We start from the raw sequence: 131,862 nt of genomic DNA, 5'->3' as shown, positions 1-131,862 counted from the left end.
ATTAGCTTCCGATTAAAATAAATAAATTAAAAAAATAAAGACTTCCGTGGAGGAAGCAACTGCAGATGTGGTGGAAACAGTAAGAGAACTAGAAGTGGAGCCTGAAGATGATGCAACTTTCATGGATGAGCAGAGAAAGTGGTTTCTTGAGATGGAAACTACTCCTGGTGCAGATGTTTGGAGACTGTTGAAATGATAACAAATGATTTAGAATATTACATAAACCCAACTGATAAAGCAGTGGCAGGGTTTGAGTGGATTGACTCCACTTTGGAAGAAGTTCTCTGGGTAAAATACTATCAGAGTTGCATGCTGTGGGGAAATCATGTGTAGAAGGAAAAGTCAATCAATGTGGAAAAATTCATCACTGTCTTATTTTAAGAATTTGCAATAGCCACCCCAGTCTTCCGCAATCACCCTGATCAGTCAGCAGCCATCAAACCTGAGGCAAGATCCTCCATCAGCAAAAAGGTTATGACTCGCTGAGATGATGGTTAGCATTTTTAGCAGTGAAGTATTTTTAAAGTATATACAATTGCTTTTTAGAAAGAATGCTATCGCACTCTAATAGACTACGGTATAGTATAAACCTAACTTATATATGCACCTCAGCTGGTAAAGAATCCGCCTGTAATGTGGGAGACCTGGGTTTGATCCCTGGGTTGGGAAGATGCCCTCGAGAAGGGAAAGGCTACCCACTCCAGTATTCTGGCCTGGAGAATTCCATGGACTACAGTCCATGGGGTCGCAAAGAGTCAGACACAACTGAGCAACTTTCACTGTCTCTTTCAACTTATATATGCACTGGGAAACCAAAAACTTTGTCTGACTCACTTTACTGTAATATCCGCTTTATTTTGGTGATCCAAAACCATACCCACAATGTCTCCGAGGTACGCCTGTACCTGTGAGTGAAACTGCTGAGTCATATGGTAATGCTATATTTACCTTTTTAAGGAATTGTCAAACTGTTTTCCACAGTGGCTACTGCATTTTACATACCCATCAGCAATGTACTAAGGTTCCAATTTCTCCATATCCTCATTGACATTTTTTTTTTATTCTTTTTTTTTTTTTTTTCCTCCTCATTGGCATTTAGTTTTCCTTTTTTGGAAAAATTATAGCTATCCTAATGGGTGTAAAGTGATTTTGATTTGCATTTCCTAATGGCTAAGGATACTCAGTATCTTTTCATGTGCTTATTGTCCGTTTGTATATCTTCTTTGGAGAAATGTCTAACCAAGTCCTTTGCCCATCTTTTTAATGGCTGTTGTTGTTGTTCAGTCACTGAGTCCTGTCCAATTCTCTGTTACCGCATGGACTGCAGCACACCAGGCTTCCCTCTCCTTCACCAGCTCCAAGAGTCTGTTCAAACTCATATCCATTTAGTCAGTGATGCTATCTAACCATCTCATCTTCTGCTGCTCTTTTTTCCTTTTGCCTTCAATCCTTCCCAGCATCAGGGTCTTTTCCAATGAGTCGGCTCTTCACATCAGATGGTGAAAGTATTGGAGCTTCAGCTTCAGCATCAGTTCTTCCAATGAAGATTCAGGGATGACTTCCTTTAGGATTGACTGGTTTGATCTCCTTGCAGTCCAAGAGACTCTCAAGAGTCTTCTCCAGCACCACAGTTCGAAAGTATCAGTTTTTTGGCACTTAGCCTTCTTTATGGTCCAACTCTCACATCTGTACATAACTACCAGAAAAACCATAGCTTTGATTATACAGACCTTTGTTGAAGAGTGATGTCTCTACTTTTTAATATGCTGTCTAGGTTTGTCATAGCTTTCCTTCCAAGGAAATTTTAATTTCAATTTCATGGTTGCAGCCACCGTCTGCAGTACTTTTGCAGCCCAAGAAAATAAAATCTATTTGCCATGAAGTGATGGGACTGGATGCCATGATCTTCGTTTTTTGAATGTTGAGTTTTATGCCAGCTTTTTCACTCTCCTCCTTCACCTTTATCAAGAGGCTCTTTAGCTCCTCTTCACTTTCTGCCATTAGAGTGGTATCATCTGCATATCTGAAGTTGTTATTTCTCTCAGCAATCCTGATTCCAGCTTGTGATTCAATCAGCCTAGCATTTCACATGATATCCTCTGCATATAAGTTAAATAAGCAAGGTGACGATATACAGCCTTGTCGTACCCCTTTCCCAATTTTGAACCTATTTTGTTCCACATCCAGTTCTGTTGCTTCTTGACCCATATAAAGGTTTTTTAGGAGACAAGTAAGGTGTCTGGTATTCCTATCTCTAAGAATTTTCTACAGTTTGTTGTGATCCACACAGTCAAAGACTTTAGCATAGTCAGTGAAGCTGATATTTTTCTTGAATTCCCTTGCTTTCTCTATGATCCAATGAATGTTGGCAATCTCTGGTTCCTCTGCCTTTTCTAAATCCAGCTTGTACATCTGAAAGTTCTCAGTTCACATACCGATGAAGCCTAGATTGAAGGATTTCGAGCATTACCTTGCTAGTATGTGAAATGAGCACAATTGTACGCTAGTTTGAACATTCTTTGGCACTGCTCTTCTTTGGAATTGGAATGAAAACGCATTTTCCAGTCCTGTGGCCACTGCTGAGTTTTCCAAATTTGCTGACATATTTGAGTGCAGCACTTTAACAGCATCATCTTTTAGGATTTGAAATAGCTCAGCTGAAATTCCATCACCTCCAGTAGCTGTGCTTATAGTGCACGCATGCGTGCTAAGTCACTTCAGTCGTGTCTGACTCTTTGCAACCCTATGGACCTCTATCCTAGGGATTCTCCAGGCAAGAATACTGGAGTGGGTTGCTGTGCCCTCCTCCAGGGGATCTTCCCAACCTGAGGATCAAACCCAACCAGGATGAAAGCGTCTCTTACATCTCCTGTGTTAGTATGCATGTTCTTTACCACTAGTGCCACCCAGAGTAATGCTTCCTAAGGCCCCCTTGACTTCATACTCCAGGATATCTGGCTGTAGGTGAGGGACCACAACGTGGTGGTTATCTGGGTCATCAAGATCTTTTTTGTATAGTTGTCCTGTGCATTCTTGCCACCTCTTCTTAATCTCTTCTGCTTCTGTTAGGTCCTTAGCATTTCTGATCTTTAGCATTCCCATCCTTGCATGAAATGTGCCCTTACTATCTCCAATTTTCTTTAAGAGATCTCTAATCTCTCCCATTCTATTGTTTTCCTTTATTTCTTTGCATTGTTCACTTAAGAAGGCCTTCTTATGTCTCCTTACTATCCTCTGGAACTCTGCATTCTGTTGGGTGTATCCTTCCTTTTCTCCCTTGTTTTCCATTTCTCTTCTTTTCTCAGCTATTTGTAAAGCCTTCTCAGACAACCACTTTGTCTTCTTACACTTCTTTTTTTGGTGGGATGGTTTTGGTCACTGCCTCCTGTACAATGTTATTAACCTTTGTCAATAGTAAAGCACTGTGTCCACCCAATGTAATCCCTTGAATCTATTTATCACCTTCACTGTATAATCATAAGTAATTTGATTTAGGTCATACCTGAATGGCCTAGCTGTTTTTCCTACTTTCTTTCATTTAAGCCTGAATTTTGCAATAAGGAGCTCATGATCTGAACCACAGTCAGGTCTTGTTTTTGCTGATTGTATAGAATTTCTCCATCTGCAGCTGCAAAGAATATAATCAATCTGATTTCGGGATCACCCATCTGGTGATATCCATTTGTAGAGTCAGATCTTTTTGCCTTTTCATACTGCTCATGGGGTTCTCGCACCAAGAATACCAGAGTGGTTTGCCATTCTCTCCTCCAGTGGACCATGTTTTGTCAGAACGCTCCACTGTGACCTGTCCACCTTGGGTGGCCCTGCATGGCATGGCTTATAGTTTCATGTAGTTATACAAGCCCCTGTGCCACAACAAGGCTGTAATCCATGAAGGGGTTTTAATTGGGTGGTTTTTCTTTTTGGTGTTGAGCCTAATGCCTTTGTAAACTGACCTTCAATTAAATCTAAAATCTTATTTTTAGTCTCTATATTAACCCCACTTCCAAAGTGGGGTTAATATAGAGTGGGGACCAGTTCCCAAATTTGTGCCATAGCTTGCTGGGCTTCTGTTTGTTTGTGGGGTTTTTGCCCCATCTTTCTTCCCACTGTATTTCATTTTCAGTAGTTGCTATTGGTATGACTTCAAGTTCATAGGCTTTTCTTCTGTAGCATCTAGTCCACTGTTTATCCCATTCACTATACTTGTCACCTCAGATATTTTATTTATCATTTCTAGAACTTAGATTTGGGCCTTACAAGCTGGAATCAAGATTGCCGGGAGAAATATCAATAACTTCAGATATGCAGATGACACTACTCTTATGGCAGAAAGTGAAGAGGAACTCAAAAGCCTCTTGATGAAAGTGAAAGTGGAGCGTGAAAAAGTTGGCTTAAAGCTCAACATTCAGAAAACGAAGATCATGGCATCCGGTCCCACCACTTCATGGGAAATAGATGGGGAAACTGTGGAAACAGTGTCAGACTTTATTTTTCTGGGCTCCAAAATCACTGCAGATGGTGACTGCAGCCATGAAATTAAAAGACACTTACTCCTTGGAAGGAAAGTTATGACTAACCTAGATAGCATATTCAAAAGCAGAGACATTACTTTGCCAACAAAGGTCCGTCTAGTCAAGGCTATGGTTTTTCCTGTGGTCATGTATGGATGTGAGAGTTGGACTGTGAAGAAGGCTGAGCGCCGAAGGATTGATGCTTTTGAACTGCAGTGTTGGAGAAGACTCTTGAGAGTCCCTTGGACTGCAAGGAGATCCAACCAGTCCATTCTGAAGGAGATCAGCCCTAGGATTTCTTTGGAAGGAATGATGCTAAAGCTGAAACTCCAGTACTTTGGCCACCTGATGCGAAGAGTTGACTCATTGGAAAAGACTCTGATGCTGAGAGGGATTGGGGGCAGGAGGAGAAGGGGACGACAGAGGATGAGATGGCTGGATGGTATCACTGACTCGATGGATGTGAGTCTGAGTGAACTCCGGGAGTTGGTGATGGACAGGGAGGCCTGGCATGCTGCGATTCATGGTCGCAAAGAGTCGGACACGACTGAGCGACTGATCTGATCTGATCTGATGCTTGTGCTTAAGCTTCTTCAGAGCTTAAGCTTCTTCAACTATATATATATATTTTTTTTAATAGCTATTTTGATGTCCTTGTTTACTAATTCTACCATCTGGGTCATTTCTGAGTCTGTTTCTATTGCTTGGTTTTCTTGCCTCACTATGAATTATTTTCCTGCTTCCTTGAATCTCTGTTTGCTTTTGGCTGCACCACGTGGCTTAAGGGATCCTAGTTCCCCAACCAAGGGTTGAAACTGTGCCCTTGGCAGTGAAAACATGGAGTGCTAACCACTAGACCACCAGGGAATTCCTATCTGATTCTTGTCTCATTAGATGCCAGACATTGTGAATTTTACATCTGGCTGCTGAATTTCTTTGTATTCCTTTAAATATATTTGGCTTCTCTGTTGGGATGCAGCTAAGCTATTTGGAAATAATTTTGTAACTTTTTTCAAGGTTTGCTTTTAAGTTTTGTCAGTGGGACCAAAGCAGCCTTTAGTCTAGACTATAGTATTATTTAGCCAATAGTCTTCAGAGTATTCTCAAATGCCTTGTGTATGATGAGGTTTTCCATTCTGGCTATTAGGAATGTGAACTATTCCTGGACTTGTGAGATCACCAGAGAATGTTTCACCTGTTCCTTTCTGATGGTTCATTATCCAGCCTTGAGGAGTTTCTTCATTCACATGTGATGATAAGTACTCAGCCAAAGACTCGAGAGAAACCCTTTGAAGATTTCAGGAGCTCTTTCTCTGTCTCTGTGGTGCAGCATTCCTTCCAATATTTTGCCCTGTAAACTCAAGCTCTCTTCATCTAAACTCTGTCTCCTCAAGAAACCCAGTGGCCTCTGTGTCCGGTCTCCCTCACTGAACCACAGCCTGGGAACTCCATCCAGACAGCAAATTGGGGCAGCAATAGGGTTGAACACATTCTTTTCCCTTTTCTCAGGTATTATCCTTCTGTGCTATCTATTGTTCAATAACTGAAAACAATTGTTTTATATACTTTGCCTTTTTTTCAAAAAATCTGGCTATGCTGTGCAGCTTTCGGGATCTTAGTTCCCTGACCAGGGATTGAACGTGGGCCCTCAGCAGTGAAAGTGTGGAGTCCTAACCACTTGGCCACCAGGGAATTCCCCTTTGCCCATTTTTTAAGTCATTTAAAGTGAGAGGGTGAATGCAGACCCTGTTATTCCATCATGAGCAGAGCTGATGTCTGCCTTGCTTGTCTCATCAGACTAAACAACTTTATTTCTCCTTCTTAGAAATCATTTCTTTATTTCTGGCAGCACTGGGTCTTCACTGCTGTGCAGGCTTCCTCTAGTTGCGGGAGTGCCGGCGACTCTTCATGCGGTTTGCAGGCTTCTCACTGTGGTGCGTTCTCTTGCTGCTGTGTGCAGGCTCTAGAGTGCGGGGGCTTCAGTAGTTGAGGTGCACAGGTTTAGTTGCTTGTGGCATGTGGAATCAGCCCAGGTCGGGGATTGAAACCACGTTGCCTGCATTGCAAGGCGGATTCTTAACCACTGGACCACCAGGGAAGTCCACACCACACAACTTTAAAGGCCACAGGTCGTGATATGATTTGATTGTCTTAGGATCATGGGTCTTTCCACCCACCAATCAGTTGTGGCCAGTGACTCTGAGCACAAAATTCTACCGCTGGAGTGGGCTGCCTACTCAGTGGGGGCCATGGGAAGACAGGCCGATTTCCTTAGAAGAATCTGTGAGCCCGGATGGGCTCAAGGCCAGCTTGCATAAAGCAAGTCTGCTTAGGAGTCCTTCTTTAACTCGTTTACTGGTTGGCCTGAAAACAAGTCTATTCGAGTGAGGAGAGGACAAGAAAGGAAGTTTTGAAACTAGTCCAGACTGCAGAGCAAACTACCCTTATGGCCTTGCCAACCACGGTGCTGGAGGTGTCTAGTCCACTGAACTTCGGCATGGCCAACAGAGCATCACAGTGGGGACCCCAGGGGGGTTGAAGCAAGACCACATTTCAGCAGATAACTACTTATTTATTTATTTTTGGCAGCTCTGTGTCTTCATTGCTTCATGCAGGCTTTCTCTAGTTTGGGGAGCAGGGGCTACTCTCACTATAACTATTCTCCTTTCAGGAAACATGTTCTATCTTGCTCCTGAAGTCCCATGTAAATAACTGGAATAGAAAGTTACCATGAAACTCAAGCTGAGCATTGTTTAATCCATCTTGCTTCAAAATGAGGCAACCCAGAGCTTCCCATTACTAAGTAGACTCCAGATTCTGAAGGCCTATGTAGGTTACCCAAACTTTGTTTACATCTTTACACCCTCCTCCCCTCCCCTGTCCCATATGCTTTCATTTGCCCCATTTGGGAACGAGTCCCCTATGATGAGCTAAACAAGGGTAAAAAGATTCTAGCCACATTTACAGATGGTTCTCTGTGGCATGCTGGTACTATCCAGAAGTGAACTGGTTCGCCATGATTATATTAAAAACCATAGAAACTTCCATTTTGAAGATGGTAGCATAAAAAGAGTATTTCCCCTCTATCTTTTTGCAGCCATCCAAAAGCAATGGGGATGGGGAGGGAGATGGGAGGGGGGTTCAGGATGGGGAACACATGTACACCCGTGGCGGATTCATGTCAATGTATGGCAAAACCACTACGATATTGTAAAGTAATTAGCCTCCAATTAAAATAAATAAATTTAAATTTAAAAAATAAATAAATAAAATTCTAAAAAAAAAACCTGAAAAAAAAAAAGCAATGGGGAAAATAAGAAACAAAAATACAAATTCCAGTTTCAGCAAAACAATGAACTAGCTCAAGCTTCCAACCACAATTCAAATGGAATTGGCTGCCAAAAGAAGTGAAGTTCTAGTGGAGGTGTGCACGGAAGAAAGGGTAGCCAGGTCATGGCTTTTGCAGATCTTAAAAAGAGCAAAGACACTACGTTTCTCAAGGGTGAGGGGAATACATGACGCACAAAAGCCCTGCGGGATCTGTCTCAGGTGTCTGAGATGGGGGAACTGAGGAGACAGAGGCTCAGAGAGCTGCTACCTGGACCCAGTTTACCTCAGAGAAACAGAAGAGTTGGAGTGGATGACAATCAGACTGGCAAGTCCTGGCAGGGGTCCGTCTTTCTCTCGATGAGACAGCAAAGTAAAAGAGGGACTTTACAGGACTTCCCTGGCACCCCAGTGGTTAAGACTCCATGCTTCCACTGCAGGCGGCTTGGGCTCCACCCCTGGTCAGAGAACTAAGATCCCACATGCCAAGTGGGTGGTGCAGCCAAAAAACAGAGAGAGACTTCACATTACGAAAAACTCTACAAGTAAGTAAACAAGGAGTTGGATGAACTCAACAGCATAATTAATAAGGTAGGTCTGATATTATCAGACACACATGAGTGTCAGGTACCCAGAGAAAATTCACAAAATACTAAGCTACAAAGAAAGCCTCATTAGGTTAAAAAAAATATAGAACTAATACACATACATCATTCTCTGATCATTGTGTAATATCACTAAACATTAATATTAAAACTAAGAAGAAAAAAATGTCCCTGTCACCTGAATATTTTTGTATTGTTCTCTTTTAAAAAAACTCTTTTTTTTTTTTGCAGGCCAAAGGCAAAGGGAACATGAACCGGAGAGTGAAGAAGGGAGGTGATTCGTACCAGCTACAGCTTTGTAGTAGAAAAAGTCTGAGCTGTTACATATATGTCTTTAAAAGAAACTCTTCAGTCAATAAGAAGTACAAATCAAAACCAGAATATTTAGGAAATAATAACAAAAACTACAACATTTCAGAATCTATGAGATAAAGCTAAAAAAGTGCTTAAAAAAATATTTGGCCTCAGCTGTGGGATCTTAGTTTCTGGACCAAGGATAAAACTCTGGCCCCCAAAGTGAAAGAACCAACACCTAACCATTGGACCACCAGAGAATTACCTAAAACAGTGCTTTTGTGAAAATTTTTTGGTCTTAGTTAACAAAAATTAAAATAAAGTAAATAAGTGTCAGGGCTTCCCCTTACTCAGCTGGTAAAGAATCCACCTGCAATGCAGGAGACCCCAGTTCAATTCCTGGGTCCAGAAGATCCCCTGGAGATGGGATAGGCTATCCACTCCAGTATTCATGGGCTTCCCTGGTGGCTCAGACAGTAAAGAATCACCTGCAATGCAGGAGACCTAGGTTCAATCCCTGGGTTCAGAAGATCCCCTGGTGGAGGGCATGGCAACCCACTCCAGTATTCTTGCCTGGAAAATCACCAAGGACAGAAGAGCCTGGTGGCTACAGTCCATGGGGTCGCAAAGAGTCGAACACAACTGAGCGACTAAGCATAGCACAGCAGTAAGCATCCAAGTCAAGAAATTAAGATCTTTAAGACATTAACTGAAAAAAAAAAAAAAAAGACATTAACTGGTACATGGGTCACCGTGGAACCATCCCCTCTTCATCGCCTGCTGAAATGTGTGCCCCCTCCTCACTCTGCAGCCAGCAGTAAGCAAGCCCCACCTCACATTTTACCTGTGGCCCACCTGCCAGCTCCCAGCCCTTCCTAAGGGACATCAAGGGACACAGGTACTATTTCGTGAAGATCCCTTTTAAAGCTTTCCATGCCTTGCCTTACCCTAAGTTAATTACAACTCCAATTGGCAAAGGAGAAGCACCACCAGAACCCAGGCCGATGGTCACAGCCAGGGCAACTACAGCTTTCTTAGAGTTTCTTCTGACATTTCTCTTCTTACAGGAGAAAAGATATCCACTATTATGTAACTAGTTCTATAAGTTCAAATGACTAAATTACACAAGAGAAAGTAATTAGAGATTTTTTTAAATCGAAGTGAAAACCATCATTTTGGGGATATAATGTGATCCTTCTTTGGAGAAACGAAGAAAATAACTGAGGGGAAAAAAAAGTATTATAAACAGTAAGTGAAATCCTTAGGAGCCTGGATACAGTCCTGAGGCCTGAACAGAGCCCCAGCCTTCTTGGGAAACTTTCAGGAATCTAGCTGGCAGGCCAACTTTTGTCAGGCCCTTTCTGTCACTGAAGGTGTGGTCATTTAAATATTCTGAAGGAACACTTATTCTGTATTTAAGTTTTCTTTCCCTGCAGGTCATGCCTCTAACTATTTCACCAACCCTAGAGTTACTGACTTTGTGTAACACAGGGTCATCCAGACAAAACTGTCTCCAACCAAGAAACTCATTTCTCAATGAGAGAAATGAGACAGTTGGCCAGCCAGGGGCTGCTTCTCGTGGATTGGAAATACCCAGGAGACTGCACCTGTGAGGCTGGGACACTTTCTTGTAGAAAATGATATGTGATCTCACACAGTGACTGAAATGCAGTGTCGATTACCCCTCAGCCAATATCAGAGGTTCAGAAGCCACGGTTGGGGTGGGAGGTGGAAGGTGGCAGCTCTCACTATTACTTTGCTCTCTGAAAACATTCGCTTTCCATCCCCCAAATCATTCATGTTCTGTGGACTTCACTGTCCAAGGGTGTGAGGGATTTTCGCCAGGGAACCCAATGAGGGTTCCACCTGGCCATTTGGGACTCCTTCCCTGACTAGGGCAGTGGCAAAAACTGGTGTTCCTGTGCTAGCTGTGCTCTGATTATAAAGGGGAAATAGGAGCTGTTACTCCCCGATAGGGTTTGGGAGGGTCAGAGGTGGTTGCCTCCTTGCACCACCACACCCCATGGCACAAATTAACAGAAAAAGATCACAATCCATATTAACGTTCTGATTTTCCTCCCCCATGACTGTCGTGTACATCAGGGTTTGTGGTAGCTAAGTCTACCAATTTGTTCAAAGTTTCAGCATAGGAAGAAACAACCCTTGGCTAATAAGATATCCAGGAGGAACAGGCAGCATTTGGAAACTGTCACCTCGAGAAGGAATGTTTCAAGTGGTCTGAGATGTCATAACTGCATATCTGGATGTGACTTGGTGTTGCATTGTATTTTTTAGGGCTGTTAATGTGCATCTGCAAAGAGTCGGACATGACAGTGACTGAGCACACACAGTATGCGTTTGCAGCTGTGAGAACTGGAGAGGTGAAGTCAAGTATCCATGGGGTCCCCAGAGCTTAGTTCTGGGCCCTCTTCTTTATCTACATGCTGTACCTAAGTGACCTCCTCCAGTCCCATGGCTTTAAATAGCTCCTGTATGCTGATAACTCCTAAACCTACATTTCCAGTTCCAGCCTCACTTGCAAATCTAAACTCCATATATCCACCTGTCTACTTGATCAACTACTTGGAGGTCTCACAAATATCTCAAATAAACACATCCAAAGCAAAACTACTAATCTCTGGCTATCAACATCTCCTAACCTTTACTTGCTACAGTCTCCTTTTTTTTCCACCAATAAATGGCACCATAAGCCACCCAGTTGCTCAAAACAAAAATCTAGAGCTGCCCTGTCCAATATGGTAGCCACTAACCACATGTGACTATTTCAATTTAAATCAATTTAAATAAAATAAAAACTTCAGGGGACTTCCCTGGTAGTCCACTGGCTAAGATTCTGCATTCCCAATGCATGGGGCCCACGTTTGATTCCTGGTCAGGGAACTAGATCCCACATGCCACAATTAAGAGTTTGCATGCCGAAATTAAAGAAAAAGATCCTGCATGCTGCAACTAAGACCCAGCTCAGCCAAATAAAGAAAAAATTAAAAAATAAAATAAAAATTTCAGATCCTCAGCTTTCCTAGTCACATTTCAAATGTTGAATGGCCATGTGTAGCCAGCAGCTACCATACTGGACAGTCAGATACAGAGCACTTTCATCATCACAGAGAGTAATACTGGACAGTGCCTCTCTAGAGATGCTGCCATTGATGCCTCTTTCCTGTACCTCCCACATGTAATCCACTAACAAATTCTATGGGATTTTACCTCCAAAAACATTCCCTCTATCAATTCATTTCTCTCCAACCCACTCCTACAACCCTGGTCTCTGGCCACCATCACCCTTCACCTGGACTGTTGAACTCACCTCTTAATTGCGCTAGTTCCAATCATTCCCACTGTAACCATTTCCCCTATAGCAGACAGAATGATTGTTTTTTTTTTAGTTTTTTTTTTTTAACTTTATCATGCCTTGCCCCTCCTACAATGCTTCCAGTGGCTTCTGTGGCAGAAACCGTGTTTTTATCCTAATGTCTTTTTTCCCCTACCACTTCAATAATAGGATTCTGAAGTTTACAAGTGCACATAGAAGCCCAAAATAAAGAATACATTTTCCAGAGCCCCTCCCTGCACTTAGATGTGGTCACAGGACTGAGTTCTGACCAGGGAGAGACAAATAGGTTGTGTGTATGTCCTTTCGGAGAAGGCGATGGCACCCCACTCCAGTACTCTTGCCTGGAAAATCCCATGGACGGAGGAGCCTGGTGGGCTGTAGTCCCATGGGGTCACTAAAAGTTGAACACGACCGAGTGACTTCACTTTCACTTTTCACTTTCATGCATTGGAGAAGGAAATGGCAACCCACTCCAGTGTTCTTGCCTGGAGAATCCCAAAGCAGCCTCTTCTTGCTGCTGTAACAGGAATGATGGCTGAAGCTGGAATAGACCACGAGGTGAACTTGGGAGGGGAGGCAATGGCACTGTGAAGAAACAAGATACAAGGCGTATGGGTCCCTGACACAGTGGAGCAACCCACCAGCTCTGGAATGCCTACCTACACTTTTACATGAGAGAGAAACAAATTTCATCTTGTTTAAGCTCTGATTATCTGAGGTATTGGAGACGGAAATGGCAACCCACTCCAGCATTCTTGCCTGGAGAATTCCATGGACGCAAGAGCTTTGTGGGCTACAGTCCATGGGGTCTCAAAGAGTTGGACACAACTGAGCAATTAACACACACACACACACACACACTTGAGGTATTCTGTCATGCTGCTGCTGCTAAGTTGCTGCTAAGTCGCTTCAGTCGTGTCCGACTCTGTGCGACCCCATAGACGGCAGCCCACCAGGCTCCCCCGTCCCTGGGATTCTCCAGGCAAGAACACTGGAGTGGGTTGCCATTTCCTTCTCCAATACATGAAAGTGAAAAGTGAAAGTGAAGTCGCTCAGTCGTGTCCGACTCTTAGCGACCCCATGGACTGCAGCCCACCAGGCTCCTGTGTCCATGGGATTTTCCAGGCAAGAGTGCTGGAGTGGGGTGCCATTGCCTTCTCCGATTCTGTCATAGTGGGACCTAATTCTAACTAATACAGCTTCCCATCATACTTAGACTAAAATCCCAAATTCCTTACTGAATGAAGTATGAAACATTTAACACCATCAGGTCCCACTCCAGCATTATCTGCCGCCTATTCCTCATCACACTCCAGGCACCGTGCATTTTCCTTTCTTTATAAAAATAGTAGAGAGAGGTCACATAGACCCTTTTCCTCCTTATTTTACTTTTAAAAATTTCTTTATTTTTGGCTGCTCTGGGTCTTCCTTGCTATGTGCAGGCTTTCTCTAGTTGTGGCAGCCGTAACTACTCTCTAGTTGCCGTTCGCTGGCTTCTCATTGCCCTGGCCTCTCTTGTTGCAGAGCACTGGCTCTAGGTGCAAGGACTCTAAAGTCTGGTCTCAGTAGTTTTGGCACAAAACCTTAGTTGTTCCTCATCATGTGGGATCTTCCCAGACCAGGGATTGAACCTGCATCCCTTGCTGTAGCTGATGTATTCCTTGGACTACCTCTACTTTCTTTTTTGCTGCTCTCACACACCAAGCTGCCTCATGCTTTAGGGCCTTAGCACTTGCTTTTCCTTCCGCCTGGGTTGCTCCATTTCATAACTGACTTCTTTTTTGTTACTCAGGTCTTAGCTTAAACATCACTTGAGTCAGAGATGGTTCCCTAATCAATCTAAAATACCCAATGAGTCATTCTCTTTTACAATACCTTGATCCTCTCCAATCATCAGAGCTGATGATTCTTTGTTTATTGTCTGCCTCCCCTACTAGAATGTAAGCTTCACGAGGATAGGAACTTTGATTGGTTGGTTTACTGCTGTACTCCCAGGATCTACAACAGTGCATTAACCTAGTAGACTACTCAGTGAGTGTTTGCCAAATGAACACTCAAATACTGTTTCACGGATAGAAACATTGCGGTAAAATGTAGGGTTTCCAAAGTCACACGTCCCAGATCAGAAATCCGTCGTGTGACGTATACCAAGTGGTACACTAAGACTGTCCGTAAAATGAGATTTCCTACATCAGAGTAGGATTTTAAAAAGATAAAAAGCGTTGATAAAGCAATTGCTCTCCTCCTTTCCTTTGAGCGTTCCCTTCTTTTCTTCCACCTCTTGGCCTCTCATTTGGCCACTTCCTTTCTGAAACTAGTCCTTTGAAATTTAGCGGGAATTAACATCATGCGCCAGGAGGGCCACAGCTGCGCAAGCGCGGGACACCACTCTTTCTCGCGCGCTATCTTTGCAGCTTCTACAGCCAGTCAGAGTTAGCGTTGGGGCCAAAGTTCCTAGGACTCACCAATCGTGTGTGGGAGGCGGGCCGCCCTGGAGGCAGTGGCGAGAGGGGGCGGGAACAAGGAGAGAGCACGCACGGTTCCCGGGGCCAGGGTCTCTGCAGGCCAATCCGAGAGGCCTGAGGTCTGAAGGCAGTGGGGCGTGGCGTTGGTGGCTCCCGCACCTCGAGGCCGTCCAAAGCCGAGCCAATCAGAATGAGGAGGTGGAGGCGACTAGCCAATCAGCGTGCAGAACAGCGAAGCAGGGAGGGCGGTGCGGGTTGAGGAGTCTCGCACCGATGCCGCCGGCTCCCTAGGTTCTGTCAAGGGAGGCTGGCGTGCGGAGGCGGCTGAGGAGGCGGGAAGTCGGCAGTGGTTGAAGGGGCGATTGCTGACTTGCGGGGAGAAGGTCTGAGGGGTTGAGCAGCCATGGTGATGGCGGCGAAGAAGGGCCCAGGGCCGGGTGGCGGGGTCAAGGCGGAGGCGGAGGCGGCCTCGGAGGTGTGGTGTCGCCGGGTGCGGGAGCTGGGCGGCTGCAGCCAGGCCGGGAACCGCCACTGCTTCGAGTGCGCCCAGCGCGGGGTCACCTACGTGGATATCACCGTGGGCAGCTTCGTCTGCACCACCTGCTCCGGCCTCTTGTGAGTGGACCGGCATGCGGAGAACAGTGGGGGGAGGACCGGGAAAAGAGCGGTGGAGAGTCGGCGTTGGGGACATCGGGACCCAGGGCGAAGGGCCAGAGCCGAGGTCAGGGGCGGCGGGGTGGCCTGAGACACGACACATGTGCCGAGAGGGTCGTCTGCTGCAGAGGCGTCAGGGGGAAGGGAAAGGATCAGGGGCAACAAGACATGATTAGAGTCGCGATGCAAAGGAAAGGAAAGACAGCGTGAGAACTGCAGAAACTCCCTAAAGGAGGGGGAGCGATCCGAAAGTGGGGAGAATTGAAGGAAACTGGGGTGGGGGTGGAGGGCCACAGATTTAAAGGGCCAGAGAATGACAAACACCCCCAAGGGAGCTTCGTGTAGATGGAGGGCCAACAGGAAAGACTCAGTTTGACAGCACAGTGATAATGTTAGGTAAAGGGCCATGTTCTAGTGTTCAGGAACAGATCCTAATCTTTCAGGACTTTGGAATGCTACCCAGAGGGAAATTTCTTACAAATCTGAGAGATGAATGCTGATGGGTTGCCCTCTTCAGAGAACTTAACTTTTCCAGAGGTTTGGGGATCTGGATGAGCCATCCTTAACTGTAATAATTTACACTTTCAAGTTCCTTGTTTCCACAGCTTATTCCTGGTAGTAGCATCTAGCAACTCTTCTAGATTGGGGCAGGGTGGGGGGTCCCCTTGTATAATATGCAGTGCTACCCTTGGCACTGTATTTGGTCACACTTGAGCTAATTTAGAGCCACAGTTCTAGCCTAGATTTCTGGTTATATGGTAAAGTTCTTTTTCCCCTTAGGGAATTATTATTATTAGATGCATGTCTAAAATTTGATACCAAGCCTATATGTCTATCTTTATAAGTTTAACAAGGGATTTATTTTTACTTTTTTAGTATTAATACATTGGTTTGGTTGGTTTTTATTTTAACTAGGAGTGCCTTCCTTGTTTCTTCTTTCACCTTTAGGAGCCAAGAAGGGAGCAGTATTGTTCTTGGGTGACAGATGGGAGAACAGAAGCAAAGAGAGGTTTAGTAACTTATCCAATGCCAGATGGGGGTTGCTGTTTTCAGCATTTGTTGCCATTAGTTATGATCATGGCAGACCAGAAATGAGGATCCAGGTCCCCTCATACAGTTTAGGATTATTTCTCTATTTGGTTTTTACCTCCTTTACCAAACTTTTATGTTTTGATCAACTTTACTTGTATGTTGTGAGGATAGACTTGACTTTGGTGTAAGTAAAAGTTTTGTGGCTCTTGGGACAGTGGTTTAGAAAGCAAACTGGAGTTTGTCAAAAGTTGATATAGAGGCTCAAATGGAGTAGGAGAATGGAGACTGAAGACTGGGACAAAATATTGAAGTATTTTGAAGAGAATAGGAGCAAAGTTTAGGACTATTTATAGGGTAAAGTAGAAAGAGCATATTCCTGAAGATCCTGTTATGAAAAGGCAAATCCAATTACAGACTCAGTAGAGAAGTAAAAGGAAGCAGGGGGATAAAACTGATGGCAGATCAGAGTGTAGGTCCCAGGAAGAAAATGTCAGGAACAGCGTCAGTTCATTGCCATGGTTAGCTGCCATGGCATGAAACCTCAAACATTGAATAAAGGGCAAGTACTGACATCATTATTTTCTAGACCTTGGTTTAAAGTATCCCATAGACAACACTTCATTTCTATAATGAATATCCCTCAACCAGGACAGATGGAGGGCCAAGGGATCTGGCTCACATTTACAACCTGGTTTCTTTTGCTGGAAGAGTTAACTCTTTAAATGTCATTGCACAATTTTAAGTGTCATTGCACAGAACTTTACCACTTCCCGCTGTGGTCACTGTTGATCTCACTGGTGAAAAGTCAAACACCTGCGATCTGGACAGACACTGGGTGACAATGACGTAAGGATTGGTTACTGTAACAGAGAGGCCTGTCTCTTGTCTGCAGCGTGTATATGTCCAGCTAGGGGCTTAACTCCTCAGGAACTGAAGTTCCTATAGGACCAATGGTGGGGGCTCCCAGCACACCCCGCCTTTTTTTTTTTAGTTTCAGAACAATTTAGAAAGGACATTTTTTGCTTAGTATTTTGGTAAAGCATTATAAGAATCACTTGCACTGATTCTCAAGGTGGTAGACTTTAGGGAACACATTTTGGTGGCTGGGAAATGAGAAGTTAGGCCAATCCTTTGTTATCAGGAAGTGAGGGGACAGTGAAAGGTCAAGAAGCTGGACCAATAAATGAAGCTCAACTGTGAAGGCATGTTGAGGTTATAAAGAGAGAAATATCGAAAGAAACTCCACAGGAAAGCCGTAGTTGCCCTGGCTGCGACCATCAGACTGGATTCTGATGGTCCTTCTCCTTCTCCTTTCCAATTGGAGTTGTAATTAGCATAGAGTAGGGCAAAGCGTGGAAAGCTTTAAAAGGGATCTTCACAAAGTATTACCTGTGTCCCTTGATGTCCCTTGGGAAGGGCTGGGAGCTGGCAGGTGGGCCACAGGTAGAATGTGAGGTGGGGCTTGCTGGCTGCAGTGTGAAGAGGGGGCACACAGCCCAGGAGATGCTGAAGAGCCATGTCTCCATGGTGATCCACACACCAGTTAACATCTTAAATCCACATGGTTGATTGCCTACAGATTAGGATTTTGTGGTGGTAGGAAGTGAAATCGTAGTAGTAGGCCAGTAGCTTGCACATTCAGTCAGTAAGTCAGTCAGTCAACAAATATTTGTTGAGAGTCTCTGAAGCCTCAGACACCAGTTTAGGCACTGGAGATATGGTAATGAACAAAACTGACAAAGTCCCATCTTCAGGTGGCCTGAATCCTAGTGGAGGCCGTGGCCCTAAATAAATCATCAAACATATAAATGCAGGTATTGATAAGCGCTATGAAGTAAACTATAGCTCAGCATAGGCTAGAGACTGATGGGAGCTCGTATTGAGGTAGCATAATGAAAAGAGAAGAAAGATTCTTTCTTAATATAAAGGGGATATTGACATATACTTTAGTATAGGTAGAGAAAGGAGACAGCAGGATTGGCTTTCTTCTGAAAGCTAGTTTTCTGTTGAGTGTGTTACAAATATATCAACCACTTAGGGGGATGGAGTGTTCTGGGGGCAGTAAGCTGAACTGCCAGGGTTCCCATCTGGCATGATGGACTGATACAACAAAGTTGACAGTTGCAGCCAAAGTTGAATCTCCTAAGATCTGAAGAAAAATTGAGATTGGACTGGTGGTGGGTAGGTATGAATATGCCTTCCTGTCTGCATGTGCGAGCTCATTCTTGCTGTTTTTTTAAATGAGACATTTTTTTTCTCATCTCTAGCAGAAACCCACAGTGTTGGGTGTGGGGGCCTGAGAGAGAAGCTGCTAGCTTCTCCCGTTGCTAAATTTACATACATGCTGCCACAATTGTAGGTCCCAAATTTGACCTAGTTTTATTCATTTGGTTTTCTTCCAATACCTAATTTCCCTAACCTGGATATAGATCCTTTTAATCTCCCCAATCTGTTCATGCGCTCGCCTGTTTAGTTATATTTCTAACTCTTATACTAGAAGATGAGTCTGCCATTTGAAGCTCAGGAGGGGTAAAAATTGCCCCTGAAAAGGATTTCTTTCCAGAGCAGTGCCTCAGTGTTCTCTCTTGTTCCAGCTTGCTTGGATGCCTCAATGGATAAAAATGGATAAACCACTTTTCTTGAAAAGGAAATAGATGGCGAGGCCTGAGATCTCATTGGCATCTAGGCTAGGCACCAGTTTTTCAGCCAAGTATGTGACATGTTTCCTTGACCTGTCTGTTTGGATCTGTCCTTTAATCCATCATTCAGGTCTCAGTAACGGATATTTATGTCTTCTACCTCTTTATATCTTTACTCTGACAATGGGATTAAGTCAGGATTTAGATGGACAGAGCTCTGGACTGGGTGTCAAGAGATGAGCTTGACAGCTCTTTCTTTGTGATAAGCTGCTACCCTCATGGTACCTTAGTTTCCCTGTCTGCCTCACTAGTAGCTGTTTCTAACTGAAACACTTTTATCTCCATGGAAGGAAAGGTATAATATGCTGTTCAATAATTCAGTACTTTTCCATCTATCGGGGTTGGAGAGGGGATGTATGCCTGTATGCCCTGCCCTTACTTTAGGCTGTCCCTCCATCCCCTTGCACTTCACCTTTCAAATTCACTTCTGCTGGGCAAGAGGGACAGAGTCTCTAAAATTACAGATTGAGGCACTTTATCACAGAGGGCCCTTGGAGAACTTGAAAAGCTCCTAAGAAAATAATAAATTACCAAAGGGATGAGAAGAAAGCGGGGGGATGTGAAAGGTCTGAGATTGAGCCTAAAGAGGAAAGTAGCTGCTAATATCAGATTCAATGTGTCTCTGTATGAAGGCAACTGTTTATTATTGTCACTGAGGAAGAGCTTCAGGAAATGGGTCAAAGCAGGGAAATTTCGATTGGAAGAAATTCCCTAAAATTAGTGAATTGACCCCAGAGCAGGGTAGTGGGGGAGCCTTCCTAAATAGGGACTCTTCTTGGCAATGTTTGGGTCCAAGGTAAGAGCAAACCTGATTTAGCTGAACCTGGCTCAGAGGCAGAGAAATGGAATCCCAGGGGCAAAGAAACACAGTCTAGGGTAGATTCATTTGAACACAAATATTCAGAGGTAAGGAATGCCCAAGTTTAAATCTGGCACAAATGAAGGAACTTGGGTGCTGGGTGGAACTGTTTTTTTCCACTGTCGACCTGGCAGAACTTTCTTATTTGAGTAGCTGGGCAGGTTTTAGGCTTTTATGAAGCAAGATAGAAGCAAAATATGGGCCAGTTTGAGGGTGATGACCACAGAGAAACAAAAGTTGTGGTATTTGCAGAAATAGTAGTATGCTTCTAACAGAAGCCAAAAGGAGAGAGAGAGGCAAAGAGAGAGGATTGGACAGACTAGGATCTCTGCAAGTCACTTCACTTGCCAAGCAATTCTGAGTACTTCAGAGAGTGATTCAGAGTACTCCAAATGCCGTTTATGTGCCCTGTGTAAAAGAAACTGAAGTAGAAAAAGGCTGAAGGCTTGAGCCCTAGTAATGTCCTTGCTTTCAATTAGAAAAAGTTGCCCTATTCTGGGCAAATACCTTTATCTATTTCCCCAGCTCCTCCTGGTTAGAAATAACAGAATATATTTGTTGTGATAACCAAAGGGCAGTGCCTCCTGCGAGCTCTCACTTCTTCTTTTGGGGCGAACCTGAGAGTTATGCTGGGGAGACCAGCTGCAAGTTGGAGAGTCAGTGTGTTTAATTCCAGGCCAGTGCTTCCCATCTGGCCCCAGTGCATGACCCTGGTATGTACCAAGTAACACACAACACTCCTAGATCATTTGCTTTCAGCTCCCGAGGGGAGAGGGGCTCTCGTTTCTAACTTGCTTCTCTCAGCCAGCAGTGACCTCTCTGTGATTCAGAGACAAATGCTCTGACTCATGGGCTGTGTAACTAGGCCCTCTTCCTGGGCTGCGGAGTGTTACCTTGTAGACTCTCCCTGCCCCCAAACCATGGCTCTGGTTATACATAATCCAGTCTACAGACATCAAGGTCAGAGCAGTGCTTTTTGTACTGTGCTATGGAAACATCCTGTTCCATCAGATTCCTTAGGCCCAAAGCACCTAAATCACTTCTTTTCTCTGCTTTGCCTTTATCCTGTCTCCACCCCCTCCCTGCTCCCACCCCCCAAACCCCTCCAGTCCAAGCTCAGCCATAGGAAGTTCTGTTCTAAGCATCTCCTCTAGATTGATGAGTGGGTCAAGTTCCTCCCCCCACCACCCAAGGAAGCACACCTCCCTGTTTACACTTTGCTAACAGTTCCTGGTTGTCCTTTCAGGAAATGTCAATGACCTTTTTTGTGATAGGCTTAGAATCTGTTTTTCTAGTGTAAACATAATCCATTTTACTTTTCCCACGACCATTTGTCTTCCTTCGATGCTGCGGCCTGGTGCCACACGCTCCCTGATCTGGCTGTGTGTGCCTGCTGCACTGGGAAGCACCCTGGTCCAGACTCCCCTGGCCCCTTCTTGGAAACAAGTGCCTGGTGATCAAGGACCAAGTCCTGTAATTTTTGTATCCCCCACAGTGCCTTCCACAATGCCTGGTATTTTATTTAGCAGAGTAAATATTTGTTAGTGGGAGGTGGCAGGGCAGCCCAGGCTCATAGGAACAGAGGGCTCTGTCTACTCTGCTGAGAACTCAGAAAGGCCTGGCACTCCTGGGGCAAGGGCATGGAGGCTAAGGTGAGAAAGGGCAAAGGAAAGAGTATCAAAGCAGGGTGTCTGGACTTTGGAACAAACAGAATCCAGCCACTGCTGAGAGAGGCTTAGGAGGAAAAACTGGAATCTCTCTGAAATGCAATCAGAAGACAGTCTTCAGGTCAAATCAAGTTTAAGAGCGATTGTTTGACACTGAGTTACAGAGCCTGGCTCTTGGTTTTCCCTGCTCTCATCTTTCCTCAGGGCATCTATCCTCTTTGATATTGCTTATCTTTTAAAGGGTCATTTTGAGAACCATCCAAGTCTAGTAGCAGAATTGCTGAAAATGCCCCCAGTTGTAGCCTCCAGCGTCCTTCCTGTCCTTGGTTAGAATCCCATAAACGGTAACCTATCGTCCGGAAGAGCAGCTTCCCTTCACCGTTTACCTCGCCCCCTGTCATCCGTCTGCTCTCCCACCGGGGCTGCCTTCACTTACACTAATCCACGCTGCCGTTCTGCCCAGCTCCCGGGATCACCTTTGTTTGGTGTGTGCACTTGGAAGCTCGGACGTGTGCTTTCTCCACCTTTCCCAAGATTTCTATCTGGTAAATTCTGTTTACTTTCCTGAGGGTGTCAGTCAAGACCCTATGCTAAAGTTACTTTTATTTTCACGTCTTGCTTTGCCCATTTTTTCCGGGGAGTAAAAACCCAGAGGCCTCTCAGCTGGGACTGTCTTTCACGCATACACCCGTGGTCTTTCACTCTGGCCCCAAGGTCCAGTTTATTTGTTTTGGTTCAGCTACTGGTGTTTTAATCTGTTGAGGGTGGTAGATTTAGAGCAAAACTGAAGGTAAGCAGAGGGGAACCTCTGAAACCATGCCTGGCTTAGCCCCACGCTTCCGTTAGAACACTCCGGAGGGGAGCTGAGTGGGAGGAAGGAAGCCGGCTTGGCTGTAGTCTCCACGGGGCATCTGTGGGCAGAGCTGGACTCCCAGGGAGTTAACAGAATGAAAACACAGGGCTGGCACAAAAGCATCCCTACAGGGTACATGTTCCTGACTCCTGCCCGTCTCGTAGCTCACGGTTGAAGCTGACTCTTGCTTCGTTTCAAGATCTAGAAGTGCGAGCAAAGTCTGGAGTATTTCTCTTCCCAGAAATCACTTCCTAAGAGAGGGACGCCCTCCATCCCTCCACCACATGGCCTCCTGCGTAGAGCAGAGGAGCAGCAGCCAGCCTAGGGACTCTTTTTGTCTCCAAATTTTATGCGTTGGTATTATCAGGAATATCAGGGGCCTTCATTTTTGCATTTCCTCCTGCTTGAAAGATTTGTGTCTCTATGGATTCTGGGACCCTGAGCATGTGCTGTAGGCCTCAAACAATGATGAAGCAGGAAGTGGGAAATGGTCACACACCTGAGTTCCCTGAAGTACCCCTCAGCCTGAACATTCAGCTGCCGGGGTCTGAGCCAAGAGGCGGCTCTGGATGGACAGGCTCTACCTTCTTCTTGGGAGTGACTGGGGTTCCCTGTCTCTCAGGAGAAGCCTCCAAAACATTCTGGCCGCCCTTCTTTCCTTGAATTAAGAAGTAGCTTCAGTCAGAGAGTTTCATTTACATGTGGTTTTATCCTGTCCCCTCCCTTTGCTCCCATAGGAAGACCTGCAGTGCTAAAGGCATTCATTCTGCTTCTCTTGTGTTCTGTTTCGCCCTCACAGGAGAGGCCTGAACCCCCCTCACAGAGTCAAGTCCATCTCCATGACGACTTTCACTGAGCCTGAAGTCCTGTTCCTGCAAGCCCGTGGAAACGAGGTGAGCTGCCACTGCCGCAATGATTCCAGGCTGTACTTGCCCTGTCTGTCAGCAGAGTTTTGCCTCAGATCACAGGAAAGCCCCTACAGTTTTCGGTTAGAGTTTCTCTTATTTTTTAGTGTGTAAGGTATCTTACCATATATACATGTATACATTTACAGAATCTTAGTTATACAAATTAGGGTTTGTCTGGGCCCCTTGTTGGAAGAATCAGGGGAAGGCGCAGTCTCTGTTGGGATGACCCTTGAGGGAGAGATGCTCCACAGTGATGAGCGTTCAGAGTTGACTGGGCGGCCCCTCTGAGCAGGAGCTCCTGGAGCCAGCTCTGCTGACTTAAGCCTCGGCAACTGGGTGTAAGCCCATGTCTTTACTTGAGAGTACGTTAAACCCCTTCTCCAGCTAAATCTGCTGGTGGGAAGATTCCAACCTTGGTGTGAGCAGTACTCCTTTGATGAGCTTACTTGGAGAGTGCAAACAAGAGCCTCTGGAAGCCACAGCTCTGAAGATTGCTCCTGACCCCACCCCCATCCAAATTTAGTTTCCCTTAATTCTCATGACCCTGTACTTTCTTTCACAAGACGTGTCACCATGTGTCATTATAAATGTATCTGTATTTATCTGAGACACTTTCCCCATTAGATTATCAACTCTGCGCGGACAGAGATCATGTTTGTTTTGTAGTTGTACCCAGATCCTCATGTGGCGTCCACGCTCCATAAATGTTTACTGATGGGTGAGTTGGAAATGGTATGATTCCCACTTCACACTTTCTGCCCCAAGTCCTCTGTCACTCGACTTCCTCCCTTTAGGTTTGCAGGAAGATCTGGCTGGGTCTTTTTGACGCTCGGACATCTTTAATACCAGATTCCAGGGATCCTCAGAAGGTGAAGGAATTTCTCCAGGAAAAATATGAAAAGAAGAGATGGTAAGGAGGAGGAAAGAGATTACCCTAGAGACACGTGTCCAAGACACTTCATCTTATGGTCCACTTTCCAGAGCTGAACTGGGGCTTCTTTCAACGGCTAGACGAGGGTTGAGTCTGTTCCACTCAGATTCAGTTAGGACTGAATTCTGACTTCTAAATAATAAAGGTACAAGAAAGGACAGTTTGCTCTTGGTCACTGACCCTACAGATTTGATATCCCCCTCTGGGGAGACAGAAGACTGTGTGGAGGGGAGAGCTAGTCTCCCCAACTGTGGAGTGTGGACTAGTTTTTATAGCTCAGATGATCTCACAGAGAGAGGTGGCTGGCTAAGAGCACATGGCCTCTAGATTTACTTGTCCAACCCATGTTTTATAGGTGCCCTTTTTTCCTGTGGGGAAACAGCATCTCTGTTCTCTCTTGCCTTTTCTTCCCTCACATGCCACTTCTTGTTCCATCTCTGGGGGGTGTGTATGGTTGGGGATAACTATGCGGTGAAGAAGAGAATGCAGAGAGCGAGGAGACTGGTGTGGGCACAACAGCATTCTGTAGTCCCTCCTGGGAGTGTCCTTGGGATTAAAAAAGATACATCCCAAGTAGAGACCACATCCACTGGAGTGGAAGGGGATTTTATCAGAAGTCCCAGGAGCCAGCAGGGTAAATGCTGAGTGCTTAGAAGATGAAGTGGCAGAGAAAGAAGAACCTGAAGACACGCCCAGGAAGTAAAAGGGGGCCCTTGAGTAGGAAACTGGAAAATAGGATCACCTGTTGGTCAGCCTGATTGCAGATTGTTATTATTTGAAACCAGATGGTTTGACCTGTCAGAAAGAGGAGGGAGAGGTGTGGGGAAGCCCAGCACAAGCCAAAGCAAACCAAACAACATGCCTGCAGGAAAATAATGATCATCTGAGAGTAAAGGAGAAGCTCAAGTTGGGCAGAACTCTCCTGTGTCGCTCAGATTCCTTTAGTTCAAAAAAGAGAATCAGTAGGGAAAATAAGAAAGGACTTTGCTATAACCTGTTTTCTCAAGCACTTAAGCTGAGCAAGGTCCTCGGTTTCAAGGTTTCACCCCTCCTCTCTGCCTAACTATTCTTTCTCCAAGGTATGTCCCCCCAGACCAAGTCAAGGGGCCCACTTACACCAAAGGCAGCACCTCCACCCCCGTCCAGGGCTCCATCCCAGAAGGCAAGCCCCCCCGCACACTTTTGGGGGATCCTGTGCCGTCTCTCTCAGCTGCTGCCTCCAACTCCAGCCAGGTAACGCTCAGATCTGCCCTTGACATTATTATGGGATTTGGGAGACAGGGGTGTCAGTTTCCTAAATCAAATCCCCTGGACTTAGCAGATGATCATCCAGGAGGTGTGGATGGGTTCTCAGCCCTGCTGAGACCTAGGTCTTAAATTTCTCACCTTGGACTTGTGTATTTTGGAAGAAAGAACCCAACAGGAAGTGGTATTTAGGGAAGTCAGAGTATCAACTTCAAACCCGACCACTCCTCCAAAGAAAAACAGGGGCCAGGACACTGCTTCAAGCAGCTCCAGGGGCTGCTGCTGGGTGCCGTCCCTAGTATCTCAGGGTTACCTTGACTCATGCTCTAAAGTGTGTGGTTCTGGGACTGGCTGTCCTGAGAGGACAAAGGAATTAGGTATGAGAAGGGCTGAGGCAACCTTTCTGCCCAGGAACCCTCTTGGTTGAGGGCAGTTTCTCCTTCTCTTCTCTTTCCACTTGCCTATCTGGGGACAGCCAGGGGAGCCATGCAGGGGCCTGGGTCATGACTGGGATTCCAAATGCTATATGTACTGCCTTCTTCTCCAAGCCTGTCAGTCAGCCTCGGACGTCCCAGCCCCGGAGCTCTCAACCTCCTCCCCCCTCCTCGGTCAAGAAAGCCAGTACTGATCTGCTGGCTGACATTGGTGGAGACCCCTTTGCTGCTCCCCAGGTGGCACCAGCTTTTGCTGCATTCCCAGCCTTTGGGGGTAAGTGGGACTTGGGACAAGAACTTTTGTCCCCATCAGACACGGAATTTTACTTAGCTCCAGCTCTGCACAGAAGTGAACGAGATGGTGATTCTGAAGCATCACAGCCTGGAGGGTGAGGGTCAGATGAGTACAGCCAGGATTACATTAGGGAGTTTGACCAAAAGCATGACAGCGGGGGGCTCCTAGCCCTTCCTTTTAGATAACTGGAAAGAGCCTTTTTCTTACTTTCTCTCTAATGAAATGGGGCAAGGGAATTGTGACAGGTTCCATTTCCCTGCCCTCTTCCCGAAGATCAGCAGTAGCCAATAGAGGGTGGAACAAAGTGGTTCTCTAGTTTCGCTTTTTCTTTTTTAAAGCCCTTTCCCACAACAAAATTTTTTTCACACGATTCCACCCAAACTAGACCCTGACAAAAATGTTAATGCCTCATGGAGTAAGGATAAAAAGCGGGGAGTAAACTTGGAGGCTCTGAGAGCCTCTTTCCCTCTGCATGGGTCTGGCTGTCTGCCCCAGGCTCCTGCCAACTCCCTCTGAAGAGGGCCCTGTGGGGAGGCAGATGTCTCATTGAGTGGCTCTTGGCAGCTGTATGATACAGATTACATACATTTTATATATACATAACCTTCATATTCTCTCCACCTACAGGCCAAACGCCTTCCCATGGGGGCTTTGCCAACTTCGATGCCTTCGGTAGTGGCCCCGGCTCTTCTGCATTTGGAAGCATTCCTCCAGCTGGCCAAGCCCCGTTCCAGGCCCAGCCGGCGCCCCCAGGTAAGTTCTGCCCCTCTGGCTTCCTTTCTTTCTGGCCACTGCGTCCCATTGTCCACACCCGTACATCATCCTTCATTCACATCCACACCAGCCCAGAGAACCACACAAAGAGACGAAGCTTCAGGAAAGGATGAGAGGAGTCTGATGAGGTTCTTGTCAGGAAGGGGCTCTGTTGTTCTTTTTTTCTTTTTCATGTAAGGAAAATGGCTAAAAGCACAGCAGGAGTTGTGCGGGCTGTGTGGGTAGGAGGTTGCTGACTGGGAAGTAAGAGAGACTGAGACTAGAAAACTTGAGAATTCGGACCTGAGAATGGACATGACCTTTCCCCTAGAGGGCCCCCAGAGCAAGGGCTGGAGCAGTGTCCAGGGCAGTCTCCAGAAGGCCTCACCCATCCCTCTTAGAGCAGAGGCCTGCCCACTCCATGTCTCGGTGTTCTTGCTGTGTGAATGAAGGAGCATCTAAAGGCCCTTTAGGCACTCGGTCCCTCCCAAAGCTCCCAAATGACCGTCTCCGGAGCTTTCGGGCTGCCCCCTCCCTTTGGGCACCCTGCACACTGGAGGGCAGTTGGGAGCGCTGTGAGGACAGACATCTGGGGACAGCCAGTGACTGACTCTCTCTCTCCTCCCCACCGACCTGCCCTTTCCCTTCCCCACCCTCACCGCCAGCCAGTCGGATGCTAACTGGAAGTCACAGCTTTGGTAAGTTACTCCTCCCATCCCATAGTGACCCAAGGCAGGAGACTCTGTCTCAGACCCTCGAGCTTTGAGGTCTGGGAGGAACCCCTCAAATTTACCCTTTTTACAGGGGAGGCAGCTAGCGGTTTCCCTAGACATCAGTCCACAGAGAGGCAGAGTCCAGCCCACAGCACAGATTTCTGATTCTGCTCTGCCCACAGCCCCCACCACTTCCCAGCATGAACTGGTTGATTTTTTGTTTTGAATTTAATTTTTTGAATAGAACAAGAGGAGACATTTTATATTGACAGAAGTTAAAATTCACAACAAAATTCTCACATCGTGAACTTAATTAAAGTAACTGATGAGGTAGCCTGAAAATCCGTAAAGCAAAAACTATTAGAATGAAAATCTGATAAACCAACAGATAGAGATTATAATAGGTTCTCTCACAAAATTAACTGATGGAGTAGATGGACAAGGAAAGAAGGAAGGAAGGTAACCATCTGAGTAACACTTTAATAAGTCTGACCTAAGAAATACAAGTAGAACTTTATAACACAAATAAAGAATATATATCATATTATTTTCAAACATAATAACCCTTTTATAATTTGACCATATATATTAAAAAAGTAAAAGAATATATATATATAATTTGATCATACACTGGGAAACAAAATCTCCATAAATTCTAACAAGGAGAAGCTGCATAGGTCAGAGTATTCTATATGGTAAAAGATGACCTCAACAAAGATGTCCTAAAAAATGTCCCAAAACAATGTTTCGTGTCCTTAAAGGCATGAAGCAGATAGGGAGAGGATACATATTTACAACATGGAAACAGACAAAAAGCCAATAACCATAATGTGCCTTTCAAAATTCCTATTAATAAGAATAGAATGGCCAAGGGATAGAAGCAGGTAATACCCAGAAAAAAACATGAATACATCCTCATCCTGACTAATCAGAGAAAATACAATTATAAGAACTATATTCACACAGTTTTTAAAGATTAATAATCGCCAATACTGTGTGGGGAAATAGGTATGCTACTTTTAAGAATATAAATTGGTACCAGAATATACAATTTAGCAAGAGAAAAGTATTCCCAGGAATGGTACCTCAAAGGAAACAGCCTATGACAAGGTGGTTATAAAGGAGTCGTTCAGAAATGCATTCCTAGCACAACTGATTAAAGAGAGCTTAGGGGACTTCCCCAGCAGGCCAGAGGTTAAGCATCCGCACTTCCCACTGCAGGAGCTCAGGTTCGATCCCTGGTTAGGGAAATAAGATCCTGCGTACCGCGAGGTGTGGCCAAAAAAAGAGGGCTTATTAAAGGGGCTCTTTTAAAAGAGAGAAGGAGAGAATAAAGGTGTCAGCCCTGGAGCCATCGCAGGCTGAACCTGGGATGGACTTTTGGTCCAGTGTCTGCTCATCTCAAGAAACAGACAGTCCCCGCCCGACCCCAAGCCCGCCAGCCCCAGAGGTGCCCGGGGAGCACCCGGCTGTCATCTCCTTGAGGAAAGAAAGCTCTCCGTTTGCAGTCGAGGAAGCTGGCTCACCAGGCCGGCGCCCTGGCCCAAATCGAATGGCTGCTCAGGGGCGGATCCAAGTCACTTCTCGGCCCACCACGGTCACGAAGGGGTTTCTGTGAGGGTGACACGAGGAACCACTAAGGTTCGGGGAGACGTGGGCGTCTCTCCTGACGTGCCGGGTTATATTTTTATGTTTTTGAGGGGGAGGAGAAGGGGAGGCTTCTAAAAGTGCGGTTTCCTCTGAAACTGTGAGGAGGCAAGTCTACACACCCAGCCGCGCGGTCAAGGTGCCCACAAGCAAGCGCGCAGGTATCACCCGAGCCCCGGCCGCTCTGCCCTCTAGCGGTCGCCGGGAGGCACGCAGCTCCCGCTCCCGCTGCGAGGACGGCCGGCCAGATCCTCATTGCGAGGAGCACCCCAACCCGAGGGCCCAGAGTGGCGCTGAAGGGTCGGGCCCCAGGGAGGACAGGGAGCCGCGTCCGCTCGGGAGGTCCACGTACCTCGAGTCCGTCGGGCAAAGGAAGGGCCTGGAGTCTGAGAAGCCGAAGGTCCACCACAGCCCGGCTGGTTTTGCAGTCGTCCTCACTTAAGACCAGTGGGTGTTACAGCCCAGCGCGTGTCCCTCGGGAAAGCCCGGGGTGGGCAGGGAGAGGGCTGAGGAGAGCACTGTCCCCCGAGTGCCGACCCTCAGGAAGCAGCCCGTCCCCGGATCCTCGCGGCAGGCAGCCTGACTTCCCCACCGGATTCTCCGCTCGTCCACGTTAGGCCGTCCCATCAGGTGTGCCCAGCACCAGGAAGGTGTCCTTAACAGGGGTATCTGCACAAACGCGGCAGCCTCACTCTTGGGAAAAGGAAGCGCAGGGAGGTCCACAGTACAGTTCTGAGGCGCTCAGGACCCCAAACTTCACTGACAAGAAACCAGGGCTAAGGTTTGAGGGGGCCAGAGCGCAACCACATGGATCTGAGAACCTCCCTGGCCCTGCTTTTCCCTCCTAGCCCTGAATGTTAACTTTTCCTTTCCCTCTGTTTTTTGGCGGGGGGGGTGCTGTGCCGGGTCTTCCGTGGTTGAGGGGGGGGGGGGGCGCGAGGCTTTCTGTAGTTGTACAGCGTGTGGGCCTCGTCTCCACGTCATCATGGCCTGGGGGCCTTACGTGATAGACGTCTCCACGCTCTTGTGGCACGGGCTGGCTTACGTGTTGGACGTTTTCACGTTGTGGTGCCTGCGGGGCGTTGTAGTCTGGGGATCGTGTCTGCATCACCTGCATTGGGAGACGAGAGTCAACCTCCGGCCACCAGGAAACTCACTCCTGTCCCTCTCTTTACTCTTGTGTCGGAGGAAGTATCTTCCCTTGTGAAGGTTCCCTCTTGCCCCCTTCCCGCCTTCTGCAAGGCTTCGTCCCATGAACTTTCCTATCTGAATTTGACCTCCACTTTCTCCACCCCTGCTGGCATGTTCCTTTTTTCCCACAAATACATTTCAGGTTTCCCATCTTACAGAATGTTTCTGCAGCCTGACCCACGCTGGTCTCTTGTCTCATCTCCTCTCCACAGCCCTGGCTCTGGGAAAAGGAGGGAGCAGCCTTCACTTACTCATTTTTATTGTCCTATTTTCTTTGGTTTTTTTTTACTACACATTTTACGACATAGTATACATACTATTCTACACTTTGATTTTTCTTTAGCTAAACAGTACTGTTAGATTTTTTTTATCAGTACGTTAAGAGCTTCCTCATTCTTTTTTATAGCTGCATCGCTGTCCAGTTTATGTCTATACCATGATTTATCTACTCAGTCTCCTGTTAGTGAATATTTAGGATGATTCAGTCTTTTGCTATTAAACAGCACTGCAGTTGTGGGGAGGGGGGAGGGCATTGGTAAGTTATATCTGTAAGGAAATTTCCTGGCAATGGAATTGGTCTAATGGGGACCAGTTGACACAGAAGTAAAATACATCACTACAAATGTGTCAGGTGCTGGGAAGCAAAAGGAGAAGGTTCTAGGAGAGAAGAACCAGAATCAAATATTGGGGTCAGGAAGGCCCAAAGAAGACAGAGTTCACTGGCCCATGGGCAGTGCACCCCAGCTGTGATCTGAGCTTGTGGCATCAGAGAGGTCTCCCCAGAGGGGAGGATGCTGGCAAGGCTGGAAACCAATGCTCAGCACCTCCAGTGGCATCTGCATGTTCCCTGAGTCTCCCAAGTGACCCTGAACCTTTCTGCCCTTCACAGTGCCTCCCCCACCCCTACCTGCCGCTACATATGATTTATCCATAAATGGAAATTCTGCTTTAGGGAAAAGACAAACTTCTCCGTCTCATAAGGAAAAAATGGGAAGTGTAAGCCAAACTAGAGCAGGAGGGACAGTGACCTGGACAAGGAAGAACTGCTTGTCTTTCGGAGGTGGCAGTTTCCAGCACTAGGGAGACTAAGAAGGGCTGGGTGTCACGTTGCCTAGAATCCTCAGTGGGAGACAAGCCCTCCAGAACTGAGCGATCAGGGGAAGAACGGGCTGGCTCAGAGGACCCTGTTGGTGCCATCATGCCATCCCTCCCCTCCCCCTCCACTGCACCCCACCTCTATCCCTCCTCTGGCCTCTTCCCTCCTGTCTCACGCCAGCACCCCCTGTTTTACTCCTGTTCCTGCCCAGGGAGCAGCCAGGGAACTCCATTTGGTGCCTCTCCTCTCGCACCTGCTAGTCAGCCCAACAGCCTCGCAGATGTGGGCAGTCTCCTGGGGCCGGGGGCATCAGCTGGAGGCATCCCCAGCAGGTAGGTCCAGACGTCGGGGAGCTCACTCTCGGGCAGGAAAGCCAGCCAAGAAAGCCTGGCCTTGGTTATCCCACCCTGCTCAGCTCCTCCTGTCCGGCAGGATGGGGTCTGCACCTCCTGGTTCCTTGCCCAGCCCACCTCCTCGGAGCTGGGTGATGTGCAATGCTGACTTCTCTCCCCGTGTCACAGCATCTTTGGGATGGCTGGCCAGGTCCCCACGCTCCAGTCGGCCACCACTGGCGGAGGCGGCAGCCCAGGGCTTGCTTTTGGAGGTGAGTCTGTCGTGTAGAGACCCCGGGAGGGGATCTAAGGCCAAGAGGAAATTGAGGACTCTAGAGGGAGGGGGTGGGGAGAGATGCACACGGGGCTTTAGAGGAATGCTCAGTTATGATATTAACCAAACGGGAAAAAAATAACCAGCTCTTCCTCCCACCTCTACCCTATTCCACCCTGAGCAGCCTTCAACCCTTTCACCACACCTGCTGCTCACACCCAGCTGCCTTCCACCAACCCTTTCCAGCCCAATGGCTTGGCCACAGGTAAGCCTCCCAGACTATCCCCTGACGCTAGCTCTCTCCAGAGTCACCAGCCCAGGCCAGACCGGTTTAACTTCCAAGCCACTTAGTGGGCAAAAACTGGAGACACCCAGGTCACGGAATTTCAGAGTTAGAAAAAACAGCTTGCCTCTTCCCTGAGCCGGTTCAGAAGGGTTGACATTGACTGGTAGTGGTGGTGATGCTTTTTCCTCCAACCCTGTTTCCCCCGGCGGTCCAGCCTCCTCCCTTCTGTGTCCCTCCTGAAACCACGGCTCTGTTTCCTGCCCTCCTCAGCCAGAGTTTTCTCTCTCCAAAGTCATGCTAGTGTGCCGCCCCCTCCTTTTTTTTTTTTTCCTGGTTGTTATCAAAAAACCTTGAAGCCAGGGAGAGAACAATACTCCCTGCCAAGTTGACCCACGTGGCGGGCCCGACGCTTAGGGCTCTCGACCGTTACTTCATGTTTACAGGAGTCATGCCTAGGAGATAGGAATGGTCCCCGTTTCAGAGGTGAGAGTAACTTGCTGTGGTTTGTGCAGTATAAGAGGTGGCGGAAAGCGGACCCCAGTTCCGTGTTGTGCTTGCGCTCCTAACTAGCCTGTCCTCTGACCCACAGGCCCCAAGAGGGCGGGTTTGGCAGGGTGCGCGGAGGCCAGAGAGTTTCGTGCTCCTTCCGGGTCCTTCCACTAGGTTCCTCTGGGTAGGGAAAAACTAGCTTCCATTTCCCTATCTTGGAGGGACTTAGGAAGGACTGTTCTCCAGCCGACCTTCCAGAACCTCGCCTGTCTCACGTCCCTCCCTCCACAGGGCCAGGCTTTGGGATGAGCGGTGCTGGGCCAGGCTTCCCCCAGACAGTGCCACCCACTGGGGCTTTCGCCAGCCCCTTCCCAGCACCGCTCTTCCCCTCACAGACCTCGATGACTCAGCAGCAGAATGGTAAGGGGTTCAGACCAAGCCCTCCTTTCTTACCCTATTCTCACCCTTGGCTTCTGGGCGGGTCTGTGAATGTGTGAATATTAGGAATATGTATTAGGGAGCCAGACCTCTCAGCTAGTTCCATTTTGGACCAGCAGGGGGAGCCCAGGGAAGCAACAGACCTGCTTGTGTCCTCTGATTGTTCCACATGTTTATTCCCCACTTTGGAGAAGAGCCTGCTGGGCCCCCCGCCTTGGGTTGTAGTTGGGCCTGCCCGGCAGGGAGACAGGCGAGCTGGGCAGCACCCGCCTGAGCGGCGGGGCTCCTGTCAGCTGAATTTTTGCTCTTGCCTCCCAGGATCTTCCTTCGGAGACTTGGGATCCACCAAGCTGGGACAGAGGCCACTGAGTCAGCCAGCCGGCATCTCCACCAATCCCTTCATGGTGAGTGCGCCAGGGCAGGGCCCAGGCCTGGTGAGGGCGCGTGGCCTTTCACTCCGGGGGTTGGAGATGGAATCCTTCCAGGAGAAGAGGGTGATGTGGGGCAGGACGCATGCCCGTTCCTCGTGAGACTCTGCTTGGCCCAGCCAGGGATCCTCGGCCCTGACTTCATCCACCCTCCCCATGCCCTCTACTGGCCTCCTAGCTCCCTCATTTGCCCTCTTCCCTCCACACAGTCATTTTGAAGGAGAAAGGAGTCCTGAGCCACACGTCCTCTGTGGCCTCCAGCTCGTCCTCCCTAATTTAACAATTTGCGGTTGTTCTTTCTTTCCAGACTGGATCCTCATCAAGCCCATTTGCCGCCAAACCTCCGACCACCAACCCATTCTTGTAGCACTGTGTCCTAGGGGGGTCTGCTCTCTGGGGCCCCTCTACTCCCTGGAGCTCTGACGACCACTTGCCTGTGGCATTTCTGCGGGTCTGAGACCAGATGAGTCTTATTTTGCAGGGTAGGGGGCTGAGGGAGGCGGAGCCGCTAATGCTTTGCTTGGGGCTTGCAGATAAAAGGACAGCTTCCCAGGTCAGCCGCCCCCAGGTCTCCTTCCCTTCCTCCTCCAGCTCCCACCCAGGCAGGGGTGGGGCCCCAGAGGCGAGATGACAGAGCCAGGCCTAGAGGAGCCGTGGTGTTTTATTTTTCGAATTATTAACTACGATGACAGTAGTCCTCCTCTCGTGCCCTTAGCGCTCCCTTCACTCTGAACCCTGTCAGGGGAGGAAGCCGTGGGCATAGGCTGACCAGTGCTCCCCTGTGGGAACAACTCCCCAGTGCCCAGCTAGCTGATGCTGTTCTCCTCGTGGTCGGAAGCACTGTGGGGAAAGCAGGGCAAAGGTGGGGGGTGAGGCACAGAATGGTGATCAGACAGGCCGAGGAGGCCCTGGGGGACCAGCGTGCCCTGGCTTGGGCCAGCACCCCTTTCTCCATGTTCTCGCTTCCCCAGCTTCCTGCCACGTTCTGGGCACTTAGGATGAATCATTTCACCTACAGACTTACACACGCCCAACTGCCGTCAAGCACTTTAGTTAGCTGTGGTGTCATGTTTGGATACCAGTGTTTTATATTTATACATAGAGAATTTTCTAATATAGCCTATTATCTATCTATCTATATATATGCACACACACATATCCACACACAGCCATTCTCCCCTCCCAGACAGCTCTTCCACACGGGAATGGGATGAACCCCTATCGGGGCCTTGACTGCAGAGCCGGAGCTCCAGGGGCTGGGGGAGGGAGCCACATGTCCCGATCACCCCAGGGCCTGAGCTTTTTCAGGAAAAGGCTTTGTGCAATTGGCTGGGTTGTTTTTTTCCTTTTTTTTCCCCCATGTGCCTCCCCTCCTTTCCCTGCCCCCCAAATCTCTGCACCAAAGCTGTTGCGGGCAATGTTGGGAAAGAACTGCATTTAAAAAAAAAAAAATATGGCTCTCGTGGTCTTGCTTTGGGCCAGCCCCAGGGTCCACGTGTCAGTCAGCGTGACTGCCTGGGTTGCTGACGATGCTGCTGTTGGCCAAGGACACAGCCAGCCCCTGCCTGAACTGCAGTCCAGTTTTAGCAATGGAGGGAGCTGGAGGGGGTGGGGGGTCATCAAAATCCAGCACTCCTGGGTCAGGGGCATCCTCAGACCCTCGCCACCTGAGGATGTTTTGTCAATAGTCACGTGTTTGGGCTGTTTGTGTGGTGACAAGACATGGCTTGGGTTAAACACCGCACCTGGTGAAGGAGAGGCCCAGGGCTGTGTGCAGCTCCCCACCCCCCACCCACCGCCCAGGAACCCTGACCCTTCAGCTGCCCTTTCTTGGGATTTCTCTGGGTCTTTCCACTCAGTGACCTTTAACTACCTGGCAGCAAGGAGAGGCGGGGACAGTGTTATCACTGATTTACTTTGAAGAGTTTTTTGGTAAATACCTTTAGCTGCTGCTCTTCGCCCAGCCAGGTGTGGCCTTCCCACTTCCCCAGGGCTCAGTCTCCATCATGTCTTGTGTCGTCCCCTTCTCTAGCCTCTACCCTCCTTCCATCTCCTGGTGGTTCTCCGAGAGTGGACCACCATCTTTTTTTCCCCTGGGCACTCCATGGCAACCCACTCCAGTGTTCCTGCCTGGGAAATTCCATGGACAGAGAAGCCTGGCAGGCTACAGTCCATGGGGTTGCAAAGAGGTGGACATGACTGAGCGACTAAGCAACAGCTCTCCCGTCACTCCTCTCCTTCCCATTCCCTGCTCGGAGACTGCGAGGGGAGGGAAGCTGAAATCTGGTGGGGGGCAGAGGGGGGAGCCTGTTCTTCCTGGTACCCAGCTCCCCTCACTCCTTTCCTGACCAAGAACACTGAGCTTTGGAGGGGAGATTTAAAAGACCACGAGCCACAGTCCCTCTTACTGTCTCAGCCGCACTCCTGCTGCTTCCCAGAGGGATCTCAACTGCTTGGTGCCTGGGCCCAGGGCCTCCCTGCAGTCCCAGTGGCCTCCTGACCACTCTGTCCGACATGGACCCCAGCCAGCTCACTTGCCAGGGCAGGGTGACCAATCAGAAAAGTAACCCTGGGTCAGCATCCAATTCCAGGAGAGAAAAGTCAAGAGTTCCCCAGGCACAGGCCAGGCTCAAGACTGCAGAACAGCCCTAGCACTGCCTCCACTGGGCGCCCTCTCTCCAGGGAGGCAGCCAGGATGGAAGAATCCCTGACCTGATAATGACTGGGCTGTGTTCCCCATGCCCCGTCCTCCAGGGTCTTCCTGCAGGCCCAGCCTGGTGGTTGCCAGTATGAACCCCCAGCACAGGGCCGGAGGGACTCCCCCAGGCTGCCCCTGGGCTTCTGACCAAGTTCTCATGGTCCCCTGGCCAATGCTGTGACTGCGCTCTGCAGGCAATAGCCCTCTGGCTTGACCCCAGCCTTCAGCAGGTCACTGGCAGCTGCCTCTCTGGGTGAGGAAGCGGGAGCCAGTCCCCATGACTTCTGCCAAGCTCTCCGTTCTCGCTATATTGGGGCCTGGGAGCCCTGGCAGCGGGGAGAGGATGGAGGAAGTGGATGGTGCTGTCCCCACATGCCGCTCCACGGAGGAGCAAGAACCCAAGAGAGGAGAGGGAGTCGGGAGCCTCAGAGCCCCAGCCTCCTCCCTGTAGGCTCCTCCGTGGTGAGTCTTCCCCAGGCACGTGGAATGTGGGAGCCCATCCCTCAGCTGCCCTGCACCTGGCATCGGGATGCACAGGGGGACCCCCTCAGGTTGGGGGAGGCATTCTCACCCAGCAGAGCTGAGGTTCTGTTATTTCCTGTCACTGAGGGGAGCAAGACGAGTTACCAGGGTAACCAGCAGAAATAAATCTTGCCTGGGTAGAATCAAGGGCAGTGTTGTTGCCGGGGCAACTGATTAGGTCAGGTGTTTGGCTCGGGGCTTTTCCTGGTACCCAGCAGGGTAAATCACCTGGCATTGATGACCAACCCACTGGACCGTGGTTGCTCCCCCAGGGCCCATGCTCTTATCCCTGCTACTTCCTGCTTTGTCTTTACCCGGCATTTAGGGGTTCAGTGACACCAGATGGTCTGGAGCTGGTCTCTGACAGCGGCTGTGATTGCACAAGGCCTGGGGTGCTGCAAGGTGGACTGGATGGTAGGGAATTAGAAGGACTGGATATACTGCTGCTGCTAAGTTGCCTCAGTTGTGTCTGACTCTGTGCGACCCCATAGACCGCAGCCCACCAGGCTCCCCCGTCCCTGGGATTCTCCAGGCAAGAACACTGGAGTGGGTTGCCATTTCCTTCTCCAACGCATGAAAGTGAAAAGTGAAAGTGAAGTCGCTCAGTTGTGTCCAACTCTTCGCGACCCGATGGACTGCAGCCCACCAGGCTCCTCGGTCCATGGGATTCTCCAGGCAAGAGTACTGGAGTGGGGTGCCATTGCCTTCTCCAACCCTCCCATGGGGTAGCTTCAAATCAAGGCTGGGGATTAAAGGCTCCAGGCAAGCACACAGCAGGTACGTGGGCCTGTGAGTGCCCTGCTTATTGAGGCAGCACCAGGACTAGGAAGCGGAGAGGCCTGCAGGTGTCTTTTGTGTCCCTGCCACTTCGCACATGGCACGTATGTCAAGGCCACACTGGAGGCCATGACCTTGAACGTACTTCAGTTGTGATGTCCACTTCAGGATCTACCAGACCTGCCTCTCCCTAGACAACATCCATCAGAGGTGGAGGCTGCAGCTAGCCCCCGTGTACCACCTGAGCTGCAGGTACCACCTCTCTGGCACCTGCGGAGAGGCTGTGCTCACAGGAAGGCACCTGGAGCAGGCTTGGGCATCACCTGCCCACTAGGCAGATGCCCATCCTCACAATGCCAGGTGGTACTCTGTATCACACTTTGAACACAACCCTTAAAGATGTTCAATGATCCTAGCCTCCCTGCACATCACACCATTGTCTTCTGCAGTTCATAGACCAGGCCCTTCCTTCCACGCCTGGGAAGTGGAGGAGTGTGGGTGGAAACCCAGCCCTCCCTGCTCAGGCTTGCTCGGCCCATGGTCTAGCCTGGAGAAAAGATCCAGGGGGCCTTGCCTCAGTCCTGCTGATATAACTCCCTCCTCACCCGACGGCACCATGTTTAATAGGGGCTACAGTCACCCTCTTCCTCTTCCAAACCCTCAGCTCCCCTACTTCAGGTAAACGACCTGCCCCAACAGTGATATGGTAAGGTCCTCTAAGACCCCCACCCATGTGTCAGCTGCCAGTTTGTCTCACAGAGTGTGCACTGACCAGTGCTATCACCTCCAACATGAGCAGGTGGTCCTTGGAAGGATCAGAAGTGGGGTGTCAAAACGTCTGAATTCTAGCCACATTTCAAACGTCTGGGGATGCGAGGGGCAAAAGGGCACCTCCCTCAGTGCAATGAGTCTATATAATCAGAGCTTCCAGCTGGCCTGGCCAGCCTTCCTTTTGAACAGTGATGGTGGGGAGGGGCCGAGGGCACTAGTGCAGCCAGAGGGAAGGGCCCCTGAGAAAGGGTCTCTTCCCCCTTCAGTGACACTTGATTGGGACCCTGGTGGGTATGGTCTGCACCAGACCAACGCAGAAGTTAACTCCCCCCAAGACACCTGCTATCGGCCCTAACTCCGCAGAGAAACTAAATCTCTAGCTCCTCCGAAATGAGCATGGCCCAAAGCTCAGTCGCCCTGGCTCCCAGAATTACTTGGGAAGAAAGAACAGACCCATTCATGGGTGGGAAGGGGGCGGGGACCCGGGTGCCTAGAGCCGGAGTGGGGAGCCGCGGGCGCCGCTGTAAGGGTGGCCCGGCTCAGCGGTCCGCCCACCCCCCAGGACCCACCAGCGTGTTCACCACAGACGTGGCTCCCCGCACACGCGCCTTCCCTGGCTGCCTTCTTGGCAATCAGCTCAGATCACTCCCCGGCTCCTGCGAAAGCCCAGCCCCGACGGTGTGGGGTGGGGTGAGGCAGAGGCCGCCTCTCCTGGACTTCCCGACTCAAACTCCACTCCCACCGCCGGGGTGCGCGAGGGTTAACCTCGCGGGGGTGGGGACTTAGGCGCGATCCCTGTTAGGAGGGAGGGGAGAGAAGGGGAGGCCTTCGGAGACCTGGGTATCTCAGGCCACCGGGCGCCACTGGGGCACATGCTGCGCGCAGCGAGGGGCCAAACGAAGTCGGGAGGAGAGAGACGCGGAGTATCCAGACCGGTCAGGACGCCGCCCCCGTCCCCGGGGACCGCTCTTTCTATCCCGCCTCTGCCAGTCCCTTCCCAGCCGTCCCAGCCCCTTGCTTCGGCCACCTGGTTGCTTTAGGCAAGAATGAAGCCCGGAGACCCCACGACGACCCCAGAGGCCCAGTCGGCCGCCGTGGCTCTGGGTCCGCCGCGGCCCTGGGTCTGCCCGGCTGACGTGCGGCTCTGCGGCCACCTGCGGAAGCAGAAGTCCCAACGCCGCCGCTTTTTTGTGCTCCGCGCCGACCCGCCGCGCCTTGAGTGTTACGAAAGCGAGAAGAAGTTCCGTGCCGGCCGAACGCCGCCCAAGTTCAGCGTGAGCCTGGGGGGCGCCTGCACCATCAGCAAGCGCATGGACGCGCGCCAGCGCCCCCTGATCGTCCTGTACACGCGCGACCGCAGCCTGGGCGTGGCGGCGGCCAGCGAGGCGGAGCAGCAGGCGTGGTACAGCGCCCTGCTCGAGGCGCGCGCCACCGCCGGTGAGGCCCCAGCCCCGCGCCGCCGGAGATGCGGCTGGGGGGAATGTGTGTGTGTTGGGGTGGGGTGGTTTCTGGACTTGGTTTATCCGCAGACCGTCCCTCCCAAGGGTCTCCGAAGTTAAGTCCAAACCTGAAGGGTTTACACCTTCGGGTTTCATTCCCCGGGGCACAGTGTCTCCAACCTGCCGGCCCGGAGCCCCGGTGACCAGCCCATTGTCTCTTCAGGTCCCAGTTCCCACGAGGACCCCGGGGCCTGGATCCTCGCTCCATTTCAGGACGTCTGGCCTGTGACGCTGCGACCCAAGGGGCTGGGGCGGGCACGAGGCCTGGGCAGCGGCGGCTACTGCCTGTGCCTGGGTTCCGGGGTACTGAGTCTGCTGCGGAAGCCAGGGGGCAGAGGCGTCGGGGCCACCGGGGCATCTCCGCCGCCGGCCCTGCGCCTGTCCCTGCTCAGCGTGCGCCGGTGCGGCCACGCAGACTCTTTCTTCTTCCTGGAGCTCGGCCGCTCGGCACCCACGGGTCCCGGGGAGCTGTGGCTACAGGCCCCCGACCCCGTGGTGGCCCAAAGCATTCACGAGACCGTCCTGGCCGCCATGAAGCGAATCGGGGACAGTGGTGCTGTTGGCAGGGCTGAGCCACTGCCAAGAAAGCCCCCAACGGGAGCTTTCAGACCCTCTGTCCCCCAATCTTATGAGACCCCAGACTCCGCGGCCCAAACAAGCGAGCTGTACCGTCGGAATGGCCCTTGTGAGACCAGCGAGCAAGCAACCCTCAAGACCCTGGCGAGGCTTGGGGAGGCAGTTTCCAACCCCGCGAGGTTGGAGCAGGGCGGGGGCTACATAACAATGGGAGCCGGGAGTGACTACGAGCCCATGAAGGGCGGCCAAGCCGGCGGCTACGTTGTGATGGAGCCCCCGGGCCTTCCCGCTTCCACCAAAGCAGCTTCCCGCCAGCCGCTCCAGGATGGAGGGGTCACTGAATACGTGACCATGAGCTGTTGTGCACCACGGTCCTTTTCCTCAAGTTTCTTGCCTCTTTCCTCCGGGGCCGGGGAGCCTGGACCCGGGCTCCAAGGCGTTCATCTCGGCATCCGAGACGGCTGGGGACGGGCTGGGGCTCAGCCCTGCTTGCAGCCGCCATCAGAGTTAGCCGGGGAGTACGTATGCATTGAGTCTGCGGCTGCGGACTACATAGGAATGGGCACTGCCAACCCCGAGCCCCCGGACCAAGGCCTCAACTACGTGGACCTGGATCTGGTCCCTCCCCTGGAGGTGCGAGGCCACGCCCCTGGGGCGAGGTCCCGCCCACATAGCTACGCTCGGCTGGAGTTCCAGAACCTCGCGGAGGCCGGGGTGAGAAGACATCCCACCCCCATCTCCCTGCCAACTCCCACCCCCGCCTCCCCTCGACAGGACACCACTCAGTATAGCTGACAGACGGGAGTGTAAGGAGGAAAAAAAGTGCAGGTTAAGAATGCCTTCCCGCCCACCCCTTCTCAACCCCAAAGGCCCCTTCCCCATGGCGGAGTGGCTCTAAAGTCCAGATGTGCCCAGGAAGTGTGACCAGCAGAAGCACCAAGCTGCCTGCTAGGACCCGCTGCCCACTCCATTCCTTCCAATCTTTGGGAGGAGGTTCCCCAAGAAATTGGATTCTTTTAAGGGAGAAAATTCTAGAACTCTTCTCCCCTTAAAAAACACCACCACCACCAGAACCCTACACATTTCTACACCTCCTGAGCCAAAGCCCTGATCCTGTTACCCCACAGAGTTCCTGCAGCATCACCCCAGACTCTCAAGTCCGCTTTGGCCCCCCACCCTGCCCCTGATGATGACAACATCGATGATGCAGAAGACATACAGACCTGGCCCTCCCCCTGCCACGTGCAGGTTTGCCAGGTGTCTGCCAAAGTCCTGGGACCCCTGCGCAAGAGGGATGAGAGCACCAGGTACCTTACACTAGTGCCCCCACCGCCCTCTCCCCCGCCCCCGCCGAAGTGATGACACCCCCTTCCTCCCCACTCCCTAGTTTGCTTCTCCCAATGCCAGCTCTGTGCTCAGACAATCCTCCTCCCAGGCCTGGCAAAGCTGAGGGAGTCCTTGCTTCTAATATATTCAGTCTAGTCTACAGTAATATACTGTACACTCCCCCTCTTCATTAAAGTTTCCCTGCTTGGTCAGCCTGGAAAGGTCTTAGGTCCATAGATTCCCCACCTTATGGGGGAATGAGTAACAAGAATCAGAGAGGGGCAGCCAAAGCTGTGATAGAGGAAGAGACCCCATCCCTGCCTCTGCACCCCATTCTGTTATTGACCACGAGGAGTCTGTTTGCAAACCAACAGTTTTATTATCAACAGAACCTGCCTGGGAAAGTAGAGGACCCATTCTGTCCCTGGAGGAGCTATGGACCTTGGGCATCTGGGGTCCCAGGGAGAGATGGTTCCCCGCAGTGAGAACAGCCTGGGCCACCACTGGCAGCTGGGTGATCAGAGGCAGGGGCTGGGGAGCCAGAAGGGAGCCCGGGAGCCCCTGAGGAGCTGGGTCTTGGTTCCCCCTGGCTCATCTGCAGGAGGCCAGTGAGGGCGATCAGCTCTGGCCCACTGAGCCAGGTAGTGGAGCAGCCTGAAGATGGAATGGGGAGGAGCCAGGGGGACATGATCGGGCGTGGGAGCAGCAGCTTCAGAGAGCCCATCACCTGAGGAGAGAGGAGGGGCAGTGGCTCCCCGCAAGCCCTGCCTGAAGGCTGGGGTGAGGCCGAGGCAGGAGGAGCGCTTACCTGCTGAGGGACCTCAGATAGGTACAGGGGAACACGCTGCCCATTGGGCAGCAGAGGGTCCAGAAAGAAGACGTCTTCAGAGCACATCACCGGGAACCCTGGGGAGGAGAAGCTGCTGGGGTGGCAAGCTCTGCACTGGTCCTCTGTGGAGCCTGAGAGGACCAAGGGCAGTACCTGCAGTCCTGGGCGCTTGCTCTTCACCCCCATGTCCTGCTAGACTGGGCCTGAGGCCCCTGCATGAGGCTGCCTGGTACAGAGGCCAGAATGAGGGATGGTACAAGGTCCGGCCTGAGAAGGAGACGCCAGACGCACAGCTGGGTCCCTGTACAGGGAGGGAGGGACAGGAAAGATTCCTTGAGCTTCAGCCCTCCCAAGGCATCCCTGTCCCGCCCGAGGTCGGTGCCACAGGCACCCCCAACTCACCCACACCAGCCGACGTCCTGCTGTAGCCTCATAGTTGGGGTCCCAGGGCGCTAGCAGGGCCATCTTTGATGGTGCCACCCCCCAAGTCCTCTGAGGGGAGAAAGGAACTGGGGGGCGGGGGCAGGGGGAGAGAGGGCAGGAGACTTGAAGAGATTAAAACAGCCTCAGAATCAGTAAAAGGGTCTTGGGGGTAAAGGTGGCAGGACCCTGTACCTACCTGGAGTTCCCAGGGAATGCCTGGCAGCCAGGCCTGGGGGCAGCCGAGGCCGTAGCTGCTCTTTCCGAGTCCAGGAAAGCCTTCGAGGCCAGGGCTGAGGGCTGGGGGCGCAGGGAGAGGGGTACTGAGATGCTCCGGTTACAGCCTCCCCCAGTCATCTCCCCCAGTCATCTCCCCCAAGCCAAGTCTGAATATCTCCAAGGCAGAGACCAGGGTGCCCGGTGTGGGGAGACGGATCATACCCATTATTCAGTAGGGACAACTGAAATTTCCTCACACTGTGGGCCCCTGTTGGGTTCGCCCCAAGTGCCGTCGGCCGAGCCCCTCACCTGCCCTGTGCGGCTGTTCCTGGTTCCCCAAGGGCTTTCTCTCTGGAGTCCCAGGCCTGGGAGAGGCCGCTGCCCACTGAGGGGCGTCGTTCCCTGGGCGCCTGCTCTTCGCCCGCGCCCCACTGCCGGGGGGTCCAGGGCAGCATGTAGAGTCGGGAAGGCGGGCAGGGCCACACCTCGGCACTCGCGCAGCCCGCCTGGGCCCTGTGGTCCCTCCTCCTGCCCAGCCGCCCTCAGAGACCTGCGCTGCCACGCACGCGTGCCCGCGAGCTTGGGTTGCGGCCCACCTCGCCGGGCCTCGCAATGCCTCGTGACGCGGGCGCCCAGTGCGTTTCCGGGACACTTGGCACGCGGACCCGAGGGGATTCCCGCGAGCGCCCCCTGGCGGTGGGGTGGCAGGGCCGCGCGCAAGGGCGAAGCTTGGGAAAGAACCGCAGCACCGGAAGTAGACGTGGAGGCCACCCGGATGTGCACGTGAGGAGGGGGCACCCGCTCCCCACATGCACTGCCCTTGTCCGCACACACATACACACACATATCTGAGGGATGACCTAGAGGGCTTCCGGCTTCTCTTTATTGCACTTGACACAACATCCAGCTCCCCGTCTTCCATCCCAGACCGTTGGCCGCACCCAGAGGCGGCCACGCGCCTTGCTGGGCCGGCCTGCTTCCAACCTCCTGGGCAGAGGTGCCCGAGGCATAGGGCCAGGCCCGAGGCCGCCCTCACCAGTCCTCGCTAGAGAGCAGAGCCCATACGCCGCTGTCTTCGGTTCCTGGGGCCCCCGCCGGGTTGGGCCCCTGCACCCCGACCTCAACCCTAAGGCCGTTCCAGCAGTGCATGGATGACAGCAGCGACGTAGGGGAGGCCCTTTCCCGGGGCCCCCTCCTCTTCCAGGATGTGGTGGGGCTGGCACAGGGACTCCTGGGGGAAGGGGCCTGGGTTAAGTTCCCCTTATCACCTCCTCCTCTCGGCTGTGGGGTAGGAGACACCCTAAAGGAGCCTGGACCAAGGGGGCTGACGGGATGTAGCAGACAAAGGTCAAGGGCACCCTGGACATGGCTTGGGGACTACTGAGATGCAAGGAAGCTGCAGAGGGTAACAGAAGGGAGATGACACAGCGGGCCGAGGCTTAGAGGGGAGGACAGACCTGCCACTTCCAGAGGAAAATGCTGAAGTAGGCGGGCTGGCACATAGAGCCCAGGGGACACGGCTGGGGCTGGGCCCAGCACAGCAGGAGCAGACGCGCGCACACACACACACACAAACACACAGGCAGCCACGATCTGTACAATTTATACAAGAGACAGAGACCCAGCCTGGGCCCCTGCATCCCCTACAAATATAGAGTTCTCTCTACAAAATATAGATAATTTAGCCCCCTATAGCGGGGGGGTGAGGATGGGGGGGGGGAGGGCGGGGCGGGGGTGCGAGGAGGAAGGTTAAGATCCGCCCTCTGGGGAAGCGGGGAGAGAATTTGAAGGCACCATCAGCACACAGTGGGAGGGCCAGGGGGAGGGGCTACAGGAGGGAACCAGAGGCTGGGGGCCCAGGGTCTGGGGGTACCAGAGTGGGGCCTCTGAAGTCAGTGTGTATGAGGGGTGGGGTTCACTAGTGTCTTTGGTAGGGGCTGAAGGCACCACTGGTGGGGAGGGGGTTGCACAGGAGTCTTATAAATAGAAAGAGGGCAGGGTGGGGGGGTGTGGCTTCGGGTCCTAGGAACCCAGGAGCCGAGTGTAGACGACACAGAGCAGCAGCATGAGGACCACGTAGAAGAGGATGAAGCCGCCCAGACCGGAGGGGGGCCAGGGGGGCGGGGGGGCCCTGCCCCCCACCCGCTTCACAACCTCCAGGGTGGTCCACAGCCCCTGGGCGGTGCCCTGGAGGAGATCTGAGGGCGAGCACAGGTCAGCCTGGGAAGGGAGAGTAGGACAGATGGACAAGACAAAGTACACACGTCAAGAGCAGCAGCAAGACCATCCTTCCCACCCCTGCCCTCACATGCAGGGCCAGAGCCACGCCGACATGCAGGGAGCGGGAAGGGAGGCATGCGGGGGACACACAGGAGGGCTGGTGGCTGTGCTTCCTTCTGGGGAGCAGAGACCCCCATGAGCACCCATGCAGAGGGCCTCGCTGAGCCCAGGACACTGCACCCTTTATAGGAGAGACCAGCCCTGCGCCCGAGAGCACACCCCCATACCTCAGGTACCCCCATTTTTCGACAGGCTTCTAAGAAACTCTCCACGTTCTTCCGAGACTTGAGGGCACTGAGTTTTGGCTGAGGGTGGGTAAGAAAGCAAAGAGGGAGTAAGAGAGAGGCCCCAGGGGTTCCTGCCCCAACCCCTACCTTCCTGCCCTGGGCGCCAACTGACCACAGCAGGCGAGGGCACGTGAATGAAGGGCACACAGCGGGGCCGCAGCTGGTTGGCCAGCTGACAGAGGATGACCCCGTTGGCCAGAGCCTCGGCCAGGTCATCGGGCAGGGGCCGCTGCAGCTGGCACTCAAGCACCTGGGAGATGGGAAGGAGGGGGAGAGGTCAGAGTCTCCAGAGGAAGTACCAGGCTGGGCAAGGAGGCGGCTGAGGGAAGCCAGGAAGCTCAGGGGCCCACGCGGAACCCACACGAGTCCCACCTCTCATACCTGGCGCAGCTGAGCCATCACCTCCTTTTCGTCCAAAAGCTGGGGGGATCGCCGAGGTCTTGAGACAGTGTCTGGTGAGGAAGGGCCTGGAGGAAAGGGGGGTGTGGGGCTGTCTCCACCGCCCACCATGGACTTTGTAGCCGGGTCGCAGTGTCTGGCACCCACATCTCCTGCCTCTGTGCTTGTGGGATTTTCCACACAAAGGGACAATTGACCAGAGAACTTCTAGGCCACAAGGGATGACCCCAGCCTGGAGCTTAGTGCTGCATTAGTACTGGGTTAGTACTGGGGAGGGGCAAGACCGACCTGAGCTGCTCTGAGAGGAAGAACGGAAGAGGAAGCTGTTTGGTCTCTGAATGGAGCTGAGCGGCCGGGGAGCAGGTGCGGTCGCTGGGGGCCGGAGCCAGGGGACAGGGACGGGGGAGAGAAACACCTCCTCAGTGTCCTACCCCTCCCTCAGGCCGCCAGCCAGGCCTCAGCCCGCCCCTCCCACCTACACAGGCCCCCATCCTCCACCCAAAGCCCCCCTCCCCCACCCAAAGCCCCCCTCCCACCTGGTCCAGATGGAAGCGGGGGCTCCTGGGAGGTGGAGGCAGGGGCAGGGGTGGGGGCTCCCTGCCCCGCTGACGCTCCCAGCTGGGTGGTGTTGGACCTGGACGTGCCGCTGAGGAGACAGAAGGGGAATCAGAGGGGTGGTTGGGGCAAGGGTGTGCACGCAGGGTGGGGACTGAGAGAGGTGGAGGCCAGGACACATACTTGTAGGTGGCCTGAGTGGACGAGGCACCGGGACCCCCACCAGCAGCCCTGACCCCCAGCTTCAGAAAACTAGAAAAGGAAGGAGACGCAGGGTCAGCAGTGCCCGGCAGGGCTCCGCCACCCCCAAGAGACAGAGAAGCGCGTGGGGGCTCCCTGCCAGCGCCCACCGCCAGGCCGCCGCTCGACGCGCACCTGTCCTTCCTGGGAGCCCCCCACATCACGCTCTGCTGCTGCTGCTGCTGCTGCCGCCGCTCGCGCTCCTGCCACAGCTGCAAGGTGTCCGGGCGCCGCCGCTCCTCCCCGGCCGGCTCCTCCCGCCTGAGGGCAGAGGGACAGAGGTAGAGCTGGGTAGGGGAGAGGAGAAGCGTGTGAAGGGAGGGGTGCCGCCTCGGGTGGCTCCGCAGTACCTGCTGCTCGGTGCCCTCTCCCCGTCTCCTGCCGCAGGGCTCGACTCTGGTGGCCGCGGCTCCTGAAGACAGAACAACAGAGGGGCTGAGGGGGTCCCCGAGCCTGCCCTGGCTTGCTCCCGCCGGCTCTCTTATGGTAGATGGACACGGGATGCTGCGGCCCCTCACCTCTCCGGTACCTCGCTCCTCATCCTCCCCAGGCACGTGGCTGTCGATGAAGTCGATCTGCTCAGGGTCTCCGTCAGCTAGAGAGAGCAGGGCGTGTCAGCGAGCGGAGGGGGGTGCTAAGGGCCTCGTCCACACCCCCAGCCCGCAGCCCATGACCCCACTGCTCACCAGAGCCATCCTCCTTTCTCTCCCTGGGCCCCCGAGGCTCCCGGGCCAGCTCTGAGATCCGGAACGACAACTCGGAGAACTCATCTGTTGACTGGAAGTGCAGAAAGGCAGAGATGGGAGATAGACCCTCCAGAGTCCGGGGCCCGTGGTGAACCAGCCCTTCCCTGAGGTTCTTGGACAAGGGACTGAAGAAGACGGCTCCAGCCACCCTCATCACTCTGAGCTTTCAAGGCAGAGGACGAAGGGTCCTAGCTCAGGTTCTCCCTGAGGCCGAGATCCCCCGTGTCCCGTGGGAAGGAGGCCCTTACCTCATTTCCAGACCACCTCTTGCTGCCACTGTCAACGCTGTGGAAGCCCGAGTCCAGCCCGCCATCGTACCGACGTCCCGGAAACAAGTCCTCGGCAGGGCTGGGGCCAGCCACGGAGAGCCGGTCAGCCCCGTTCTGGGTGGCCACCCCCTCATCCACCCTCTGGAAACCACGGGGTCCCTGGTGCTGGGGAGAGGTATAAGTATCCAGGGGCTTCCTTTCTTCCCATGTGGAACTTACCAGGGGCTGAAACTCGGGGGGCGGGAAGGAGCAAGGTCCCCCAGTGCAGACCCGCCGCGCCGCCCAGCCTCTGTTGACAAATACTTGAAGATGTGAAGTTTCCCCTTCAGGCAGATCTGGGTGTGGAGACGCATAGTGAGGGGAAGGGGGGGATCCCCGGATCCTGCTTGACTACCAAAGGGACCCACACCCCCAACTCCTGCCCACTCTCGGCCAGCCCTGCTCCCAACTCACCTGGGCAGGTGGGCTCTGCAGGGGGTTGCTGTCCAACAGAATGACCTGCAGGTGCCTGAGGCGGCAGAAGGAGACCGGGATGCGGGAGACACGGTTACAGGAGAAATCCAGGCGGACAAGAGGAAGGTCCCCCAGCTCTGGGGGTGGGTGAGGGAGAAGTCAGGAGCATGCTCAGGGGCAGGGCCTTGTGCTCACTTCCTCTGCCCCCGGCTGGCATGTCACCTCTCCGGCAGCCCCTCTGCCCTGGTGGGCGGAGGGCGCTCCCCAGGAATCACCACACTGCTCCTCTGCCCACTCAAACTGACTTTAGCTGCTGCCCATCCGCTTCTCCTCCCCGCCCACTCCACCCCACTGCCACTTCCTCCTCCTCAAGTGTCCATCACAGGGCCCAAATCAAACTGTGACACCTTGCTGCTTAAAAGCCTTCCCGGACTTGCAGCCAGGGCTGCTGCAGGTGAGGGGGCGGCAACTTCCAGGCGCTCTACTTAGTCAAGCCCTGGCCCACCCGCAGGAGAATGGTACCCTTCTCCACTTCTCAGAGAGACCCCCTGGATTAGTGATGAGCCGAGACACAGGATAAGAATGAAAATCGCTGCTCTCTAGTCAAGCAGCATTCCCTGGTTGAGAAGTTCATGACCTGGCTCTGCCCACATTCCCCACCTCGTTTCCCACCCTCACACCACATCAGCCCGCCCTCCAGCCCCTTGGCTCTGGCCTCCCCACATGCTGTCTGCTCAGCTAGGAGAGCCCCAGTTTTCTGTTCATGCATCTTTCCAGGTTCAGCTCAGGTGTCACTTCTTCTCTGAAATCTTTTCAGACACTAGGCTGGAATTTATTGCTCCTTCCTCTGTTTCCCCAGGGTATTTTGCTGGGGTCTCTTATGGCCCAGAGACAGCGCTGATCAAATGCTTATTCGTACCCCTACCATCTTAGAAGAAGGATGGGAGGAGCCCAGAGAAACAGGTAGCCACCTGACTCCTCTCGCCTGCTTTTCAAAAACACCGGTAGCACGGCTGCAGTCCTTTCCACCAGTCCTGGCTTGCCTTCTTAACCATTCCATGCTGGACCTCCCTGCTCTACACATAGGGGTGCATCTGCCTGGGCTGCAGAAGGATGGGGAACTCTCCTTCAAAGGCCAGCTCCTACTGTGCCTCGGGGCCGAGGTCTTCCCCAGGGTCCCAGGCAGAGCCACGTGGCTCCCTCCAGCGTCTATGGCTTTAAGTTTCCTGTCCTAGCACCTCGCTCTGCTTGTCTCTCCCCATTAAGCCATTAAATCTTCAGAGCTGGCCCCAGAACTGAGTGACATCACTCACATCTACCTAGTCCCCACCTAAAACACAGGAAACACACACACGCAAAGCTGACTGAATAAAGGAAGGTGTACCTGCTTTGGAGAACAGGCTATCAAGTGTCAGGGTGCATCACAATTAGCTCATTAAAATGGGCTTGCTTGGGCTCCAGCGCGCTGGTTCAGAATCTCTGGGGAGGTAGCACGGGGCCTCACCGGACTCAGGTTTTGAGAGCTTCATCTGCGCTAAGTGCTGTGACACTGGGTGACCTCGAAGGCCCTTTCTGACCATGAAATTCTACAGGATGCCTGGCGATGGACTCACCTACTGCCCTCACTGCACCTTCCCCCACATCTGTCAAGTACAGCTAATAACCCCTGCCTTACCGGCTTCAGAGGGGTGCTGGTCAAGAGCAAGGAAAATAATTTACAGTGCATTTCATACATGGCAAACCCTGGGCGACTAAGGTATCATTATTCAAGGTAGATACACACACACCCCCTGACACGCTCTAGGTCAGGCATTCAAGGTAGACACACATGCACACACACACACACCCTGACATCCTCTAAGTCTTTTCCTCACCATCAGGCAGGGTACTGAGCTGGTTCCTCCGAACGTTGAGATCCCGCAGGGTAGGGAGGCTGCACAGCTCCGTGGGGAGCGACTGCAGCTCATTGCTGCTCACGTCCTGGAATGAGGAAAGACAAGGAAAGACGTGCGGAAAGAGCATCAGACTTGGAGCATCAGAAACTGCCTCCTGGACCAGGCTACTTCCTTTGGTCTCGTCCTTTCCCCTAGGGTGCATCCCGCCTTTCCCTGCCCTCCTGCCAAAAGTCCCTAGTGCCTGGTTCAGCCATCCCCCCAGTCTCCCTGCTCCCCATCCTCACGAGCTGTCGCAGGCTCCCCAGGGCACTGATGTCGGGAGGCAGGGCTCCCAGTTTGTTGTTGCTGACAATGAGCACTCGCAGGGGCAGCTGACAGATGTAGGGCGGCAGCGATGACAGCTGGTTTCGGCTGCAGGAGGGAGAAAGGCAGTGGGTTCTCCCTCCAGGCAGGAACTCTCCCGTGTTGCCCTACTTTCTGGGTCACGGGGAGGGTCACTCACGGTGCCATGCACTGGTACTTGGGGCTGAGAAGGACAACCCCCTACCCTCCTGTGGCCCTGCCTCCCTACCTGAGGTTGAGGTAGGTGAGAGCGGTGAGATTTCCCAAGGCTGGGTTCAGGCATCTCAGACAATTGTGGTACAGGCTCAGGCCCTCCAGGGACACCAGCTGGCATGCTGCCTCTGGCACCTCGGGGAACCGGTTCCGAGACAGGTCTAGGGGAAACAAGTGTCAGGGGGGAGCTTGCAAAGGCCCAGTCCTGGACAGGAGGATCCTGAACTTCCCCGGAGCCAGTTGCCCAGCCCTCTATCTCCCTAGCCGACCTAAGAATCAGACCTATAAACCTGGACTCCCTCGAGTTTAAGAAGAAAGACTTCGTAACCTGGAGCACACTCCAGGTATGACCAGAAGGGCACAGGCAAGACTGGGCTGGAGAAGCCTAGACTGGGGGTGGGGGGAAGGCGAGCCACACACACTGTCTTCAGACACACAAACGCAGGGCTATTCTACCAGGCTGGTTAGATTCTCTACCTCCTGTGGTCCCCGTTGTCCTGTGATGCCTGAGGAGGTGGAAGGCAAAGGTCATAGAAGGTTGATGCTCCAAAGGAACTAGCAAGGTGATGGGCTGGGAGGTCCAAGGTAAGACACTGAGCCACCCCGTGGGAGACGGCCAAGAAGCCTCCTCCCTCCTAAGGGCTCCGTCTCCCACCCTCAACCTATCTTCAACCTAGCGGGAAAACCAGGGGTCGTTAGAGCCTAGTCTAGAGACCAGACTCTGGCCTACAGATTTTCACCAGCCCCTGGGATCAGCAAGCCAGGCCCATGGGACTATGAAGTTACAGATTCCGAGACCTGAGGGAAAGACAAGTGGACCAAGCCAGAGGTGGGAACTGGAGTCCCAGGCAGCGATTGGGCTCCTTCCTACCCTCTTCCACTCCCAACAGCCTGCCTCTACTTCCTCTCTCACTTTTACCCAGACTTCAGACCAACGCCTGTGTCTTGGGCATGGGCGAGGCGTGGAGAGGGCAGAAAGGAGGGGAGAGTCTATTGCCATCCTTTTATCTCAACAAGTGGCTTGCTAGACCAGGGCAGGGTTCCTGCCAGGCTGGAGGCATTCACTGCTCAGACCTCTGCAGCCGGGTTTCTGCTTTCTCTGCTCAGCCTGTATTGGGAGGGGCCCAGGGCCTGCTGGGGGAAGTCCCAGGCCACGGAGCTTGGGTGAGCTTCTTAGAGGGCCCTCTCCAGGGAAGGGCAAGCAAAAGCCGTGGGGAGGGGAAGCTGGGGTTATCCCCCAAGGAGGTGAGTCTTGTGACAGGAAATGAAGCAGAAACAATCTGTTGGCTTCTGTCTCTGGTGGGCCCTGTGTTTACCAGGGTGGATGACAGCCTGACGCCCCAGGAACCCCCTCTGCTCCCAGCCCTGCTGTGCACAGAAAGAAGACCTGTCACAGAAGAAGACAGTTCCAGAGAGGCTGGGAGGGTCAGATGTGTCTGCCCGCCCCGCCCCCTCCACCTGCCTGCTTTCTCTGGTGTACACTGCAGGGGCCTGTGGGAGAAGGGGTGGCGAGCAAGTTCTGATGGGGTGCACAGCGGGCAAAAGCTCAGAGGAGCAGAAAGGAGCAGGGCTGGAGGAGGCAGGGCCTAGGAGGCACAGGATGTGGTCTGTGAGAGAACGAGCTGCACTTCTCTTTTGTGAGCTCAGCCCTTCCCCCACCTCAGGATTCATCTTGCTATCAGGGCCCCAGGAACAAGTCCAAGGGACATCAGGGACCTAGGCCATGGGACAGCATGTGCAAGGAACACGCTGGTTCAGAAAGAGCTGGGCAAACAGGAGGAGAGCTTCCACATGATTGGGGTGGCAGTGCTGGAAGCCTTTAGTCTGTCAGGGCTGAAGGGCAAGGAGGTGTGGAGAGCAGGGTAAGGGCAACACTGACTGGCTCCCTGTCACTTCCCCTTTCCACCCCAAGTTACAGGCACCCTGCATGGGGAGAGGGGCCAGAGGAGAGAGCCTGGGATGAGAGAGGCCCACCTGGCCTAGAACCCCGGCCCTGAAAGGACTGAGGGCTCCTGTGTGGAGAGCAGGGCAGAGAGGGGTTCACAGGAAGCTGAGACTGTCCCAGGAGAACAGGCTGCACCCTGAGCCGGGCTGCACCCTGAGCCGGAATTCTGGGGGAGGAGGCGGGAGGGGGTGGGAGCTGGGAGGGGCCCCGGAGTTCTTGGGAGTTTTCCCCAGGAGTCCACTCTCACAGACAGAGCCCTAAGGAAGTAAAGAATAACATTTGGTCTTTGTCAAAAAACAAGCAAGGGGGAGGGGAAAGGGAACAGACGGCGAGTGTCACACAGCTGCTGAGGTCAGTCTGGAGCTGGGGGGTTAGACGGCTGGGGGAGATTGAGAGGGACGGCAATGGCTCCCGGGTTCCCTGAACTCACTCGCCGCAGAGGCAGCCAGTGAGTTTACCTAGCAACCCAAGACAAGCGGAGTGGTTTCAACTGGTTCTCTCCAGACAGTGGAGGAAAGACTAGGGTGTTTGCAAGTGAGCAGGCACCTGCTAGGCAGGGAATGCAGTCCCAGGGCAGTGTCATCAGGGGGTCACTCTCATCCAGCCTCAAGTCCCACCCTAGGCTCCGCTGGGGTGGGGCTTTGGGAATGCGGTCCTCCGCCCCTCTCCCAATCCCCACCCTCCCAGCTGCCAGCCCAAGGTCAGCGTCGGCCTTCTGAGCAGCTGAGGCCTGACTCACCTGTCACAGTGGAGTCCCCTACACCCTACCATCAACAGACACCAGGGTGGAGGGCGCATGATTAGAGGGATCCTAGGGGTGGGGGAGTGGGAAGGGCAGTGGGGACCGTCTCTAGCTAAGATTTCCTTCCTTTCAGCAACTGCCTCAAGTCCCTCCCCCCTGGGGAAAAGCAGAAACTGAAATGGGAATTCTAGGGTCTCTATGAGATCACAGGCTCCACAGTGACCTCACACACGCAAGGAGGAGGAGGAGTCTCAGATAAAGGGGTTAGGATAATGGGAGGAAGAACTCGCGCAGAAAAGAGTTGGGGGAGGTGGGAGATTTGCTTCTTTTCCACAGGCAGGCTGGGTGAAGAGTGGAGAGAGGCAGCAGCCTTAGGGGGCGGGACTACCAAGCGAAGGACACAAACTTGGGGTTGTCAGGGGCAAATCTATGGGAAGCGGGGGCCTGGGGCTGCTCGTTTCTCGGTGGAACAGGGGAAAGAGTTGGAAACGAAGAAAGAGAAAGGAGTCGGGGGGGGGGGGGCGGTTTCGGGGACTGCTTTACGGAATGACCAGAACTAAGGTTGAAGAGATCACGCAAATAAGCCAACCAGGTTAGGGGCGGGACCATTCTACAGGTGCTCAGATATGCAAATAAAGAGCAGCAGAGGGCGGGTGGGGGGGTTATCACGACGCTCGACCAGGGACTCTGGGTGTTCAGCAAGGGCTCGTTGTCTAGTAGTTCTTAAAGTGGGGAGGGGGCTGGTAGCGGACTTATGCAAATCCAAAGAATCCAGAACTCCGATGGCCAGGTGATGGGGCGGGCTAGACGCCCCGGCCCGGGAGAAACAAGCGAGGGGCGGGACTATGCAAACGAGGGTCCCGGCCGGGCTCGGGGCCTGGTTGCACACTCACCAGCCTGGGTGATGTCTGACAGGTCGTAGCTGCGAGCCGCGCCCCGGGGGAAGTGCTTCAAACGCCGGTTAGACAGGTTCAGGGTCCCAGTGGCCACGGCCTCCTCTAGGGCCCGCTCTGCACTGCGGCTCCCGGGCAGACCTGGAGACCCTGGGACGGAGGTCGTGGCCGCCGCCTCCTCACCCCCGGCGGCGAGTGGGGCCGCCACCGCCGCCGCCATCCGCTCCCGGCGGCTCCCGCTGCCTGACTGACGGGGACCCGCCGTCCCTCCTTGCCCCTCCCCCTCCTCGGAGCCGCCGTAGTCGCTTCCCGGGGGGAGGGAGCGGGCTCAGGGACCCGGCGGGCCAATCGGGACCCCGAGACGCGTCGGAAGTGGCTAATCAGAACCCGCCGGGAGGGGTGAAGACTCCGGCACTGAGTGAGGCGAGAAGAAGGGAGGGGGGACGAGATTAGAGCGCTCGCCAACGGCCGAGGTTCCAGGCCGGCCCGCCCCGCGCAGCCGCACCCAATCACAAATCTCAGGAGTGGGGATGAAGCCAATCAGGTCCAATCAGGAGGCGGAGACGCCCGGGGCTCCACTCTGCGGGGCTGGAGGCCGAGAAAGGCAAACCCTGAGCCTCGTCCAACGAGGACCAATCGCAAGCCAGATATAGGCGAGTGACTGTCAAGAAGGCCAATTAGATCCTCCCAAGGGAACCTGGCCCGGCCTCTTCTCTGAGGGACGGCTCTACCTACCAATAGTATGGGCGAGAAGAAGGCCGCCCCCCCCCCCTTCGCTAAGGAGGAGGCGGGTGAACTGGAACTTTTTGAGACTGAGATAAAAGAATGCGAGCGCACCGCGCTCGGCCGGCTCCAAGCGGTTGCAAGGGTAGAAGTTAATGTGTGCAAGTTGGACTTGTGAGCAAGCGAGCTCAAAGCTTTGAGGACCGTGGGGACTAGGGGGAGCGGGAGGCACGGTGATGCCTGAGGCCAGTGTACAGAGGGGTCGTTGCCGCAGAAGGGATTGTGGATGCCATTCCAGCTGCGAAGGCTGGGGGACCCCCGACAATCTGGAGTCCGAGCCGACCAGTGGCTTCCTAGGGGCTGGAGATACCCAGCTCAACTCCTGGAGGAAGGGTTAAGGAAGACCCGGAAAGCCTCGAAAATACGCCCGGGCTATCCCGCTGCCCAAAGGAGCGTGCCTGGCTGGGCAGAAATTGTGATGATCAAACCTACGGGATTAGTCTAGAAGGGACCACCCTCACCTAGAAGAAGTCCTCCGTTTTACAAACGAGGAAATAAACGGAAGTTGATGAGAAGTTGTCAAGAGAAAACAGCAAGTTACTAACAGCTCGCACTGGAAGCCAGGCTTCTCCCTGCATCAGCTTTTGCGTTGGGCTTTTTTTCTGTTCACCTCTCTTCCTTGGCTTCCAAGGTGAAACGGAGTGGATAAAGAGGACCCAGATGCAAGAGGAAGCTGTCTATACTTGTACCGTCTGCTGAGAGATATTAACATCCTGTTAGGTGGCATAAGGACCTAGTATAATCCACTTAATTGGTTAACAGTTGCCTAGCCACAGTAGCTGAAGAATCTCTCCCATAAGTCACAACTCAGATGTTGACATTCCGAGACATTTATTGAATTATTAGAATTCCATCCTATGTGTCTCAAACTAGGTGTTTACTGGTCCCCCTAAGTAAGGGAGTTGGATTGGATGGTTGACAGTCTACTAACACAGAAAACGAATGAGTCTATAATACTGTGCAGCTGAGAGCTGGTTGTCCAGGCCTAAATTCTTCAGCGTTGCTGGGACAGACAGCCACTCCTTGGATGTATAGGTGCAGATCTTCTGTCCCCCTACATGGACAGATGCAGCCCCAGCTCTGCTGCTTCTCATCCATGTCATCCCCCTCTGCCCATAAGACTAAGTTAATAGCTTAGACTCTGGGAGATATACTGAGCTTTCAGAGTAAATCTATTCCTTTTTTCCACCTTAATATGTTGCCCTTCATGCATGCAACCATGTTACTGTCCCCAGGAAAGAAGTCTACTTTTGGATGTGTTCTTCATGAGAAAAGAGTAGTGTTTGTGCTTAGCTGTGGCCGCTGTCATCTGATGCATGCTGTCATGAGATTAATGGTCTAATTAACAGGGTCACCTTTCCCCCTCGCCTGTCGAACTGAGTTTATACTTTTATATATATATATATATTCTTGAGCTACAAATCCCCTGGTGGCTCTTAACTGCTAAGATATGAAGAATTCACCAGTGCTTCTCTTGCTAAAAGGGCATCAAGTGAAAAAAACACCCTGAAAGGAAAGGCCTCATCTACCAGTAGCTCACACTATACTTCTCCTGTCCAATGCATATCCCATGAGCCCCTGGGTGGCCAGAACTGAGCTAGAACCAAGGAGCTGAGAGAAAATCCCAGGCAAGCTTGGGGAAAAATAGGTCACAGTGGCTGGGTAGTGAGGTCACAGAGAGAGGTTTGTCTGCCCCAGACTCCATAGGGGAGGAGCCTAGCAGGGCGAGGGGCCCCAGAAAGTCCCCCAAGCCCAGGCAGGGGACATGGTGTGGGAAAGGCAGCAGGGACGGGGGCCAGGGAGCTGAGTACGGGGGGCCGAGGGGCCCGGAGAGATGAGGGCAGGAGCAGGGAGGGGGCAGTCAGGATGGTGAGGAGAAGCCGGAGCCGGAAGCTGCAAAAATTGACCGGGCTGTGCAGACGGGAGGAGGGGCTCAGGGTGAGGGGGGAGGGCGGCGAGGCAAAGGGGGGGCAGCAAGATGGCAGCCGGAGGTCAGGGGAGGAGTTGGACAAGGAGCCAGGCAGACAGGGAGGGGTAACCCACGGACCCAGAGGAAAAAGATGGCAGGCTCTGACAGCACAGAGCTGGGAGTCAGAGCAATGGGCCCTCCCAAATAGCAGTTAATAAGTAAGAGAAGGGAGAAAGAGAGGCATGACCTTCATGTGTGCCCCCTTCTCCTTGGGCAGGTAAAGCGGAGCTGCCCTTCATGTGGCCCTTCAGAACCTGGGGGTGAAGAGAAGAAGGGACGAGGAAACCCTGTTTCTGTTCAGTTGTTCCCCCCAGAGCTGGTGAGTCCTTGGGGGTGGGGGGGTTGGTGCTAAGAATAAAGGAACCCGGGGGCAGGAGAGCTGGAGAGGGGGTTGCCCCCTGACCCCTGCTTTCCCCGTCCTGCCCCCCAACCCCCGCAGGTGGAGCACATCATCTCATTCCTCCCAGTCAGAGATGTGGTCGCTCTCGGCCAGACCTGCCACTACTTCCACCAAGTGTGCGATGCCGAGAGCGTGTGGAGACGCATCTGTCACCGGCTCAGTCCTCGCCTTCGAGAGCAGGGTTCTGGGGTCCGACCCTGGAAGAGAGCTGCCATTCTGAACTGTACACCTTCCCCCAAAACCTCTAGTTCTCTCTGCCTCTGTCCTACCTTATCCTGGGGTCCCTCCTGCTCCATAAAGTGGTCTGATGACCTCAGTATTCCCAGCCATCTTCCAGGACCCCTTTCTCTGCAAGAAACTTATTAGATTGAAACACACTTCAGCAAGGTCTTACTCCAAGTCTCTAGAGCTGCTCTCAGATAGTGTCACCCAGAGCCCCCACTCCTTCTAGCATCCCTGCCAAGTTGCCCACCACATTCAAACACTTCCACATTTCGCCTTCAGACATCCTCCTCTCCCAACACCTGGAGTTTTCCCTCCTCTAAACCAGGATTTCTCAACCTGATCCCTAATAAAACTTGGGGACAAATAATTCTTTGAAGTCGGGTGAGGGGGCTGTCCTCTGCATTTGTGGGATGTTTACCAATTTCCCTCATCTCCACCCACTAGATACCAATAGCACCTCCCTGAGCTGTAACAGCCAATGTCTGTTGAGGGACAAAAATCACCCCCAGGTCGAGAAATATGCTCTAACCTCCAATCCAATAACTTCATCTCACACACCAGAGTGAAGGGAGATCCAGGTAGCACATCCAGAGCTAGGGACAAGGGAGGGCTACCAGCTTTTCCCAGTCATTCCTTTTCACTCCTCTTTCTACTTTTCTATGAATTCTTGTTAAGTCCTTTGATGTCTCCACTTCAATGCAAGTTTGGACCAAAGAAGTCCATACACTTAGCAGCATGTGTATGGCCCTGGGCTGAGGTCAGGCAGAGAATTTTAGTTCAGACATGGGGCGTAATTTCAGGTATCTTCTGAGCATTGCACAGGCCCTTTGAAAGGGGTCGTTCCCCTGGCATGGGGATGGGGAGGAGCTAAACACCCATCCATTGAGAAACCTAGTTTGCCCAAGCTCTGATTCATCTCCCTTGTGCCTTCCTCAGCCTTTAAATTTCCCTCTCTCTGTCTTCTCCAGACACAAAGGGCCTGTATTTCCAGGCATTTGGGGGCCGCCGCCGCTGTCTCAGCAAGAGTGTAGCTCCCCAGCTAGCCCATGGCTACCGCCGCTTCCTGCCCACCAAGGACCACGTCTTCATTCTTGACTACGCAGGGACCCTCTTCTTCCTCAAAAATGCCCTGGTCTCCTCCACCCTTGGCCAGATCCAGTGGAAGCGGGCCTGCCGCTACATTGTGTTGTGTCGTGGAGCCAAGGACGTGAGTAACAGGACCCGGGCAGCCGAGACCCCATCTTTCCTCTGGGACCCCAGGGCCACACGAGTCCCGAGCTGGCATCCTCAGGACAGCGCCCTCCTATACCAGGAACCTGAAACCAAGTCCGCATTTCCCAGCCCCGCACCCACGTATCTCATCACCTACCCCCAGATCCAGCTGCCCCAGCCTCATCCCACTGCAAGGTTCTAGATCCCGGGCACCTTCTTCTTGTCCCACTGTTGTCTTTTCCTACAGTTTGCCTCCGACCCGAGATGTGACACAGTTTACCGCAAATACCTCTACGTGTTGGCCACTCGGGAGCAGCCGGGAGTGGTGGGCACGACCAGCAGCCGGGCCTGCGACTGTGTCGAGGTGTACCTGCAGTCCAGCGGGCAGCGGGTCTTCAAGATGACCTTCCACCACTCCATGAGCTTCAAGCAGATTGTGCTGGTTGGTCAGGAGACGCAGCGGGCCTTGCTGCTCCTCACAGGTGAGGCTTAAAGCAACTTGTTTACATATTATTTTCCTACAGAGTCTTCAGGACCCATAGCAGAAGGTGGGGGGAGAGGGGCACCTCGTCCTGGTGTCGAACCAAGTATCTGCTTTGATCTCTCTGCTAGTCTAGGATTCTAGGTAACATGTCATAGGAATAAAGGGCCCTGCTGCAAAAAATGGTTTGGAAACCACTGTTCTAGTGAACACCTGATTTATTTTTATTTTTTTGCTGGTCTGCATGGCATGTGGGGGGCTTCCCTTGAGCTCAGTCGGTAAAGAATATGCCTGCAGTGCAGAAGACCCAGGTTCGATCCCTGGATTGGGAAGATCCTTTGGAGAAGGAAATGGCAACCCACTGCAGTATCCTTGCCTGGAAAATCTCATGGATAGAGGAGCCTGGTGGACTGCAGTCCATGGGGTCGCAAAGAGTCAGGCTCAACTGAGCAACTAACACTTCCTTACTGATGGCATGTGGGATCTTAGTTCCCCAACCAGAGAATGAACGTGGGGCCAAGGCAGTGAAAATGCCGGGTCCTGACCACTGGACCACTAGGGAACTCCACTACTTTATTTTTTTGGCCACATCCCATGCTTGTGGGATCGTAGTAACCCCAACTCGGGATTGAACCCACACCGCTTGCATTGGAAGGTGGAACCTTAACCACTGAACCACCAGGGAAGTCCCTGCACTGATTTTTAAAATTCTAAGCATCCCAACCTCCACCAGGCACTGTACTTTATACCTGAACTACCCCCGTCTTTTTCTCAGTGTTCCCCAGATTTGACCACACTCCCGAGCCCCCAGACCTGAGACCTTCTGGACTTCTTTTTTTTTTTGGCCATGCCTCACAGCTTGTGAAGTTGAACCCGGGTACCCTGCCATGGAATCACAGAGTCCTAACCACCAGGGAACACTCCCCCCTCCCCTCTGCCCTTCTGGACTTCTTAATGCTAGGCAGAGCCCTGAATCCCCAGACATCATTCTTCCCAACCAGGAATCAAATTAGATTCCACCAAATCCACCTGCTAGGTTTTCTCTCCACTTGTCCCTCACACTGAAGAACTCCCCTGGTTGATTTTCAGTGGTGAGAGCTGGAGGCCGGGGAACTTGAAGTCACCCCCCATCACCGCTCCTTGCTTCTTCTCTACACTTTTCCCTCCAGCCCACTCTAGGGCAGTAAATGTTTTGTCTTGTTAGGGCTTAGGGAGTCTCTTGAGAAGTCAATGGAGTTCCCTGGTGGCCTAGTGGTTAGGATTCGGCACTTTGGGTGTGGCGAGCCCAGGTTCCATCCCTGGTCCAGGAACCATCCGGCATGCCGCACAGCACGGCATCAACAAATAAATAACATTTTTATTTAAAAAGAAGTCAATGTGGCTATTGGAGGGTCCCTTCCCCCACACAGTTGTCTGCCTCCTTGTCCCCTCCCCCAGAAGAAGGAAAGATCTACTCTTTGGTCGTGAATGAGACCCAGCTGGATCAACCACGCTCCTACACGGTTCAGCTGGCCCTGAGAAAGGTGTCCCGTTGCCTTCCTCACCTGCGTGTGGCCTGCATGGCTTCCAACCAGAGCAGTACTCTCTACATCACAGGTAAGAAAGACAACTATCTTCCTGCTTCTCCAGACCCCAACCTTGGACAGACCTTCCAGATACAGAGCCCTCCCTTATCCTTATTCCAGCTCGGCAGGGGATCCATAGGGCATCCTAGTCAAAACAGGTGTTTAAGTTCCCAGACATCATAGCTGGTGCATTTCTAATGGGTGTGAGACTCCCCAGAACTTGCACCTTTCATCACAGGTAGGGCCCGATCCCTAGGACATGGGTGCCCAAAGCCGCTGAGCTGAGGGCTCCCGACCCCCCAGACCAGGGGGGAGTGTATTTTGAGGTGCATACCCCAGGGGTGTATCGTGATCTCTTTGGGACCCTTCAAGCGTTTGACCCCCTGGACCAGCAGATGCCGCTTGCACTCTCACTGCCTGCCAAGGTAGGATCCTCGGGAGGGCAGGGGCGGGCAGGGCAGACCAGGGGCGGGGGCGCTTAGGGGACTGCAAGGTACTGAAGGTCTGAACTATGAGCAGGAATCAAATGATTGATCAGGGATGGAAAGGGGACCTGTGAGAGGGGTGGCATGGAAGGCGCAACTGGAAGCGATCAGCTGGGGAGGGCAGGTCAGCAGTGGGGAGACTCTGGAGCTCAGAGTTCCTCCAAAGACAACTGAACACTCACTTTGCCTTTCTGCCTTACTTCATAGATCCTATTCTGTGCTCTTGGCTACAATCACCTTGGCCTGGTGGATGAATTTGGCCGAATCTTTATGCAGGGAAATAATAGATATGGGCAGCTGGGAACAGGGGACAAAATGGACAGAGGGGAACCCACACAGGTGAGCATCCTGCCTCCCCCTTTTCCCTAATTCCCTGACCCCTGGATCTATCTCCACGCCTCTAATTTCCATAGAATCCACTACTTAAAAAATACTGTATTTATTTATTCGGCTGCGCTGGGTCTTAGTTGCAGCGTGTGGGATCTTTCAATCGAAGCACGTGGGATCTAGTTCCTTGACCAGGAATCAAACCCAGGCCCCCTGCATTGGGAGCACGGAGTCTTGGGCACTGGACCACCAGGGAAGTCCCAGAATCCACTTTCTAATCCCTAGGAAGTCAACCAGTTTGTAATGCTTGTGCTACTGTTGCGTGTCTCACCCGGGTTGGCACCACGAGGTGAACTTTGTGTGGCTCGTGCCGTTAGGGCAGTAGGAGTTTAGTGACATGAGGAGACCTGGGTGGGCTGAAGTAACTCGAGGAGCTAAGATGTGAGCATCTCAGTGGGTTAGAGAGGATTCGGGTGGGTACCGGGAAAGGCATCCTATGTAACGGTGGGGGGGGCGGGGCGGTGGGGACACAGCTTGCGCATCCCTGGGAAGGTGGAAAGACTGACCTGACTGGAGCAGTGTTTTGGGATTCAGCAGCTACAAGGTGGTATTAAGGTGGTATTGTGTTTGTTGCTCAGTCGTGTCTGACTCTTTGCGACCCTGTAGTCTGTAGCCTGCCAGGCTCTTCTGTCCATGGAATTCTCCAGGCAAGAATACTGCACTTAGTAGCCATTCCCTTCTCCAGGGGATCTTCCTGACCCAGGGATCAAACCTGGGTCTCCTGCATTGCAGGCTGATTCTTTACCATCTGAGCCACCAGGGAAGCCCTATAGGTGGACACAAGCCTACAGAAGTGTTGCTTTGGGAAAGAGCAGTTGTGGGTTCTGGAGCAGGAGAAGACAACCCCCCTGGATGATTGAGACTGGGTCACCTTGCCAGAGGGCACAGTGAGAGGCCCCCCAGAAGCTGTTGAGGGACACTCAGGCTTGAGACAAGGGATTAGGACTGGCACAGTGGGAGCAGGAACAGAGAGGAATGGAGATGTGAGGTGTTTTAAAAGAAAATGAACAGCCTCTGGAAAGTAATTACATACGAGGGCAGCAGGGCAGGATATAGTTGGCCCTGGAAATGGACAGTATCACAAGTAAACACGTCAGTTGGAGAGGAATGCTGGTTTCGGGGGAGAAAGTGAATTTAGCCTTTTTTTTTTTCAATGAAGAGTAAAACACTGAAATAGAAACGTCTAGCTGATTCCAAGTTGGAACAAAGTTGAAATGACAAAAGTAGAGATAAGGGGAGCAAAGCTGCGTGGTAGCCACCATTGTGGGCAGAGGGATTGAAACTTGTCTCAGAGACACACCCTCAAATGGGTACACCCTCAAATCTCACGGATACAGAAAGTTTCGCCCAGGAGGGGGTGATTAATAGTGACAGTGATAATGCAGGAATATACTCCCTGACGTGGAAAGATGGTTGTGTCTTTTTTTTGGCAGGGGTGCTGCATACATTATGCGGACTTCTCAGGTGCTTCAGTGGTAAAGAATCCGCCTGCAGTGCGGGACACGTGGGAAATGGCAGTTTCCATCCCTGGGTTGGGAAGATCCCCTGGAGGAGGAAATGGCAACCCACTCCAATATTCTTGCCTGAAAAATCCCATGGACAGAGGAGCCTGGTGGGCTACAGTCCATGGGGTCGCAAGTGTTGGACACAAACAAGCATGCACGCACAGCACAGGTTATGCAGGATCTGACCTGACCAGGGATTAGACCCATCTGCCCTGCAGTGGAAGCACAGAATCTTAACCACTGCACCACCAGGGAAGTCCCAGTTGTGCCATACGTTGTGTGTGTATAAATACATATAGATATATATGGCATATCTATCTATCTATCTATAGCTGCATCAGGTCTTAGTTGCAAATCACAGGATCTTTGGTCTTCATTGCAGCATGGAGGATCTTTAATTGCAGCATGTGGCATCTAGTTCCCTGACCAGGGATCCAACCCGCCCCTGCATTGGGAATGCAGAGTCTTAGCCACTGGACCACCAGGGAAGTTCCCATACTTTTAAGAGAAAAAAAAAAAAATCAAGAAATGGTTTACACAGCACAATCCCATTTTTGTTTAAAAATATACAGCTTGTGTATGTATATTTATAGAGGCAACACTGAGGAAGAATGCCCAGCAAGAGGTTAATAAGAGGCGGTGGGGCTTCTCGCAGTGATAATATTTTATAATTTTTCCTATAAACTTTCCTATAGTGGCCATAAATTATGTATCTACATTATCACAATTAAAGTGCTCAGTCTCAGGAGCGAGCATGCAGGAGAGGCCCTGGGATTTGCCTGCTGGGAGGTCCAGTGCCTTAGGAGAGAAGTCCCAGCATAGTAGGAAGTCAGATCACAGAAGGTTCAGGTGAGACCTGCTGTGCAAAGAACAAGAAGAGGCCCACCTCAGACTGATTATATAGCCAGTCTTGCTGCCTAAAACAGAGGTCAGAAGCAGCAGGAGTCGGGTGGAAGTGTTTTTCCAGAACAGTGTGGCCATTTTGAAAGGTAATGATATGACAGACTGAAAATGCTAGAGATGGAAGGAAGGAGTCCGTGGAAGGCAGCCCTTCCTGGAATGGCACAGGGATAGAGAGGCTCTTTCTTCCCCCTCGAGGCTGGAAGGCAGAACAGAGACTGGATAGGCGAAGGCCTGGGGGTGAGACCAGGATGCAGACAGCAGGCCCTGGCCTTGGGCAGGAAGCCTGTTTTCCAGGGAGCGGAGAGGAGGAAGCAACAGCTGTGCTAGCGCTTCTGTGCTCAGACTGGGGCTGCCGGAGAACCGAGGAGGAGCCATGCTGCCTGTCCGGGGACGGGGAGGCTGTTCTCCGGCCCATCTCCTCCCTCCCCTCGTTTCCCTAGACTGCCCTGAGCCCTTCTGTCACCCTAGTCCCTTGGCGTTCCCCACTTAGGGACCACCCCCTGTGCCCTCAGGTCCATTATCTCCAGCGCCCCATCGCCCTGTGGTGCGGCCTCAACCACTCCCTGGTGCTGAGCCAGGGCTCGGACTTCAGCAAGGAGCTGCTGGGTTGTGGCTGCGGGGCCGGAGGCCGCCTCCCCGGCTGGCCTAAGGGCAGCGCCTCTTTCGTCAAGCTCCACATCAAGGTCAGAGCCCAGGTTCTGACAAGTGGGCAAGAGGGGAGGGCAGGAGCCATCAGGCCCAGGGGGACTGGAGCTGGGGATCCCACCAGGACCCAGGGACCCCACTTCCCAGCACCGCCCACTTCCCTTTCCAGCAGTGTACCATGGTTCCTGGCTCTCCCCCTGAGCTGATCCTGCTGGCCCTCTCTGACCTCACACGACCCTGGGGCTCAGCCAGCCAGCTCACTTGCGGCTGGTCTGAGTGGGAGGAACACAACAGCTGGGGCTTCCAGGGAACCCCGTCCTGGGCACCCCCCCCACCTGCTCAGCCACGCCCTATCTCCTCTCCCCCAGGTCCCTTTGTGCGCCTGCTCTCTCTGCTCCACCAGAGAGTGCCTCTACATGCTGTCCAGCCACGACATTGAGCACCACCCAGCCTACCGGGACCTACCAGCCAGCAAGGCAGTGGGGACCCCTGAGCCCAGCCTGGGGGCTGGAGCACCCCAGGACCCTGGTGGGGTGGCCTGGGCCTGTGAGGAGTACCTCAGCCAGATCCACAACTGCCCCACACTGCAGGACCGCATGGAGAAGATGAAGGAGATCGTGGGCTGGATGCCCTTGATGGCGGCACAGAAGGATTTCTTTTGGGAGGCGCTGGATATGCTGCAGAGGGCTGCTGGAGGGGCTGGCCAAGGCCCCCCACCCCCTGAAAGCTGACCCCTCCTCTCCTAGTCTCACCCCCTGGAGGGAGAGTGTGGCCTGGGCCAGGGGCTAAGGAGAGCTGGAGTGGTAGCAACAAACATGGTGTGCGCACGCGCGTGGGGAGGGGATGCAGGGGGGTGGGGCCTGCTAGACATGCCAGGGTGGGCAGGGAATGGTTTTGTAAGATGTTCAGGGGGCTGCCCAGGAGGGGCCCCCAACCTGACTATCATGGACGAAAGATTTGATTGACAAATAGAATAAAAGGCTGAATCCAGGCCTGGTTTGGAACCCTGGGGCCTGGGAGGAACCTGGGGGTGGGGGTGGGGTGCAGAGTAGAAGCAGCTCAGGCTGTCAGTTCCTGCATCCATCAGCTTCCTCTCCTCTCCAGCCCCTACTTGGTTCTGCCACTTGGATCCTCCATCCACCAGACTGTGCAAGTCGCTTCCTTCTGACTCCATCCCAGAGCAGCCAGCCACCCCCAACCACTCTCCTCCTGCTTTCCTTCCAGATCTGAGCTTACACGTTGTCCTTTCCCTTATTTTCTACTCCATCCTCCCCTTCCTCCATAAAGAAGACACTCCCTTTGCCCACATACCATGCCTCCCACCCCCTACCCATACCTCCAAGTATTTGAGAAAGAAGATGGGTAAGCAACATTCTTTCTCTGTGGCCTGGTCTGGCCCTTGGAGGGAGAGGACAGTAAACATTTGAAGTTGAAAATAAGCTGGAGCCACGGGGTGGTCAGGAAGTGAGTGATTAGAGGTTGGGAGTCCAGAGAAGGACTTCCTCTGGGTGCTGAGGAAGTGGGAATGGGGAGGTGCATGGGGTGGGCTGGAGGGTCCACAGGAAGGACCCCAAGCTGTGCTGGAAGGATGCTTGGGCTCTGGACAGAGCAGGGTTACTGAAGACATTCCTGGACCGCCTGGATTATGCTGAGAGCCTGATGCTCGATCTGCCCTTCATTGCTCCACCCCCGCCCCACTAGGTCAGTATTTGTGTGTCCTGGACCTAGAGAGGCCCCTGGACTCGCCACTGTCCCAGCTCTTCTCTCCCTGTCCCGCCTTCCCCGCCGCCCGCCCCACTGGCCAGTCCCCACGCCCACACGCCCGAGGCTGCCTCATCTGGCACTGATTATCCGCGCTGCTGCTGCCGCTGCTGCTGCTGCACTCAGCCGCTGCCTCTGTCTTGAAGACCCCAGCACTTTTCTCCACCCCCGCCCCTGGCCATGCTGCCTGCTGCCACAGCCTCCCTCTTGGGGCCCCTCCTCACTGCCTGGGCTCTGCTGCTGCCTTTCACCCATGGCCAGACCCCCAACTACACCAGGTAGGTCTCTTGGCACCTTCCAGATGGCTTGAGTGAGCTTCAAATCCCTAATTCCAGGCGGGGGAAGGGGTTATGCCTGTAGATCTGGTGGCTTCTTTTGCTAACAACCGCCCCCCCCCCACCGCCACATCTCCCTACCCTTCTCTGGCCCCCAAGTCCTCCTTCCCTGCTGCCAGACCAGTGTTTCCTGTGGGTCACCACTGCTCCCCATTCCTCCACCCTCCATCCTCTCCGCATCGATCTAGACCCTTGGCCCCCCCTCATGGAACCTGAGAGCACCAAGACCTTGAACTTGCCTGGTGGCTGGACGTCAGGATTCCAGGAGGGAACTGAAGATGGTGGGGGGAAGAGGGGAGCGCAAGGGAGAGATTTGGGAGTCAGACACTCAAGCTGTTAGCTGGAAGTAGAGAAGGGCAAAGGTTGGGAGCGCAGGGCCCTGGCTGCCTCATCCCCCACCCCTTCCCAACCCACCCCCTGTCATGGCCTCCTGTCTGTGTCCACATCTGGAAGTAGTTAGGCGGCTCCTGTCCTTACTGCCAGGCAGGGTGGGGGGGGCGGTGGAGAATGAGGGGAGGATTCCCGGAATTCCTGTTGGGGTGGGGGGTAGGGACTCTGAGGGGCTGGAGGGACAACCAAGTGGCTGGCCTGCTTTCCCTGATCCTCTGCTGGAGTGTTTCCCACCGCAGTCCTGTTCGGGCTGGCCGAGGCCGCCTCGGATCCCTTGGGCCTTCCTCCCCCATTCCCCTGGCTCCCTGCGCACCTCCCATCCTCATTACCTCCTCGCCTCTCCAGCACACCCCCACTCAGAGCTGACCTCTCTTCTGTTCTCCAGACCCGTGTTCCTGTGCGGAGGGGATGTGACTGGGGAGTCGGGTTACGTGGCAAGTGAGGGTTTCCCCAACCTCTACCCTCCCAATAAGGAGTGCATCTGGACAATAACGGTGAGAAGGCCCTTCTGGCCACTCTTCCCTCCTCCAAGTGTCTGAGGCCTGGGTCCAGGCAGCCAAAGGCCAGACTGCTAAGGGAATTCCCTCCCTGCCAAGTCCCACCATTTCTCCCTGGGGAAGTCCCAGCCCCCTCCCCTCTGGTCAGTGCCCACAATACCACGTGGCAAGTGACCTCACACCTTAATGCAGAGCCTGCTTGTCCATTCCCACCTTCATCCACACCCGCTCTGGTCTCTCCACAGACCTCATTTGGGTCTTGGTGCAGTCATGCACCATCAGACTGGCCCTTTTAGGCCCAGTCTCTGTAGGAAACGCTTGGGGGAAAGAGAGGTGCCCTCTGCCTGGTGGTGTTTGGCCTGACTTTGCAGGACCCCGCCCCTGTCCCCACCGTCAGGTCCCTAAGAGCCAGACTGTGTCCCTCTCCTTCCGAGTCTTTGACCTGGAGCAGCACCCCAGCTGCCGGTACGATGCTCTGGAGATCTTTGCCGGGTCTGGAACCTCGGGCCAGCAACTCGGACGCTTCTGCGGGACCTTCCGACCCGCGCCTGTAGTCGCCTCCGGCAACCAGGTGACCCTGAGGATGAGATCGGACGAGGGCACGGGAGGACGAGGCTTCCTGCTCTGGTACAGCGGGCGGGCCACCTCCGGCACTGGTGAGACCTCCCTCACCTCCGCCGCCCCCCTCTCCTGGCCCCGCCCCCGGCGCAGGCCCCACCCCAGCCTTAACCTCCACCCCAAGAGCCTGGGGCCCCCATGATCTCCCTTACCCTTCTTCCTCACTAACTGCCCCTTCAGTCCCTCCTCCCCGTCTTCTCTCCCTCCTCCCGCTCCCACCCACCCCCTCTTCCAGGCCCCCCCCCAGGCGCGAGGCGGAAATGGGTCACCGACCCGCGGGTGGAATGGGCGGCCTGGGGTTACTGGGACGGTGAGTAACGCCCGCCCCCGTCCGCAATCGGGCTCCCTCTGATGGGCGCGGGGGGCACCCCCGGGCTGGGGGACTAGGTTCCCCCCGACCCGGAGCCCCCTACACCCAGCCCGGGGGCTCCCGATTGCGGTCCCATCACCCCCTCCTGGCGGCAGAAGTCTCCTTAAAATCTTTAAGGCGGGGACTTCCCCAGAGGGGCCTCGGGGCTGTGCCCCAATTTGAGGGCACCCTCACAGCAAGGGGACTTCCAGCCGTGATGGGGACTTTTCTGCCGGGCCGGGGAGATGGGATCTTCCAGGGGAAGAGGAGCGATGTGGCCTCGGGTCAGGGGGAGGGGCAAGAAGGGAGCGGGTCCAGTCAGTTCCTCCCCCCTCTTCCACCGCCCGCCTGGGCGCCCATTGGTCCAAAACCTCCCCGAGCCCCGCTCGGCCAAGCCCCATCTCTGCTAACCTTCCCCCCTTCTTTCCTCTCCCTCCTCTCGCCCCCTCCTCCTGAGACCCAGACATCTGAGCTTTCTGCACGGTCTCCCCCAGCTGATGAGGGTCTCCACCGCCCCCCACCCCCACTCCTTTCTCCCCTCCCCAGAGCACCAATTTTGCGGGGGGCGGCTGGAGAAGGCCCAGGGAACCCTGACCACGCCCAACTGGCCCGAGTCCGATTACCCCCCTGGCATCAGCTGTTCCTGGCACATCATCGCGCCCCCGGACCAGGTACTGACCCCCTGCCCCGGTTGCCCTCGGGGACCCGGGCGGCGCCCTCCAGCATGCAGACTGCAAAAGATTTACTGAACATCGACAATGTCCCCAGCACTGAGCTTGCCATGGTGGGGAGCACAAACAGACCCAGACCTGCTCGCACCCAAACAAAACATGTAAAATCACAACTGTGAGGAGCCTTACGAGAGCGAGGTACCCGATGTTGATATATAAACGGATTCGTGCGTGTGTGTATGTGATGGTGACGCTGGAGGTAGACTCTGGGTCTTTTCCTTGAGAATGAGCCAGGGCTTGGCCTTGCGGACTGCGGCGATGGAGGGTTCCGGTGAATGTGTGTGTTCCTCCGAGCCGCGGTGTGAATGCATTAAGAGGTGGGTTCCAGGGCCCGCGGGCGATGAGACAGGAGGCCCCGGCGAGCGTCCCGGAGGCGGCGGCGGGGTGGAGGAGGTGAGAACTCCGCACCCTCCCGCCACCCGGGGTCCCCCTGCGCAGCCTCCGCCTCTGCCCCGCCGCCAGGTGATCTCACTGACCTTCGGCAAGTTTGACCTGGAGCCCGACTCCTACTGCCGCTACGACTCTGTCAGCGTGTTCAACGGACCCGTGAGCGACGACGCCAAGCGGCTGGGAAAGTTCTGCGGCGACACAGTCCCGGGGTGAGGGGGCGCCACCTGGGTGGGCGACGGCGTCGGGGCGTCTCTGCAGCCCCAGGTGCGGTAGCCCGGGGCTCCCCGCGGCCGGCGGGAGGGGCGGGGCTTAGCTGAAGCCGCGGGCGGCCTACGCGTCCGCCCCAAACCGGGTGGGCGGAGCAGATAGCGGCCCAGGCCGAGGCTTGGCGCCAGGCCTGGGGTCCTTGGATAACGAGGCCAGTGGAGCTCGCGAAATCGAGAAGCTGATGCAGCTAGCCGTGGGGCAAGGGTCAAAAGGCCGCCGGCCTGGGCAGGGAGCAGGATGCGCTACCCGCCTGACACCTCCCCCGATGCCCCGCCGCCCGCAGTTCCATCACCTCCGAAGGGAACGAGCTCCTCGTCCAGTTCGTCTCGGACCTCAGCGTCACGGCCGACGGCTTCTCGGCCTCCTACAGGACCCAGCCTCGGGGCGCCACCGAAGGAGTCCCAGGGGAGGTCGGCTTGGGCCCCAAGCCCGGAGCCGGGCCCAAAGTCAAGCCTGAAGTCCCACCTGAAGAGAAATCCAAAGCCGCACCTAAGGCAGAAGCAACTCCGGTGGGCCCGGGTGAGTCTGGAAAGGGAGAGGAAGCGACGCAGGCCTCAGGGAGCTGCATCAGACAGAGTTCCTTCCTGCGCCCATTCATACAGCACCCACGAGCGCTGCTTCTGTGCTAAGGACGGGCACTGGGTGCTGGGACCCAAAGCTGGATAGAGCTCTGAAAAAGTTCAATGAGGCTTTTGTGGGGAAAGTGGTCCTTCCTCCCTGCTGGGTAGGTTGCCCTCCACTAAGGGTGCGCCCTCCCCCGCCAGATGCACCCAGTGTCACCTGCCCAAAGCAGTGCCGGAGGACAGGCACCCTGCAGAGCCACTTCTGTAACAGCGACCTGGGTAAGAAGCCCGTCCCCCAGCTCTGCCCTTCCAGCGCCTATAACCGCTCCTGTCCCCAAAGCTCTCCCCCAACTTCTGGTTCCAGCCCTGCCCTGGCCTCCAGTTTCACCTCTCGCCCCTCTCTCCCACAGTGGTGACAGGAATGATTAAGTCCATGGTGCGGGGCCCAGGGGAGGGTCTCACAGCAACTGTCAATGTCACTGGTGTTTACAAAACCGGAGGCCTGGACCTGCCCTCTCCACCCACGGACACCCTCCTGAAGTTTTATGTGCCCTGCAAGCAGTGCCCCCCCATGAAGAAAGGTAACGGAGATGTGGAACTGTAGAGGGAGACTGAGCCTCATGAAAACGATGGAGGTGGCAGAACCTGAGGGACTGGGGTGAGGCGATATTTCTATAAACTCTCAGTTACACAGATCCTCAGTCCCTCTCTCCCCTTCCCTAGGAATCAGTTACCTGCTGATGGGCCAGGTGGACAAGAACAGAGGTCCCATCCTTCCTCCAGAGAGCTTCGTGGTTCTCCACCGGCCCACCCAGCACCAGATCCTCACCAACCTCAGCAGGAAGTGCCCCTCCAAGCCTGTTTAGGCTGCTCGGGTCTCAGGCCTGAGCCCAAGCCAACCTCCACACCCTGGCCCTAGGGGACCCTTTTCTTATTCAAATAAATGTTTCTAGATTGAGGAAGGGGTCACATTTCCATTTCTATGGTTTTGGTGCTCTTGGAGGATTTGTTTTCATTCCTTCATTCAACTCAAGGGTTACTACAGGGAAGAATGTAAATTGAATCTTGTCACCCCTTTGCTCAAAATTCTCCCATATTCTCCACACACACACAAAATGGCAACTATTAATATGCAGAGGTGATGGATATGTAAATTAGCTTGACTGTGGCAATCTTTTCACAATGTATACATATATCAAAATGTCCAGTTGTACATCTTAAATATATACAATTTTTATATGTCAAAGATATCTCAATAAAGCTGTTTTAAAAAAACAAATTAAGGGAATTCCCTGGCGGTCCAGTGATTAAGACTCTGCACTTTTACTGCCGAGGGCCCGAGTTCAATCCCTCGTCAGGGAATTAAGATCCTATAAGCCATGTGGCACAGTCAAAAAAAAAAAAAAATTAAAATAACTCTGCCATAGTTTCCCATTAGTCTCAGCATAGAATCTGAAGTCCTACTATGGGCTCTGAGGCTCTAGGTGATCTGTGTCCTCTCTCTCACCTCCTCTCATCTCTGAGTATTATCTCCCATTCAGCCTCTTCCATCACACTGGCCCGTTGGCCATTTCTAGTACACATTTGCTTCCAGGTTTTGCTCTTGCTGTTCCCTAGATCTGGAATTCTCCACAGACATCTTGTGGTCCACTTCCTACCTTCAATCAGATCTCAGCTCAGAAGTTCATATTAGTCACTCACTCATTTGTTTATTCCAAATGTCAGGGACTGTTTCAGGTGCCAAAAATACAACAAAACAGAGTCCCAGCTCTTGTGAAGAGGAGAGCACATTCTACCTGAACAGAGATAAACTAAAATAAACACCGAGGTCAAGTAGCTATAGGAGTGCTATGAACGAAGAACACAAAAGCATGATAAGAGGAAGGCAAAGGGAGATTCTATATTTGACAGGGTGCAGAGAAGACTTTCAGGTAAGATTAACTTTGTTTTGCTCCACTGCTAACCAAGTGTGTGGCCTGGGGTGACATTCTTCACCTTGTTGAGATTGTTTCCTCGTCTGAGAGTGGAGTTGATTCGGTGGGATGATGTGAGCAGCAGGGCTGAACCATAATTCCCTCTGCAAATATGGTGAGCTCCGCGCAGTAAGGAATCAAGAGAAGTGCTGTGGGCATAGATCCGAGTCCAATGGGGAGCAACATTCAACTAGTACTGTAGAAAACTTTTGTTGCTGCGGAAGCTTTTAGGAGAGCCTGGGATTGAAGAGGAAAAAGGAAAGAGAGCTCCCTTGTGGGATGTGATTGTAGTGATTCGGACAGCCTCAAGGGTGGGAGGAAGGAACAAAGCCCGACTCCCATCTTCGCTCGGGCCCCTCTCCCTAGCCCGCCGCCCCACTTATTCCAGGGTTAGCGTTCTAGCCCGAGACGCTCGTCAAGGGTTACGTCACTGGAATCAAGCCAATCACCGCTTTAGGCGCACCAATCAGCGAACAGTCATAGTTGAGTCGAGGCCGCCCGGGCCAATGATAGAGACCGTACGGCGGAAGTGCAGGAACGGTCTCCCGGAAAGATGGCAGCCCTGGTCCGGCCACAGGTTGATTGGCAGGTGCTGTGACCGGAGGTGAGCTTCCGAGCCCGACGGAAGCCCAACAAGCTCAGGAAGTGATCGGAGGCCCAGATACAGGACAGCAAGAGGCGGAAAGAGCAGCTCCGGAAGAGGCCGCGGCGGCCGGCGGAATCGGGCCTCGGAGGCAGGGGGCGGGTGCCCCGGGCGCCCGGAAGGGGCGGGGATTATGGAGATCAGGAACTAAGACGGAAGACTAGGGCCTGGGCTGGGAGGCGCGAGGGGCCGGGTTTCCCGGGTGGGCGTGACCCTCGAGGTAGGGCTTGGGGGCGGGGCTTAAGGGGACCCAGGGCGCTGCTGGGGGAGAAGGGTTTGGGGGACCTGGGCCTGGTCTGCTGGGGGGGCCTTATCTAGCGGGGTTCTGAGGCGGCGGCGGCGGCGGAATCACCCCACGCCCTGCTTTACGGTCTCATCCCGTTCTCTTCGCCCCTCTCACCCCTCAGCTTTATACTCCAGGCCCCGTCCCCTGAGCTCTGCCCTCGGATGTTCCACCGCCCAGAGCTTGCATGCGCCGTGGGGCGCCCCAGGACCAGGAGCTGGTGGGTCCGGGGGCTCCTGGGCGGGGGTCCAGGGGCGCCCCTCCTCCCTCGGGACCTGTTGTCCCGGTCCTCGTCTTTCCCCCGGATCTAGTATTCAGGGCGGACCAACGGAGCGGACCCCGGCAGCTGCTGACCCTCTATAACCCCACGGGAGCAGTGCTTCGCTTCCGAGGTGAAGGGGATGGGCGCCTCATACTCGGGATGTGGGGACTGGCGGCAATAGGCTGGGGAGCTGGGTGGGCTGGAGGAGTCAGATGAGTACGGTTGACTGTCCGGCCTTGGCAGAATGGAAGGGTCAAGTCCAGTCCTAGGGTAGAAGGCTGGGGGGACTCCATGGGCGAGGCTTGTGCAGGATTCTCTGAGGCAGTAGTCGATCGATCTCTCTGTGCCTTTTCCCCCAGTGCTGTGCACAGCACCTGCCAAATACACAGTGTTTGACGCGGAAGGATACGTGAAGCCCCAGTCCTGCATTGACATGTGAGTGAGCGGGTGGGTAGGCTGATGAAAGCCAGTGGTCGCTGCCAGCTTTCTCTGATTTTCCCTGCTGTGACTTTGGTCTCAGAGCTGGTGCTCTTCAGCCTGTTTTTCCCCACCCTCTGTCTGCATCCCTAAGGGGGAGTTTCCTGGGAGGGTGGGGCCTGGATTCACTTGGATCACTGCCCCTCAATGGGCCTCTCTTTTCTCCGGACCAGTGTGATTCGCCACGTGGCCCCCCATCCCAGGAACTATGATGTCCAGGATCGCTTCCGCATTGAGCTCTCTGAGGAGGGAACAGAGGGCCGAGTGGTGGGGCGCAAGGACATCACCTCGGTTCTGAGGGCCCCAGCGTACCCCCTTGAGCTTCAGGGACAGTCTGACCCAACGCCCCACCCAGAGCCTCATTCCTGGACAGCATCATCCACAGCCCAGCCCTTCCCAGAGAGTGAGTTTGGGGATGGGAATTCTTGAGTTCTGTGGGGGGGCGGGGGTGGGGGGGGACCTAGCATGACCTAAGAGGTGAGTTCGTTTGGAGTAGAAGAGGTTTTTTTGTTGTTGTCGTTGTTCTGGGTTTTTGTGGGGTTTTTGGTGCCCCTTCTGGACTTGCAGACTCTTAATTCCCGGACCAGGTATGGAACACAGGGTCCTGGAAGTGAGAGCGCAGAGTCCTAACCAGTGGACCGCCAGGGAATTCCCTTCCGGTTCAGCCTTTTGCTTTTTGATAGTAACATTTCTAAGAGTTAAGATTTTATATCAGGTTAGGGGAAAAGCAGACTTCGCAGTTTCCTTGGTTTCTGGCCTCCACCTAGAGAGAAAAACTCTTCGTTTAGCTCTAACTCCAGTACTTCCCATCCTGTGTCAGCTCAGTTCAGTTCAATAAGAAATGCGGGTTGAGCAATTACGTACTATGCTGTGTTCTATGGGAGACAGAGGTCCCTGCCTGACATACAGGTACACGGGAGCCAGTAATCAAGGCAGAGCTGAAGAGCGGAAAATGATGAGGGACCAGAGGGGAGAGGGTTTCTTGCGCTGTGGGGACAGGGGCTCCAGGGAGAAGAGGACGCTTCCAGTGTCCACCGAAAAGTGGGTACACCTTCCACCTTCAGCCTCCTCCCTGGGCCGACCAGGAGTGGAGGCTGGAGCTCTTGACAGCCCTTGTTCCCCAGACCCTCACCCGCAACTGGCCACCAGCTCCTTCCTCCTCTTCTTGCTGATGGGCACAGTCTCTGTGGCCTTCCTGCTGCTCCCGCTCCAGGATGAACTTGGCAGCCAGCTGCCCCAAATCCTTCACGTCTCCCTGGGACAAAAGTTGGTGGCAGCCTACGTCTTAGGTGAGCCCAGTGGATCCAGGCCCAGAGAGAGGAGAGTGGGGGCTAGAAAGAGGGTATACAGAGCCAGCAGGCTCTACACACAACCTTGCTCTTTCTTCCTCCCCTCTCCAGGGCTCCTCACCATGGTGTTCCTCCGGACCTGAGCTCTGCTCCACCTCCACGCCGCTTCCCCGGGCCAGGACGTGGACGTGGATGTGGACATGCAACAGCCACTGTGATGTTCATAATCTCCTCTCAACTCCTGCTTCCTTCTTCCTGCCCATCTCCCCCCAGACTTAGGGATTTGTTATCTTTTTCCAAGTTGAATCAAATAAATTTGTAAAACTGAACTGAGAAATATGTAAGAAACATGCCCCCATCTTCCCATGTCATTCCTCCAGTTCCTCCTACTTCCTCCTAGAGGCCCTTTGAGGATTTAAAACACCTAGGTTGAGGCCTGAAGAAGGAAATAGCAACCCACTCCAGTACTCTTGCCTGGAAAATCCCATGGGTGGAGGAGCCTAGTAGGCTGCAGTCCATGGGGTCACTAGGAGTCGGACACGACTGAGCGACTTCACTTTCACTTGTCACTTTCATGCATTGGAGAAGGAAATGGCAACCCACTCCAGTGTTCTTGCCTGGAGAATCTCAGGGACGGGGAAGTCTGGTGGGCTGCCGTCTATGGAGTCCCACAGAGTCGGACACAACTGAAGCGACTTAGCAGCAGTAGCAGCAGGTCGAGGCCTGGTGCTGCGCCAAAAAAACCACGTGATCTCGAGCAAGTCATTTAATTTCTCGGAGCTTCAGTTTATGCCTGTAAAATGAGGGAATTGGGAAAGTTTATTCTTAAGATTCCTTTTAACTCTGTCTTAAGGAGAGGATCGTGTTGCTAAGCCAGCATGTTGTTGTTCGTTCACTGTTGTGTCCTACTCTTTGCGACCCCATGGGTGGCAGGACACCAGGCTTCCCTTGTCCTTCACCATCTCCCGAAGTTTGCTCAAACTTATGTCTGTTGTGTCGATGATGCCATCCAGCCATCTTATCCTCTGTCGCCCCCTTCCCCTCCTGCCCTCAGTCTTTCCCTGCATCAGGGTCTTTTCCAATGCCAAAGCTGAAAAGAAGCAGACACAAATACCACCTATTCCCACCTGCCATCGAACTCAGGTATCACCATCTTAAGGCATCAGAGCCTCTTGCCAGGCTTGCCGGGAGGCTTTCCTTCCCCAGAATCCTCTTCTGCCTTTTTGTCTCTTTCTCTGCTTTTATTTTGTCTCTTCTTTGACCTCAGCCCCTGAGGCTAAGAAACATCAAGGTCCCTGACAAGATGGGGGGAAGTGGCACTGCCTGACATAAACTTCAGCCTAACCAGGCGGGGAAAGTGAAGGCAATGGAAAAAAAGCTGCTTGAAAGGCAGGCTTCCAGCCCTCCTTCAGATGCAAGGCGATAGGGGAGGAGGGGAAGAAGGACAGCCAGTGACACTGGCAGATAGATCCTTGATTGGGAACAAAAATCAGCAAGATAACGTGCAGACAGACTCGGTCTGCTATGCTGCTAGAAGGTTATCAGTTGCTCCAGCTTTGGTTTGGAGGCCTTGGGAGCTGCCCCACTGCCCCGGGGGGCCTCGTCCTTCCCACACCCAGAGCAGGGTTCAGTGACATGTGAGTCTGATTCTGTGCAGAAGGTGGCAGCTTGTGTCTAGGATGTGAGCAGGGCTCTCCCCACGGCCCAGCAAACCCCTCACCAAACCATTCACACTGGCCTGGCTGTGCCCAGGACCCCCAAAAGGCATTTGAGGTATCACACTTGAATGAGCTTGCTGGTATCTGCTGAGAAAAGGCCTTGCTGCAAGTGAGATCCGGTGGGAGAAGCTTGGAACACTTTTTTAAAGCAGATTTCTTAGAAAACAATGCTGAGTTGGTGGCAATTGGAGTGGGTGGGTATTAGTTTCCAGTGGCTGTTGTAACAGTTTATCACAAACTATTGGCTTAAAACAACAGAAATTAATTCTCTTATGGTTCTGGGGGTCTAAACTCCAAGATGAATCTTCTGGGTATAAAATCAAGATGTCCCCAGATCTGGTTCCTTCTGGAGGCACCGGGGAGGATGTTTCCTTGGCTTTTCTAGCTTCTAGAAGCCATCTGCATTCCTTGGATGGTGACCCCTTCTTCTATCTTTAAAGCCAAGAGAAAAAATTCTAACATATGATCATTGTTTTAAGTCACTTAAAAAAAAAAGCCAGGAGTATAGCATCTTCAAGTCTCTGATTCTGACCCTCTGCTTCTGTTGTCACATTTCCTTTATCTCTGATCCTCCTGCCTCCTTTAATAAGAACGCTAGTGATGGGCTTCCCAGGTGGCTCTGGTAAAGAATCTGCCTGCCAACACAGGAGACACGGGTTCAATCCCTGGTCCAGGAAGTTCCCACATGTTGCGGAGCAACTGCGCCAGTGCACCACAACTACTGAGCCCCCATGCTGCAACTACTGAAGCCCTCGCACCTAGAGCCTGTGCTTCACGAGAGAAGCCACTGCAATGAGAAGTCTGGGCACCGCAACTAGAGAGTAGTCCCCACTCACCATAACTAGGGGAAAGCACTCACAGCAATGAAGACCCAACACAGCCGAAAAAATAAAAGAGAGAACCTTTGTGATTAAGTCCCCAGTCCCACCTCTAGCATATCACTCTAGATTTGGTGGCTTAAAAACCAGAAATTAGTTTTTTTCACAGTTCTGGAGGCTGGTGTCTGAGATCAAGGTGTCGGCAGGTTTGGTTTTTCCTGACGCCTCTCTCCTTGGCGTGCAGACGTCCCCCTCCCTGGGTCCTCACATGGCCTTTCCCCTCTGAGCACACCATCCCACGTCTCTCCTTGCATCCGGTTTCCTCTTCTTTCAAGGACATCAGTCAGATTGGATTAGGCCCATTCTGATGGCCCTGTTTTAACTTAATCGCTTCTTTCAAGGCCCTCAAAAACATTCTGAGGCACTAGATTAAGGTTTCAACATATGAATTTGCACTCTCCATCTCAAAATCCTCATTTCATCACACCTGCAAAGTCCTTTTTGTCATGTAAGGCGATGTTCGTTTACAGATTTCGGGCCTTAGGATGGGGACCGTTTTATCCAGGCCTACCTACCTGTCTACCAACAGGAGCAAATGGACAAGGTGGAGAGGGCCGAGAGACCACTTTGGGAAATTTGTTCCGGATGGTATGTCAGGGAAGCAAGGAGTCAAGGAGGCTTCTGACCCCTGGTCTAGGCTCCTGAGAGTCCACAAAGTCAGACTCAGGGGCTAAGGAGGGCGCAGCTTCATCCTGGAACCTAGGGGCATCTTGAGTTGTAACTGAAGAAGCCTTTACTTCCCAGCCTGTGAGAAGCAGGCTAGGACCTCTCACACCATCCTGGGAACAAAAGAGGATGAGGAGCCTGAGAGACAGGCCCTAGGATTTATGGAGCTGCCGGAAAATGAGAACCAGGGCCGCAGCCTCCCGAGCCCACGGTTAAAGCTAAAAGGGTGCCAGCAGCACCTGGAATTTCCTGCCCTCCTGCAGCTTCCTCCTCACTGTTCAACGAGGGACCACAGGGGACCCTGGAGGGGAGAGAGGTCCCAGGCTGGGCCACTCTAGGCTGTGTAGCCATGGCAGTCTCACAAGGCTATGCTCCAAAGGGGCCACCGTACTTGGGAGTTAGTGCTCTGCAGTCTCTATCTTGACATTTTTAATGACTTTATCTCTGAACTTAAGTTTTGGAAGTGCAGTCTGATGAGGCAATGGAGCCTATGCTGGGGGTCCTGCCACCCCCGATGGATTCTCACCTGTCCCCACCCAATCACAGTTGTCACCCTCCATTCCCAGCAGGGACTGGGTGCCAGCACAGGTCTGGGTTTGGCTCTGGTTAGGGCACGTGTGCTGTCTGTAGCAAATTGTGGGGCAGAACGCTGCGTGCCTGTGGGGATCTGCCCAGAGTATTTCCTTGTCTGAGTGATCTGGACATTAAATAACAAATGAAGAACCACCATGACAGACTGAGAGGCTGTGGAAGGAAGGAAAAGGCTTTGCTTTTGCTTTTTGAACAAGAATCTCCGCTCTTTCATTTTGTCCAGCCCTTGCAAATTATGTAGCTGTCCCTGGTTCCAGGATAAAGTACAGAGTCAGTCAGTCCCCTAACCTGTGGTTATTTTGGGAGACCCTCCTATGTCCTCAGGAAGCTTCCTTAGTTCTTAGAAGGAGCTCTTTTCCCTGTGGAGACCAACGTGCATCCTCTCTGGGTTCTTCTGCTCAACCCTTCCCCAGGGTGAGGAGGCCACATACAAGTGCTATAAACAACAGATGCCACAGGTGGTTTATTGAGGTTCAATCGCCAGCCCCTCCCACTACAGACCTCGTGTTGGCCATAACGCTAGGGTCCCAGCAGTCTTTCCTACCAAGGATGGCCAGGTCCCAGGGCTTACAAAACCTTCCATAGTGGTCTCTAGCTGTTGGGGGGAACCCCCTCTCCTGAAGAGGAAGGGTCTGTGATTGAAGGAGCAGATGCTGCTCTCTGATTAACTGACACTATGACCATCCCATTATGGAAGGCACTGCTCACCTACTATTACCCTGGGTCTGGGATGTGGGGGTGTCTGCGCTGGCGTCATCGCTGGGCCCCTGAGAGTTATTGTAAGGACTAATAAATTAGTCAGCAATGGGAGGTGGTGCACAGGCATCTCTGTCACCCAGGAAGCGCTCAATAGAGACCAAGGGCTCTCGCCAGGGGGCAGGGACATGTTCCCAACCCCCGCCCCATAACCCCGCCATGGGCCTCAGAAGTTGTTATCGATGTTCCAGACGTCCCCGCTCAGCGCGTTGGCTGCCCCCTGCAGCGTCCAGGTAAGCAGGGCCAGCTGGCGCCGGAAGCGGCTCTCCTGGAAACCCAGGCCCCTTGCCGCCTGGGAGGAGGTGGCCCCGGGGCCGCCAGCGCGCAGCAGCCGCACGTGGTCCAGAAGCGCGTGGAGCGTGTGGTCTCCGCGACCCAGGAGGATGTGACGGAACGGGGAGTCGGCCGGCGACACGTACTGGGACAGGAAGTAGAACTCCACCTGCGCCGAGAAGGGGACCAGGTCGAAGTCTGAACCGCAGATCCAGACCCACCTTGGGACCTCCAGCGCGCTGAGTCAATACTGTTGAGCCGCCTCTTTAAGGCCCACCTCCTTTTAGCTACCCAATCAGGAAAGACCTGTAAATGACGTCACCAGTAGTCAGGTAGGATGCGCCCTCCTACCGTGTTTCGGATTGGATCCCTTTCTTTCTCCCTTGAGCCTCCAATCCTGCATCTAGGACTCCCAGCCTTCCTTCCTCTCCCATTCACTTCCCTGCTCAAAGCCTCAAAGAACCGTCTATCGTCCTCACCTCTCCACACCCCTGTCATTCCTGCACCCCTCCGTGAATGTCCACAGCCCAGAGTCAAAGGTCAAGGGGACAGGCCGGCCCTTAGGAAGTGCCTGACCCTGGGTCCTCACCCTCTTGACTCATGTGTTGTTCATGAGACGGCCTCACTCCTAGCCCAGTTCTCCCACCCTTCTGCCAGCGGCTCCAGTTCCTTCTCCTCCCACCTGTGGGCAGGTCCAAGTTTTGACCTCCACCTTCCTGCTCTTCTCATGACCTATAATACAGTGGTTTTCACCCCTGGCTGCACATTAGAATCACTTGGGGAAGGTTTTGGGGTTTTGTTATTGTTGTTTTTTGAAGGGCGGCATCCAGGGATCTTAGGTCCCTTGGCAGGGATCAAACCTGTGCCCCTTGCATTGGGAGCACAGAATCTTAACTACTGAGCTGCCAAGGAAGCCTCCAGCCTGTCCATTTTTCCTTCCAAATGTCTCACTTCAGGTGGTATTTGCCACCCCCACCAAAAGCTCAGCTGCTACTAACTTCATTCCCTCTTCAAGCCATCACAATCTGGTCAAGACCTTCCTAAAATTCCACTTTGCTCACATCACCTGCCAGCTTAAAAATCTTCCAGATTTCCTTGATGCCCCAGACCCCCCAAACCCAAACCCCAAAGTTGATCCCTAACCCACTCCCCTCCTCTCCTTCACAGGGCTTCTGTTCTGGCTCTGCTGGTCCACGCCCTGCCCCCAAAGAAGGCCAGACCTGTCTCACTGCCATGCCCTTATTCTTGGTCTCTCCACCCTGAAACATCCTTTTTTGGCACCAACCCAAGTTCTGTCTGTTCTTCAAGACCTATATTATAGTCTAAAGCAGGGGTCAGCAAACTTTTTTTCCTTCTTGCAAAAAGCCAGACAGTAACTATTTTAGGCTTTGCAGGCCATACTGTTTCTGCTGCAGCTACTCAACTTGCTGCTGTAGCACACAAGCAACCACACACAATAGGAAAACCAGTGAGCATGGCTGTGTTGCAATAAAACTTGATTTACGAAAACAGATGGCAGACCAAATTTGGCCTGGTGGCTGTAGTTTACCAACCCCTGTTTAGAGCCACTAAGTTCTCTGGGTCTGGCTCAGCCCTGTTTCAGGTTCTGACGCCCTACCTCTTTTATTTTTTTTCCTTTTTTAGCCCTACATCTTTTACTCTCCAGCTCTGAGTGTGAATCGTTTCTTATGGCCTAATCGTGTCCAGATGGCCTTTATCTCTTGGGGAGCACACGGCAACTTCAGGGGGAGGAGGTGTCTTTTTGTGTCCCTAGAGCCTAGCACAGTAGGGGTTAGAGCAAGATCTGTTAATGAAAATAAACCAAGTCCAATCCAAGAGAAAGGAGCCAGGACAAAAGAGCAAGAGGGGTGGGTTTGTGAACATAAAGACAGTATGACAGAAAAAGGAAGGGGGTGGGGGAGAGAAAGAACAAGACCTTGCAAAGGCCAGACACAGCATCCCCAAACCGCGCATGCATATGGGGTTCCCTGTTCACCCCACACTCACTGAGGATGGCCCTGCTTAGCATTTTGCTCTAGAGACTTTTCCCCACACCCACAGCCCCTATGCACTCAATTCTAGGCACTCAAAGGGTTGCAGAGTTGAGTTCCTGGGGTAAGGAAATGGAAGAGGGGTTAGAACTGCAGATGGGGTGCAGGTTGCAAAGTATTCAAAGCAAGAGGGACTGGCAAGGGAATAATAATAATCTTGTATAACTTTCACATAACTTCTCCAGGCAGCCTTTCTGGGGTTCATCCATCTCACCAGAAGTAAGAGGGCTCTCTATGCTCTGAATTTCTTAAGCTTTTTGCACCTCCCGAGCCATAATCCTGCACCTCGTAAGACTGTGGCCCACCGTGAACATGCTTGTGGGGAGGGGGTGGGTCGGCAGTGGGGAACCGGAGGAAGCGCGATTTGTCTTAGTTCTGCAATTGCGGTAGCCGGGCAACTGTAGCCAAGGGGCTGGCGCGCCGTGTCTCATCACTTTGCCGGCCCGCCTCAGCGGTGGCTCCAACCTGGCGGGCCCGTGAGCAAAGGACTGCGCGTCTAGGACTACAGCGCCGGGACGACAGAGACAACGAGAAAGCGAAGCGAGGGGAGGAGGGCAGGGCGCAGGCGCCAGGTCCGGAGGTGGGATCCGGGCCTTGAGGAGGGACCCCGGGCCGCCGGAAGAGGGCGGGGCGGCGCGGACGGCGGCGGACGGGCTGGGCTGGGCCTCACCCGCATGATGCGCACGTTGTACATGCGCATCAGCCTCTCGTCGCTTTCCTCCGAGCTGTAGATCTCCTTCCGCAGCTTTTCGGCCGCCCGGATGTAGTCCCCCCGCGCCGAGTACACCCACTGGAGGGTCAGCCCGCGGGCCTGAGGGCAGAGGCACGGGCTGGGACCGGCGGCAGGGGCCAGGACCCCGGCCTAGGGTCGGGGGGTGGGGGTCCAGGTGCTGGGGGGATGGGGCTGGGACCCTGGGACTGGCAGGGGTGGGGTGGGGGGTATAGAGGGACAGAAGGAATGGAGAGAAGCCCTGTGCAGCCGGGCGGGTGCCAGCGGGGTCCCAAGGGCTTAGTGACTGGGGCGGGTGTAAAGGGGCCAGGTTGGCAGAGGGGCCCTAGACCAAGGGGGAGATGGGGCAGATCTCCCTGGCCCGGGTGTTACGTTCACGGGATGTGGCGCGTCGCTCCCCACACCCCACCAGAAACCCTGAGCCGGGTTGGCGTCTCGAACCTTGAGGTCCCCGGAGAACTCGTTGAGGCTGCCGATGTGCCTGAGGACCACGTCCCCGTAGCGGCCGAAGTCGAGGGGCAGCAGGTGATCGTGGCTGAGCCGGATGAGGAGCTGCCCAGCGAGCTGGGCCACGGCCTGGGCCACGGCGGGCAGGCGGCCCCGCAGTACTCTGTGCAGGTTCTCATAGGTGTCATCCTTTGTGTGCAGGAACGGGTATGCCGGGCCGTCCTGCCGGGACAGGGCGGGGAGCGGGTGCTGGTCGCGGGCACGGTGCGCGCAGGCCCAGGGGCTACCGCTCTGGGACAGGGCCCGAAGTCTCACCTCCAGGAAGGAGAACTCAACGGCAGGAACCCCCGCAAAGGCCGTGAAGGAATAGGCGCTACTGTCCATGGGCAGCGGCCGGATCCTGGGGAGGGGCGGGAGGGGCAGGAGGGAGCGTGTGACTTCAGGGTCGCTCACGTGTTCCCCCCTCCCTCCCCTACACACACAGCTCTCTTCCCTGCTCGACCCCACTTACACCTCGGCTTCCCAGCTGTGGTTGGTGACCACCACCTGCTCGTAGAGGGTCTGCCCACTGCGGTTGGGAGAGTCCACCTGGGGGTAGGGTTGGGGGCGGGGGGGGGGGGGGCGGTGGCACGGGTCAGGCTCTAGCGGCCAGCAGCTTCCCTTCATCCCCTGCTCCTGGCCGGGCTCTTGCCTGCTTCAGAATGCTCTCAATGAGGCCGATGAGAAGGGGGCTGGTCTTGGCGTGAAACTTGTCATCCCCTGCGGAGAGGGAGGGATGCCAGGCCTCAGGCTTGGCACCCAGGGGCAGGGTGCACCCGATGGGGGCCAGGTGGTGGCACTGCTCCCCGCTCACCCAGCACTGCATTGTCCAGGCTCACATAGACCACGGCTTTCAGGTGCAGCACGCTGAGGTAGCCCTGTGGGTGAGGGTTGTGGAATGTGAATTACCCCTCCTGCCCCCTCCCCACCTCTCCCCATCGCCTGATTCCCTGCCCAGGACCCCAGGTTACCTCCAGCCACTCCATGGAGCCCACACTCCCGAAGTCACCACCATCCCAGCTGATGAAGAGAAGACTTCGTCGGGGCTGGAAGCCTGGGGGAAGCGGGTGGGGGGGGGTGGTTAGTGGGAGGGGAGCGGGAGGATGGCTTGGCTAGGGGAGACAAGCAAAGACCCCCACCTCTTTGTCTTCCTCGGTCCTGGTCCCCTGGGGTCTCTCCTTCCCTCCCATCAAGCCCCCATCCCAGCCCATCTAACCTGGGTCTGCCCTGACTCAGCTGTATCAGTGATGGGGATTGCTTGCATAAGGCATCTCCGGATTAGTCTTCACTAAGGACTAACTTTCATGTTTAAGTGAAGAGATGGAGGTGAAGTGACTTGCCTGGGGGAAGCCAGGTTTGGAGCCCAGGTCTCAGTGGCCACCCTCCAGCCTGTGCTCCTAACTGCCTCTCTGCCCCGTCCTGGCTCAGGCCACACAGCCCCAGCTGCCCAGCCCAGGCCCAGGTCCTGACCTTACCATTGCTCACCATGGAGGAAAAGGTCCGCACCAGCTCCAGCAGTATGGCGGTCCCCACAGCGGACTTGGCCGCTCCTGGGCCCCACGCATCCCTCTGGGCCCCGATGACCACATACTGATCTGGGGGAGGGGTGTTGGGGGCCCACCTGTTACGTGGGCAGAACCCAGAGACTTCTCCCTCGACCTTGGGAGGGTCCCTTTCTCAAGGACCCTCAGATCTCCGCAGCCCCAGCCTGCAATCCTGGCTGTCCCTAAAGAGTGCCTCTCCTCCCCTTGGCCCTTCCCGGATGGTCTGCTCCTTCATCGAGGTGCCTGGGGTCATTCTGGACTCCATTATCTCCCTGATCAGCATGTCCCTCTGTCCCTCACTGAGTCCTGATAGAGTTTTCCCCTTTTAAATCTCTCTCTGACCCTTCCCACTCACACTCCCACCACCAGCATCCTCATCGGAGCCTCATCACAGGCCTCCATGTGCCGCTCCTCCAGTGCTTCCAGGTACCATACTCCTCAGCTCAAGAACTCTGATTCCTGACTGTTATCCACATCAAGTTATGTTTGAAAGGCTTGTCTTTTGTGGTCTGACCTCCCTTTTATGCTCTAACATCATCCAACTTAGGCTTGTTCACCTCTGGTGCTAGGGAACTCACTACTGTGCAGAGCTGCCTGTTCTGTCTCTAGACAGCTTTGACCATGAGGTCTTACTGCCACCCACCCCCTCTCAGTCCCAGCCCGGGCCCAACTTGCCAGCCTCTCCCCCCTCCCCGGCAGGGTGCATGTGATGCTGGGCAAGCGAGCACACCTGGCTCCGAGCGGCCCTCGATGCAGCCAAATATGTTACTGATTGGGGTGGAGGCCCTGTGGTTGCTGACCCCCAGATGCAGGCCTGGCCCAGGGCCCAGGCGATAAGGAGAGACTGGTAGGTGCCCCTGCCATTCCTGGGGGGCCACAGGGCCTTCAAGCTTCCTGGAAAGGGGTGGGACAGAAGGAATTAGTGGCAGAGAGGCCCAGGCTATAGATGAGTCCAAAGTCCCCCCTTCACTCCTTCTCTCCCTCCCACCCTCTGGCTCCAGCTCTCTGCATCTGTGCCCTGGCTGAGGGGCCAGGGCTGCCTTGGACAGTTGTGCAGCTTGTATCCTGCTCAAGGGTGCCCAGCACAGGGTGTCATATGACCTGGAGTTCCACTCACCAAAGAGTGGCCCCTGGCAGGAGGCTGTGCCCACCCAGAAGAGCCCCGTCTTGTTCTAGCTCACCCAAGACACCTTATGAGCTAGCTGCAGCCTACCTCTCCCTGCCTCCTCCCCTCCTGGTCTCCACATGGTCCTCACCTCAGAAGGAGGGAGGCAATGTCCGCACTGATGGGCTGGGCTGGGATGCTTGGGAGACCCGAGGACTGGACTGGAGGGAACTGGGTCTGATTGAAGGAAGGGAAGCCAGGCGTATAGGGGTCCCCCGTTCCCAGGTGCACCTGTTGGGAGAGGGGTGCCCAAACTGAAACTGGGGGCCAAGCTTCCAGAACAGCATGCCAGCATCATCCTAGGCAGGGCGCTACAGCCTAGGGACCCCAGGAAGGCACTACAGCTCCCCCAAGACTCACATGTCCATACACAGCCCGGTGACTGGACAGGCTGAGCTTGTGCGGGCCCTGGGAGAAGTCTGCCGGGTCCGGATATATGAGCACTCCTTGGGCCCCAAAGTCCTGGGCACTGGCCACCTGGGGAAGGCACGTGACTAAAGGACCCCTTCTCCCAGAAAAAGCAGATTTAGAAGGGAAGAAAATGCAAATACAAGTGGAATGGCAGGGCCTCTGATCTATAGCTGTGGGCACCCGGCGGACCTCACCTTCCGCGCTCCCTCAGTGCCTTGGCAACTCCCAAGCCCCGTATTCCCTCCTGTTTCTGTTCCGCACCCCAACCTCCTGATTCTGTTCTCACCGAGTTTCTTACAGCCCATTTGGTTCTCCCTTTTCTCCCTCGGACAGCTTCCTGGACGCTTCCCATTTGCCGCCATCCGATGCTCGGGCTCCCCAGCGGGCACCCTCCCCGTTCCACTGCCCCAGGTTCCATCCTCCGGGAGCCCTCACCTTCTGGGCAAAGTTGATCACTCCCAAGCGCACCAGCAGGAGGCGCCCCGCCGGCTCCACACCCCGAGCCCGCAGCTCCTGCAGGTCCTCCGGCCGCCCGTAGTGGGCGTACACCAGCTTTCCCTGGGGAGAGGAGGATGGGGAGGCCGTGAGGCGCGTCCAGGGAGAGGACAGGCCGCCCCATCCTGGGCACCGGGCAGGCTCACCGTGGCGTTGCCCGTGGCGCTGTAGGGGCAGTAGACGTCGGGGTCCTCCAGTGGCAGCTGCTCCCCGAGCTTCCCGGAGGCGTCAACCCAGTGCAGGGTGTTGGGGCGAGCCCTGAGGAGCCGGGGTGGTGAACGCCCCGCCGACAGCCCCACCCACACCCCGCCACGCCCCAGCCCAGCACTCACGGATCTGGGAACTGCAGCCCCACGTAGTGCGTGTCCATCCACACGTGGTCCAGCCTCTGGCGCAAGAGCTCAGCGCGAATGTCCTGAGCCAGGGCTGCCATTCCGGCCGACCCGGCTACCCTTTCCCGAAGGCTGGTCTGCCTGTGCAGGGAGAACGGGGATTGAGGTGCTGGAGGAGGCAGGGGCTGGGACATCTGAGTGCCTGGAGGAGAGGGCCGGAGCAGGAAAAGATGCCAGAGGTGTAGGATGGCCCCAGCCCTGGGCAGTGAGGGGCTCTTAAATCTCTCCTGCCATGACTACCAGGGTCTCCAGGACTTCCTTCTGCTTACGCCTCAGCTTCTGATGGTCAGGGGTCCTCTCCACCATCCCTGAGGTTCTCCCTGGGGCAGGCCAAATGACCCACACCACCAATCTATCTACTGTCCCTTCCACATGTACACGCACTGGTCTGCGCTTTGCCCCTGGCGTGGAAACACTTTTCTTCCAAAGGCCTCTCCAGGCAGAGGTGAGGGTCCTGCATCCCTCTCCTCCTCCAGCTGGGCCTTGCGGGGACACCTTCTACCACAGTTGCGGGTGGAAGCTGGGGTCACTTTACAGTCACCACTTAGCTAGCCAGCCTGCCGTCATCTGAATGCTCCCTGATCGTCCATCTCAGCTGTGCCAGGGCCACCTCCACCCCCAACACCCTACGTGAGCTCTCTCTAAACCAGCTCCACCTGAGCTCTTTCCCTGGCAAACAAAGTCCTCCCTCCTCGGGATCAGACTGAGTGCCCCTTCTACCTTTCGCCTTGGCAGAAACCTGGCTGTCCCCTGGGGAGCCACATCTCCTGCGGGACACTTGAAGAAGGCAGCCCAGGCTTTCATACCACCAGAGCCCAGAGAGGACGCATGCTCCTGGCTCCACTGTGCACATTTCTGGCCATTTCTCCACAGGTGAAACTCTCTTCCTTTGAAGCCTGTGCCATCCAGTAACCCCATCCCTTGTCCCTCCTCACCACGGCTCTTATCTTCTAGCCAGTTGGTCACTTATCCACTGTCAGTGAGAACTCTGGCATCTGGCCAGCCACTTCCCCGGCCACATCCTGAATCTTGTCCCCAGAAGTCCATCTTTGGAATATTGATCTGATTTACTGAACACCTACTAAGTGCCGGGCAGAGTGGTCAGTGCTGGAGACTCCAGGATAAATAGGACACAGAATCTCACTCTTTGACTGGAGCTTTTCAGCTTGAAACTCACTCCCTTAGCGTCACCATACCTGTTCTTCAACCCCATTGGACACTGCATGCTGTCTGATTTCTCCATATCTATCAGTTCTTCCCCGGCTTCCCTCCTTCCCCATCCAGCCTAGAGGCATACATCACCTATTGCCTGCTCCCTCTCACTGCCTTCCTCTTGCTTCCCTGCCCTTTGATGGCATCCACAGTGCCACACCCCACCCTAGACCTGTCAAACCATCCACTTACTCAGGCTGTACCCAGACTACCAAGTGTTGCTCAAGAAAAAAAAAAGTCCATGCATGTTGCTGACGCCGTAGATTTAAGATCTTCAAGCAAAATGGATCCAGCAATGTATCAACAAATAATGATACACCTTGATCAAGTTTATGTTGATCTCATGAAGACAAAGAAATCTATTAATACAAACGACTACATAAACATTAGATAAGAAAAATCATGTGATCGCTGCAATACATTCTGGAAAAATGTTTGAAAAAATTTTTGATTCTTGTTCCTCTTTTCTGATCATTAAAAAAAAAGTCTCAGTAAGCTAGGAATAAAAGGATACTTCCTTAATTCACTTTTAAAAAGCTGAATGGGGGGATTCCCCGGTGGTCCAGTGGTTGAGACTCTGCTTTCACTGCTGAGGGCCCAGGTTCAACCCCTCAGTTCCCCTTAGTCAGGGAGCTAAGAGCCCTTAAGCCAATGCGCCATGGACACAGTGACAAAGTATTAGAAAAACATTCCCATGAAAGTTAGGAAATAGGCAAGGGTGTGTATTATCATCATTACCTAAATTTATATCTTCTCCAATGCAATAAGAAATGAAAAAGACCTAAAAGATATAAGCCTTTTGAAAAGAAGCTATGCATCTCTCACTAAATATAGATTACATGATCTTCAACTTGGATAACTCAGGAGAATCCACTGAAAAAATGATTCCTGACACCTTCTCTGGACCTACTGGGTGGCAGCTCCTTCCCAGTACGAAAAGTTGACCTCAGCAGGACAAGAGATGGCATCCCCCCCAGATTGAGAGACAGTCTCTGCCCACAAATGCATTTGCTTCTTTTTCTGGTTCCCTAAATCCCAATTTCTCTGAACCCCCCAGAGCTCCCCACTGCCACAGGTCAAAACCTCCTCAGTGTGTTGTTCAAGATTTTCCTGGGTCTGTCCCACATCTTAGGTGGAGGCTGGACCCCCCCTGTGCTTATTCAGTCAGCTCCCTTGGCTCCTAAATATCCCCTCTGCAGTCTCATTTCTGGAAGCCCCACCCCCCCCCACCCCCCAATGCCTGCCACACTTCCCAGGACCACTGAACAGGGAGGTCAGGACGGCAGGTGGCAGGACTCAAGGTCCTGGGCGAGGAGGACTCGAGATGAGCGGATGATGGTTTTTGAGGGCCCAACGGGACAAGATGATCCTCACCTGATGGTGTCTTCCAGACGACCCTCCCCCAGGAACCGCAGAAACATGGCCTGGAGGTCACTCCAGTACAACGTGCCCTGGTGAGAGTCTGGGCTCAGCTCATCATTTACGTCCTCGCTGACCACCATGACGTCATCCCCGCATGCCTGGCACGACCCCCGGAAGGCCACGTAGCCCAGGAGGAAGGCTGGTGGGTGGCAAGATGGAGATTCTCCTTGTGCCCTTCCCTGGGCCCCAGACATCCCCCCAAGCCCAGACCCTCCAGTGGGAGTGGGGGTGATTCTCACCCCCAGTGAAGATCAGGAGGGCTGTCAGGACCAGGTAGGGGGCCGCTCTTCGTCCTGCTGCTGCCCAGAGTCCAGGGTTTTGCCGAGCTGGTCGAGAGCCCAGGGGCTCAGGGCCCCTCAGCTCCATTGGGAAGAAGTGGGCCCGTGGTTCAGTCCCCTCCTCCCCCTCTTCCTCTTCCTCCTCCAGGCGTCCCTGCTGGCTGCCCTCCACACGCTTGTAGATGGTCTGAGAGGGTCCTGGGGACAACCTTTGCTGTGGGGGCGTGGTGTGCATGAAATTGGGGAAGGGGAGGAATCTGGCAATAATAGTGACTTTGGGGTGCCATGAACACAAGGCAGGGAAGAGGGTCCTGAGAGGCAGGCTGGAGGGGAGAGTTAGAGATGGGAATGGGAGGAGTTGGGGAAGGGGCTGGAGGACCTGGAGAGAAGGCCAAGGGTTTCCCAACCGCGCCCCATCTTACCGCTCTTCGGAGTAGACCCCCAAGCTGCTCCATGCTCCTGCCCCCTCTTGAGCCCTGCAGGCTGTCCCCCACCCCAGTGATAAACCGTTTGTGGGAGCCCCAAGAGGCCCCTTATCGGTCCTGGCAGGCAGCCTGAGCCCAGGCCCTTCTTCACCTCCCCCCCTAGCAGGGTGGGGGCACAGTCCTGGCTTCAGTCCAGGGTTCCAGACATGGCTCCCCGGCCCAGGCTAAAGGACGGACGTGGGGCTCTGCCCTCCCCTGCCAATCCTTCCACAGTTCCACTCCTGCCCCTTTCTTGCAAAACAATCAATTTTTTGACTTTGGGGCAGACTTTGGCCTTTAGTTCCCATCAGGGCTGGGGGAGGGAGGCAGATGGCCAGGGAGGGTGGAGTTATGGATGGTCCCTCCCACTTCCTGCTTCTTCCCCTCCCAGTGTCCTAGGGGACTCTCCTAAGCTCCTTACCACAAACACCTCTGCCCCTTCCTCACTGGCCTCACGGGATCCCCACTACCCACGCCCTGAACACATTAGCTGCTCTCCCTGTTTGGACTCAGGGGATCCCAGCTGAAGGGGCTACAGAAGTGTGACCTGGGGTTTGGTCTGTCCCATTGTCTATCTGAAAGGGGGGCCTAGGCTCCTGCCAGCTGCTGGGGAGTGGGGTGCACAGGTAGGAGCACATGGCCAGGCAGGACCAGAGAGTGTTCCAGAGTGGGTGTCCCGCCTGGAGTCGGGGGTCGATGCCCCATCAGGCATCGGTGGAGAGTCCTGACCGAGACGTGGGCAGGGCTGGGTGACGTTGGACAACTTATGGTCCTCCGTGGGCACCCGCGCCTCTTTGGTGGCCAAAGGACTTGGACCACACGGGTTTCCATCTTTTTGGGGCCTGGAGGCCTCAGAACACACATCACAGACATAAACTGCTAAATTTTACCTACAATTCCAGGCCGAGAGCGCAGGTCCCCCAGCCCCGCGGAGGAACCCAGCACAACGGGATCTGGAACAGGGTTCAAGGAGCCGGTGTCTGGGTCTCCCTGGGAACCTCGGTTCCTACCCAAGCTGGGAGGGAAGTTCTGAGCTGCTGCTGGGGCGAACCAGTGCCCCAGTCCCTGCCCCACACTTGTCACCACCTAACTCCCCGGGAAAAGACGGCGCTGACCGGGTCACCTGAGCTGTGGGTCCAGGGGAGCTTAATCGCGGCCTCGCCGCCCCGCTCGGGGTCCACCTCCGGCCCCGCCCCGCCCCGCCCCCGGGGCTGCCTCCCGGCTCCGTCACGCCTCGGCTGCCTCATCCCCCAACTCGGCTTCCCTCTGCGGCCTCATTGAGCGTCTCTAACCGGTACTCGCTTCGTGATCGTCCCTGGATTGCGGCCCCTCTGACACCCGAGGCCTCCGGGATCCCGCGGCTCTGCCCTCGCCCGCAGACTTCGCCCCAGTGTCCAGTGTGTAATTCCGAATGGAGGTAGGTGTGGCCCTCCCTTCTCCTCTCTCCAGACTCCTGCTCCAACTGCCCACCCCCAAAGAGGCCAAACTTTTTTTTTCTTAAAACATGTTTACTCCATTTAACCCGGAAACTTCACAATCAAGAGGACAAGTGGGGAGGGGAACAAAAGGGGGGTGATGGGAGCGTTGGGGGGTGGCTGTCGATCCTGCGCTTGCAGAGCCGAGGTGGGGGAAACCGTCTCCTTCCGTTCGCTTTCCCTCCCCCACGGCTGCGGGCCGGCCTGTGGGTGGGGAGGGGGGCGCCCTCAGGGGCACTTCCGCTCCACGCACTGCTTCCCGCCCTCCTCATATTCCTGCTTGGAGATCCACATTTGCTGGAAAGTGCCCTGGGTGGGTGGGGCGGGAGGGCGGTCAGGGAGGCCCAGGAGGGAGGGAGAGCAGGTTCCCCACACTCCACCCGTGGAGGTTCGGAATCTTCCCCCTCCCAAGCCCACATTCCCCCTGCAACCACCAACTTGCCCCATCTCCCTGTTCCCTCCTTCGTATTCAGAGGGCGGATACCCGCTTCATACCGTTCAATCACCGATGCATTCACTGAGCATTTACTGAGCATCTGCGGTTCGAACTGGGAGGTGGACCTTCCAGCTGCAGGCCAGCGAACCTGCGCTCCAACACTCCATATCCCCTCTCCACCAGATACCCTGTCACTCCATCAGGCTTTACATGCCAAGTCTCCCTCCTTCCCAAGAAAAATCTTTCCTCCACCCTCCTCACCATTCTGACACCACCTAACATCAAGGTCGGGATGATGTCTTTACTCTGGCACCCCACCCCAACCCCCGTTGAAATACGGTCCGCCAGCCCTGGCACTTAAGACTGTACCGTCTCTATGATTACTTTCGTCTGCCTGAAAGTTAGTGTGTGTGTCTTGTTTCTGGACACACCTTTCCGGACCATGTCACCTCTCCCTTGGCTTCTGCTTACTGTGCCAAAGCCCCACCCTTCCCACCATCTCCAGTTTCCAGTGCAGAGCTCAGTGCTGAGTTCCGGACCCAAATTCTCAATTGTCTTTCGCACACCTGGTTCTCAGTGTCTCCTGGAACCTCACACACTCAACGTATCCATGACTGCTGTCACCATCGTCGTCCAGCCCTGGCTCAAACCTGCTTCTTTGGTCTCTCTCGCCTTCTACAGTTGCCCTGTCCAAATCCAGTGGCCCCTTGCCATGTGGAACACTTGAAATGGAGCTATCGAGCACTTGAAATGCAGCTAATCCAAGATGAAATGTGCTCTCGGTGTCAAATCTGCACTGGATATTGAAGACTAAATCCAGAGGATGTAAAACGTCTCAAATTTTATACTGATGACATATTGAAATGATAATACTTTGAATAAGTAAGTGTGTTAGTCGCTCAGTCGTGCCCGACTCTTTGCAAACCCATGGACTGCAGCCCACCAGGCTCCTGTGTCCATGAGATTTTCCAGGCAAGGATACTGGAGTGGGTCACCATTTCCTTCTCCAGGGGATCTTCCCAACCCAAGAATCGAATCCAGGTCTCCTGCACTGCAGGCAGATTCTTTACCAACTGAGCTACAAGGGAAGCCAATACTTTGAACATATTGGATTAAATACAATATATTCTTAAAACTTAATGTGTTTCTTTGGACTTTTAAAAAATATGGCTACTAAGCAATTTTGAATGACATACATGACTCATGTTACATTTCTTTCGGATAGCACTATCAGCGGCCAGCATCCTGGGTCTCATCCTTGACCCCTTTCCTTCTTACCTCTCGTATCCAAACAGTGCCCACATTCTCAGTCAGACCTCTGATAAGCTCCAACCCTCTCTTCCCCACATCCGCTCTGCTGGCAACCCCGGGTCACAGTGGAGACCACGGTAGCCCTCTCCAACCCACTCTCTGCTCTGCAGCCCAGGTTGTGTGCTTAGTCACTGAGCCGTGTCCGACTCTGTGTGACTCCATGGACTGTAGCCTTCCAGGCTCCCCTGTCCACAGGGATTCTCCAGGCAAGAATACTAGAATGGGTTGCCATGCCCTCCACCAGGGGATCTTCCCAACACAGGGATCAAACCTAGGTCTCCCGCATTGCAGGCAGATTCTTTGCCATCTGTGCCACCAGGGAAGCCCAGGCGAGCTTCCTCAACTCTGGCCCCACAATACCTATCCCCTGCCTGTGGCCTTGCCGGGCTCTCCCCTGGGGCCACACACCCTCTCTCCTGCTTTGCCTCCTGAGTTCTCACTCTTCCATCTCAGCTTGAAGTCTCCTTAGAGGCCCCTCCTGATCCCTGAATGAGATCAGGTCTTCCTTTGAAGGAACACCCCACACCTTGTGGTGACCTCCTGTTTGATTGTCTTGGCTTCCCGGCTGTCCCCATGCACGAAGGCAGGGACTAGGTTGGGCTGTCTGCCCAGGTGCACAGGAGGCTTGCCACGACTGTGCAACTGACACTCCCAACCCTGAGCTATCTTCAGGGGGTCAGTCTTCTGTCACTCCGACCCTTGCTTCTGTCCCTTTGGGGGCACTGCCTCTAGCCGATATCCTCCTTGTCCTGTCATGACCCTGCTGTCCCCCTCTGTGTGGCTGACATCCGGCAGATGCAGTTTGCATCTTTACCTCTCTGCTCAATGTCTTGCCCCCGCCCCAGCAGCTGCTCCAGACTGAATTCCCCACCTACCGCCGCAGAACCACCCTGACTGCTGCCTTTGGTTTGTCCCTTGCTCACCACCCTATGCCCACTGCTACCCATCCCGTGACTCTAGGACAATAGAAAGAGCCTCCCGTCAAGGTCCCCTTGAATTCAGCTCATACCCCCATCCCCAAAGACACCTGTCGGACATAACCTTCTCAGACATGCCTGTGGCCGTCAGATCACCTTGCCCCAAACCTCTAGGGGCTCACCCTGGCACACAGATCACCACAATCTCATCCCAGCCAACCTGTCCAGCTTCCTGTCCTCCACTTCCTGCTTTGTGTCCTGAGATTGCATTCACCTTTCTGGGAGCACTGACTGCCCTTTCATAAACAATGAGCGAATGAGGCGGTAGGCAAGGCAGTGGGGCGGTCTGGATCTACTCCACATTCAGCAGTAGGCCAGGGCCCTCCCCTCTCACCAGTGAGGCCAGGATGGAGCCCCCGATCCAGGGGCTGAACTTGCGCTCCATGGTGCTGTTGCTGGCGATGAGCTTCAGTCTCATGCTCTGGGAAGAAAGAAGGGCTGGGGGAAGCAGACACCTGGTTCTGGGAAGTGGGAAGGGACAGGGCTTGGAGTGGGGAGGCCATAGTGGGAAGGAGCCGCTTTGGTGGCCAATGTGTGGGAAGGAGGAAGGACTTGGTGCTGAAGGGCTGGCCCAGGGCCCTGGCCAAGGGTGGGCTCCTACCGGTGGAGTCTTCTGGGAAAGCTCTCGATTGAGTCTGTCAGTGAAGCCCTGCAGGAGCGTGTTCCCACCCGTGACAATGACACTGCCGTAGAGGCCCTGAGAGCAGGGAGGAAGAGTGAACAGTCAGGCCACGGCCCTGCCCTGGCCCCCACACCCCCACTTCTCCTGGACCCCTCCACCCAGATGCAGGCTTGGGCCTCACCGGACGAATATCAATGTCGCACATGCCGATGCTGGTGGTCACCACGTGGCCCACCCCTAACATGGTGTTCCCCGACAGGCCCTGTGGAGAAAGGTGACTGGGCTTTGGGCCCTCTGTCCCCTCTCCCCAGACCCCTGTCATCCTAAGCTTCCCCCCAGCCCCGGGACCCAGGGACTCCAGCCAGCCCCACCTTGACATTGGAGGGATCAAACAGGCCCTCAGGGATGCGGAGCCGCTCTGCACCGTAGTCTGTGTTGTAGCCGTTGGGCATCTCGTAGTGCACTGTGGGCATCTGCGCAGCCACCCTGCCCGGGAAGGAGTGAGATTCTGCTTGGGGTGCTCCCGAAGGACCAGAGGACCCCCAGAGCCCCAGGCCTTCCCCTTTCCCACCCCCCATCCCAGCCCTGGGCCCCACTCACTGCTCATCGTAGGGAGAGTCTGAGACCTGCAGCACGGAGGCCTGGAAGTCCTGGATCACCTCCTAAGAGCCCAGGGACATGGTGAGGGCTGGGCTCCCTTCTCAGGCCCCACTCCCACCCCACCTGCAGGGCCTCTGTCCCTCCCATCTGCTCATGGTGGGGAAGGGCGGTGAGGGAGGGATTAGGAGCTGGAGGGGTGGTTTCCGGGGACCCTCTCCAGTGCCTCACATTGCACATGTAGTTATGCCAGGACTTGGAAACCTGGGGTAACTTCTCTTTCTTCTTCCAGTTTGGGGGTGCACCCTCCCGTACAGGCTCCTGTAGGGGCACAGCCTGCGATCACCCTTTGCATCCCATACTGGCCCAACCTGCCCTGTCCACATCTGCCTCCCCAGCACTTGCCAGCTCTGCAGCTAATGGGCACCGGGTTCTCTGTTCTATTGCCCAGAAAAGGTGTTTCTCCCCCTTCCCTATTAGAGGAGAAAGAATGGGGAGAGCCCACCCCATGGATGCTGTGCACGCAGTCGGTACAGAAATCTAAAAGGCCTTGGTCAGAGAACATCGATGGCTTGGCGATTCCAGTAGGAAGCCAGACCTTAATGAAACAGCCTTTTACTGACCCATGTTCCACGTGCAGATCCCTTGCATGCAGGGTCTCAATTAATACTTGCGGCAGCCCTACATGCAGTTTTTCCACTTTGCAGGGGAGGAAACTGAGGTTCAGGAGCTGTAGTCTCAGGCTCTAGGTCACACAGTTCTTCTGTGGCAGAAGCAGACCTTGAACCTGGGTCTCTTGGAGCCCAGAACCCACCACACTGGCCCTCATACACGCATCCTTTTAGCAGTTGGCTGTGGGACCTTGGCCATGTCCCTCAGCCTGTCTGGATCTCTGATGCCTCAATTGCAAATTGAGGGCCTAGGATCCTCCTGGGGCCTGGCTGCTCCCCACCCTGATATCTGATGGGTCAGGGGGTTGACTGTCATAGGGTCAGTGCCCAGGACATCCCAGAGGCTCCACCTTGGCTGCGATCATGTAAGGTGGGATGATGTCAATGGCCATTTCCTGGAAGAGCTCTCGGCACTGCATGGAGATGAAGTCCCCTGCCAGGGGTGATTTGACAATGCCTGGAAAGGAGGGGGTGTCATTGCCTGGTCCCTCAAGGTGCCCCCGACCCCTATCGAGGCCCCACCTTGCTGCAGGACGTAGCCATCATGCACTGGAATGGCTGTCGTGTGGGTGGCCCCACTGTCCAGCACCAGACCTGTGGAGCGTCCATTTGCAAAGCTGGTACGGGAAGGGTGGGTCAAAGAGCCAGCAGCAGTGAACAAGGAGGCTGGAAGCTGATCTGGCCTACTCTCTACTTTCCTAGGTCCAGCCCAATCCCAGTCTTCAAATCTCTCCCTCTGGCTTGTGACTCATTTGCTAGAGAAAGGCAGCTGAGACGCTTTGCCACTTTTTTCTTATCTGAATCACACTTTATTCCCCTATTCCTTTCTTCTGAATATCCAGCCTCTCTTTTTAGTCTTAGTTCTATGTCCCATGGGATCCCTGAAATGAGGGTCTATATGGCCCCAGTGCCTGGCACAGAGTACTATGGAAAGCTGATCCTTTCAGAAAAATAAATGGGAAGGGAACATCTCAGTGTCATATACCCTTCCCTTCTCTCTCCAGCCCCAGCTCCCGTTGTCTACTTGTCCCAACTCTCCATGCTCAGCCTGATCCAAGGAATGGGAAAGGACCACTGGTCTGGCCACCCCAAGATACAAAGCACTCAGCTCCCAAGGGCTCTTTGCACTAATGGGGCTTGGGGATGGGGGGTGTCTGCCCATCTAGGATATTTATCTCCATAGAATCAGGCCCAGCCTCCATCTCAATGCACCACAAACTCCACCCTGACTCTCCATTCTCACAGAGCAGCTTAACCCAGAGGATACGCAGTAAGCACAGCTGTCTTGCATAAGAAGAAAGCAGGAATGTTGTACTGCTCAAACATCAGCTCCGTCAGCTTCTCCCGTTTGGCCCGTGTGTTCCACTGGGGAGAAAGTGCAAGAGGGGAAGTTTCAGGAAATGAAAGGCACCAATCTATGTATACACCTTCCACATACACAGACCTGTTTTGCACTGAGGACAGAGGTCAGGTCCCCTGACCCTCATAGGTCTTTAGAATGTTGAAACTATAAAGAATTTGAAATATCACAATTAAAACCCAACTGAAGAAAATAAAACTCAGAGAAGGAAGTTGGCCAAGATCACACAGAAAGCTCTTGGTAGAGCTGGGTCTAGAGTCACAGTCTCTTGACTCCTAGCACAATGCTTTCTATTGTGCAATACACACTTCAGGCCAACCCCCCCAACAAGACCCCAGTACATCCCTCTTTCCCACTCTAATCCTCTCAGAGATAAGAAAGCTGAAAAAGAACATCTTTCTGGGTAAAAATGTTGGATTGAATACAAACATTTACTTTTATTCTCTCCCAGGCTATGCAGGCAGTCATGTTTGACTCTTTATGACCCCATGGATTGTAGCCTACAAGTCTCTTCTGTTCATGGGATTTTCCAGGCAAGAATACTGGAGTGGGTTGCCATTTCCTTCTTTAGGGGAATCTTCCTGACCCAGGGATTGAACCTGCAACTCTTAAGTCTCCTGCATTGGTAATATAGTCTCCTGCATTACCACTAGTGCCACCTGGGAAGCCCTTATTCTCTCCCAAGATCCCAGCAAAATTATAATAAAGGGAGAATTAGAAAAGAAGAAAACCATAAACCCACAAAAGTCAACAGACACATAAAAAGATGCTCAACATTTTTGGTCATTAGAGAAATGCAAATCAAAAGCACAACGAGGGACTTCCCTCATGGTCTGGTGGCTAAGACTCTGCACTCCCAATGTAGGGGACCTGGGTTCAATCCCTGGTCAGGGAACTGGATTCTACATGCCACAACTAAAAATCCCACATGTTGTAACATGTGCTACAAACTAAGACCTGACACAGCCAAACAGATAAATATTTTTAAAAGATGAATAAAAAGTAACATTCATGGGACAGGAAAGAGCTCCTGGAAAATAAAAATAGAGGAGCAGAAATTAAAAGCTTTATAGAAGAGTTGAAAAATAAATTGAGGGAATATCTTGGAAATTAGAGGAAAGAGATACATAAAATATAAAAGATGAAAACATTAGAAGAAGACCAGTTTAGGAGGTACAAAATCCAAATAATAGGATTTCCTAAGAGAGAACAGAGAAAATTGAAAGAAATAAATCAACAAATAAGTAATTAAATTTTTTTTAGTAATTAAATTTTTAATTGAATTGAAAGACATAAGTTTCCAAATTAAAGAGACACATTGAGTGTCCAGAGCCATGAACAAAAATAAACCAATATAATATTGTGAAACTGTAAAACACTGAGGACAAAGTGAAACTTTTATAAACTCTCAGAAACAAAAATAAGTTACATCAAAGGATCGGGAAGTAAATGACCTTGGCTTTCTTGATGGCAACAGTAGATGTTGGAAGGCATTGAATAAGTGCCTTCAAGATTTCATAAAAAGGGATTTCCCTGGTGGTCCAGTGGCTAAGACTCTGCACTCCCAATTCCGGGGGACCGGGTTCAATCTCTGGTAAATGCCTGCCACAACTAAAGATCCTGCATGCCACAACAAAGACTGAAGAGTCCATGTGGCACAATGAAGACCTAGCACAGCCAAGTAAATAATTTTTTAATAAAAAAGTTCCAAAGAAAAATTATTTCCAACTGGAGCGTTATACCTAACTAAACTATACATTCAAGGTTAGACATGCAAAGCCTCAAAAAGGTTACTTCTTATGTCCTTTCTAAAGCAGTTACTGGAAGATGTGCTCCATGAAAACAAGGGAAAAAATCAAGAAAAGAGTAATGATCCACAGGAAACAGGACTTGTAATACAGGAGAGAGGGGCAGTGTTTTCTTAAGATGAAGGTGAAGGGAGATGTAAGGATTATAGCTATAGCTTCTGCATAGAAGCTAACTAGTCTACAACAGAACAGGTCAGTAGGCTCCTGGAGAGATTTCTTGAAGCTGAAATTGATGGAACACCTAAAGCAATTAATATCTTGAGGAAAGATAAAGATAACTGATGAATAATTTCAGGTCACATTATTAAGTAGATAGAAAATGAAGAAAAACAAAGAAAATTTTCAGTGCTAGAGAAAACAAATAATTGCACAAGAGAGGAAAATAAATAGTTTATTGCCTGTCTCAGGCCTGATTAGCATATATAATAATAAGAGTATAAATACTGAATCTTAAAAAACAAAAAACAACCCTAAACTGCAACAGTACTTCAAGTAAGAAAAAAATGTGTGTGGTTTGGGTTGGGGAGGAAAGAGAGCTAAGTGCTCATTTTCTATAGTGGGAAACCCATAGATAATACCTAGAGCTAGAAAAATTCACAATCAGTGATTTATTATATTTAGAGATATAAAAGGTAATGGCAAAAAAAAAAAAAAGCTAAAAGAGAGAAAAGCAATTGTCTCTGGAAAAGGGATAATAGAAGGAAGAGGCTATGCATGGCAGTTTATAAATAAAATTGATTCTATATAGGTGTATATAACATTGACCAAAAATTTCAGTTAAAAGGTCACACAGGGACTTGGGGGGTGGGGCACTGTGTAAGGATGACTGGGGGAAAGGCAAGTTGAGAGAGCAGGAGAAGAGAAGGAGGCATGGAGACTAACACAGGGAGAAAGGAAAGTGGTTGAACCTGACAGAGTTGGAAGGAAAGTTTGAAAAACAAAGAAAGAGGAGTGATTAATGGCTTGAGGAGAGGTGAATGTCCCACCCCAGGGCTGGACTAGGGACTGGACTATGCACTTACCGGGGCCTCTGACATGAGCACTGGGTGCAGGTTTGGCTCAGACTTGACATGTTTGCTGTAGGTGTGATCCAGGATTGCACGGAAGCACTCCCAGTCCTCAACTGGGGCCAGGACATCAGTGGAGAGATGAGGGTGGGCAGGCAGGGGTCCAGAAACAGGAAGGGAGGAGGGAAGCCAAGTCCAGGGGAGGGGAAGTGAGACAAGGCCCAGCAGAAATCCCCCCTTTCCCAGGAATCTGGTGGATCCTTGTGAGAAACCAGGCAGCTTTGGGAAGTAGTAAGGGCATCCCTGGGACTTGGGCAGCTGCAAGGAATACTCCGTGAATGTGGGGCCCTGTGCCCCGGGTTGTGGGGTGTGGGTTCTGGGTCTGTGTCAGGAGCCGGTAGTGGGGGCCCCATACTCATGCCATTCTTGAGGGGAGACATGACTTCCGCTCCATCTCGAGGCACGTGGAGGGCGTTGGTGTCGATGTGAAAGATTTTCCCTTTCTTCTCTTTCTCCCCCTCCAACTCCAGCCCGCCCCCCTCCTCCGCGGCCAGCAGCCCCACCGTGGTGGGGAAGTCAGCCTGGAGCGGGGCATGGACAGGAGAGAAAGCCATATCTTGCAGGGCCCTCAGCCCACCCCCTGGGTTTACTCCCATATTCCCGCTTAGCAGAGCTTTTCTCTGGGCGCTGAGAGCCCTGGGTGACTGGGAAGCCTGGAGGGGAGCCCTAGGATTTGGGCAGGGGGCTGGAAGGCTCACCTTGGGGCAGTCCTCCCCAGCGTACCCAGCGCGGACTGAGAAGGAGCCAATGTCAAAGACCAGCGCCCCCACCTCATCTGTGCGGGAGACAAACTTGTGAGGGGTTATCTCCCAAACTCTCTCTCCATGGATTGCTCTGAGAGGAGATCCCGGCAGAGCCACCTTCAACCCGGAAGGGTCAGGTGGGAGCTCGGCCAGGAGTTCAGGGTCCTGGGAGTGGGAGATCAAGACTCCAAAGTCCCTTTCTGCCCAGTGGCCCTGTTCAGGCCACTCTCCTTGCCTGGCTAGAGGCCGGGCGGAGACGGGTTGAATGGTGGTGAGGTTGGGCCGGGTACGCGCAAGCATTCTGAGGAGGGTCGAAGGTTGGAGTGATGCAGGACCCAAACCCGGGGCTGGAACCGCTCGATCGCAGAGGTGACAGGCCCCAGGGTGCCCAGAGCTTGGGTTGCGTGGGTTCGGGGCGCTTGGATTCGGGCGAGGCCACGCCAGGCTGGAGATCCCGAAGCCCGAGGCTCGCTCACCTCCGCCGTAGACGCCCCCGCTCATAGTGCCCTCTCAGCGCTGCTCGCGGCCCGTGGGCGGCGGCAGGATCAGCACCGTGGCGGCCGGACAGCTCCCGGGATCCCGGGCGGGGCGGGGCGCGCGGACCGCCAATCAGGAGGCCAGGTCCCCCGCCCCCAATGGCGCCGCCGATTGGCTGAGAGGCGAGACAATAACCCGGCCGGGGGCCGCTGCTTTAAAGGGCCAGACACCTCAACCTTAGGTGGCGGGGAGGCGATTGAGGGGAGCGAAGACCTCGAGGCTGGTCCTAAGGGACAGGCTGGAAGAGAGCAGGACTACACAAGAGATTCCTTGTCCATTCGAAGACCTGGGGGTGATTGAAGGCGCCCTTGCTCCTTTACTTTTACAAATAGGATCTAGGAGAGGGCGCCATACTCTTGGAGACGTGGCCATTCTCAGGCTCCTGAGCAAGGTTCTGCCATAACCTCGGGGAGACAGGGAAGGGAAGAAGGGAGGGAGAGGTACGGGAGGGGGTGTGTCTCCATTTTCTCCCTGTTTCTTTCCATCTTTGTCTTTCTGATGGCCCCTCTTTTCCTCGTTGGTCCCTGTTGGCATACATACACACATGTACACACATGGCTCTCAGCTAGCATTCACCTCTCTTTCATCTGTTTTTCTCAGGAGTTATTTATCAAGCAAGTAGGTTTTCCCCTAGTAGGCTACTAAGTCCTTCTGGGCTTCCAGTATGAGGCCACCTCCACAGCAGTTTTGATAGAGAAGGGGAAGGAGCAGTTCTGACAGCCTGGGTCAGCGGAGAGACTCTTATGTGAGCATGTGTGTAGGTGTTTGTCTGTATGTATGTGTTTGAGTGTGTCAGCATATGTGAGCACATGTATGTGTATGTTAGTCATTTTCAGTCATGTCCAACTCTTTGTGGCTCTGTGGACTGTAGCCCTCTAGGTTCCTCTGTCCATGGGATTCTCCAGGCAAGAATACTGGAGTGGGTTGCCAATCCCTTCTCCGGGGGATCTTCCGGGCCCAGGGATCAAACCTGGGTCTCCTTCATTGCAGGCAGGCAGATTCTTTACCGCCAGAGCTACCATGGAAGCCCTTGTGCACATGCATATGTGTGTACATATGTGCATATGAATACATGCTTGTGTGGGGAGCACTCCCACCTACTTGTTTAGGGGTGAGTGGAGCATTAAGACCAGAGATAGCAGAGGAAGAGGATTCTGTGTAATGACTGAATGCCCCTGAAGTTCTCTGCTTACCAGATACTCACTCTGTAAGGGCTCCACCTTTCCTTAGCCAGAGGACAGATGGTTTGAGCTGGCTCATCCGTTATCCACTGGCGACAGGGGCATTTCACATTCCCAGGGTTTGTTCTGAGTCCAGACCTGGCTTCCCCAACTGGAGGCTTCGGTGGGAGCGGTGAGCTGTAGGAGAGAGCTGACTCAGGAGCTGGGAAACTGAAATAGTCCAAAGTGAGCCTAGGCTCAGTCATCCGCCTCTATAAACTGTGGTCTGGATGAACTGGAACAGCCCCTTACTTAACTTCTCAGTGCCTCATTTCTTAATCTTTCAAAATGCTGAGGTGAGAATTAAAGGAAGACACTGGATGAGAAGTGATTCTATTCATGGCCTGTACCTCTCCTTTTGGTTGTCATTGAATGATGCTGCTTCACTTCCCCTTTAAATTCATCTTGTCAATTGCCACTATTCCCTTCCCTATCCCAGTCTGGACCACAGACTCAGAAACTGTCCCAGTCAGGGGAAACTTTACTGATCATGAAAATAAGGCCTAGATTTTATTGGGATTTTTCCAGATACAAGAAGGGCTCTATCTTGGGTCACACAGTTCACTGGGGCAGAGCCAGGACTAGAACTCACATCTCTCATCAGCCAGTTGACAGATGATTCTGTATCCTTCTGCAAGTTTCACTGTCCCCATCTGTAGAACAGCTGGAGGTGAGGATTCAATCCAATGCTAGAATCAAGTTCCTGGCTTGATTCACTCCTGGCTAAGTGCTAGGGATACAGGACTATTCAGCAAACATTGGGTCTTAAGAAAATCCCTGTGTGTTTTTGAGGCTTTAATATTATCATCCACATATTCATAGAAATCTGTAGTCTGTCTAGTAAGGTGACTTTTCCTCTCATGGTTGGTACAAAAGCTACAGTGAACTACAGGACTAGACTTATCTCCCAGTCAACTGTGGCCAATTTTCATTTGTCATAGGATCTGACATGATACTCTATTGCATGATGCAAGTGGTTAAAGTTTATTAATGTATTTCATCCATCCATTCATTCATTCAACAAACATCCTTTATGCCTATAGTGTCCCAGGCATTGTGCAAGCTATGGGAACACCAAGGTGCATAAAATATATCCCTGCTCTCAAGGAGTTTGAGTGCAATGGGGATCTCAGATGTGCATGAAAATGCAGTGAAATGGAGGCTCAGAGGAGGGAGGGGCTACCTGTCTCTGAGAGTCCAGGGAGACTTCCAAAAGTGAAGTTTGAGCTGAACTGTGAAGGATAAATAGGGGTCACTGGTGAACGAGGTGGAAAAGGTCTTCTACCCAGAGAACACTGTGAGCAAAGGTCTAGGGAGGTTGACATTTCTGGCATATGTGGAAACAGGAGAGTTGGATGTGAGCTGGTGGCAGAGACCAGTGTCAGGGGAAGATGAAACTACAAAAATAGCCAAAGACCGACACATTCATCCCTGAACTCTTTTTACTTAGCAAATACAAAGCATCTGCTATGTGCCAGGCACTGTTATAAACGCTTTACAAATATTAAGTAATTTAATCCTCATAATGATCTGATCATCCTCATTTTGCAGGGGAAACAGAGGCATGGAAATGTGACTGGCCCAAAGTCACTCAGCTGGTAAAGGGACAGAGCTGAGATTTTATATATATATTTGGCTATGCCAGATCTTAGTTGCGGCACTCAGGATTTTTTTTTTTTCCTTTCTAGTTGCAGCATGCGAACTCTTAGTTTGGCATGTGGGATCTAGTTCCCCGACCAGGGATCGAACCCCAGTCTCCTGCATTGGGGGCTCAGGGTCTTAGCTACTGGACCAGAGTTGAGATTTGAACTGTGGTATGTGAAGAGTATTGATCCTGGGAAAATGTTGTCATGCTTCTATTCATTTCTTAGATGTTTGATGTTCTCCAGGTATCTGATAGGCACTGAGAATAAAATGACTCACATAACTTGATGTGACTCTCACTGAGTTTAATGTCTGTTTTGGATGATGGATGATTAAATGATTAGCTCAATAAAGTCATCTAACGGTTCTCACATTGGCTAAACCTGAGCAGCTGCTAATAACAAAGGTGGTAGGGTCACGACCCCTAGGCCCCACACCTTGAATATGATTTGGCATCTTGTGAGGGTCTGTTCATTGCTTGGTGAGCTCTCACCCAGTCCTCTGCCAGACAAACCAAGTGCCCTGGCTTCCCAGGGAACCCCCAGTACAGGTGGCAAGTGCCCAGAAAGAAATAGTCCAGTGAAGGCTGCAACAGGATGCAGCCAGCATTACAGTGGGGCACAAACAACAGTGTAGTCAGGAAGGCAATATTTAAATTAAGAATGAGAAAATGAAAAATTTCCCAGTTGACAAGTGGAAGGGGAGTCAGGGTGGAAGGCATTCTTAGTAGACAGGACAAGCCCCAGCCTGTGTGTCTTACAAAGAAGTTTGGCCCTTCGCATGGCGTCAGTTGGGAACTACTGCATGGTTTATATATATAATTTTTATTTATTTATGTATTTTTGGCTGCTCCGGGTCTTTATTGTTGTGCATGGGCTTTCTCTAGTTGTAGTACACAGGCTTCTCTAGTTGCGGAGTGCAGGCTCCAGGGCGTGTGGGCTTCAGTAGTTGCCACACATGGGCTCAGTAGTTGTGGTGCACAGGCTCAGTTGCCTGGAGGCATGTGGAATCTTTAGTTCCCAAACCAGGGATTGAACCTGGGTTTCTTGCATTGGCTGCAGATTCTTAACCACTGGACCCTGCGTAGTTCTGAACAGCAAAGTTATATGATCCAACTTGCACTGTAGAAAGATATCTTCTAGCAGCTATTTGGTAGGTTGATTAGAGAGGGACTATCCTAAAAGACTAGGAAACAGGCAAGAACCAAAGTAATAGCTGTTGGCATACTGTAGAAGGGATAGATTTAAGCAATACTGGAGAAGTAGCATTGATTAGCGGAGAAGGCAATGGCACCCCACTCCAGTACTCTTGCCTGGAAAATCCCATGGATGGAGGAACCCAGTAGGCTGCAGTCCACGGGATCTCTAGGAGTCAGACATGACTGAGTGACTTCACTTTCACTTTTCACTTTCATGCATTGGAGAAGGAAATGGCAACCCACTCCAGTGTTCTTGCCTGGAGAATCCCAGGGACGGGGGAGCCTGGTGGGCTGCCGTCTATGGGGTTGCACACAGTGGGACACGACTGAAGTGACTTAGCAGCAGCAGCAGCATTGATAAGCTGTATCTACAGATGACATTGACTGCCAGTCTTACCTCAATCGCAATCTCCCTTCTTTCTTTATGAGGAATATTTTAGCTGGGTATATGGCTACAGACTTCATTTCTTAGCCTTCCTTGCATCTGGCCAACTTCTGAGTAGAAGTTTGTGGTGTCCTTAAACAGAAAAGAACCTGTGCTTCCATGCCACCTCCCCCCGCTTCCTGAGAGACAAGATTCAGATACAGTAGTGGGAAATGCCTGGGCCGCACTGGACACAGAAGTGGAAGCCACAGGTTGAGGAGGGCCAAGATGTCCCAGAATCCTGAAGGATCTAGTTTGGGGTTGTTGCTTAAGGCACTGAGTTTTGAGGACTCTTCATTCTAGCAGCTTGGACTGTAGTCTAACTAATTGACTATCCTTTGGATATGGGGCATGAGGAAGCGAGAAGCTCCTGGGTGGACGGTGGTGCTGTTAACTGGGCCAAGAGACTCAGAGGAGGGGCAGAGCTGGGCAGGATGGGGTGGGGTGGAAGAAGATTACTTTAGTTTTGAATATGTTGGGTATGAGACATCTGTAAACAAGTGGAGTGTAATCATGGTTTTAACAACCAACTCTGCAGGGAAGGGGAACCTCGATCTCAAGCATTTGCTGACTTCCATGGTGTAAATATTGCCACCATGATGATGATGTTACTACAATCAACATGACCTCATTGAATAAGGAGTTGGGAAGAGAGGGATACAGTAGGCTCCTGTGAGCTGGTCCAAGCTGGCACTAGCTGACTCCAACAGTGCACCACTGTCCAAAAACATCCAGGTGGAGATGTTCAATCTGCAGTTGGACAGACAACAAATCTGAAAGAGAAGATAGAGATTTGAGAGTGATGAGCAATCAGTGGGTAATCAAAGTCCCAGTAGTGATTGGAGTGAATAACTTGGAGTGAGAAGAGGCTAAAGTCAGGATCCCAGAAAATCAGTGTTTATAGAAGATCCTGAAAGGCAGCAAAGGCTGAGGAGAAGCCTGAGAAAGAACAGTCTGAGGGAGGACGAAGTGTCCCACATCGGGGCCAGATTTTCCACATGTGCTCCAAAGCTTCTGCCTTCTCATAGAAACTGGCCATCCACTGGTCATCCCCTACCTGTCTGTATCTTCACCTCTGTCTCCTCATTGTCCTTCACATTATTATCTAAACAAGGTCTAGAAGTTCCCATCAAAACACAAATATCTTGATTCCACATTCTCCCACTGCTGCTGCACCTTCCTACACCCTCTCCCAGCCAAGACTCCCAAAGTTTCAGCCACCTTGGTCATCTCTACTACCTCATTTCTCACTTGCCCTCAGGCCGCTGCAAGCAGAGTATCCAGTGCAAAAGCTCCACACAGAGCCAGGATCAGCCTCCACAGTGGTCAATCCTATGCCCGCTTCCCAGTTCAGCCTTATCTCACCTCTCTGCAGCATTCAACAACATGTACCATTCCTTTTTGGAACACTCTTTTGTGTTCCAGAATTCCACCTTCTCCTGATTTTCTTCTTAGCTGGCTTCTCCTTTGGCAGCTTGTTCTCCTCTGCCTGACCTTTAAATGTTGGAGTTCCTCAGGGCTTGGTCTGAGGCCATCTTGTCTTTTCCCTGAACCTCTTTATGACTTCATCTGCTCTAAAATGCCACTCATTCTCAAGGCTCTATTCCAACCCAGATTCCTGCTGAGCCCCAGACCTACTTAGACTGCCACTGCTGAGCATTCTGCCTTGCACCTCTCCTAGGCACCTCAAGCCTAACACGCCCCAACTTAAAACTCTTGATCTTGGGACTTCTCTGCTGATCCAGTGGTTAAGAATATGCCTTCCAAAGCAGGGGACGCAGGTTCGATCTCTGGTCGGGTGACTAAGATCCCACATGCCACGAGGCAACTAAGCCCACGTGCTATAACTAGAGAGAAGCCTGCATGCCCCAACCAAGACACGATGCAGCCAAATAAAATAAACAAATAAATGTTAAAAACAAAACAAAAACTCTTGATCTTCCTCCCCAAATATATCCCCTCCCAACTGCTCTGCTCTCAGTAAATGGCACTTCCAAGCTGCCAGTACTGACAGCTATGCACGTGGTTGTCTGCCATCGTCTCTTCTTATACACTAAGCTCCCTGCAGGCAGAGGAAGGCACACAAACTCAAGGGTGTATCACCAGGGCCTAACACATCACTGGGACTCATAAATATTTGCTGACTGAGTTAAAGTAAGGAAGCATATTAGCACAGAAACCAGAGTGAGAGGAAGCAGTGTCAGATGCCTTATAGAGATAAACAAAATTGGGTTCTAGTCTGAGTCTGCTAGTTTTCTAAATGACTCTAGGGAAGTCTCTGCCCACATGTAGATTAAGAGGAAATAGAAGTAAATTATAAGGTCCCTTCCAAATTGTAATTGACATCTATTATCTACTGTTAATATATCACTGAACTGGTGAGTGCACATAAACAGAATTTGTGCATAACTAAGAATGACTTTAACAATTTTTTTCTTTAAAAATTGGTGCTTTGATGGGAATTCTCTGGTGGTCCAGTGGATTAGGACTCCATGCTTTCACTGCTGGGGCCCAGGTTTAATCTCTGGTTGAGGTACTAATGTGCTTCCCCCATGGTTCAGATGGTAAAGAATCTGTCTGCAATGCAGGAGACGGAGTTCCATCCCTGGGTTGGGAAGATCCCCTGGAGAAGGGACTGGCTACCCACTCTAGTACTTTTGCTTGGATAATCCCTTGGACAGAGGAGTGCTTTGAAAACTATCTGTAATGCCTTTACCAGAGGCTACATGAAAAGTGTTTGATAATTTTAAATTGCATGAGGACTCAATGAAAGCTCTTCATTGACTTACCAGAACATTTTCCCAATCCGTCGGGATCTCATAACTAACCAAGGTGACTTGCAGAGAAGGTAGCTATCAATAGTCTCATTTTGTAAATTTGGAAGCTGAGGCACTTACATTCTCAGCCTTTTGCAGGGATGGTCCAGAGCAGGGTTCATCAAGAGGCTAGCACCGCACACAATAAAGTCGATAAAGCTGCCCTGGTTCATGTCTCAACTCTGCAGCCCTAGGAATCTGTTTCCACTATTTTAAATGGGAACAGTGCCAGTACTTCATAATATTTTCGTGAAGATTAAATAAGCATGGAAATCAATAAATACGAGTTGATATTACAGTGTCATGCAGCCCACTGGACAACGCGGGGACATTGCCTGGGCAGGAGTTTTTTCACAGCACACCTGAATTCCCAGGAACTGGCTTGGCCCCTACTCCTTCCTGGTCGGTTACCTTCGGAATGGCCGCCCTTTCCTCTACCACCTCAGAGACCCGCTGCCCAGCGCGGGTCTGAATCTCTCTAACCCCGCCCCTGCACAGGGGCGTGGCCTCACTAACAGAGGCGGAGCCAAGGCGGAGAACTGGGGCGTCGAGCTCCCCTTCCCAGTCTGGAGCCGCCCAATCCGGGAGGGCGGGTCACGTGACCAACCAGCGGCTTCACCCTCCCCTCTGCCGGTACCACCTCTGCCAGCCCCAGGGGGGATGTCTTGCGTCTTTTCGGGAAGCAAAGCAATTTATTTCGGTCCGTTTTGCTTGGAAATAGCTGGGAGAACTATCTTTGATGTGACAGGGTCAATCTTTGCACCTTAAGTGATATTTTCCCTTCCTGCCTCCCCCCACCGAGCAGTTGGTCTCGCCCAGCCGGGCCCTGGGCGCGGCGGCGACGGCCGCGTCACTGGCGGGCGGGATCCCTCCGCTCTGGGGAGAGCAGCGCTGGACGGTTGAGTTGGGGTGACTGAGGAAATCCATCCGCGTCGCCGCTGCCGCCTCCGCCGCGGAGGAAGACAGGACCTGCCGCGCTCCTCTAGCGACCCTTCGCAGACTCCCACCGCCACAGGTACCTCCGCTGATAAAAGGAGTCCTCATCCCCCCCGCAAGCCCCAAATTCCCATCGGGGAACCTCTCTTCCGTCTGTCTCCCCGGTCTGGCCTCTCGGGAGCGGACGTAACTCTCCAGACCTCCCCTCCCTTCTTTTGGCCTCGTCGCTTCCAAACCCGGAAGGGGAAGAGGGGGACCCTCGCCCCCAATTAACGCACGCGCTCCCTGCACCATCGGGGGGAGGTGTTTCGCTTGGCCCCATGCCCCATCCTAGCCCCACCTGCCTCTTGCTCCCTGAGAAGTTGGGGGTCTAAATTCGGGGCTTCCTCTAGGCCCCGTCCCGCCCCTTACCCCACCACTACCACCCTCCTGCCGGCCCCTGAGTAGCACCCGTCGTGTCCTCGCATTTCGCACCCCAGCCGGCGTTCGCCTTGCAAAACTCCAGAATCCTCAGAGAGGCAGGCAAGGCCGCGAGGCTGTCCCTCCCTTCGTCTCTCCTCGATTTGGGTTCTGTCCCGTCTTTTCTGGCCTCATTACCCGGGACCAGAGGCCTCGGCACCCCATTCCCTTTAGTAGTCCTGACCCCACGCTTGGCTCCCAGGCGCCCCCCCTATACACACACACTTAGCTATCTTTTGGGCAAAATGGAGGTCGTGGGGGCCGGAGGGCCAGGCCCACTGCGCTTCGCAGCGCGGCACCGGCCCGCGCCTTCCAGCTGCCAGATCCGGGGACCCTCCCTTGTCCCCTCCCCTTCGCCCCGCCAGACCTGCGGAGGCGGTGGCACCCACATTTCTCCTTGGGACCCCGGCTGCTGTATGCCCAGAGTCCGGGGCCGCTGAGGGGGCCTCTGGAAGGTGATGGGGATTGAGGGCTGGGAGCGTCGCCCCCGCCCCCAGCGGCTTCCTCCTGGCCTGCTGCTTCCTTCTGCCCCGGGCGTCTGGCGTTGCCGCCCGGCCTGGGCTGCCGGCAGCTGGAAGGAAGGGGCTTTGTCCGGAGCTGGGGAAGTAGGGTGGGGAGCTCTGCCCCCCTCCTTTCTTTGGAGGGGCGTCCTCTGGCGCTGGCGTAGAAATCTGAACAGACCAAGGGGAAATGTCAGTGGGGAAGAGGAACGCCCAGGGCCTGGGGGAAGTGGGACCGGGGGCGGGGGGGAGCGGGTTGGGGGGATGTCTGGGTCGGCAGAGTGCAGTGTGCATGGGCAGATCACACAGGTGTCCAAAGTTGGGGGGGCCGGCAGGACTCCGAGCCCTGGAGCGGAGCCAGCCAGGCCCCGAGGGCCCCTGCGCCGAGCCCGCGGCAGGGCTCTGCGGGAGCGGAGGGCGCAGGGGCTAGGCCGCCTGGGGCTGCCTGCTAAGCTCGCCCGCCGGCGCCTGGGAGAGAGCAGCTCCGCGCTTCTGGGCCCGGGACCTCTCTTCGGAGACCTAATTACTGGAGAGCGGCTCCCACGGGCTTTCTGCGGGCGCGCCGGGGCGGGCGGCCTCGGCGCTGGAGGGAGCAGCGGCTTGGGGCTGCCTTCCCCGCCACCCTCGCCTCCACCCGCCGCGGGCGGCTAATGGGGCGCAGCCGGCCCAGGGATAATCCGGGGTGAGCCGTCCCGAACCTATTAGTGCCCAATCGGCTTTTCCCAAATCCTGTAAACAGCCACCTTGGCCGGCTCTGGGGAGGGGCAGGAGGCTGGGTCGGGCGGGGGCGATTGGGCCGGGGGTGGGGTCACCCACCCTACAGGTTTCAGCCTTGGATGCGGTTGCCCTGGCAACCGGGCTAGGGTGGGGGCACTTCACCAATGAGGTGCTCTCAGTCCGGGTGACGGTTGCCTAGGCAACCCCACGAACAGACCAGCTTTCCCCTGTGGGCTCCCCCACCCCCAATCGAAGCTGGGTGTGTGTGTGTGTGTGTGTGTGTGTGTGGAGGGTGTGCGGCTTATGGGGGTGAATTTAACGAGGCACCGCCCCTTTTAAAATTAGGTGCTAGGAGGGCGGTGCCTGTGCGGCAGGGGCGGCCGCCGGGTCTGTTTTCGAAGGGACTCTCCCTGGCACTCCCCCTTCCGCCAGCCCCCCAGTTCCTGCCACGGGTGTCCCGCCCGGGCTGCTGTCCGAGGGAGGGGTTTCCCCTGCGCTTCCTCTTGCACTTCTCGCTCCGTTTCCGGGGGGCGGGAGAAAGATTGGGGAAGTCAGCTGTTGCTCGGGTCACGGCTACGTCTCTCCGGGCCAGAGACCCGGGCTGTGCCGGGGGGAACCGCGGCCACTGCTGGCGCCCCTCCCCCTCCCACCGGTGCTTACCCCTTCCGGGCCGCGCTTCGGCCCCGCCTTTACCCCTGCTTCCCCGGCGGCCTTGGGCCTGACGTCAGCCTTGCATCCCCTAGGCCTCGGGCCAGCGGCGAGGAGCTGCCTCCCCCAGCCCCCGTCCCGCGGCCCCCAGCCGCCCCCAACCCCGCCCCACGGGCCCGGCGCCATGAGTGAGCTGGAGCAACTGAGACAGGAGGCCGAGCAGCTCCGGAACCAGATCCGGGTGAGGGCCTGGCGGGCGGCTGAGCGGGCAGGACCCGGTGGCTTGTGTGTACCGGGCTAGGGGAGGCAGGGGAGGGGGGTGCGTGTGCTTGGTGGGGGGCAGTACCCTAATCTTTTCCTGTCTCATCCTTTCCACTCTTGTTTTCCGTTCTCTTTCCTCTCCTCCCCATCTTCTTCCCTGCCCCTCTGACGGGCTCTGCCATCTCTTATAGGATGCCCGAAAAGCATGTGGGGATTCAACACTGACCCAGGTGAGAGGAATCAGGGCTGGACTTGGCTTTAGGGAAGGAGCTCGGGTGGGAGGCATATTTCTCCGTGGGCCCTGCCACCGGAACCTTTCTAAGCCCATTCTGCCTCCACCTCCAGATCACAGCTGGGCTGGACCCAGTGGGGAGAATCCAGATGAGGACACGGAGGACCCTCCGTGGGCACCTGGCCAAAATCTATGCCATGCACTGGGGGACAGACTCAAGGTGGGTGAGGTCGAGGCTGTGTGCTGAGCCATTGTGTTCACCCTGGGCTGAGGCAGGGTGGGCAGGGGCCGCTTTGCACATTGGGTGTCTCAAACAGGATGCTCGCGTTGGCAAGTGAGTGTGGGAAGACCTGACTTCCAGATCCCTGCCAGGGGCCCAGGAAACAGGACCAAACCGAGCTAGTGGGAACCTCCGGGCTGCTACCGGAAGTTGTCTCTCGCCAGATGGGAGAGGGGAAGGGTGTCCTGCCTCCAGAGGGGCCTTCCCACCCAGACCCCTCTGGCTCTCCTGTCTCACTCCCGCAGGCTGCTGGTCAGCGCCTCCCAGGACGGCAAGCTCATCATTTGGGACAGCTACACCACCAACAAGGTAGGGGCAGCGCCTGCGGCTGCCGGGGCAGGGCTGCGGCGCCCAGCCGGCTCTCACCCTGGGCACTACCCCTTGCCCCCAGGTCCACGCCATCCCGCTGCGCTCCTCCTGGGTCATGACCTGTGCCTACGCGCCCTCAGGGAACTTCGTGGCCTGCGGGGGACTGGACAACATATGCTCCATCTACAGCCTCAAGACCCGTGAGGGCAATGTCAGGGTCAGCCGGGAGCTGCCTGGCCACACCGGTGAGCCTGGGCCCTATGGCGGGGACAGGGGCTGCGCCAGCTGTGCTGACAACCCCCGCTGACCAGCCCCTTCCCCCAGGGTACCTGTCATGCTGCCGCTTTCTGGATGACAACCAAATCATCACCAGCTCTGGGGACACCACCTGGTGAGGGCCTGCCAGCGCCAGGCAGGCGGGGCTCACCCACACTTCCTGCTGAGGGGGGGGGCGCCGGGGGGAACACGGCCTCAGGGCTCACGCAGCAGGTAGTCACCGCCTGCTCCAGGAGTGGCAGCGACCACCTTGCAAACCCTTCAGCCTTTTGTTCTGGTGGTAGGAAGGAGGGACGAGTGTGAGGCAGGAGCAGGCGCTGGCTGCCAGTGCTCCCAGCGTGGAGATGGCCTCGGGCCTGAGCTCATGCGGTGGAGGGGTAGGGCAGGGGCAGAGGGCATCTTATCCTAACCCCTCTCTGACCCTTTCCTTCCTTCCGTCACCTCTCCAGTGCCCTGTGGGACATTGAGACTGGCCAGCAGACTGTGGGCTTTGCTGGACATAGTGGTGATGTGATGTCCCTGTCCCTGGCCCCCGACGGCCGCACCTTTGTGTCAGGCGCCTGCGACGCCTCCATCAAGCTGTGGGACGTGCGGGACTCCATGTGCCGACAGACCTTCATCGGCCACGAATCCGACATCAACGCCGTGGCTGTAAGTTCTGGGCGAGCTGGGATGGCCCCTCTCTGCCAGGCTCCCGGCCCTCACTGCGGCCTCACCCCACTCTGGTCGCATGTCCTGCAGTTCTTCCCCAACGGCTACGCCTTCACCACGGGCTCTGATGACGCCACATGCCGCCTCTTTGACTTGCGGGCCGACCAGGAGCTCCTCATGTATTCGCACGACAACATCATCTGCGGCATCACCTCTGTTGCCTTCTCGCGCAGCGGCAGGCTGCTGCTCGCGGGCTACGACGACTTCAACTGCAACATTTGGGATGCCATGAAGGGCGACCGTGCAGGTGAGACCGGGAGCTGAGCAGGGGGCCAGGCAGGGACAAGGGAACTGGGCCGGAGGGGTTCTGATGCCCCCTTCTCCCCCAGGTGTCCTCGCGGGCCACGACAACCGTGTGAGCTGCCTCGGGGTCACTGACGATGGCATGGCTGTGGCCACAGGTTCCTGGGACTCCTTCCTCAAGATCTGGAACTAACAGCCCCGACCCCAACTGGGCCCAGGCTAGGAGGGGCCCTGCCCGTGCCCACACTACAGGCCGGGAGCTCTGGGGCTGGGTGCACACCGAGCCTCCCTCCCCGGGCCACGGGGCCTTGGGTCCCTGCTCCCCTACCCAGGTTTGGTTCCTCCCGGGGCCCCCACTGTGGAGATTAAGATGGGGATAGAATGGGGAAAGAGGGGCAGAAGGCCCTCATCCTTTTGCTGCCCTGGGGTTGAGGCCTCATCCCGCTGGAGGGCCAGAGGCAGGAGGTGGAAACTCCAGGGGCTGGCTTTTTTAAAACTGGTTTTATTTTAATTTTTATTATATTTTCAGTTTTTCCATAAAGGAACCAATTCCAACTCTGTACCTGGTCTCCACCCTTGCTTGTTGTCTTTCTCACTCTAGTCTCTGTTCCCAGTGGCAGAGTGGCTGGGGGACCCCCCAAGTAGGGATAACAAGTTCCCTCGCTCCCTCAGTCAGATGCCCCCTCATTCAGATGCTGGATCACAGGCAGGACCACCTCCTCTGGGTCAAAGGTCATGGGCATCCCACAGACACAGCCCTCCCGTTTCTGGTCTGGCTGCCCCCCACCCATGGCTCAGTTCCCAGCTGAGTTGTGTCTGTCATTCCCAGTATCCCCTTCCCCCAAGAAAAAAACTCAAGAGGCAGCCTGGGAGAACACACACCAAGTTTTATTAGAGGGGGGGAGTATTTACAGAGGCAGGTACAAGAGAAGGGTCACATGGGGTGGGGGAGATTGTGGGTACAAGGCAGACGACGGGATACAGGACGACCCCTGCACCCACCCCAACCCCAGGAAGGGCGGGAGAGCAGCTGGGGCCCAGGAAGACGGGCTGGGGGAGGACAGCAAGGGGCTGAGTCCCTGGGCTGGGGGGCTCAGGGGCTTGTAAACATTGACCACTCTCAGAAGGGGATGGGGGTGGGAGAGGGCTCCCCCTACACTTCCTCACAGGGTTAAGGCCTCTCCAGGCTCAAGGGCCCCCTAAATTCAAAGTCTCTTTAGCTGGGGGGGAGGGGAAGGTAGAGACGGGGAAGAGTGTCACCCCCCCTCCCCTGCATTGGCTGCGGCAGGGGCGGGGGCAGTTACATTCAGTCACGACAGTACTCCCCCACACCTCTAATGCCGCCAAACACTGGCTTGAGAAGAGGGGGAGCTGGGGGGCCAGCAGCAGCAAGACGTTTCCCCCTGGCCCATCACCCCCTTATTGCTTTAGAGAGAATACAATATTGTCTTTTCACGGACGCTAACACTGTTGAAACCAGGGAGAAGCAGGTGGAGGGGGCCCCTCCACCCCCGAGGCCAGCTTTATCCCCCAACACTGACCCAGTTGCCACTTTGGTGCAAAAAAAAAAAAAAAAGAAAGAAAAAAAGGTCGTCTCTCTGGGGATAGATGGGGAAAGAAAACAGGGACCACTCCCCATTTCCCCAGGACAGGAAGGATAAATACATTCATGGAGGGGAGGCAGTGGCAGAATCTTGCCCTAATACTGCGCTCTGAGCAATGAGGTCCATGGGAGAAGTTAGATGAGAAACTCAAAAGATACAACAAACTTAGAACCCACGAATGGAGACAAACCTAGGTAGGTGATTGGGAATAAGAAGTTGGTGAAGGGCAGCCTACCCCGACCCAGGAGAGACAGACACTCCCATTCTTGACACCCCACCCTTACCCAACATTTAAAAATATCAGGGGAGCAGGGAGGGGAGAGACCACTTGCTCCTCTCCCATTTGGTCAACAGAGGGGTCAGGGCAGAGCTGGGTGGTCCACATCCCACACATGCGGCTGCAGATGGGGGGGCTCCCTCCTAACAGCCCCGCGCTGCAGCCCAAAGCCCCCAGCGGCCCACTCCTGTGGCCTCCTTGGCCCCTCCTCTGCCCCCTTCACAGGAGAAACAACAGTCCTTAAGTGGTGCCTCTCTCTCCAGCTCCTGGAGAAACTGCTCTGCCCCAGCCTTGCTCAGGGTTGAGGCAGGGGGCGCAGCAGGGGCTCATGGCCCAGAGAATACATTCATGTGGCAAGGCAGGGAGCTGGGCCTTTCAGCTTCATACCCAAGCCAGCCCCCCGAATGGCAGCGCGGGGGAAGCCCCTCACCAGGGCCAGAGTGGAAGTTCTGCCGGCCTGATGGCAGCCAGATGAGGTTGGCACCGCAGGCCCTCTCCCATTCACTCCGTCAGCCGGCGCAGGATGGCTGCCTGGGGCGCTGAGGCGGCCTCGTGCATTTGTGCAACTTTCCCCGAAGCAGCAAAGCCAAGGGGCTACTCGGGCCAGGCCCCCCGGCCCCAGACACCTCTGCCACGGTCACAGCACAAGGGGGCCGTTCACAGCGGGTCCGGCCGGCGGGGCTGAGGGGGCCTCGCTGTGCAAACTGCTGGCGCCCCAGCTTCCAGTTACCCCAGTGGCCCACCTCGTGGGGCGGGGAGGGTAAGTGCAGCCTCGGGGGCCAGGCAGGACAGGTCCGTGGGGCCCATGTCCCCACTGCCCCAAATAACAGTGTGTTTTTACTTTCAGTCTCCTAACCATTTTTTTTTGTTGTTGTTTTTCTTTTTTCTAAAAAAAAAAAAAAAAACCCAAAAACAAAAACCTCTGTGGATCGTCCATTATCACTCCTACTATCCGACAAAGGGAAAGGGAGTGCTTAGAGTCTACTTTTTAACCATTTTTTTTTTTTGTCTCTCCTATGTTTCCTTCAATGTCGTTTAAAATTAAAACCAAAAAAACAAAAACGAAACCCTTCCCCCCTCAATCTGTAAAGTGCCTCGTGGTGGGTGAGTTAAGGTGCATCGTGTGGTTTGTAACAAGTGCTGGGGACCCTGCCCCTGCTTCCTCCTATGCTCCCCGTGGGGAGCCTGTAGGCTGGGGACCCAGGGGTCCAAGCCGCTGCTGCTACCCCTGGCCTACAGCCCAGGGCGCTGGTGGGACGGGCTGGTCAGTAGTCATCCACGCTCTCGATCTCACCAGAAGGTCCGTGCAGGGAGTACCCTGAAGCCAGGGGAAGCTGGGTTTGAACTCGCCCACTCGCTCCTGCCCGGTTCTGAGGAAGGAGCCGCCTCCCCGCTCCACACTCACCCAAGATGCTGGGGTCCGAGTGCAGCATCAGTGCCCGCCTCTTGGCCTTGCTGCCCTCCCCGGGGCCGAGCTTGGTGCTGTGGTTGGTCTGAAAGGCTGTCTGTAGGGAGCCGCTGCTCAGCCAAGCCTCCTGTAAGGGAACAGAGAGGAAAGAGAGGGGTCAGGGGGACTCTGGGCGCCCTCACCCCCTCCAGCCAGGGCTCTGTGAAACCTCACCTGCTGCTGCTGCCGCTGCTGGCTGGCCTTCTGCTTGGCCCTCCGCTCCAGGAATTGTTTGGCAAATTCTTTGGCTTCCAGCGTGTCCCCCAGGCAGGAACGGATATAGTCGTGGACGTCATAGGGGGATTCCACCTCCTTGAGGATCGCTACAGCCATGGGCACTACGGGGCAGGATGGGGGTCAGGACCCACGGGACGGCATCTGGAACCCCTGGCCCGGCCTCCTGGGGTAGGTACGCCGCCTATACCGTCCAGGCTGCCCGTGGTGCTCAGCGTGTGCAGCATCTGCTCACACCACTGGGTGAAGCCATCCTGGGGCCGGGGGATGCCCTGCAGCAGCTTCAGCAGCTTCTCTTCCTCCTCCGTCTTTTTGCGCACAGGCCGACCAGACAAGTGGCTGTACAAGTCACTGCGCAGGATGCGGTGAGTCAAGAGGTGTCCCCTCAGGAGGCCTGCTCCCAACCCCCACAGTGGCCTGGCACCCACCTGAGAGAGGGGCTGCTGCGGCTGTTCTTCAGGCCCAGGCTCCGGGCCAGGCTCCCACTGCTCTTGAGGGTGTCTTCCCAGAGGCCCAGGCTGCTGCTGCTGCCCCCACTCTTGTCGGGCCCACCCCACAGCGGCCCGGCCTCAGATACCCACTGGTTCAGGGGGGCGGAGCCCAGGCCCCCGAGCTGCTGCAGATGGCAGAAAGTCAAGGGTGACCCATACAGGAGGGCACACGCTCAGGGGTGCTGAGCGGGGAAGTGCGTTCAGGTGGCAAAGGCAGGGTGAGGTGAGGGCCTCACGGCAGAGAGCACCTCCGGAGTCCGACAGGGACCAGCGTGCCACCCCCCCTCCCACCCCGGGTCACCCTGGGAGCTGAGCAGAAGGTGCCCACCAGCCTGCTCACCACGCGGTGGTTGGGGGCCTGGGCCCGCGATGGCTCCCGAGGCGGGGGCTGCTTATGCAGGTGCCGCTCGCCCTCCAGCTGCAGCTCCAGCAGCGTCTTCATGGACAGGCCCTGCTTGGCCAGGCCAGCCCACAGCGGAGGCGGGGAACTGGGTGCAGGAGGCGCGGGGACGGCGGCCACCGCCTGCTGCTGCTGCTGCAGCAGCTTCAGCAGCAGCTCCTGCTGCCGTGCCTGGAGAGAGAAGCCACTGTGAGGGCCGCCCCCCGCGCCCACCCCGAGCCAGCAGTGGGCCGGGCCCCACCTGCTTGCGCCGGAACAGCTCCTCTTCCTCCTGCCGCCGCTTCTGCTCCTCCTGCTGCTGCTGCTGCTGGCGGCGCTTCTCCTCCCGGCGCTTCCGCTCCTCCTCCTCCCGCTTCGCCCTGAGCTCCACTTCTCTGCGCTCCTGGAACTGGAGGGTCGAGATCAGACGCCAGGCTGTCCCGGGTGCGGCCTGGTCCCTGACACCCAAGGACTCCAGCCCCAGGGGCCCACTCACTTTGTGTTGCAGCTGGAGTTGTTCTAGAATTGGACCCTGAGTCGAAGAGTTAATTGGTATATCCCAAAGACTGGCCTCACCGCCTGTGGGGGCAAAGGCAGCTGCAGAGGGGAGCTCCGGCCCCCGGTCCCCTCCACCCACAGGGGGCCGTCGGAGGTGGAGGGGACTCCCAGACCTGGGACAGGCCAGGCGGGCAGCTGCGGGCCACACACCTGACTGTGGTGAGGCTGAGGTATGTATGTCCCAGAGGGGACCCGAGTCTGGCACCGACAAGGACCGGTTCATCGTCGGGAGCAAGTTCTGGTCCCCGCCCCTGAGGAGAAAGCACTGAGGCTCAGCGCCCTGAAGCCACCTCCCGTCTGCCCCTCTCCCCACACCACCCGAGGGCCGTCACGTACAGACACACCACACACGCTCGGCCACGAGCACACAGCGAGGACGGTGGCCCACACACCTGGGGGGTTTGAGAGCTTGGAGCTGCTGCAGGAACGCGGTGAGCTGCTGCTGCTGCGGCGGCGGCAGGTCTCCCAGAGCTGCCTTTTCCCGGAGCACGCACTGTGGGAGCTGGCGGCTGCTGAGGAGCACGCAGGTGTGAGGCGGGCCAGCCCCGTGTCAGCGTGGGCCCTGCTGACCAGCCCTGCTAGGCCCCCCGTACCTGCCGACCAGCTGAAGAAACTGCTGGTGCTGCAGCTGCTGGTACAAGGCGGCTGCTGCCAGCTCCTGTTGCTTCTTCAGCCGCTCCTGGTCCATGTTTCCCTGAGTGAGGCCACAGCGTTCCCGTGGCTTTGCCCCTGTCTGGCTCTGCACCCACCGCTGCCCTCTGCCAGGCTCCTGCCTCCCTTCCCTGTTCCACGCCAAAGGGGGTACACTCACCAGCAGCGGGGGAGGTGAGGGCCCAGGGGCAAAGGGTACGCGACCCCACATCTTGATCACCTCACCCAGTGGCTGGAAGCCCTCATCACAGCCCCGCTTCACCAGCAGGGCCATGGAGAAGTAGCCCGCCTGGAACCACTCCGCCATCTCCTGGGTCGTGAAGGGGCCTGGGCCAAGGGAAGGGCAGCTGCGGTCACAGAGGTGCGCCAGAGAAGACCTCGACGAGGATGGTGCTGTCCCCGAGCCCCACCTGCACCCCCTACCCTGCTCACCTTGGATCTCGCCCTGCGGGTCCTTGTAGAACCACTTCCGGGCCGCACCATGGCTGAGGGGGAGGGCAGTGGCGGCTGCAGAGTGGCGCAGGCCCTGGGCCTGGATGGCGGCCGTGAACTGCTCCTCCTCCAGGGAGCTGTCCTGCAGGGAGGCCACGAGCTTCTCCGCCTCCTGGGAGCCCAAGGGAAGAGGGAAGGTTCAACTGGCCACTTCCATCAACACAGAGGGGGCTGGGGCTGAGGGGGGGGTCAGAAGATGAGGTCTGAACATGGAGGGCAAGATGGGGAGAAGGTGGGAACCTGATCGAGGACAGACAAAACCAAGGCTCTCTCTCCTGCAGGGAAGGGTTCCTACAGTCTTCACAGCCCACCCCACCCCCCGCCCCACACCTGCTGCAGGTGCTTCAAGCCTTCATCATCTTCCAGGTCTGGTGGGCCAGGCGGTGAGCCCGCCCCAGGACTTAGCTGCATTCCCCTCATGTCATCTCCTAGAAGGAGCCAAGAAGGGAAGGTGGGACAGGGCAGTCAGAGAAGGGGGCAAGACAGTGCCCATCCACCACTCTTACTCCAGGAAGGTGGGTGCTAACTCTGCGCCCCTGCCACCTCCCGACCAACTCCCCTGCAGCCTCCTTCCCACATGGATGGGGAGCCGTTTCCCCACAAGGTCCAGGCTCCAGGGAGAGGGTGGTTCTGCCCTCGGGCTACCTTCAGCTGCAGGCAGGTCTTTCTCCACTGGGTCATCGCCTTCCCCGTTAGCTCCCCAGAGCGGGCCCAAGGTGGGCAGTGGGGACGGGGAGCTGGACTTCTCCTCCTGAGGAGGCAGCGGGGTCAGTTCCTTCCCACCTGAAAACCAAGGGTAATTACCAGAACTCAAAACCAAGCCGGAAGGCCTGAAAAGTGATTAAGCAGAGATTGTATTATTGTGGCCAGAAGAACCTCTGGGTATTGAGTCCACCCACACAACTTTGGTCAACACGACTAAGGTTTGGTGAACTACCACCACAGAGCCTGCTCTGCACACTTCCCTTTCTGCTCCTACAGTGAGGCCGTGCGTCCGCAACACCATCCAGGGCTGCGGACCTACCACCACTGACTCAGCACCGTGTTCGACAGATTCCTTGAGGGATTTCCAAAGGTTGTTTTGATTCTGCTTTGATTTTCATCTGACACTTGGCCTTTTGGACAGAGGCCTGCTGTTTTCAGGCTCCTCCACACACCCCATCTGCACCAGCCTTTCTACGCAGACTCAGCTCAAGGCCGCAGGCGTCCACCCCACAGGCTTACCCGCCTCGGGCCCCTCCTCGTCTAGCCCTTCGGAAGGTTCTTCCTCCTCTTCCTCCAGGCCCTGGAAGTCGAGCTCCTGCTCCTCAGGAATGGGCTCCTTGGGGCCCTTCTGCACGGGGCGGGGGGATACGACGGGGAGATGAGTGGCAGAGAATAGAGTGCCGTGAAAGGACCCCCCCTTTGGGGCAGGCAGGTGCCCACCAACCTCTAACACAATCTCCCCCTCGTCTCCTTGCAGATACCTTGAGAGGCAAGAAGGCCCCAGAGGCATCGAAGGTGCCCATTTCTTCGTCCTCATCATCCAGGCACCACTCCGGGAGCCCATCCTTGTCGTCATCGAAGCCGTCAGGCCCCCTGCATCTCCGGAGGTGAGAGCTCCCCCCCCCACCCCGCCCCTCCTCTTCACCACACCCTCCTCGATCCCCTCGCAAATCAAATTCAAACTTGCGACGCCGGTCCCCATGTTCCCGCCAGCCAGCAGAGCGGGGGCCACCATCTGGGCAGGAAACGTGGGGGAAGGAGAGTCAGTACCCAGTCAAGCCAGAGTCTCCACCCTTCTGCTGCCCACCAGGACCCCCCCGCCCCCTCAATGCCCACCTGACCCCCATCTCACCAGGGCTGGTGGAGCGCCAGCGGTCACCGTCTCGCCGGGGTCCTGCCCCAAGTCTCCAGCTGCCTTCCTCTTCTTCCTCTTGCTCCTCTCGGAGAGAACGCCAGTTTTCGCTATCTGAGCGGGCGTGCTCCTTCCTCGGGCCAGCCCCTCCCTCATCAAACCCGGATCGCGCTTGGGGGCAAGGCAGGAGGGGGAGACACAGTCAGTGGACAGCGGCCACGGTTCCTGTAAGACTCTTATCAGACACCTTTCGGGGAAAGAAGAGCCCAGCTTTGGGCCCTCCTGCCCCCACCACCTCCCCCAGGAAGCAGCCCCCAACCCGGGTCAGCCATTTCAGCCCCTCGCCCCCTCTCAATAACCTGCAGGGCCCAGCCACCACCCCTGCCCCTCTCCGTACCTCCATCTCTCCTGGCCGATTTCTCAAACCGCCTCTCGCCTCTGTGGGAGGGAAAGGCGTGGGTCAGAAGACCAGTCCCTCCCTACCTACAGGATCTCAGCTCACCTTGTCCATTCTGCCCTGAGAGAAGTGAGGGGCGGGAGGGGGACAGGGCTTGGAAGGGAGCCCAAGGGCAAGCCCAGAGACTTGGAAGGACAGGGCAGGGCCACAGGGGTCAGAAGGGATGGACAGAGCTCTCTGACCAGGGCTAATCTGGCAGGTCTCCCAGAGTCCTCTGATGACAAAGACCCAAGCCTCCCTCCGTGGGGCCCTCTCTGCCACCCCGTCCCAGCCTGCACCTGTCATCCCAACTCTGGCTACGCTGGATCTCCCGGGGGTTTCGGCCAAAGGCCCCATCACCTTCTTCAATGCTTCTTTGGTAAAAGCAACTGTCACCACGGCCACGGCCTGGAGGAGTGAGGGGCACGTGGGAAACCTGCCAGATCACCTCCCCAAGTCCTCAAGACCGCCTGCCCCGGAGCACGCCATCACCCCCTCTACCTCGGCTCCGTGTGCTGCCCCTGCCACGGGAGGCGCCACCTAGGGGGGGCCCAGCCCCTTTCCCCATCAGCCTCAGCACGGCCACGCTGTTCACTGACAGGGAGAAGTTTCTCTGAGGAGGGAGCCAGGGGTGGGAGTGAGGACCCAGGCGCCCGAGCAACCCCCGTCCAGAACCACACAGCCTCCGCCCCCACCTCTCCAACCCCAGCCCCGCTGCTCCCGCTGGGGCTGCCCTGGCCGGGCCCCACCTGCTCCTCCTCAGTCAGCGGCTCCAGCGCGAGGGGCTGCAGTGGCTCCTCCTGCAGCAACGCAGCAAACTCCTTGTCCTGCAGCTCGTCAGGGACCTGTGGATCGGGCGGGAGGTAGGCATGCTCCTGGGCCCTCTCCGCCAGCCGAGGCCCCGCACCCCCGCCTGCGCCTACCTTGCTCTCCTTGACGTAGAGGGCCAGCATCTCCTCGCGCCCGTAGCGATAGTCGGCCAGCTTGTACTTGGGCATGGCGGGGGACGGGGGTGGGGAGGCCACACTGCCACCACTGGAAAGAGCCCTCAGCCTGGAGGGGGGACACGCAAAGGGGAGAGATGGGAATCTGAGCAGCCCTGTCCTTCCCGGGCTTCTCCATGCCCCTCTAAGCACACCTGACTCACCACTCAGGCCCAAAGTTGAGGGTCTCCGCTGCCATTGTGGAGCTGGGCGTGTCCCAGAGGTCGGTGGGGAGGAGCAGGGGAGGGGGTACCTGGCGTTCACTCTCCAAACACCTGTGGAGGCGCGGGGGATGCTAGGCATTGGGGATGGCACACCCAGAGCCTGAGAGGGTGAGTACTAGGCTGCCACCTAGGTGGACACAGTAAGGGTCTCACCAACGACTCACCTAAGCCAGCCACGTGCCACTCACACCATGAGTTACCCAAAGAGTCACGCTGGAGGAAGGCCTAGGGGAGGGGAGGAGACAGGCAGCTAGAGCCCCTGCCAGCTTCCGCAGGGGGATGCCCTCCCTCTGGCCCAGACTCACCTGGCAGCCTTCCCCGGGGAAGCGGGTAGGGCAGGGGCCGGGCCCTCTCCAGGCAAGAGCCTGTGCTGGAGTGAACCAGGATCCCCGGGCAACTAGATGTTGGTCTGAGCAGAGCAGTGCCCAAGGAGGGACCTTCACATCTGGGAAAGATCCTTAACGAGAGGCAAAAAGAATAAAGTGGGTTAAATGAATGGTCAGACAGACCTCCCTGCCTCCAGCCCTCCTCTGTCTCACATAATAGGAAGGCCCACAAGTGCCTGGAAGCTGCTGGTTAGGGAGCACAGGGGGCCACAGCCCTGGCTCCTCCTCATCTCTGCCCTCTGCTCAGCAGGCCTCCCAGGCAGTGAGTTGACTCAGCGGAGCCTGAAGGAGGAGCTGGAGGTGCGGCAGAGGATGCCAAGGGCCGCAGCATTCAGTAAAGGGGGCTGGGGTACACCTGACGTTCATGTCAGCTGCTCAGTCGTGGCCGACTCTTTGCGACCCCATGGACTGTAGACCACCAGGCTCCTCTGTCCATGGGATTCTGTCCAGGATTCCAGGCAAAAATACCAGAGTGGGTTGCCATTCCCTTCTCCAGGGGATCTCCCTGACCTAGGGATACAAACTGGGTCTCCTGCATTGCAGGTGGAATTTTTTTTTTTTTTAAACCATCTGAGCCACCCGGGAAGCTCACACATGATGTTTAGGACAAAGATAAAACACACACAAACCAGCAAAAAACCCACTGGAATCAAAAATGTTCTAGAGAGAGAAAAGGCTGGTTAAGAGAATTAGAAATTATCCGGGGGTTACTTCCTTGGTGGCCCAGACGCTAAGACACTGCTCCCAATGCAAGGAGCCTGCGGTTCGACCCAGTCAGGGAGATAGGTCCCACACGCTGCTGACTAAGACCTGGTGCAGCCAAATACACAAACAGATATTAAAAAAAAAAAAGAAATTTACGTGGGAGCAAAATTACCTCTCCCCTGAAGACTCAGGTCTGGGTGGTTGGCTCCGAATCCTGAGACTCAGCTTGGGGAGAAACCTGGTACAAGGGGAGCAGGGGGGCTATTCCCAAGCCAGAGGTGGGGGGCACACCAAAGGCTGCAGGCAGGCAAGTCTGGCCAGCATGCCCAGGACTCACTCACCAAACAAGGATCAACACCGAGGTCCTTTCCCTGGGATCAGAAAGCCTGATAAGTACAAAGAGCCAAGAAGGGAACGGTGCTACTGTAAGCTAGGAAGAAGGCTCCCTCACCATAAAGCAGAAATAAGGTCAGAGTCACTGGGCTGACAGAAGCGTGGGGGAGGCGGCAGTGGCCCGTCCCTCTAAGGAACAGCTGAAGAGGCTGTCAGGAGGTGGCTCATCCCTGGTGCTTCTGAGCACGGGGCAGGCAGGCAGGGTCTCAGGGAGCCGTGTGCAAGGGCCTCCCTCACTGGCTGGGGCAGGGGCTGGACCGGAGCACCTCCACAGTTCCCATCAACTCCGAGACTCCACCGCTCTGGGAAGGGGGAAGAAGGGTTTCCACCAGAGGGGACATGGGAAGCGGCTCTCGACCACAGCTGCAGGCCAGAAGAAGCAAAGTCCACCCGAGACACAGGACCCACCCCAGAATCCCAGCAGCCTAGGCTGAGATGCAGCGCTGGACACCGCCCAGAGCAGGGCTGACCTCCCCCAGCTCCGGCATCTCCTCTGCATCAGCCTCAGCTGGCCCTTTCCGGAGATGGAGCAGGCCCTGGCGAACACGGCCGTCAGAAGACAAGCCTGTTGCAAAGTTCTTCCCGTCACTCAGTTCGACTCAGCCTTCCAGAACGGTGGAGGCTGGTTAAGTCTGTGGATGCTACAAGCCTTATGGAATTCACCCAATGGATGAATCTTGAAAACATTAGCTAAGTGAAACATGCCAGTCACAAATGAACAGATACTGGATAATTCCTCTCACCTGAGATGCCGAGGTGAGTCAAATTCAGAGGGACAGAGAACAGTGGTGCCAGGGCTGGGAGGCAAGGAGTGGGAGTTGTTTTTTAGTGGGGATAGTTTCAGCTGAACTGGGGCAGAGGAAAAAGCTGCAGGGATGAGGCGGATGGCTGCACAACAACATGAATGTATGTAAAGCTGCAGAATTGTATCCTTAAAAATGGCTAAAATGGTGTACGTTATATCTGACCACCACTTAAAAAAGATCTAAGGGAAAAAGAAGACATTTGGGGATAGCTCTCCCATACCTAAGTCTTCTCCACTCCAAGAAAAACACCCCACTTCCTAACAAACTCAGGAGAGGCTGTTCTGAGCCTCTTCCAGGCCACCCCAGAAGAGCCCCATCTCCCAGATGGACAGGCCGAAGAGCCCGCGGTGGGGCGGGAGACAGAAAAGGGACGACTCACCCTCCCACCCGTCCAGGGAGTGGCGAAGGCGGCTGGCCGCCAGGTGCCTTCCTCTTCGGGCCGTCACCTTTCTGTCGTGGTTTTAAGGAGCGAACTGAGGAAAAGCGGCTGGCTCCGGGCAGAGAAGCAGGGAAACTGCAGAGGTGAGAGGAAGCAGAGGAGTGGCGGGTGAGAAAAGTAGAGTGTCTGGGTGGGCCCAGCCGGGGGAGGTCTGGGTCTCAAGAGCAGGTGGCTCCGGGGCCCCTCTTCTGACTGCGAGCAGCACACAAGCGCCCCGTGGCTTCTAGTGCCAAACAGGCGCGCACCTTTTCCACTGCTTCTCAACTGGGGGCAATGCTGCTCCCCAGGGCACATCTTGGGGGACAATTCTGGTAGGCATGACTGGGAAGTGCGACCAGCATCTCATGAGCAGAGGTCAGCAACACTACTAAAAATCCTACGATGCACAGGACGCCCCCCACAACAAAGAATCATCTGGACCCAGATTATCAATACCCAGGGGCTTCCCTGGTGGCTCAGGCAGTAAAGAATCTGCCAGCAATGCAGGAGACCCAGGTTCGATCCCTGGGTCAGGAAGGTCCCCTGGAGAAAGGAATGGCAACCCACTCCAGTATTCTTGCCTGGAGAATCCCATGGAGGAGCCTGGCGGGCTACAGTCCAGGGGTTCGCAGAGTCAGACACGACTGAGCGACTCACTCACACTCACACACACACACACACACACACACACACACACACACACAGATTAACAATAGTGGCAAAGAACCCCTTCTGTACACCTCGGGCAGAGGATAACCACACCCACTGTCTGTTTAGGGGGAAGAATGGAAGACAAGGAAACCAAATTTACTCCAGTTCATTCCCCTCTCTGAAGAGTGAGGGAATCATCCCCTAATTACACTGTCCCATGAGAGAAATCTGAAATCCCTCCAGGAGGGAAATCCTCCAGAAAAGAACACATTAAACAAAATTGTCCTAAGTCATTCACAAACTTTCAAAGCCCTGCATTTGGATCCCTTTCCAGTAAAGAGGAGGCGGCGGCAGGCAGGGGACTGGAGACAGCCTCCCTCCCTGGCTATCTGATCTAAGGGTGTCCTGCTTAGCCCCCACCTCTCAGCATCTGTGCACCTCATTAATCCACAACCGCCCCCCCCCCCCCACTTCTCCTCAACCCTCACTATACCCTCCCTCCCTGGGGCATCTGAATTATTGCCATTAAAAGGCTGCCCCCTACTGGAGTCCAGGGGCGAGGACACTGATCCTGGTGTGCACAACAGGCTTGAGGAACAGGAGGGGAGCCTGTTCTCCCGCGTTCTGAAATCACAGGAGAAGGAAAAGATCCAGAGACTAGGCGGTCCCAGTACACACTAAGTTAAGAACATTATTTCCTCATTCCATCACCCCTAAAATTAGCCCCAATCCAGAGCAATGCGCCTTGGCACAGGAAGGCACCACCATTAACAGAAGTAGAATCCCAAATTCCCCAACATTTGAGCAAGCGCCCAGCCCCAAGCTTGTTGGCGGTGACTCCGCCCTTACTCAGGGTGGAAAGAAAGATTCTCCACGCATGGTAGGAAGGGAACTCGGAGGCTTAAAAAGAGGTGCAAGCCTGTGTTCCTCCTAGCAGGTATTTTAACCCAGCTCTACCCTCTGAGCCGTCAGGACAATGCCCTGAGGAGTCTAGTAGTTAACAGTTTTCAAAGCATTTTCACACTTTACCTCATTTGATCCCTTCTGCCCACTTGCTGAGGCTTGGGCTCCAGCCAGGGAAAACAAGGAAGGGATGCTGTAGCTGCCCTGACAGGAGACCCCAATGTCTTTGACACGCTACCCAAGCCTGGAGAAGGAGCACACACTCGGCAGGAACCACCCCAAACTCACAAGCATACTTTGTGAGTTTTAAACCATTTTTCTCATTAGCATTTAAAAAATCATTCCCAGAGCCACCTCTTCTCACTTCCTCTGCGTGAAAGTGGGGCCTTTTTTTCTATCCCAAACTCCAATCACAGATGTAGAAACCAGCATAAACCGGGGTCCTTTCATCCATCAAATCACACACAATACTGACACATCCACTGGCTGAGAAACCCAGGCCAGGAGTCAAAGAACAGAACTCACTTGAGTGTCACCACCATATGGGACCCTCGAGGTCCCCAGTCCCTGCCATGGCAGCAACTCAAAGCCCAGATCTGTTTCAACCCTGCCTGACGACACGCTGGACCTGCCATCTAGGAACTAAGACTGAGGCTGGCGTGAGGGTGGGTGGCTTGGGACAGCATAGAAAACGGTACAGATGAAGGACCAGAGAGCAAACTCCCACACCGCCAGAAGCTAAGGGGACCAGCCTGTGAGTACCCAAGGTGTTCCAGGTGCAAAGCCAGGAGGCGGGGCTAAACTGCAACCGAGTGTCAGCTCCCAGGAGCAGCAGAGACTGTGAAGGCTGATTATTGGAAAAGCAGAGATGAGAAGCAAGAGGGGAGTGAGACTGAGGTGAATGGAGGAAAGAGCTGGGCTAACAATTACTGGCTGAGCATCTATTTCCCCGGGCCAGGCCCGGCGCTATGATGGACCAGACCTGGACGCTTACTGGGAATTCTAGTAGTGACTGTGTACGACCTGCCAGGTGAGGGTCTCTTTAAAGTTAACTTGAAAAAATAAAAAACAGTCAAAGTGTGTGGGGCCGTGACTGGGGAGCTGCTGCATCAGGAGAGATGGGCTGGGAAGGGCCCAGCCCGGCCACAGGACAGACTAAGGTGTTTCACTCCGCCGGGCAAGCGGGAGGAAGGAGACCCCAATGACCAAGCACTAATGCCGCTCGCTGAAACGTAGGCGCAGACCCAGTCGAGGTACTGTGGTTAAGAGAAGACGCTTCCACGTTAGCCAAAGTCACGGATCGCTTGCACTTTAAGACCCGCCGGGCCCAGCTCAGGCCGAGAACCCGGAGGCACGTTGGGAGAAACCTTCGGGGAGCGCCGGGCATTAGGGTCCCGGGCCCCCGGGCGGAGGATGCAGGCGGAGGGAGGTGGGAAGCCAGACCGGGGTTCCGAGGGGCCGAAGGGCGACCGTTAGGAGCGCGGGGGTGGGAAGCAGGCAGGCCGGCCCGGGAGGACGGCGTGCCCTTCAGGGAGGGGGCGCCAGGTGCGGGGGCGCCGGCGGCCGCCCCCCGGGAGGGAGCCAGCCTCCCTCGGGGCGGCGCGGGGGCCCGGGCCGCGCGGGGCGGGGAGGGACCGGCGGGGAGGCTCGGGAGGCGGGCGCACCGGACGGCGGGGGCGGCGGCCTCGGGAGGAGACGGGGGAGGGTCCGTGCCGGCGGCCCGCGCTCCCGCTCTGGCTCTCGCAGGCTCGGCGCGGCCGCCTCGGCGTCGGGGGCGGGCCTGGCCCAGGCCCGGCCGCGGGCTGGGGGTCCGCGGGGCCGCCGGGCGCTTACCGCGGCGGGCGGGCGGCGCGAGGCTCCGGTCCCGGGGCGTTGGCGACGCGCGGCGGGCCGGGGGGCGGCGGCGGCG

The 131,862-nt window shown here is 54.5% G+C and overlaps 11 protein-coding genes and 3 long non-coding RNA genes across 35 annotated transcripts; 9 read left to right on the top strand and 5 right to left on the bottom strand.

Annotated features, from left to right (window-relative positions):
- Positions 1–14,639: 14,639 nt before the first annotated feature.
- AGFG2 (ArfGAP with FG repeats 2) lies at positions 14,640–34,881 on the top strand. Of its 3 annotated transcripts, XM_061402081.1 has the most exons (13): positions 14,644–15,175; positions 23,124–23,217; positions 24,027–24,142; positions 25,243–25,396; positions 25,957–26,116; positions 26,765–26,890; positions 27,556–27,588; positions 31,749–31,869; positions 32,059–32,141; positions 32,328–32,408; positions 33,210–33,338; positions 33,675–33,760; positions 34,092–34,881. In XM_061402081.1, the coding sequence occupies exons 1-13, from the start codon at positions 14,964–14,966 to the stop codon at positions 34,149–34,151; spliced, it is 1,455 nt and encodes a 484-aa protein (XP_061258065.1). In that variant the 5' UTR covers positions 14,644–14,963; the 3' UTR covers positions 34,152–34,881. The 3 variants fall into 3 exon arrangements, with proteins under 3 accessions (XP_061258067.1, XP_061258065.1, XP_061258066.1); XM_061402083.1 differs by lacking the exon at positions 33,210–33,338 and having other exon boundaries at positions 14,640–15,175; XM_061402082.1 differs by lacking the exon at positions 27,556–27,588 and having other exon boundaries at positions 14,645–15,175.
- Positions 34,882–35,146: 265 nt separating this feature from the next.
- On the top strand, positions 35,147–42,165 carry LOC133238687 (insulin receptor substrate 1-like). Of its 2 annotated transcripts, XM_061402078.1 has the most exons (3): positions 35,147–39,989; positions 40,215–41,341; positions 41,755–42,165. In XM_061402078.1, exons 1-3 carry the CDS (start codon positions 39,599–39,601, stop codon positions 41,812–41,814), a joined length of 1,578 nt encoding a protein of 525 aa, XP_061258062.1. In that variant the 5' UTR covers positions 35,147–39,598; the 3' UTR covers positions 41,815–42,165. The 2 variants fall into 2 exon arrangements, with proteins under 2 accessions (XP_061258062.1, XP_061258061.1); XM_061402077.1 differs by having other exon boundaries at positions 40,215–42,165.
- Positions 42,166–42,312: 147 nt separating this feature from the next.
- Positions 42,313–44,173, bottom strand: SAP25 (Sin3A associated protein 25). 4 transcript variants are annotated; one of them, XM_061402092.1, is made up of 6 exons: positions 43,731–44,173; positions 43,402–43,502; positions 43,185–43,327; positions 42,936–43,083; positions 42,762–42,859; positions 42,313–42,680 (listed from the first exon to the last, which is right to left on the bottom strand). In XM_061402092.1, exons 1-6 carry the CDS (start codon positions 43,874–43,876, stop codon positions 42,387–42,389), a joined length of 930 nt encoding a protein of 309 aa, XP_061258076.1. In that variant the 5' UTR covers positions 43,877–44,173; the 3' UTR covers positions 42,313–42,386. The 4 variants fall into 4 exon arrangements, with proteins under 4 accessions (XP_061258076.1, XP_061258077.1, XP_061258074.1 ...); XM_061402093.1 differs by having other exon boundaries at positions 43,185–43,291; XM_061402090.1 differs by having other exon boundaries at positions 42,313–42,859.
- Positions 44,174–44,270: 97 nt separating this feature from the next.
- On the bottom strand, positions 44,271–55,106 carry LRCH4 (leucine rich repeats and calponin homology domain containing 4). 3 transcript variants are annotated; one of them, XM_061402064.1, is made up of 18 exons: positions 54,681–54,995; positions 51,117–51,261; positions 50,830–50,956; positions 50,525–50,630; positions 48,651–48,787; positions 48,417–48,532; positions 48,177–48,276; positions 47,869–47,959; positions 47,701–47,777; positions 47,533–47,594; positions 47,318–47,443; positions 47,126–47,194; positions 46,924–47,033; positions 46,676–46,759; positions 46,370–46,455; positions 46,101–46,238; positions 45,929–46,006; positions 44,271–44,652 (listed from the first exon to the last, which is right to left on the bottom strand). In XM_061402064.1, the coding sequence occupies exons 1-18, from the start codon at positions 54,898–54,900 to the stop codon at positions 44,548–44,550; spliced, it is 1,977 nt and encodes a 658-aa protein (XP_061258048.1). In that variant the 5' UTR covers positions 54,901–54,995; the 3' UTR covers positions 44,271–44,547. The 3 variants fall into 3 exon arrangements, with proteins under 3 accessions (XP_061258048.1, XP_061258046.1, XP_061258047.1); XM_061402062.1 differs by lacking the exon at positions 44,271–44,652 and adding an exon at positions 45,009–45,641 and having other exon boundaries at positions 54,681–55,106; XM_061402063.1 differs by lacking the exons at positions 44,271–44,652; positions 47,126–47,194 and adding an exon at positions 45,009–45,641.
- Positions 55,107–56,153: 1,047 nt separating this feature from the next.
- FBXO24 (F-box protein 24) lies at positions 56,154–66,231 on the top strand. 3 transcript variants are annotated; one of them, XM_061402076.1, is made up of 10 exons: positions 56,154–57,401; positions 57,650–57,751; positions 57,872–58,055; positions 59,026–59,264; positions 59,517–59,751; positions 61,188–61,346; positions 61,688–61,740; positions 62,008–62,139; positions 65,108–65,278; positions 65,609–66,231. In XM_061402076.1, exons 1-10 carry the CDS (start codon positions 57,330–57,332, stop codon positions 65,969–65,971), a joined length of 1,710 nt encoding a protein of 569 aa, XP_061258060.1. In that variant the 5' UTR covers positions 56,154–57,329; the 3' UTR covers positions 65,972–66,231. The 3 variants fall into 3 exon arrangements, with proteins under 3 accessions (XP_061258060.1, XP_061258058.1, XP_061258059.1); XM_061402074.1 differs by having other exon boundaries at positions 61,619–61,740; XM_061402075.1 differs by having other exon boundaries at positions 57,255–57,332; positions 61,619–61,740.
- Positions 66,232–67,074: 843 nt separating this feature from the next.
- Positions 67,075–72,099, top strand: PCOLCE (procollagen C-endopeptidase enhancer). 2 transcript variants are annotated; one of them, XM_061402087.1, is made up of 10 exons: positions 67,088–67,279; positions 68,112–68,220; positions 68,621–68,879; positions 69,077–69,151; positions 69,737–69,861; positions 70,384–70,520; positions 70,862–71,097; positions 71,343–71,420; positions 71,552–71,722; positions 71,865–72,099. In XM_061402087.1, exons 1-10 carry the CDS (start codon positions 67,182–67,184, stop codon positions 72,005–72,007), a joined length of 1,431 nt encoding a protein of 476 aa, XP_061258071.1. In that variant the 5' UTR covers positions 67,088–67,181; the 3' UTR covers positions 72,008–72,099. The 2 variants fall into 2 exon arrangements, with proteins under 2 accessions (XP_061258070.1, XP_061258071.1); XM_061402086.1 differs by lacking the exon at positions 69,077–69,151 and having other exon boundaries at positions 67,075–67,279.
- A 1,513-nt stretch (positions 72,100–73,612) lies between these two features.
- MOSPD3 (motile sperm domain containing 3) lies at positions 73,613–76,397 on the top strand. 4 transcript variants are annotated; one of them, XM_061402096.1, is made up of 6 exons: positions 73,613–73,718; positions 74,165–74,432; positions 74,662–74,737; positions 74,953–75,182; positions 75,904–76,068; positions 76,180–76,397. In XM_061402096.1, exons 2-6 carry the CDS (start codon positions 74,228–74,230, stop codon positions 76,209–76,211), a joined length of 708 nt encoding a protein of 235 aa, XP_061258080.1. In that variant the 5' UTR covers positions 73,613–73,718; positions 74,165–74,227; the 3' UTR covers positions 76,212–76,397. The 4 variants fall into 4 exon arrangements, with proteins under 4 accessions (XP_061258080.1, XP_061258081.1, XP_061258079.1 ...); XM_061402097.1 differs by lacking the exon at positions 73,613–73,718 and adding an exon at positions 73,748–73,977; XM_061402095.1 differs by lacking the exon at positions 73,613–73,718 and having other exon boundaries at positions 73,748–74,432.
- Positions 76,398–80,358: 3,961 nt separating this feature from the next.
- On the bottom strand, positions 80,359–91,853 carry TFR2 (transferrin receptor 2). Its single transcript, XM_061402105.1, has 18 exons — positions 91,559–91,853; positions 91,098–91,350; positions 90,811–90,997; positions 88,165–88,305; positions 87,979–88,090; positions 87,773–87,895; positions 87,287–87,403; positions 87,018–87,157; positions 86,492–86,655; positions 85,693–85,812; positions 85,189–85,271; positions 85,032–85,095; positions 84,870–84,937; positions 84,690–84,766; positions 84,494–84,578; positions 84,173–84,400; positions 83,672–83,812; positions 80,359–81,119 (listed from the first exon to the last, which is right to left on the bottom strand). The coding sequence occupies exons 1-18, from the start codon at positions 91,589–91,591 to the stop codon at positions 80,844–80,846; spliced, it is 2,412 nt and encodes an 803-aa protein (XP_061258089.1). The 5' UTR covers positions 91,592–91,853; the 3' UTR covers positions 80,359–80,843.
- On the top strand, positions 83,711–90,652 carry LOC133238702 (uncharacterized). Of its 3 annotated transcripts, none has more exons than XR_009733598.1 (6): positions 83,711–83,798; positions 84,144–84,262; positions 86,461–86,608; positions 87,671–87,856; positions 88,960–89,097; positions 89,633–90,652. It is a non-coding gene; the product is annotated as an uncharacterized LOC133238702 (long non-coding RNA). The 3 variants fall into 3 exon arrangements; XR_009733599.1 differs by having other exon boundaries at positions 89,589–90,652; XR_009733597.1 differs by having other exon boundaries at positions 88,960–90,652.
- Positions 91,854–92,839: 986 nt separating the features above from the next.
- On the top strand, positions 92,840–94,651 carry LOC133238701 (uncharacterized). Its single transcript, XR_009733596.1, has 2 exons — positions 92,840–93,017; positions 94,193–94,651. It is a non-coding gene; the product is annotated as an uncharacterized LOC133238701 (long non-coding RNA).
- Positions 93,088–103,265, bottom strand: ACTL6B (actin like 6B). 2 transcript variants are annotated; one of them, XM_061402080.1, is made up of 14 exons: positions 103,144–103,264; positions 102,623–102,699; positions 102,280–102,445; positions 101,880–101,980; positions 98,957–99,054; positions 98,212–98,306; positions 98,040–98,146; positions 97,250–97,339; positions 97,022–97,083; positions 96,793–96,907; positions 96,603–96,683; positions 96,401–96,496; positions 96,134–96,220; positions 93,088–93,384 (listed from the first exon to the last, which is right to left on the bottom strand). In XM_061402080.1, exons 1-14 carry the CDS (start codon positions 103,166–103,168, stop codon positions 93,304–93,306), a joined length of 1,281 nt encoding a protein of 426 aa, XP_061258064.1. In that variant the 5' UTR covers positions 103,169–103,264; the 3' UTR covers positions 93,088–93,303. The 2 variants fall into 2 exon arrangements, with proteins under 2 accessions (XP_061258064.1, XP_061258063.1); XM_061402079.1 differs by having other exon boundaries at positions 102,280–102,699; positions 103,144–103,265.
- An 8,093-nt stretch (positions 103,266–111,358) lies between these two features.
- GNB2 (G protein subunit beta 2) lies at positions 111,359–116,640 on the top strand. Its single transcript, XM_061402089.1, has 10 exons — positions 111,359–111,521; positions 113,862–114,007; positions 114,219–114,257; positions 114,373–114,479; positions 114,785–114,848; positions 114,931–115,093; positions 115,173–115,239; positions 115,574–115,775; positions 115,866–116,082; positions 116,165–116,640. Exons 2-10 carry the CDS (start codon positions 113,951–113,953, stop codon positions 116,269–116,271), a joined length of 1,023 nt encoding a protein of 340 aa, XP_061258073.1. The 5' UTR covers positions 111,359–111,521; positions 113,862–113,950; the 3' UTR covers positions 116,272–116,640.
- A 305-nt stretch (positions 116,641–116,945) lies between these two features.
- GIGYF1 (GRB10 interacting GYF protein 1) lies at positions 116,946–125,715 on the bottom strand. Of its 5 annotated transcripts, none has more exons than XM_061402051.1 (24): positions 125,632–125,715; positions 125,408–125,537; positions 125,234–125,329; positions 124,986–125,097; positions 124,784–124,892; positions 124,446–124,486; positions 124,049–124,219; positions 123,678–123,931; positions 123,436–123,544; positions 122,857–122,994; positions 122,542–122,639; positions 122,152–122,323; positions 121,880–122,046; positions 121,662–121,762; positions 121,461–121,580; positions 121,219–121,319; positions 121,007–121,089; positions 120,773–120,919; positions 120,472–120,702; positions 120,069–120,256; positions 119,831–119,991; positions 119,581–119,744; positions 119,365–119,494; positions 116,946–119,277 (listed from the first exon to the last, which is right to left on the bottom strand). In XM_061402051.1, the coding sequence occupies exons 1-24, from the start codon at positions 125,664–125,666 to the stop codon at positions 119,225–119,227; spliced, it is 3,111 nt and encodes a 1,036-aa protein (XP_061258035.1). In that variant the 5' UTR covers positions 125,667–125,715; the 3' UTR covers positions 116,946–119,224. The 5 variants fall into 5 exon arrangements, with proteins under 5 accessions (XP_061258035.1, XP_061258036.1, XP_061258037.1 ...); XM_061402052.1 differs by having other exon boundaries at positions 121,461–121,577; XM_061402053.1 differs by having other exon boundaries at positions 121,662–121,747.
- LOC133238704 (uncharacterized) lies at positions 123,729–127,035 on the top strand. The gene is made up of 2 exons (XR_009733604.1): positions 123,729–123,803; positions 124,705–127,035. It is a non-coding gene; the product is annotated as an uncharacterized LOC133238704 (long non-coding RNA).
- The last annotated feature ends 4,827 nt before the right edge of the window (positions 127,036–131,862 follow it).

Source organism: Bos javanicus, chromosome 25 (assembly GCF_032452875.1).
Source record: "Bos javanicus breed banteng chromosome 25, ARS-OSU_banteng_1.0, whole genome shotgun sequence".
NCBI classification, from domain to species: Eukaryota; Metazoa; Chordata; class Mammalia; order Artiodactyla; family Bovidae; genus Bos; species Bos javanicus.
This window is presented reverse-complemented; position numbering and strand designations above follow the sequence as displayed.

Bases quoted from the DNA above. Each gene is read 5' to 3' on its own strand.
- AGFG2 (XM_061402081.1), top strand. From the start codon at position 14,964: ATGGTGATGGCGGCGAAGAAGGGCCCAGGGCCGGGTGGCGGGGTCAAG. The intron at 31,870-32,058 runs GTAGGTCCAGAC...CCCGTGTCACAG, and splicing joins GCTGGAGGCATCCCCAGCAG to CATCTTTGGGATGGCTGGCC. The intron at 32,409-33,209 runs GTAAGCCTCCCA...CTCCCTCCACAG, and splicing joins GCCCAATGGCTTGGCCACAG to GGCCAGGCTTTGGGATGAGC.
- LOC133238687 (XM_061402077.1), top strand. From the start codon at position 39,599: ATGAAGCCCGGAGACCCCACGACGACCCCAGAGGCCCAGTCGGCCGCC. The intron at 39,990-40,214 runs GTGAGGCCCCAG...TTGTCTCTTCAG, and splicing joins CGAGGCGCGCGCCACCGCCG to GTCCCAGTTCCCACGAGGAC.
- SAP25 (XM_061402090.1), bottom strand. From the start codon at position 43,876: ATGCTGCCCTGGACCCCCCGGCAGTGGGGCGCGGGCGAAGAGCAGGCG. The intron at 43,328-43,401 runs GTAGGTACAGGG...AATCTCTTCAAG, and splicing joins GCATTCCCTGGGAACTCCAG to TCTCCTGCCCTCTCTCCCCC. The intron at 42,860-42,935 runs GTACTGCCCTTG...TCTCCTCCCCAG, and splicing joins GCAAGCGCCCAGGACTGCAG to GGTTCCCGGTGATGTGCTCT.
- LRCH4 (XM_061402062.1), bottom strand. From the start codon at position 54,900: ATGGCGGCGGCGGTGGCGGCCCCACTCGCCGCCGGGGGTGAGGAGGCG. The intron at 47,960-48,176 runs GTAAGGGCCTCC...CTGCACTTCCAG, and splicing joins AGAGGTGGTCTGGAAATGAG to TCAACAGATGAGTTCTCCGA. The intron at 46,007-46,100 runs GTCAGTTGGCGC...ACCCACCCTCAG, and splicing joins ACGTGCCCTCGCCTGCTGTG to CCAAAACTCAGTGCCCTCAA.
- FBXO24 (XM_061402074.1), top strand. From the start codon at position 57,330: ATGGTGAGGAGAAGCCGGAGCCGGAAGCTGCAAAAATTGACCGGGCTG. The intron at 58,056-59,025 runs GTACACCTTCCC...TGTCTTCTCCAG, and splicing joins GAGAGCTGCCATTCTGAACT to ACACAAAGGGCCTGTATTTC. The intron at 61,741-62,007 runs GTAGGATCCTCG...CTTACTTCATAG, and splicing joins CACTCTCACTGCCTGCCAAG to ATCCTATTCTGTGCTCTTGG.
- PCOLCE (XM_061402087.1), top strand. From the start codon at position 67,182: ATGCTGCCTGCTGCCACAGCCTCCCTCTTGGGGCCCCTCCTCACTGCC. The intron at 67,280-68,111 runs GTAGGTCTCTTG...TCTGTTCTCCAG, and splicing joins CAGACCCCCAACTACACCAG to ACCCGTGTTCCTGTGCGGAG. The intron at 68,880-69,076 runs GTGAGACCTCCC...CCCCTCTTCCAG, and splicing joins GCGGGCCACCTCCGGCACTG to GCCCCCCCCCAGGCGCGAGG.
- MOSPD3 (XM_061402096.1), top strand. From the start codon at position 74,228: ATGCGCCGTGGGGCGCCCCAGGACCAGGAGCTGGTGGGTCCGGGGGCT. The intron at 74,738-74,952 runs GTGAGTGAGCGG...TCTCCGGACCAG, and splicing joins CCCCAGTCCTGCATTGACAT to TGTGATTCGCCACGTGGCCC. The intron at 76,069-76,179 runs GTGAGCCCAGTG...TCCCCTCTCCAG, and splicing joins GGTGGCAGCCTACGTCTTAG to GGCTCCTCACCATGGTGTTC.
- TFR2 (XM_061402105.1), bottom strand. From the start codon at position 91,591: ATGGAGCAGCTTGGGGGTCTACTCCGAAGAGCG. The intron at 87,896-87,978 runs GTGAGCCTGCCC...TCCTCTCCCCAG, and splicing joins GCGCCACGGGCAACGCCACG to GGAAAGCTGGTGTACGCCCA. The intron at 87,158-87,286 runs GTGAGTCTTGGG...CTCTCCCAACAG, and splicing joins ACCGGGCTGTGTATGGACAT to GTGCACCTGGGAACGGGGGA.
- ACTL6B (XM_061402079.1), bottom strand. From the start codon at position 103,168: ATGAGCGGGGGCGTCTACGGCGGAG. The intron at 97,340-98,039 runs GTGGAGCCTCTG...GTGCCCCTACAG, and splicing joins CTTACATGATCGCAGCCAAG to GAGCCTGTACGGGAGGGTGC. The intron at 93,385-96,133 runs GTGAGAGGGGAG...CCACCCACCCAG, and splicing joins GCTCCATCCTGGCCTCACTG to GGCACTTTCCAGCAAATGTG.
- GNB2 (XM_061402089.1), top strand. From the start codon at position 113,951: ATGAGTGAGCTGGAGCAACTGAGACAGGAGGCCGAGCAGCTCCGGAAC. The intron at 114,008-114,218 runs GTGAGGGCCTGG...CATCTCTTATAG, and splicing joins AGCTCCGGAACCAGATCCGG to GATGCCCGAAAAGCATGTGG. The intron at 115,094-115,172 runs GTGAGCCTGGGC...CCCTTCCCCCAG, and splicing joins GGAGCTGCCTGGCCACACCG to GGTACCTGTCATGCTGCCGC.
- GIGYF1 (XM_061402049.1), bottom strand. From the start codon at position 125,666: ATGGCAGCGGAGACCCTCAACTTTGGGCCTGAGTG. The intron at 125,330-125,407 runs GTAGGCGCAGGC...CCCGATCCACAG, and splicing joins TCTACGTCAAGGAGAGCAAG to GTCCCTGACGAGCTGCAGGA. The intron at 120,920-121,006 runs GTGAGTGGGCCC...TCGACCCTCCAG, and splicing joins AACTCCAGCTGCAACACAAA to TTCCAGGAGCGCAGAGAAGT.